This window comes from Pseudophryne corroboree, chromosome 10 (genome assembly GCF_028390025.1).
Source record: "Pseudophryne corroboree isolate aPseCor3 chromosome 10, aPseCor3.hap2, whole genome shotgun sequence".
NCBI lineage: Eukaryota > Metazoa > Chordata > Amphibia > Anura > Myobatrachidae > Pseudophryne > Pseudophryne corroboree.
In genome coordinates this window covers 93,982,506-94,126,684 of record NC_086453.1, presented here as the reverse complement: position 1 = coordinate 94,126,684, position 144,179 = coordinate 93,982,506, and the positions used below count along the sequence as shown (strand labels likewise).

The following is a 144,179-nucleotide window of genomic DNA, read 5'->3' as shown; positions in this document are numbered from 1 at the left end:
AAGTCCTTCTTGGCCAATCCGGAACCACTAGTATCGTTCTTACGCCTCTTTGCCGTATAATTCTCAATACTTTTGGTATGAGAGGCAGAGGAGGAAACACATACACCGACTGGTACACCCAAGGCGTTACCAGCGCGTCCACAGCTATTGCCTGCGGATCTCTTGACCTGGCGCAATACCTGTCCAGTTTTTTGTTGAGGCGAGACGCCATCATGTCCACCATTGGTCTTTCCCAACGGGTTACCAGCATGTGGAAGACTTCTGGATGAAGTCCCCACTCTCCCGGGTGAAGATCGTGTCTGCTGAGGAAGTCTGCTTCCCAGTTGTCCACTCCCGGGATGAACACTGCTGACAGTGCTATCACATGATTCTCTGCCCAGCGAAGAATCCTTGCAGCTTCTGCCATTGCACTCCTGCTTCTTGTGCCGCCCTGTCTGTTCACATGGGCGACTGCCGTGATGTTGTCCGACTGGATCAACACCGGTTTTCCCTGAAGCAGAGGTTCTGCCTGGCTTAGAGCATTGTATATTGCTCTTAGTTCCAGAATGTTTATGTGAAGAGACGTTTCCAGGCTCGTCCATACTCCCTGGAAGTTTCTTCCTTGTGTGACTGCTCCCCAGCCTCTCAGGCTGGCGTCCGTGGTCACCAGGATCCAATCCTGTATGCCGAATCTGCGGCCCTCCAATAGATGAGCACTCTGCAACCACCACAGAAGAGACACCCTTGTCCTTGGAGACAGGGTTATCCGCAGGTGCATCTGAAGATGCGACCCTGACCATTTGTTCAACAGATCCCTTTGGAAAATTCTTGCGTGGAATCTGCCGAATGGAATTGCTTCGTAAGAAGCCACCATTTTTCCCAGGACTCTTGTGCATTGATGTACAGACACCTTTCCTGGTTTTAGGAGGTTCCTGACAAGCTCGGATAACTCCTTGGCTTTTTCCTCCGGGAGAAAAACCTTTTTCTGAACCGTGTCCAGAATCATCCCTAGGAACAGCAGACGAGTTGTCGGCATTAACTGGGATTTTGGAATATTCAGAATCCACCCGTGCTGTTTTAGCACTTCCTGAGACAGTGCTAATCCCATCTCTAGCTGTTCTCTGGACCTCGCCCTTATTAGGAGATCGTCCAAGTATGGGATAATTAATACGCCTTTTCTTCGAAGAAGAATCATCATCTGGCCATTACCTTTGTAAAGATCCGAGGTGCCGTGGACAATCCGAACGGCAGCGTCTGAAACTGATAGTGACAGTTTTGTACAACGAACCTGAGGTACCCCTGGTGTGAGGGGTAAATTTGAACGTGGAGATACGCATCCTTGATGTCCAAGGATACCATAAAGTCCCCCTCTTCCAGGTTCGCTATCACTGCTCTGAGTGACTCCATTTTGAACTTGAACTTCTTTATGTACAGGTTCAAGGACTTCAGATTTAGAATAGGCCTTACCGAGCCATCCGGCTTCGGTACCACAAAAAGAGTGGAATAATACCCCTTCCCTTGTTGCAGAAGAGGTACCTTGACTATCACCTGCTGAGAGTACAGCTTGTGAATGGCTTCCAACACCGTCTCCCTTTCGGAGGGGGACGTTGGTAAAGCAGACTTCAGGAAACGGCGAGGTGGATCTGTCTCTAATTCCAACCTGTATCCCTGAGATATTATCTGCAGGATCCAGGGATCTACTTGCGAGTGAGCCCACTGCGCGCTGTAATTTTTGAGACGACCCCCCACGGTCCCCGAGTCCGCTTGAGAAGCCCCAGCGTCATGCTGAGGCTTTTGTAGAAGCCGGGGAGGGCTTCTGATCCTGGGAAGGAGTTGCGTGTTGCTGTCTCTTCCCTCGACCTTTGCCTCGTGGCAGATATGAATAGCCCTTTGCTCTCTTATTTTTAAAGGAACGAAAGGGCTGCGGTTGAAAAGTCGGTGCCTTTTTCTGTTGGGGAGTGACTTGAGGTAGAAAGGTGGATTTCCCGGCTGTAGCCGTGGCCACCAAATCTGATAGACCGACTCCAAATAACTCCTCCCCTTTATACGGCAAAACTTCCATATGCCGTTTTGAATCCGCATCGCCTGTCCACTGTCGCGTCCATAAAGCTCTTCTGGCCGAAATGGACATAGCACTTACCCGTTATGCCAGTGTGCATATATCCCTCTGTGCATCACGCATATAAAGAAATGCATCCTTTATTTGTTCTAACGACAGTAAAATATTGTCCCTGTCCAGGGTATCAATATTTTCAATCAGGGATTCTGACCAAACTACCCCCGCACTGCCCATCCAGGCAGTCGCTACAGCTGGTCGTAGTATAACACCTGCATGTGTGTATATACTTTTTTGGATATTTTCCATCCTCCTATCTGATGGATCTTTAAGTGCGGCCGTCTCAGGAGAGGGTAACGCCACTTGTTTAGATAAGCGTGTTAGCGCCTTGTCCACCCTAGGAGGTGTTTCCCAGCGCTCCCTAACCTCTGGCGGGAAAGGGTATAATGCCAATAATTTCTTTGAAATTATCAGCTTTTTATCAGGGGCAACCCACGCTTCATTACACACGTCATTTAGTTCTTCTGATTCAGGAAAAACTATAGGTAGTTTTTTCATACCCCACATAATACCCTGTTTAGTGGTACCTGTAGTATCAGCTAAATGTAACGCCTCCTTCATTGCCAAAATCATATAACGTGTGGCCCTACTGGAAAATACGGTTGATTCGTCACCGTCACCACTGGAGTCATCGCCTGTGCCTGTGTCTGTGTCTGGGTCTGTGTCGACCGACTGAGGCAAAGGGCGTTTCACAGCCCCTGACGGTGTTTGAGTCGCCTGGACAGGCACTAATTGATTGTCGGGCCGTCTCATGTCGTCAAACGACTGCTTTAGCGTGTTGACACTATCCCGTAGTTCCATAAATAAAGGCATCCATTCTGGTGTCGACTCCCTAGGGGGTGACATCCTCATATTTGGCAATTGCTCCGCCTCCACACCAATATCGTCCTCATACATGTCGACACACACGTACCGACACACAGCAGACACACAGGGAATGCTCCTAACGAAGACAGGACCCACTAGCCCTTTGGGGAGACAGAGGGAGAGTTTGCCAGCACACACCAAAAGCGCTATATATATATCAGGGATAGCCTTATAATAAGTGCTCCCTTATAGCTGCTTTGTTATATCAAAATATCGCCATAAATGTGCCCCCCCCTCTCTGTTTTACCCTGTTTCTGTAGTGCAGTGCAGGGGAGAGACTTGGGAGCCGTCCTGACCAGCGGAGCTGTGAGAGGAAATGGCGCCGTGTGCTGAGGAGATAGGCCCCGCCCCTTTTCCGGCGGGCTCGTCTCCCGCTATTTAGAAAAATTAGGCAGGGGTTAAATATCTCCATATAGCCTCTAGGGCTATATGTGAGGTATTTTTAGCCTTTATAGGTACTCATTTGCCTCCCAGGGTGCCCCCCTCCCAGCGCCCTGCACCCTCAGTGACTGCCGTGTGAAGTGTGCTGAGAGGAAAATGGCGCACAGCTGCAGTGCTGTGCGCTACCTTTAGAAGACTGCAGGAGTCTTCAGCCGCCGATTCTGGACCTCTTCTGATTTCAGCATCTGCAAGGGGGCCGGCGGCGTGGCTCCGGTGACCATCCAGGCTGTACCTGTGATCGTCCCTCTGGAGCTTGATGTCCAGTAGCCAAGAAACCAATCCATCCTGCACGCAGGTGAGTTGACTCCTTCTCCCCTCAGTCCCTCGCTGCAGTGATCCTGTTGCCAGCAGGAATCACTGTAAAATAAAAAACCTAGCTAAACTTTCTCTAAGCAGCTCTTTAGGAGAGCCACCTAGATTGCACCCTTCTCGGCCGGGCACAAAAATCTAACTGGAGTCTGGAGGAGGGTCATAGGGGGAGGAGCCAGTGCACACCACCTGATCGGAAAAAGCTTTACTTTTTGTGCCCTGTCTCCTGCGGAGCCGCTATTCCCCATGGTCCTTTCAGGAACCCCAGCATCCACTAGGACGATAGAGAAAGGGTAGTACTTCCATATGTTTTTTGGAATCCGCATCACCCGTCCATTGGCGAGTCCATAAGGATCTTCTCGCTGAGATAGACATGGCATTGGCCCTAGAAGCTAGCAATCCAATGTCCCTTTGAGCATCCCTCATAAATAAGACTGCGTCTTTAATATGGGCTAGAGTTAGGAATATAGTATCCTTATCCATATTATCAAATTGATCTGTCAGCTCATCTGTCCAAGCTGCAATTGCGCTACACACCCATGCCGTCGCAATTGTCGGTCTTAGCACAGCACCCGTATGAGAATAAATACACTTTAAGGTAGTTTCTTGCCTGCGATCTGCAGGGTCCTTAAGGGCTGCTATGTCAAGAGACGGTAGCGCCACTTTCTTGGACAAGCGCGTCAGGGCCTTGTCCACAGTGGGGGGTGATTCCCAAATCTCCCTGTCCTGCTTAGGGAAAGGGTATGCCATATAAATTCTTTTGAGGATCTGTGGTCTCTTATCCGGAGTCTCCCAAGCTTTTCCAAAGAAATCATTCAATTCATGAGATGTGGGAAAGTTAATAATCTGTTTCTTTTCCTTAAACATGTGTACCCTTGTGTCGGGGACCGAGGGTTCATCCACAATATGCAACACATCCCTTATTGCCACAATCATACACTGAATGGTTTTAGTCACCCTAGGGTGCAATTTTACTTTGTCATAGTCGACACTGGAATCAGAATCCATGTCGGTAGTAGTGTCTTGTGTTAAGGGACGCTTTTGAGACCCCGACGGGCCCTGTGAGTCGGTCCAATCCGAGTATTGACCCCTGATGTCCCCCCTAAATCAGCCTTATCAAGCCTTTTATGTAAAGATGCCACACTTGCATTCAACATATGCCACATGTCCATCCAATCTGGAGTCGGCACAACCGACGGGGACACACCACTCATTTGCTCCACCTCCTCCTTGGAGAAGCCTTCCGCCTCAGACATGTCGACACACACGTACCGACACCCCACACACACAGGGATTAACCTATAAGGGGACAAAAGCCCAACCAGGCCCTAAGGAGAGACAGAGAGGGAGTATGCCAGCACACACCAGCGCTTAAAACCACTGGAAAAAATATGTCCAGATAGCGCTTTTCTATATATAATATGCCAATTCCCACTCACTGCGTCGCTAATGTGCCCCCTCCTCTTTTTTCCAGCCTGTGAAGTTCAGCAGGGGAGAGACCAGGGAGCCAGCGTTTTCCTCATGCAGCTTCTGTGGAGAAAAGGGCGCTGGTTAGTGCTGAGGATCAAGCCCCGCCCACCCGACGGCGGGCTTCGGTCCCGGTGATTTTTCAATAAAAATGGCGGGGGATCATAGATTTACTGCCTCCGCAGCCTAATCAATCTGTATTTGCCCAAATGTGAGGTTTATTGCTGCCCAGGGCGCCCCCCCCCCCCTGCGCCCTGCACCCTTCAGTGCTGCTCTGTGTGTGTGTGACTGGGAGCAATGGCCTTACCTCATGAAGATCTGATGTCTTCTGCCGCCTAAGATGTCTTCTGCCTTCTCTATCCGGCTTCTATCTTCGGCATCTGTGAGGAGGACGGCGACGCGGCTCCGGGACGAACCCCAGGTGAGACCTGTGTTCCGACTCCCTCTGGAGCTAATGGTGTCCAGTAGCCTTAGAAGCAGTGCCCAACTTGACAAGCCAGCTCTGCTTCTCTCTCCTCGGTCCCACGATGAAGGGAGCCTGTTGCCAACAGGACTCCCTGAAAATAAAAAACCTAACAAAATTCTTCTTTAACAGAAAACTCTGTAGAGCTCTCTGCAGTGCACCCATTCTCCTCTGGGCACAAGATCTAACTGAGGTCTGGAGGAGGGGCATAGAGGGAGGAGCCAGTGCACACCCATAGTCAAAGTTCTTTTTAGGTGCCCTATCTCCTGCGGAGCCCGTCTATACCCCATGGTCCTTACGGAGTCCCCAGCATCCTCTAGGACGTAAGAGAAATAAGATTTTAAACCTACCGGTAAATATTTTTCTCCTAGTCCGTAGAGGATGCTGGGGACTCCGTAAGGACCATGGGGTATAGACGGGCTCCGCAGGAGACATGGGCACTCTAAAGACTTTAGATGGGTGTGCACTGGCTCCTCCCTCTATGCCCCTCCTCCAGACCTCAGTTAAAGAACTGTGCCCAGAGGAGACGGACAGTACGAGGAAAGGATTTTTGTTAATCTAAGGGCAAGATACATACCAGCCCACACCATCCACACCGTACAACTTGGAACATACGAACCAGTTAACAGTATGAAACAAAACAGCATCAGCCCGAGACTGATCAAAACTTTAACATAACCCTTATGTGAGCAATAACTATACACAAGTCTTACAGAATTTAGTCCGCACTGGGATGGGCGCCCAGCATCCTCTACGGACTAGGAGAAAAAAAGATTTACCGGTAGGTTTAAAATCGTATTTTCTCTTACGTCCTAGAGGGTGCTGGGGACTCCGTAAGGACCATGGGGATTATATCAAAGCTCCAGACCGGGTGGGAGAGTGCGGATGACTCTGCAGCACCGATTGAGCAAACATGAGGTCCTCCTCAGCCAAGGTATCAAACTTGTAGAATTTAGCAAAAGTGTTTGAACCCGACCAAGTAGCCGCTCGGCAATGTTGCAATGCCGAGACACCTCGGGCAGCCGCCCAAGAAGAGCCCACCTTCCTAGTGGAATGGGCCTTTACCGAATTTGGTACCGGCAATCCAGCCGTAGAATGAGCCTGCTGAATCGTGTTACAGATCCAGCAGGCAATAGTCTGCTTAGAAGCAGGGGCGCCAACCTTGTTGGCTGCATACAGGACAAACAGTGCCTCTGTTTTCCTAACCCGAGCCTCCCTGGCTACATAAACCTTTAAGGCTCTGACTACATCAAGAGACTTGGAATCCTCCAAGTCCCCCGTAGCCACAGGCACCACAATAGGTTGGTTAATATGAAACGATGAAACCCTAGGCAGAAATTGAGGACGAGTCCTCATCTCTGCTCTATCCACATGGAAAATCAGATAGGGGCTTTTGTGAGACAGAGCCGCCAATTCAGGCACCCGCCTCGCAGATGCCAAGGCTAACAACATGACCACTTTCCAAGTGAGAAATTTCAACTCAACTGTTTGAAGAGGTTCAAACCAGTGTGACTTAAGGAACTGTAACACCACGTTAAGGTCCCATGGTGCCACTGGGGGCACAAAAGGAGGCTGGATGTGCAGCACTCCCTTTACAAATTCTGGACTTCTGGGAGAGAAGCCAATTCCTTCTGAAAGAATATTGACAGGGCCGAAATCTGTACCTTAATAGAGCATAACTTTAGGCCCATATCCACTCCTGTTTGCAGAAAGTGGAGAAAACGGCCCAGGTGAAAATCTTCCGTAGGAGCATTCTTGGCTTCACACCAAGATACATATTTCCTCCAGATACGGTGATAATGTTTCGCCGTCACCTCCTTCCTAGCTTTTATCAGAGTAGGGATGACCTCCCCCGGAATACCTTTCCTAGCTAGGATTTGGCGTTCAACCGCCATGCCGTCAAACGTAACCGCGCTAAGTCTTGGAACACGCAGGGCCCCTGCTGCAACAGGACTCCCTGGGAGGAAGAGGCCACGGATCTTCTGTGAGTATTTTCTGAAGAGCTGAATACCAGGCCCTCCGAGGCCAATCCGGAACAATGAGTATTGTCTGGACTCTTTTTCGTCTTATGATTCTCAGTATTTTTGAGATGAGTGGAAAAGGAGGGAAGACATAGACCGACGGAAACATCCATGGTGTCACCAGGGCGTCTACCGCTACAGCCTGAGGGTCCCTTGACCTGGAACAATACCTCCGAAGTTTCTTGTTGAGGCGTGACGCCATCATGTCTATTTGAGGAAGCCCCCAACGACTTGTTATCTCTGCAAAAACTTCTTGATGAAGACCCCACTCTCCTGAATGGAGGTCGTGTCTGCTGAGGAAGTCTGCTTCCCAGTTGTCCACTCCCGGAATGAAGACTGCTGACAGCGCGCTACGTGATTTTCCGCCCAGCGAAGAATCCTGGTGGCTTTCGCCATTGCCACCCTGCTCCTTGTCCGGCCTTGGCGGTTTACATGAGCCACTGCTGTGACGTTGTCCGATTGAATCAGAACAGGTAGGTCGCGAAGAAGAGTCTCCGCTTGTCGTAGGCCGTTGTATATGGCCCTTAATTCCAGCACGTTGATGTGTAGACAAGCCTCCTGGCTCGACCACAGTCCCTGAAAATTTCTTCCTTGTGTGACTGCTCCCCATCCTCGGAGGCTCGCGTCCGTGGTTACCAGAACCCAGTCTTGAATGCCGAAACTGCGACCTTCTAGAAGGTGAGCACTCTGCAGCCACCACAGGAAAGACACCCTGGCCCTGGGGGACAGGCTTATTTTCTGATGTATTTGTAGATGGGACCCCGACCATTTGTCCAGAAGGTCCCACTGAAATGTCCTCGCATGGAACCTGCCGAATGGTATGGCCTCGTACAGGGCCGGTGCTAGGGTGTCCGGCGCCCCCCTGCAAACAATAAATTTGCGCCCTCCCTCCCATATGTAATAAAGGGACAGAGCTCGCCAAAGGGGCACGGCCTCACATGGAAGGGGCGTGGCCACATAATAGTGTCCCCAATTCAAATTACGCTACACAGTATCACAATCGTAGTCACATTATACCACACGTAGTGCCTTTGATTCATAGAGCACCAGATAGTTCTGTACCTAATTCACATTACGACACACAGTAGTGCTCCTTATACACAATGGGGGTCATTCCGAGTTGTTCGCTCGCTAGCTGTTTTTAGCAGCCGTGCAAACGCTATGCCGCCTCCCACTGGGAGTGTATTTTAGCTTAGCAGAAGTGCGAACGGTTGCATCGCAATATTTGTGTAGTTTCAGAGTAGCTCAAAACCTACTCTGCGCTTGCGGTCACTTCAGACTATTCAGTTCCGGATTTGACGTGGCAACACCGAAATGTTTGACTAACAAGGACTTGATAGTCGTGTGTGATTCTTTCTGTATTAAGGTGGTAATTCCGAGTTGATTGCAGCCAGCAACTTTTTGCTGCTGGTGCGATCAACTAATCCACGCCTATGGGGGAGTGTATTTTAGCTTAGCAGGGCTGCGTTCGCTTGTGCAGCCCTGCTGAGCTAAAAAAGTTTTGTGCTGCTGAGGAGTAAGGCTGGTTATACTTACCCTATGCGACAGATCCTCCCAACTCCCGGCGTTGACGTCAGACATCCGCCTCCATTTGCCTGCACACGCCTGTGATCGGATGACCACTCCACGAAAACGGCATCCAAAGGTGAGTATCCGCCCCGGAACGCCTCTCCGCTGTCAATTTTCTTGCGTTCGGCGCTGCATTTTCTTTGTTCGCTGTGCGCGCCTCCGTCACCGGGCAACGACGCATGTGCGCAATGCGCACGCCGCGCATGCGCAGTTCTGACTCGTTCGCACCGCAGAGAAGAACCCCCTATGTCCAAGAGTGCCGCCATCAGTCACTGTGCTATATATATATATATATATATATATATATATACATACATACACACACACTATATAGTATATATACACACAGACACACATACATACTGTATAGTGTGTGTGTGTGTGTGTGTGACCCACAGCCTAAGATGTAAATTTTAATGTTAGCAGCAGGGCAAAGAAAAATCTTATTAAAAAGGCAGCCTTACTGTTTGCTGACAGGCTGCTGTGACACAGGGCTCCACATGCCGCCCGGGATCAGCCCTCCTCCTTCTTCTCTCTTCTGTGCAGCCTGCGCGCCCAGCCAATGACTGAGCCGCAGGCTGCTGTTTCACACGCTATTGGACAGCTGAGCCGTCGCTCAGCTGTCCCGTAGCTCCATGAGTATGCGGCGCCGGCTCTGTATATATGTACAGCGGAGAGCAGGGACCGCAGCACCGCAGATCAGATCGGATCTGCGGTGGGCGGCAGGGAGTGGAAATCCGGCTCTGTGCGGGAGAGTTCATTGGGGAGGAGGGGGTAGAAGCAGGAGGGTGGGAGCCGGAGCCGCGCTTCATGTTTCCTGCGTCTGTCAATGACAGACGCAGCCGGGAGCCAGCAGCAACAGCAGAGCGGGGAGAGCGCCTCTTCCGACCAGCGCCTCCCTGCTTTGCAGGAGCTGCTGAGCGGGTTGCGCCGGCTCTGGCCTCGTAGGCCGCCACCATTTTTCCCAGTACTCGAGTGCATTGATGAACTGACACTCTTTTTGGCTTTAACAGGTCTCTGACCATGCTCTGGAGTTCCTGGGCTTTTTCCGTTGGCAGAAAAACCCTCTTCTTTTCCGTGTCCGGAATCATGCCTAAAAATGATAGCCGAGTCGTTGGAATCAACTGCGATTTTGGCAGATTTAGGATCCAGCCGTGTTGCTGCAGCACTCTCAGGGAGAGTGACACGCTTTTCAGCAACTGATCTCTTGATCTCGGTTTTATCAGGAGATCGTCCAAGTATGGGATAATTGTGAATCCTTGCCTGCGTAGGAGCACCATCATTTCCGCCATTACCTTGGTGAAAATCCTCGGGGCCGTGGACAGCCCAAACGGCAACGTCTGAAACTGGTAATGACAGTCCTGTACAGCGAATCTCAGGTACGCCTGATGAGGAGGATAAATGGGGACATGAAGGTATGCATCCTTTATGTCTAGTGACACCATAAAATCCCCCCTTCCAGGCTGGAAATCACTGCCCGGAGAGATTCCATCTTGAATTTGAACTTTTTTAGATACAGGTTTAGGGATTTTAGATTCAGAATGGGTCTGACCGAGCCATCCGGTTTCGGGACCACAAATAGAGTTGAATAGTACCCCTTCCCCTGTTGCACTAGGAGAACCTTGATAATCACTTGCTGTTGACACAGCTTTTGTATCGCAGCTAAAACTATTTCCCTCTCTGGGGGAGAGGCTGGCAAAGCCGACTTGAAAAATCGGCGAGGAGGCACGTCTTCGAATTCCAGTTTGTAGCCTTGGGATACAATTTCTATCGCCCAAGGATCCACATCAGACAGAACCCAGATCTGGCTGAAGAGTCGTAGACGTGCCCCCACCGGCGCGGATTCCCGCAGTGGAGCCCCAGCGTCATGCGGTGAATTTTGTAGAAGCCGGGGAGGACTTCTGTTCCTGGGAACTAGCCGTAGCAGGCATTCTTTTCCCTCTACCCTTACCTCTGGCAAGGAAGGAAGAGCCCCGGCCCCTTCTGGACTTATGCGACCGAAAGGACTGCATCTGATATTGAGGTGTTTTCTTTTGCTGTGGGGGAACATAAGGCAAAAAAGAAGATTAACCCGCGGTAGCTGTGGACACCAGGTCCGCAAGGCCCTCCCCAAATAAAACCTCACCCTTGTAAGACAAAGTTTCCATATGTCTCTTTAAATCGGCATCACCCGTCCATTGGCGGGTCCACAGGGCTCGCCTAGCAGAAATTGCCATGGCATTGGCTCTTGAACCCAACAGCCCAACGTCTCTCGCAGCGTCTCTCATATATAACGCTGCGTCTTTTATATGACCCAAGGTCAATAAAATGCTATCCTTATCTAGGGTGTCAATGTCAGATGACAAGTTATCTGCCCATGCTGCTATTGCGCTACATACCCATGCCGACGCTACTGCCGGTCTGACCAAGGCCCCAGTATGTGTATAAATTGATTTTAAGGTAGTCTCTTGTCTGCGATCAGCAGGATCCTTGAGGGCTGCCGTGTCTGGAGACGGTAGCGCCACCTTTTTGGACAAGCGCGTCAAAGCCTTGTCCACCCTGGGCGAGGATTCCCACCGTAACCTGTCCTGTGCGGGGAAAGGATACGCCATAAGAATTCTCTCGGGAACCTGCAGTTTCTTGTCTGGAGTTTCCCAAGCTTTTTCAAATAAAGCTCATGAGATGGGGGAAAGGTTACTTCAGGTTTCTTTTCCTTAAACATGCATACCCTCGTGTCAGGCACTGAGGGGTCCTCTGTGATATGCAAAACATCTTTTATTGCAATAATCATATAATTAATACTTTTGGCCACCCTTGGGTGTAACCTCGCATCATCGTAGTCGACACTGGAGTCAGAATCCGTGTCGGTATCAGTGTCTGCTACCTGGGACAGGGGACGTTTATGAGACCCTGAAGGGCCTTGTGACACAGTCAAAGCCATGGATTGACTCCCTGCTTTTTCTCTGGACTCTGCTTTGTCCAATCTTTTATGTAATAAAGACACATTTGCATTTAAAACATTCCACATATCCATCCAATCAGGTGTCGACTGTGCCGACGGAGACACCACAATCATCTGCTCTACCTCCTCCTTAGACGAGCCTTCCGCTTCAGACATGCCGACACACACGTACCGACACCCCCACACACACTGGGATATATATATATATATATATATATATGGAGACAGTCCCCCAATAAGGCCCTTTGGAGAGACAGAGAGAGAGTATGCCAGCACACACCCAGCGCCACTGGAACAAATTCCCAGTCTGTACAGCGCTTTATATATCAATAATACACTCACTGCGCCAAATAAATGTCGTCCCCCCCCCTCCTTTTTGCCCTGTGTACTTGTGTTCAGCAGGGGAGAGTCTGGGGAGCAGCTTCTCTGCAGCGTGCTGTGGAGAAAATGGCGCTGGTTAGTGCTGGAGGATCAAGCTCCGCCCCCTCAATGGCGGGCTTCGGTCCCGCTCAAATTCTTTATACTGGCGGGGGTTTATTTAATATACTGCCTCCGCAGTATATATATATATATATGTCAGCCAGTGTCCCTTGAGGTTTATTATTGCTGCCCAGCGCGCCCCCCCTGCGCCCTGCACCCATACAGTGCCATCAGTGTGTGTGAATGTGGGAGAAATGGCGCGCAGCGTTACCGCTGCGCGGTACCTCAGTGAAGATCTGAAGTCTTCTTTCTTCTTATACTCACCCGGCTTCTATCTTCCGGCTCTGTGAGGAGGACGGCGGCGCAGCTCCGGGACGAACAGCGAGGATGAGACCTGCGTTCCAACCCTCTGGAGCTAATGGTGTCCAGTAGCCTAAGAAGCAGAGCCTATCATTTAAGTAGGTCTGCTTCTCTCCCCTCAGTCCCACGATGCAGGGAGCCTGTTGCCAGCAGTGCTCCCTGAAAATAAAAAAACTAACAAAAGTCTTTTTCAGAGAAACTCAGTAGAGCTCCCCTGCAGTGCATCCAGTCTCCTCTGGGCACAGGATCTAACTGAGGTCTGGAGGAGGGGCATAGAGGGAGGAGCCAGTGCACACCCATCAAAAGTCTTTAGAGTGCCCATGTCTCCTGCGGAGCCCGTCTATACCCCATGGTCCTTACGGAGTCCCCAGCATCCTCTAGGACGTAAGAGAAAGAATGCTGATTGGTAAGCTCAAGACGCTTGTAGATGACATAATTTTCAAGCGTCCTGTTTTAATGGAGACAAAGGGGTATATTCAATAAAAGTCGGGTCCATTCCGACATGCAGTTGTCGGAAATGGACCCGACAACCCCTATTCAAAAGAGCCGTGTCCTGCTGCTGGTGCTGACGGCGGAGGAGAGGAGGAGACGGGGGAGCGGACGGCGGAGGAGAGGAGGAGACGGGGGAGCAGCGGCTGCAGCAGTGGAGGCTCACGGCAGCGTCCACCCGGCTCCAGCAAGCGGGACGTCGCTTGCTGGAGTCGGGTGGACTCTGCTGCTGGGTCCCTGCTCTCTCCGCTGCTCCCCCGTCTCCTTCTCTCAGATCACATATCTCAATCCGACTTTTTTTAAAGTCGGATTGAGATTGTCGGAAACGGGGCTAAAGCCTGTCGGATTTGGCCCCGCTTCCGACAATGCACGCTGATCGGCGGCTGAAGCCGCCGATCAGCTTGCATTCCGACAAGTCGGGTTTCCCGACTTGTCGGAAAAAATAGGGCCGTAATGAATAGGTCGGAACCACTTCCGACCTAAAACTGTCGTAAGCTACCGTCTTTCCGACAAGACGGCAGCTTCCGACAGTTATTGAATATACCCCAAAATGTGAATGGAGAGTGATTCCTTAGACAGCGCGAGGATCTCCTATTTAATAACCCAGATCTGTGACTCTGTGCCTGTGTGTATAACACTGAGCGTGGCTAGGAGCTCTCATTGGGTTAGTAGCAGGTGGATCACACCTAGTCCACAGCTGAATGGGCGAGAAACGCCCTCCCACACAGGTTACATCCAATGGGAGGCTCTGCGCTCTAGCCCCACACCCCAAAATAGGCCCACTGCATCTGCAGCAACATACCCTCCAATTTACACATAAAAATCGGGACAAATTCGAAAAGGGGGCGTGGCCACGGATACAATGACGTGGCCACGCCCCCTTTCCTATACTTTCAATGGAAGTTTGGACAGCCAAAAATCAGTACAGACCATAAAAAAAAGGTACTGTACCTGCCAAAAAGTTACACTTGGAGGGGTGGTCTTCAGTTTGCCGGCGGCCGGGCTCCCGACGACCAGCATACCGGCGCCGGAATCCCAACCGCCGGCATAATGACAGCTTTTCTTCCTCTTGGTGGTCCACTACCCCCCTGGAGAGAGAATAGATAGCGTGCACCGTGCCCGCAGCGTGGCGAGCGCAGCGAACCTGCACAGGGCTCATTTGCGCTCACCCAGCTGTCGGTATGCCGGTGGTCAGGATTCCGGCACCGGTATGCCGGCCGCCGGGAGCCCGATTGCCGGCATAACATACTACACCCCACTTGGAGGGTATGCCACTGCATCTGCAGCAAGTCTCTTTGCTGTAGATAGGGGGAAAAAAACTTTTATTGCTGCTCCTATGGGGTCATTCTGACCTGATCGCTCGCTGCAGTTCATTGCAGCGATCAGGTCAGAACTGCGCATGCGCCGGCACCGCAGTGCGTCGGCGCATGGCTGACAGCCGATGGCTGTCGTTGCCTAGCGATCGCCTCTGCCTGATTGACAGGCAGAGGTGGTCGCTGGGCGGGAGGGGGGCACGGCGGCGTGGGCACGGCCCAGCCAATGCAGCCGCTGCGACCAAGGCACCGACGAGTAACTCCCGTCCAGCCGCTGGAGCTGCGCTGGCTGGGAGTTACTCTTCAAGTACAAATGCATCGCTGCTGTGCGATGCTTTTGTACTTGTGCGGGGGGGGGGGGGGTGGCCTGACATGCCCTGTGCTGGGCGTCCCCCCGCATGTCAGTGTACGTGATCGTAGCTGTGCTAAATTTAGCACAGCTACGATCAGGTCGGAATGACCCCCTATGTCCTGCTGCCAGTCCGCTTGACCCCTCCGGCATCAACAATCGCCACTCCCTAACCGCGGCGCAGGTGGAACAAAAGCTGCTGCGGCCACCAGCATAGATGTGTATGAAAGCGGCGCAGTGGAAGGCTTTCATAGCCCTCCCTGCGCCGTATACTCTCTGAGCCCCGAAGCCTCCTTTGCGCGTGATGTCACAGAAGTGCCTCCCCGCCACAGCCGCGCACAGATCCCCAGACTCCGCAACACAGCACCTGGGCTGCCGGGCTGGAAGCCCCGAGATGGCTAATGTAATGGATAGAATGAGTGATATCACGGAGGGTAATGTCTGGACGCTGAATCAATGTAAAAGGTGACAGTGCTGTGCAGTGCAGTGGGTGTGCAGTGTCACTGACAATGCACAGCACTCTCACCTTTTACATTGATTCAGCGAGTCAGTCAGTTCTGCTAGCCAGTCACTATTGTTAGCGCCGGTGTCCCAACGTGCCGCATTACAGGGAAGTAGACGCACTAAATAAACTACAGCTCCCAGCAGCCCTAAGCGCCAAAGCATTCCGGCGTTAAGGCCTGCTGGGAGTTGTAGTTTATTGAGTTCATCTTCTTCCCTGTAATGCGGCGCGTTGGGACACCGGAGCTAACAATAGTGATTGGCTGCTGTGCGAGTCTCCGGGAGAGCCACTGCCAAAGGGAGGACAGCAGCTTAGCTGCTTCCAGGAGAAGCATTACCCGCCCCTCTCCCACTCGCAGTACTTCCGAGCCCCATCCGCAGCACCCGCACCTCCCCCTCCACCACCCACGGTGGCTCCGGACCTCCTCCCCCACCCGCAGCACCCCCGCACCTGCTCCTCCCCCACCCGCTGCACCACCGCACCTGCTCCTCCCCCACCCGCCGCACCACCGCACCTGATCCTCCCCCACCTGCGGCACCCCTGCATCTGCAATGGCTCCGGACCCTACATGCCCCCCCCCCGACCTCCCCATCCGCGTCTCCCCCGCACCCGCCACTCCCCCAACCACAGCACCTACCATGTGATTCATATAGGGCCCTGCATGCGCTGTTCACGTGGTTGCAAGGGGCTACGACCCCTTAACCATCGCACGCCCTTTGCCCGTACAATATTTAACCACTCACACAATTATGATTGGAATCCAAAAACTTGTTCTTTTCCAATAGAAGTTTCATCAGTATTGGGCCAAATGCCTCTTTTAATGATGTCTCATATTTTTTCAGCACATGCAAGAAAGAGTGAAAAAAACGCAAAGCATAATACGTTTTTTTTAATGATAAAAAGGCACACAACATACCATAAAATAATGGAACTGGTAATAGAAGGTGGTTCCTCCCAATTTGGCGCAAGTCAAGTGTTACTAACATGAAACCCCTTTTAACAGGGTACTGTGAGACATTAAATTCTAAAAGGTCCAATCCAATGGCAATGTTAAAAACATAACATTTTAATATTCACATTACACTTTAAAAACATAAAATACAATGATAGACAGAAAAAGCTTGAATGGAAAAAAGTCCTACTAAATGGAGGAACAGGAGCCGCACCATTCGAGCTTTTTCTGTGAGCAGGGGAAAACAAGGCAGAGGGGAAAAATAAGATTTTACTTACCGGTAAATGTATTTCTCATAGTCCGTAGAGGATGCTGGGGACTCCGTAAGGACCATGGGGAATAGACGGGCTCCGCAGGAGATAGGGCACTTTAAGAAAGACTTTAGGATTCTGGGTGTGCACTGGCTCCTCCCTCTATGCCCCTCCTCCAGACCTCAGTTAGGGAAACTGTGCACAGAGGAGACGGACAGTACGAGGAAAGGATTTTTGTTAATCCAAGGGCAAGATTCATACCAGCCACACCAATCACACCGTATAACTTGTGATAAACTACCCAGTTAACAGTATGAAAAAACAACATAGCATCAGTACATGACCGATGCAACCATAACATAACCCTTATTGAAGCAATAACTATATACAAGTATTGCAGAAGTAGTCCGCACTTGGGAAGGGCGACCAGGATCCTCTACGGACTACGAGAAATAGATTTACCGGTAAGTAAAATCTTATTTTCTCTATCGTCCTAGAGGATGCTGGGGACTCTGTAAGGACCATGGGGATTATACCAAAGCTCCCAAATGGGCGGGAGAGTGCGGATGACTCTGCAGCACCGATTGAGCAAACAGGAGGTCCTCCTCAGCCAGGGTATCAAACTTATAGAACTTTGCAAAGGTGTTTGACCGCGACCAAGTAGCTGCTCGGCACAACTGTAATGCCGAGACCCTCGGGCAGCCGCCCAAGATGAGCCCACCTTCCTAGTGGAATGGGCCTTAACCGATTTAGGCAATGGTAATCCTGCCGTAGAATGTGCCTGCTGAATCGTGTAACAGATCCAGCGAGCAATAGTCTGCTTTGAAGCAGGAGCGCCAACCTTGTTGGCCGCATACAGAACAAACAGAGCTTCAGTCTTCCTGATCCTAGCTGTTCTGGACACATAAATCTTCAAAGCCCTGACTACATCCAGGGACTCGGAATCCCCCAAGTCCCGCGTAGCCACAGGCACGACAATATGTTGGTTCATATGAAAAGATGAGACCACCTTTGGCAGAAATTGAGGACGAGTCCTCAATTCTGCCCTATCCACATCAAAAACCAGGTAGGGGCTTTTATATGACAAAGCCGCCAATTCCGAAACACGCCTTGCAGAAGCCAAGGCCAATAACATAACCACTTTCCAAGTGAGATATTTCAATTCCACCATCTTGAGTGGTTCAAACCAAGGTGACTTGAGGAAACTTAATACCACGTTAAGATCCCAAGGTGCCACCGGAGGTACAAAGGGAGGCTGAATATGCAGTACCCCCTTCACAAATGTCTGTACTTCAGGAAGAGAAGCCAATTATTTTTGGAAGAAAATGGATAAGGCCGAAATTTGGACCTTTATGGACCCTAATTTTAGGCCCAAATTCACTCCCGTTTGCAGGAAGTGAAGCAGACGGCCCAAATGGAACTCCTCCGTAGGAGCAGTTCTGGCCTCACACCAAGACACATATTTTCGCCATATACGGTGATAATGTTTCAATGTCACGTCCTTCCTAGCCTTGATCAGGGTAGGAATGACCTCCTCCGGAATACCTTTTTCCGCTAGGATCCGGCGTTCAACCGCCATGCCGTCAAACGCAGTCGCGGTAAGTCTTGGAACAGATAGGGCCCCTGCTGCAGCAGATCCTGCCTTAGGGGAAGAGGCCACGGATCTTCTGTGAGCAACTCTTGCAGATCCGGAGACCAAGTCCTTCGTGGCCAATCCGGAACAATGAGGATCGTTCTGACTCCTCTTAGCCTTATTATTCTCAACACCTTGGGTATGAGAGGTAAAGGAGGGAACACATAGACCGATCTGAACACCCAAGGTGTCACTAGAGCGTCTACTGCTACCGCCTGAGGGTCCCTGGACCTGGCGCAATACCGCTTTAGCTTTTTGTTGAGACGGGACGCCATCATGTCTATCTGAGGCAGTCCCCACCGACCCACGACCTGTGCGAAGACTTCTGGATGAAGTCCCCACTCTCCCGGATGCAGGTCGTGTCTGCTGAGGAAGTCCGCTTCCCAGTTGTCCACCCCCGGGATGAATACTGCTGATAGGGCGCTTACATGGCCTTCCGCCCAGTGAAGAATCCTGGTCGCTTCTGCCATGGCCACTCTGCTCCTTGTGCCGCCTTGGCGGTTTACATGAGCCACTGCCGTGACATTGTCTGACTGAATCAGAACCGGTTTGTCCCGAAGCAATGCCTCCGCTTGGCGTAGGGCGTTGTATATGGCCCTCAACTCCAGGACGTTGATATGGAGACCAGTCTCCAGATTTGACCAGAGACCTTGGAAATTTCTTCCCAGTGTGACCGCTCCCCAACCTCGGAGGCTTGCGTCCGTGGTCACCAGGATCCAGTACTGAATTCCAAACCTGCGGCCTTCTAGGAGGTGAGCACTGTGCAGCCACCACAGGAGAGATACCCTGGCTCTGGGAGACAGGGTGATCCTTTGATGCATTTGTAAATGGGACCTGGACCATTTGTCCAGTAGATCCCATTGAAAGGTCCTCGCATGGAACCTGCCGAAGGGGATGGCCTCGTACGATGCCACCATCTTCCCCAGGACACGTGTGCAATGATGCACTGAAACCATGAGCTCCTGAGCCTTTTCCATTGGAAGAAAAAATAAGAATTTACTCACCGGTAATTCTATTTCTCGTAGTCCGTAGTGGATGCTGGGGACTCCGTAAGGACCATGGGGAAAAAACGGCTCCGCAGGAGACTGGGCACATCTAAAGAAAGATTTACGTCTATCTGGTGTGCACTGGCTCCTCCCCCTATGACCCTCCTCCAAGCCTCAGTTAGGACACTGTGCCCGGAAGAGCTGACACAATAAGGAAGGATTTTGAATCCCGGGTAACTCGTGATAGGAACTAGAGATGAGCGCCTGAAATTTTTCGGGTTTTGTGTTTTGGTTTTGGGTTCGGTTCCGCGGCCGTGTTTTGGGTTCGACCGCGTTTTGGCAAAACCTCACCGAATTTTTTTTGTCGGATTCGGGTGTGTTTTGGATTCGGGTGTTTTTTTTAAAAAACACTAAAAATAAGATTTTACTTACCGATAAATCTATTTCTCGGAGTCCGTAGTGGATGCTGGGGTTCCTGAAAGGACCATAGGGAATAGCGGCTCCGCAGGAGACAGGGCACAAAAAGTAAAGCTTTTCCAGATCAGGTGGTGTGCACTGGCTCCTCCCCCTATGACCCTCCTCCAGACTCCAGTTAGGTACTGTGCCCGGACGAGCGTACACAATAAGGGAGGATTTTGAATCCCGGGTAAGACTCATACCAGCCACACCAATCACACCGTACAACCTGTGATCTAAACCCAGTTAACAGTATGATAACAGCGGAGCCTCTGAAAGATGGCTTCCTTCAACAATAACCCGAATTAGTTAACAATAACTATGTACAAATTATGCAGATAATCCGCACTTGGGATGGGCGCCCAGCATCCACTACGGACTCCGAGAAATAGATTTATCGGTAAGTAAAATCTTATTTTCTCTATCGTCCTAGTGGATGCTGGGGTTCCTGAAAGGACCATGGGGATTATACCAAAGCTCCCAAACGGGCGGGAGAGTGCGGATGACTCTGCAGCACCGAATGAGAGAACTCCAGGTCCTCCTTAGCCAGAGTATCAAATTTGTAAAATTTTACAAACGTGTTCTCCCCTGACCACGTAGCTGCTCGGCAAAGTTGTAATGCCGAGACCCCTCGGGCAGCCGCCCAAGATGAGCCCACCTTCCTTGTGGAGTGGGCCTTTACAGATTTAGGCTGTGGCAGGCCTGCCACAGAACGTGCAAGTTGGATTGTGCTACAGATCCAACGAGCAATCGTCTGCTTAGACGCAGGAGCACCCATCTTGTTGGGTGCATACAATATAAACAACGAGTCAGATTTTCTGACTCCAGCTGTCCTTGCAATATATATTTTTAATGCTCTGACAACGTCCAGTAACTTGGAGTCCTCCAAGTCACTTGTAGCCGCAGGCACTACAATAGGCTGGTTCAGATGAAATGCTGACACCACCTTAGGGAGAAAATGCGGACGAGTCCGCAGTTCTGCCCTGTCCGAATGGAAAATCAGATATGGGCTTTTGTAAGATAAAGCTGCCAATTCTGATACTCTCCTGGCAGAAGCCAGGGCTAGAAGCATGGTCACTTTCCAAGTGAGATATTTCAAATCCACCTTTTTTAGTGGTTCAAACCAATGAGATTTTAGAAAGTCCAAAACCACATTGAGATCCCACGGTGCCATTGGAGGCACCACAGGAGGCTGTATATGCAGCACTCCCTTAACAAAGGTCTGGACTTCAGGGACTGAAGCCAATTCTTTTTGAAAGAAAATCGACAGGGCCGAAATTTGAACCTTAATAGATCCCAATTTGAGACCCATAGACAATCCTGATTGCAGGAAATGTAGGAATCGACCCAGTTGAAATTCCTCCGTCGGAGCACTCCGATCTTCGCACCACGCAACATATTTTCGCCAAATTCGGTGATAATGTTGCACGGTTACTTCCTTCCTTGCTTTAATCAAAGTAGGAATGACTTCTTCCGGCATGCCTTTTTCCTTTAGGATCCGGCGTTCAACCGCCATGCCGTCAAACGCAGCCGCGGTAAGTCTTGAAACAGACAGGGACCCTGCTGAAGCAAGTCCCTCCTTAGAGGTAGAGGCCACGGATCTTCCGTGATCATCTCTTGAAGTTCCGGGTACCAAGTCCTTCTTGGCCAATCCGGAACCACTAGTATCGTTCTTACGCCTCTTTGCCGTATAATTCTCAATACTTTTGGTATGAGAGGCAGAGGAGGAAACACATACACCGACTGGTACACCCAAGGCATTACCAGCGCGTCCACAGCTATTGCCTGCGGATCTCTTGACCTGGCGCAATACCTGTCCAGTTTTTTGTTGAGGCGAGACGCCATCATGTCCACCATTGGTCTTTCCCAACGGGTTACCAGCATGTGGAAGACTTCTGGATGAAGTCCCCACTCTCCCGGGTGAAGATCGTGTCTGCTGAGGAAGTCTGCTTCCCAGTTGTCCACTCCCGGGATGAACACTGCTGACAGTGCTATCACATGATTCTCTGCCCAGCGAAGAATCCTTGCAGCTTCTGCCATTGCACTCCTGCTTCTTGTGCCGCCCTGTCTGTTCACATGGGCGACTGCCGTGATGTTGTCCGACTGGATCAACACCGGTTTTCCCTGAAGCAGAGGTTCTGCCTGGCTTAGAGCATTGTATATTGCTCTTAGTTCCAGAATGTTTATGTGAAGAGACGTTTCCAGGCTCGTCCATACTCCCTGGAAGTTTCTTCCTTGTGTGACTGCTCCCCAGCCTCTCAGGCTGGCGTCCGTGGTCACCAGGATCCAATCCTGTATGCCGAATCTGCGGCCCTCCAATAGATGAGGACTCTGCAACCACCACAGAAGAGACACCCTTGTCCTTGGAGACAGGGTTATCCGTAGGTGCATCTGAAGATGCGACCCTGACCATTTGTCCAACAGATCCCTTTGGAAAATTCTTGCGTGGAATCTGCCGAATGGAATTGCTTCGTAAGAAGCCACCATTTTTCCCAGGACTCTTGTGCATTGATGTACAGACACCTTTCCTGGTTTTAGGAGGTTCCTGACAAGCTCGGATAACTCCTTGGCTTTTTCTTCCGGGAGAAAAACCTTTTTCTGAACCGTGTCCAGAATCATCCCTAGGAACAGCAGGCGAGTTGTCGGCATTAACTGGGATTTTGGAATATTCAGAATCCACCCGTGCTGTTTTAGCACTTCTTGAGACAGTGCTAATCCCATCTCTAGCTGTTCTCTGGACCTTGCCCTTATTAGGAGATCGTCCAAGTATGGGATAATTAATATGCCTTTTCTTCGAAGAAGAATCATCATCTCGGCCATTACCTTTGTAAAGACCCGAGGTGCCGTGGACAATCCGAACGGCAGCGTCTGAAACTGATAGTGACAGTTTTGTACAACGAACCTGAGGTACCCCTGGTGTGAGGGGTAAATTGGAACGTGGAGATACGCATCCTTGATGTCCAAGGATACCATAAAGTCCCCCTCTTCCAGGTTCGCTATCACTGCTCTGAGTGACTCCATCTTGAACTTGAACTTCTTTATGTACAGGTTCAAGGACTTCAGATTTAGAATAGGCCTTACCGAGCCATCCGGCTTCGGTACCACAAAAAGAGTGGAATAATACCCCTTCCCTTGTTGTAGAAGAGGTACCTTGACTATCACCTGCTGAGAGTACAGCTTGTGAATGGCTTCCAAAACCGTCTCCCTTTCGGAGGGGGACGTTGGTAAAGCAGACTTCAGGAAACGGCGAGGTGGATCTGTCTCTAATTCCAACCTGTACCCTTGAGATATTATCTGCAGGATCCAGGGATCTACCTGCGAGTGAGCCCACTGCGCGCTGTAATTTTTGAGACGACCGCCCACCGTCCCCGAGTCTGCTTGAGAAGCCCCAGCGTCATGCTGAGGCTTTTGTAGAAGCCGGGGAGGGCTTCTGTTCCTGGGAAGGAGCTGCGTGTTGCTGTCTCTTCCCTCGACCTCTGCCTCGTGGCAGATATGAATAGCCCTTTGCTCTCTTATTTTTAAAGGAACGAAAGGGCTGCGGTTGAAAAGTCGGTGCCTTTTTCTGTTGGGGAGTGACTTGAGGTAGAAAAGTGGATTTCCCGGCTGTAGCCGTGGCCACCAAATCTGATAGACCGACTCCAAATAACTCCTCCCCTTTATACGGCAAAACTTCCATATGCCGTTTTGAATCCGCATCGCCTGTCCACTGTCGCGTCCATAAAGCTCTTCTGGCCGAAATGGACATAGCACTTACCCGTGATGCCAGTGTGCAGATATCCCTCTGTGCATCACGCATATAAAGAAATGCATCCTTTATTTGTTCTAACGACAGTAAAATATTGTCCCTGTCCAGGGTATCAATATTTTCAATCAGGGACTCTGACCAAACTACCCCAGCACTGCACATCCAGGCAGTCGCTACAGCTGGTCGTAGTATAACACCTGCATGTGTGTATATACTTTTTTTGGATATTTTCCATCCTCCTATCTGATGGATCTTTAAGTGCGGCCGTCTCAGGAGAGGGTAACGCCACTTGTTTAGATAAGCGTGTTAGCGCCTTGTCCACCCTAGGAGGTGTTTCCCAGCGCTCCCTAACCTCTGGCGGGAAAGGGTATAATGCCAATAATTTCTTTGAAATTATCAGCTTTTTATCAGGGGCAACCCACGCTTCATTACACACGTCATTTAATTCTTCTGATTCAGGAAAAACTATAGGTAGTTTTTTCACACCCCACATAATACCCTGTTTAGTGGTACCTGTAGTATCAGCTAAATGGAACGCCTCCTTCATTGCCAAAATCATATAACGTGTGGCCCTACTGGAAAATACGGTTGATTCGTCACCGTCACCACTGGAGTCAGTGCCTGTGTCTGGGTCTGTGTCGACCGACTGAGGCAAAGGGCGTTTCACAGCCCCTGACGGTGTTTGAGTCGCCTGGACAGGCACTAATTGATTGTCCGGCCGCCTCATGTCGTCAAACGACTGCTTTAGCGTGTTGACACTATCCCGTAGTTCCATAAATAAAGGCATCCATTCTGGTGTCGACTCCCTAGGGGGTGACATCCTCATATTTGGCAATTGCTCCGCCTCCACACCAATATCGTCCTCATACATGTCGACACACACGTACCGACACACAGCAGACACACAGGGAATGCTCCTAACGAAGACAGGACCCACTAGCCCTTTGGGGAGACAGAGGGAGAGTTTGCCAGCACACACCAAAAGCGCTATATATATATCAGGGATAGCCTTATAATAAGTGCTCCCTTATAGCTGCTTTGTTATATCAAAATATCGCCATAAATTTGCCCCCCCCTCTCTGTTTTACCCTGTTTCTGTAGTGCAGTGCAGGGGAGAGACTTGGGAGCCGTCCTGACCAGCGGAGCTGTGAGAGGAAATGGCGCCGTGTGCTGAGGAGATAGGCCCCGCCCCTTTTCCGACGGGCTCGTCTCCCGCTATTTAGAGAAATCAGGCAGGGGTTAAATATCTCCATATAGCCTCTGGGGGCTATATGTGAGGTATTTTTAGCCTTTATATAGGTTACATTTGCCTCCCAGGGCGCCCCCCCCCAGCGCCCTGCACCCTCAGTGACCGCGTGTGAAGTGTGCTGAGAGGAAAATGGCGCACAGCTGCAGTGCTGTGCGCTACCTTTAGAAGACTGCAGGAGTCTTCAGCCGCCGATTCTGGACCTCTTCTGACTTCAGCATCTGCAAGGGGGCCGGCGGCGCGGCTCCGGTGACCATCCAGGCTGTACCTGTGATCGTCCCTCTGGAGCTTGATGTCCAGTAGCCAAGAAGCCAATCCATCCTGCACGCAGGTGAGTTGACTCCTTCTCCCCTCAGTCCCTCGCTGCAGTGATCCTGTTGCCAGCAGGAATCACTGTAAAATAAAAAACCTAGCTAAACTTTTTCTAAGCAGCTCTTTAGGAGAGCCACCTAGATTGCACCCTTCTCGGCCGGGCACAAAATCTAACTGGAGTCTGGAGGAGGGTCATAGGGGGAGGAGCCAGTGCACACCACCTGATCTGGAAAAGCTTTACTTTTTGTGCCCTGTCTCCTGCGGAGCCGCTATTCCCTATGGTCCTTTCAGGAACCCCAGCATCCACTAGGACGATAGAGAAAAACAGCTTAAATCATAGAATTTGGGGGTCATTTTGATCCCATATTATTATTAACCTCAAAAACCATAATTTCCACTCATTTTCAGTCTATTCTGAATACCTCACACCTCACAATATTATTTTTAGTCCTAAAATTTGCACCAAGGTCGCTGGATGACTAAGCTAAGCGACACTAGTGGCCGACACAAACACCTGGCCCATCTAGGAGTGGCACTGCAGTGTCACGCAGGATGTCCCTTCCAAAAAACCCTCCCCAATCAGCACATGACGCAAAGAAAAAAAGAGGCGCAATGAGGTAGCTGACTGTGTGAGTAAGATTAGCGACCCTAGTGGCCGACACAAACACCGGGCCCATTTAGGAGTGGCACTGCAGTGTCACGCAGGATGTCCCTTCCAAAAAACCCTCCCCAATCAGCACATGACGCAAAGAAAAAAAGAGGCGCAATGAGGTAGCTGACTGTGTGAGTAAGATTAGCGACCCTAGTGGCCGACACAAACACCGGGCCCATTTAGGAGTGGCACTGCAGTGTCACGCAGGATGTCCCTTCCAAAAAACCCTCCCCAATCAGCACATGACGCAAAGAAAAAAAGAGGCGCAATGAGGTAGCTGACTGTGAGTAAGATTAGCGACCCTAGTGGCCGACACAAACACCGGGCCCATTTAGGAGTGGCACTGCAGTGTCACGCAGGATGTCCCTTCCAAAAAACCCTCCCCAAACAGCACATGACGCAAAGAAAAATAAAAGAAAAAAGAGGTGCAAGATGGAATTGTCCTTGGGCCCTCCCACCCACCCTTATGTTGTATAAACAAAACAGGACATGCACACTTTAACCAACCCATCATTTCAGTGACAGGGTCTGCCACACGACTGTGACTGATATGACGGGTTGGTTTGGACCCCCCCCAAAAAAGAAGCAATTAATCTCTCCTTGCACAAACTGGCTCTACAGAGGCAAGATGTCCACCTCATCATCACCCTCCGATATATCACCGTGTACATCCCCCTCCTCACAGATTATCAATTCGTCCCCACTGGAATCCACCATCTCAGCTCCCTGTGTACTTTGTGGAGGCAATTGCTGCTGGTCAATGTCTCCGCGGAGGAATTGATTATAATTCATTTTAATGAACATCATCTTCTCCACATTTTCTGGATGTAACCTCGTACGCCGATTGCTGACAAGGTGAGCGGCGGCACTAAACACTCTTTCGGAGTACACACTTGTGGGAGGGCAACTTAGGTAGAATAAAGCCAGTTTGTGCAATGGCCTCCAAATTGCCTCTTTTTCCTGCCAGTATAAGTATGGACTGTGTGACGTGCCTACTTGGATGCGGTCACTCATATAATCCTCCACCATTCTTTCAATGGTGAGAGAATCATATGCAGTGACAGTAGACGACATGTCCGTAATCGTTGTCAGGTCCTTCAGTCCGGACCAGATGTCAGCATCAGCAGTCGCTCCAGACTGCCCTGCATCACCGCCAGCGGGTGGGCTCGGAATTCTGAGCCTTTTCCTCGCACCCCCAGTTGCGGGAGAATGTGAAGGAGGAGATGTTGACAGGTCGCGTTCCGCTTGACTTGACAATTTTCTCACCAGCAGGTCTTTCAACCCCAGCAGACTTGTGTCTGCCGGAAAGAGAGATCCAAGGTAGGCTTTAAATCTAGGATCGAGCACGGTGGCCAAAATGTAGTGCTCTGATTTCAACAGATTGACCACCCGTGAATCCTTGTTAAGCGAATTAAGGGCTCCATCCACAAGTCCCACATGCCTAGCGGAATCGCTCCGTGTTAGCTCCTCCTTCAATGTCTCCAGCTTCTTCTGCAAAAGCCTGATGAGGGGAATGACCTGACTCAGGCTGGCAGTGTCTGAACTGACTTCACGTGTGGCAAGTTCAAAGGGCATCAGAACCTTGCACAACGTTGAAATCATTCTCCACTGCGCGTGAGACAGGTTAATTCCACCTCCTATATCGTGCTCAATTGTATAGGCTTGAATGGCCTTTTGCTGCTCCTCCAACCTCTGAAGCATATAGAGGGTTGAATTCCACCTCGTTACCACTTCTTGCTTCAGATGATGGCAGGGCAGGTTCAGTAGTTTTTGGTGGTGCTCCAGTCTTCTGTACGTGGTGCCTGTACGCCGAAAGTGTCCCGCAATTTTTCTGGCCACCGACAGCATCTCTTGCACGCCCCTGTCGTTTTTTAAATAATTCTGCACCACCAAATTCAAGGTATGTGCAAAACATGGGACGTGCTGGAATTTGCCCATATTTAATGCACACACAATATTGCTGGCGTTGTCCGATGCCACAAATCCACAGGAGAGTCCAATTGGGGTAAGCCATTCCGCGATGATCTTCCTCAGTTGCCGTAAGAGGTTTTCAGCTGTGTGCGTATTCTGGAAACCGGTGATACAAAGCGTAGCCTGCCTAGGAAAGAGTTGGCGTTTGCGAGATGCTGCTACTGGTGCCGCCGCTGCTGTTCTTGCGGCGGGAGTCCATACATCTACCCAGTGGGCTGTCACAGTCATATAGTCCTGACCCTGCCCTGCTCCACTGGTCCACATGTCCGTGGTTAAGTGGACATTGGGTACAACTGCATTTTTTAGGACACTGGTGAGTCTTTTTCTGAGGTCCGTGTACATTCTCGGTATCGCCTGCCTAGAGAAGTGGAACCTAGATGGTATTTGGTAACGGGGGCACACTGCCTCAATAAATTGTCTAGTTCCCTGTGAACTAACGGCGGATACCGGACGCACGTCTAACACCAACATAGTTGTCAAGGCCTCAGTTATCCGCTTTGCAGCAGGATGACTGCTGTGATATTTCATCTTCCTCGCAAAGGACTGTTGAACAGTCAATTGCTTACTGGAAGTAGTACAAGTGGGCTTACGACTTCCCCTCTGGGATGACCATCGACTCCCAGCAGCAACAACAGCAGCGCCAGCAGCAGTAGGCGTTACACGCAAGGATGCATCGGAGGAATCCCAGGCAGGAGAGGACTCGTCAGAATTGCCAGTGACATTGCCTGCAGGACTATTGGCATTCCTGGGGAAGGAGGAAATTGACACTGAGGGAGTTGGTGGGGTGGTTTGCGTGAGCTTGGTTACAAGAGGAAGGGATTTACTGGTCAGTGGACTGCTTCCGCTGTCACCCAAAGTTTTTGAACTTGTCACTGACTTATTATGAATGCGCTGCAGGTGACGTATAAGGGAGGATGTTCCGAGGTGGTTAACATCCTTACCCCTACTTATTACAGCTTGACAAAGGGAACACACGGCTTGACACCTGTTGTCCGCATTTCTGTTGAAATAGTTCCACACCGAAGAGCTGATTTTTTTGGTATTTTCACCAGGCATGTCAACGGCCATATTCCTCCCACGGACAACAGGTGTCTCCCCGGGTGCCTGACTTAAACAAACCACCTCACCATCAGAATCCTCCTAGTCAATTTCCTCCCCAGCGCCAGCAACACCCATATCCTCCTCATCCTGGTGTACTTCAACACTGACATCTTCAATCTGACTATCAGGATCTGGACTGCGGGTGCTCCTTCCAGCACTTGCAGGGGGCGTGCAAATGGTGGAAGGCGCATGCTCTTCACGTCCAGTGTTGGGAAGGTCAGGCATCGCAACCGACACAATTGGACTCTCCTTGTGGATTTGGGATTTCGAAGAACGCACAGTTCTTTGCGGTGCTACTGCTTTTGCCAGCTTGAGTCTTTTCATTTTTCTAGCGAGAGGCTGAGTGCCTCCATCCTCATGTGAAGCTGAACCACTAGCCATGAACATAGGCCAGGGCCTCAGCCGTTCCTTGCCACTCCGTGTGGTAAATGGCATATTGGCAAGTTTACGCTTCTCCTCCGACAATTTTATTTTAGGTTTTGGAGTCCTTTTTTTACTGATATTTGGTGTTTTGGATTTGACATGCTCTGTACTATGACATTGGGCATCGGCCTTGGCAGACGACGTTGCTGGCATTTCATCGTCTCGGCCATGACTAGTGGCAGCAGCTTCAGCACGAGGTGGAAGTGGATCTTGATCTTTCCCTAATTTTGGAACCTCAACATTTTTGTTCTCCATATTTTAATAGGCACAACTAAAAGGCACCTCAGGTAAACAATGGAGATGGATGGATACTAGTATACAATTATGGACGGACTGCCGAGTGCCGACACAGAGGTAGCTACAGCCGTGAACTACCGTACTGTGTCTGCTGCTAATATAGACTGGTTGATAAAGAGATGTCGTAGTATGTATGTATGTATGAAGAAGAAAGAAAAAAAAACCACGGTTAGGTGGTATACAATTATGGACGGACTGCCGAGTGCCGACACAGAGGTAGCCACAGCCGTGAACTACCGTACTGTACTGTGTCTGCTGCTAATATAGACTGGTTGATAATGAGATGTCGTAGTATGTATGTATGAAGAAGAAAGAAAAAAAAACCACGGGTAGGTGGTATACAATTATGGACGGACTGCCGAGTGCCGACACAGAGGTAGCCACAGCCGTGAACTACCGTACTGTACTGTGTCTGCTGCTAATATAGACTGGTTGATAAAGAGATGTAGTAGTATGTATGTATGAAGAAGAAAGAAAAAAAAACCACGGGTAGGTGGTATACAATTATGGACGGACTGCCGAGTGCCGACACAGAGGTAGCCACAGCCGTGAACTACCGTACTGTACTGTGTCTGCTGCTAATATAGACTGGTTGATAAAGAGATGTCGTAGTATGTATGTATGAAGAAGAAAGAAAAAAAAACCACGGTTAGGTGGTATACAATTATGGACGGACTGCCGAGTGCCGACACAGAGGTAGCCACAGCCGTGAACTACCGTACTGTACTGTGTCTGCTGCTAATATAGACTGGTTGATAAAGAGATGTCGTAGTATGTATGTATAAAGAAGAAAGAAAAAAAAACCACGGTTAGGTGATATACAATTATGGACGGACTGCCGAGTGTCGACACAGAGGTAGCCACAGCCGTGAACTACCGTACTGTACTGTGTCTGCTGCTAATATAGACTGGTTGATAAAGAGATGTCGTAGTATGTATGTATGAAGAAGAAAGAAAAAAAAACCACGGTTAGGTGGTATACAATTATGGACGGACTGCCGAGTGCCGACACAGAGGTAGCCACAGCCGTGAACTACCGTACTGTACTGTGTCTGCTGCTAATATAGACTGGTTGATAAAGAGATGTCGTAGTATGTATGTATAAAGAAGAAAGAAAAAAAAACCACGGTTAGGTGGTATACAATTATGGACGGACTGCCGAGTGCCGACACAGAGGTAGCCACAGCTGTGAACTACCGTACTGTACTGTGTCTGCTGCTAATATAGACTGGTTGATAAAGAGATGTAGTAGTATGTATGTATAAAGAAGAAAGAAAAAAAAACCACGGGTAGGTGGTATACAATTATGGATGGACTGCCGAGTGCCGACACAGAGGTAGCTACAGCCGTGAACTACCGTACTGTGTCTGCTGCGACTGGATGATAAATAATGATATAAAAAATATATATATATCACTACTGCAGCCGGACAGGTATATATATTATATAATGACGGACCTGCTGGACACTGTCTGTCAGCAGAATGAGTTTTTTATAGAATAAAAAAAAAAACACCACACAAGTGAAGTCACACGACGAGTGTTTAACTTTTTCAGGCAATCACAATATAGTATACTACTAACTATACTGGTGGTCAGTGTGGTCAGGTCACTGGTCAGTCACACTGGCAGTGGCACTCCTGCAGCAAAAGTGTGCACTGTTTAATTTTAATATAATATGTACTCCTGGCTCCTGCTATAACCTATAACTGGCACTGCAGTGCTCCCCAGTCTCCCCCACAATTATAAGCTGTGTGAGCTGAGCACAGTCAGATATATAATATATACATAGATGATGCAGCACACTGGGCTGAGCAGTGCACACAGATATGGTATGTGACTGTCTTGTACTCCTGGCTCCTGCTATAACCTATAACTGGCACTGCAGTGCTCCCCAGTCTCCCCCACAATTATAAGCTGTGTGAGCTGAGCACAGTCAGATATATAATATATACATAGATGATGCAGGCATGCAGCACACTGGGCTGAGCAGTGCACACAGATATGGTATGTGACTGAGTCACTGTGTGTACCGTTTTTTTCAGGCAGAGAACGGATATATTAAATAAAACAACTGCACTGCTGGTGGTCACTGTGGTCAGTCACTAAACTCTGCACTCTCTTCTACAGTATCAGCCTCAGGTCAATCTCTCTCTCTCTCTCCTAATCTAAATGGAGAGGACGCCAGCCACGTCCTCTCCCTATCAATCTCAATGCACGTGTGAAAATGGCGGCGACGCGCGGCTCCTTATATAGAATCCGAGTCTCGCGAGAATCCGACAGCGTCATGATGACGTTCGGGCGCGCTCGGGTTAACCGAGCAAGGCGGGAAGATCCGAGTCGCTCGGACCCGTGAAAAAAAACATGAAGTTCGTGCGGGTTCGGATTCAGAGAAACCGAACCCGCTCATCTCTAATAGGAACCCCGGTTAACAGTATGATAACAACGGAGCCTCTGAACAGATGGCTCGCAATAACAACCCGATTTGTGTAACAATAACTATTTACAAGTATTGTAGACAATCCGCACTTGGGATGGGCGCCCAGCATCCACTATGGACTACGAGAAATAGAATTACCGGTGAGTAAATTCTTATTTTCTCTGACGTCCTAGTGGATGCTGGGGACTCAGTAAGGACCATGGGGATTATACCAAAGCTCCCAAACGGGCGGGAGAGTGCGGATGACTCTGCAACACCGAATGAGAGAACTCCAGGTCCTCCTCAGCCAGGGTATCAAATTTGTAGAATTTTGCAAACGTGTTTGCCCCTGACCAAGTAGCAGCTCGGCAAAGTTGTAAAGCCGAGACCCCTCGGGCAGCCGCCCAAGATGAGCCCACCTTCTTTGTGGAATGGGCTTTTACAGATTTAGGCTGCGGTAGTCCCACCGCAGAATGCGCCAGCTGAATAGTGCTACAAATCCAGCGCGCGATAGTCTGCTTAGAAGCAGGAGCACCCAGTTTGTTGGGTGCATACAGGATAAACAGCGAGTCAGTTTTCCTGACTCCAGCCGTCCTGGAAACATAAATTTTCAGGGCCCTGACTACGTCCAGTAACTTGGAATCCTCCGAGTTCCTAGTAGCCGCAGGCACCACAATAGGCTGGTTCAAGTGAAACGCTGATACCACCTTCGGGAGAAATTGAGGACGAGTCCTCAACTCTGCCCTATCCATATGGAAAATCAGATAAGGGCTTTTATAGGACAAAGCCGCCAATTCTGACACACGCCTGGCCGAAGCCAGAGCCAACAGCATGACCACTTTCCACGTGAGATATTTCAAATCCACAGTCTTAAGTGGTTCAAACCAATGTGATTTCAGGAACTCCAAAACCACATTGAGATCCCAAGGTGCCACTGGGGGCACAAAAGGAGGCTGAATACGCAGAACTCCTTTGACAAAAGTCTGAAATTCAGGCAGTGAAGCCAGTTCTTTCTGGAAGAAAATCGACAGGGCCGAAATCTGGACCTTAATGGACCCCAATTTGAGGCCCAACGTCACCCCTGCTTGCAGGAAATGCAGGAATCGACCCAGTTGCAATTCCTCCGTTGGGGCCTTCCTGGCCTCACACCAAGCAACATATTTCCGCCAAATGCGGTGATAATGTTTTGCGGTGACATCCTTCCTGGCTTTGATCAGGGTAGGGATGACTTCCTCCGGAATGCCCTTTTCCTTCAGGATCCGGTGTTCAACCGCCATGCCGTCAAACGTAGCCGCGGTAAGTCTTGGAACAGACAGGGCCCCTGCTGCAGCAGGTCCTGTCTGAGCGGCAGAGGCCAAGGGTCCTCTGAAAGCATCTCTTGAAGTTCCGGGTACCAAGCTCTTCTTGGCCAATCCGGAACCACGAGTATAGTTTTCACTCCTCGCCTTCGTATTATTCTCAGTACCTTGGGAATGAGAGGCAGAGGAGGAAACACATAAACCGACTGGTACACCCACGGTGTTACTAGAGCGTCCACAGCGATCGCCTGAGGGTCCCTTGACCTGGCGCAACATCTTTTTAGCTTTTTGTTGAGGCGGGACGCCATCATGTCCACCTGTGGTCTTTCCCACCGGTTTACCAGCATTTGGAAGACTTCTGGATGAAGTCCCCATTCTCCCGGGTGGAGGTCGTGTCTGCTGAGGAAGTCTGCTTCCCAGTTGTCCACTCCCGGAATGAACACTGCTGTCAGTGCTAACACATGATTTTCCGCCCATCGGAGAATCCTTGTGGCTTCTGCCATTGCCCTCCTGCTTCTTGTGCCGCCCTGTCTGTTTACATGGGCGACCGCCGTGATGTTGTCTGATTGGATCAGTACCGGCTGGTTCTGAAGCAGGGGCCTTGCTTGGCTTAGGGCATTGTAAATGGCCCTTAGCTCTAGAATATTTATGTGAAGCGAAATCTCCTGATTTGACCACAGTCCTTGGAAATTTCTTCCCTGTGTGACTGCGCCCCAGCCCCGAAGGCTGGCATCCGTGGTCACCAGGACCCAGTCCTGTATTCCGAATCTGCGGCCCTCTAGTAGATGAGCCCTCTGCAGCCACCACAGCAGCGACACCCTGGTCCTTGCCGACAGGGTTATCCGCTGTTGCATCTGGAGATGGGACCCGGACCATTTGTCCAACAGGTCCCACTGGAAAGTCCTTGCGTGGAACCTTCCGAATGGAATTGCTTCGTACGAAGCTACCATTTTCCCCAGGACTCCTGTGCATTGATGTACCGACACCTGTCCCGGTTTTAGGAGGTCTCTGACTAGAGATGACAACTCCTCGGCTTTTTCTACTGGAAGAAACACTTTTTTCTGGTCTGTGTCCAGAATCATTCCCAGGAACAGAAGACGTGTCGTCGGGACCAGCTGTGACTTTGGAATATTGAGAATCCAGTCGTGCTGTTGTAGCACTTCCCGAGAAAGTGCTACCCCCACTACCAACTGTTCCTTGGACCTCGCCTTTATCAGGAGATCGTCCAAGTACGGGATAATTAAAACTCCCTTCTTGCGAAGGAGTATCATCATTTCGGCCATTACCTTGGTAAAGACCCTCGGTGCCGTGGATAACCCAAACGGCAGCGTCTGGAACTGATAGTGACAGTCCTGTACCACAAATCTGAGGTACTCCTGGTGAGGAGGGTAAATGGGGACATGCAGGTACGCATCCTTGATGTCCAGGGAGACCATGTAATCCCCCTCGTCCAGGCTCGCAATAACCGCCCTGAGCGATTCCATCTTGAACTTGAACCTTTTGATATAAGTGTTCAAGGATTTTAAATTTAAGATGGGTCTCACCGAACCGTCCGGTTTCGGTACCACAAACATTGTGGAATAGTAACCCTTCCCTTGCTGAAGGAGGGGTACCTTGACAATCACTTGCTGTGAATACAGTTTTTGGATAGCCACCAACACTGCCTCCCTGGCAGAGGGAGTTGCTGGTAAGGCAGATTTTAGAAAATGGCGGGGGAGGGGGGACGTCTCGAATTCCAGCCTGTACCCCTGAGATACTACTTGAAGGGCCCAGGGATCCACCTGTGAGAGAACCCACTGTGTGCTGAAATTTCTGAGACGGGCCCCCACCGTACCCGGATCCGCCTGTGAAGCCCCAGCGTCATGCTGTGGACTTACCGGACGCGGGGGAGGACTTTTGCTCTTGGGAACTGGCTGTATGCTGCAGCTTTTTCCCTCTACCTTTGCCTCTCGGCAGAAAGGATGCGCCTCGAGCCCTCTTGTGTTTATGGGGCCGAAAGGACTGTACTTGATAATACGGTGCCTTCTTTTGCTGTGGGGTAGCCTGTGGCAAAAATGTCGATTTCCCAGCCGTAGCTGTGGAAACGAGGTCTGAAAGACCATCCCCAAACAGTTCCACCCCCTTATAAGGCAAAACTTCCATGTGCCTTTTTGAATCGGCATCACCTGACCACTGCCGAGTCCATAACCCCCTTCTGGCGGCAATGGACATTGCGCTTATTTTTGATGCCAGCCGGCAAATATCCCTCTGTGCATCACGCATGTATAAGACAGCATCCTTTATATGCTCTACTGTCAGCAAAATAGTGTCCCTATCCAGGGTATCAATATTATCCGACAGGGAATCTGACCGCGCAGCAGCAGCACTGCACATCCAGCAATCGCTGGTCCCAATATAATGCCCGTGTGTGTATATATAGCTTTTAGGGTAGCCTCCTGCTTTCTATCAGCAGGATCCTTTAGGGCGGCCGTATCCGGAGACGGTAGTGCCATCTGTTTTGATAAACGTGTAAGCGCTTTATCTACCCTAGGGGACGTTTCCCAACGTGACCTATCCTCTGGCGGGAAAGGGTACGCTGCCAATAACCGTTTAGAAATTATCAATTTCTTATCGGGGGAAGTCCAGACTTCCTCACACACCTCATTTAATTCCTCAGATGCAGAAAAAACTACTGGTAGTTTTTTCTCACCGAACATAATACCCTTTTTTGTGGTACCTGGGGTACTATCAGAAATGTGTAATACATTTTTCATTGCCTCCATCATGTAACGGGTGGACCTATTGGAGGGTACACTAGTCTCATCGTCGTCGACACTGGAGTTGGTATCCGTGTCGACATCTGTGTCTGCCATCTGAGGTAGCGGGCGTTTTAAAGCCCCTGATGACATTTGAGACGCTGGAACAGTCACAAGCTGAGTAGCCGGCTGTCCTATGTCGTCAAACCTTTTATGTAAGGAGCTGACACTGTCACGTAATTCCTTCCATAAGTCCATCCACACAGGTGTCGACCCCTCAGGGGGTGACAACACATTTACAGGCATTTGCTCTGCCTCCACATCATTTTTCTCATCATACATGTCGACACAGCGGTACCGACACACAGCACACACACAGGGAATGCTCTGACAGAGGACAGGACCCCACAAAGCCCTTTGGGGAGACAGAGGGAGAGTATGCCAGCACACACCAGAGCGCTATATACCACAGGGATATCACCTATAAAGAGTGTTTTCCCTTATAGCTGCATATATATATTATACTGCGCCTAAATTTGTGCCCCCCCTCTCTTTTTTACCCTTTCTGTAGTGCAGGACTGCAGGGGAGAGCAGGGGAGCGATCCTTCCAGCGGAGCTGTGAGAGAAAATGGCGCCAGTGTGCTGAGGGAGATGGCTCCGCCCCTTATTCGGCGGGCTTTCTCCCGCTTTTTGTGTTATTCTGGCAGGGGTAATTTACACCTATATAGCCTCTGGGGCTATATATGGTGTCAGTTTTGCCAGCCAAGGTGTTAATATTGCTGCTCAGGGCGCCCCCCCCAGCGCCCTGCACCCATCAGTGACCGAAGTGTGTGGTGTGCATGAGGAGCAATGGCGCACAGCTGCAGTGCTGTGCGCTACCTTGGAGAAGACAGAAGTCTTCAGCCACCGATTTTCCAGACCACCTTCTTGCTTCTGGCTCTGTAAGGGGGACGGCGGCGCGGCTCCGGGAACGGACGACGAGGTCGGGTCCTGTGTTCGATCCCTCTGGAGCTAATGGTGTCCAGTAGCCTAAGAAGCCCAAGCTACCACCACTTAGGTAGGTTCGCTTCTTCTCCCCTTAGTCCCTCGGTGCAGTGAGCCTGTTGCCAGCAGGTCTCACTGAAAATAAAAAACCTAACATATACTTTCTTCCTAGGAGCTCAGGAGAGCCCCTAGTGTGCATCCAGCTCGGCCGGGCACAGAAATCTAACTGAGGCTTGGAGGAGGGTCATAGGGGGAGGAGCCAGTGCACACCAGATAGACCTAAATCTTTCTTTAGATGTGCCCAGTCTCCTGCGGAGCCGTCTATTCCCCATGGTCCTTACGGAGTCCCCAGCATCCACTAGGACGTCAGAGAAACCTTTTTCTGGTCTGTGTCTAGAATCAGACCCAGAAAGGTCAGGCGCGTTGTAGGCAGGGCCGGTGCAAGGTATTTCGGCACCCTAGGCAAAACTTCAGCCTAACAACCCCCCCCCCCCCCCTCCATCCCCCCACCCCCCAAAAAAACAAAAAAAACAGTTGCTCTCCTTGGTGTCTGAATGCCTGTGTCTCTCACCTTTACTTACTCCTCGCATATTACCTGCTACCTTTTCGGCTCCTTCTTCCCGCTCTACCCCTGCCCCCCATCATTCCCCGCACCTCTCATTGCTTGTTTCACTCCCTGCCTGCTTCCTTGCCCCGCTGCCTACCTGATTCCTTCTCTCATCCCTGCACCTCTCACTAGCTTTCTTTTCTTTAACCCCTAGCCACTCTCCCCAATGTGATTTCTCATCCAATGCAGCTCCTTCCCCAACATAGACATCTCAAATCAGGAGCACCACGGCAGATATGGTGGCAATTTAAACTTAGCACAGTCACTCACACAGGAGTCACCCCCTGTCGCACACATTCACACACAGCAGTCACCCACACACAGCATTCACCCAATGTCACCCACACACAGCAGTCATTCACTGGCACCCACACACAGCATTCACCCAATGTCACCCACACACAGCAGTCATTCACTGGCACCCACACACAGCATTCACCCAATGTCACTCAAACACAGCAGTCATTCACCCAATGTCACCCACACAGCAGTCATTCACTGGCACCCATACACAGCACACCTGCAAACTATATATTTGCGCTCTCCCCCTGCTGCACAAAAGGGGTGTGGTATCACAAGGAAGGGGCGTGGCCACACAATAGTACCCCAATTCAAATTAAACAACACGTTACACTGCACATTGTGCTCCTGATTCACATTACACCACATAGTAGTGCCCCATTTTCACGTTACGGCACACAGTGGTCACACATAATGCCCACGTTAATAGTGCCCCTTACACAATGCCTACAGTAGTAGCGTTGCTTACACACAATGCCCACTGTAGTAGCACCTCTTACACATATACTGCCCACAACAGTAGTGCCCCTTACACACATAATGCCCACAGACAATAGTAGCGCCCCTTACGCACATAATGCCCGCAGACAATAGTAGCGCTGCTTACACACAAAATGCCCGCAGACAATAGTAGCACCACTTACACACATAATGCCCGCAGACAATAGTAGTGCCGCTTACACACTTAATGCCCGCAGACAATAGTACCGCTGCTTATACACATAACACCTGCAGACAATAGCAGCGCCGCTCACACACATAATGCCTGCAGACAGTACTACCGCCCTTACACACATAACGCCCGCAGACAATAGTAGTGCCGCTTACGCACATAATGCCTGCAGACAACAGTAGCACCGCAGACAATAGTAGTGCCGCTTACACACATAATGCCCGCAGACAATAGTACCGCTGCTTATACACATTACACCTGCAGACAATAGCAGCGCCGCTCACACACATAATGCCCGCAGACAATACTACTGCCCTTACACACATAACGCCCGCAGACAATAGTAGTGCCGCTTACGCACATAATGCCTGCAGACAACAGTAGCACCGCTTACACACATAATGCCCGCAGACAATAGTACCGCCACTTGTACACATAATGCCTGCAGACAACAGTAGCACCGCTTAAACACATAATGCCCGCAGACAATAGTACCGCCAATTACACACATAATGCCTGCAGACAACAGTAGCACCGCTTACACACATAATGTCCGCAGACAATAGTACTGCACCCATAAACATAAAATGCCGCAGACAATAGTACCGCCGCTTACACACATAATGTCCGCATACAATAGTTCCGCCGCTTACACACATAATGCCTGCAAACAATAGTACTGCCGCTTACACACATAATGTCCGCATACAATAGTACCGCCGCTTACACACATAATGCCTGCAAACAATATTACCGCCGCTTACACACATAATGCCCTCAATAGAAGAATTAAAAATACAGGCACAGAAAGTTGTAGCGTGGAGCTGACAGTGGAGAAAGGAGTGGAAGAAACGGTGCATAGAGGGAGGCAGTGAGATGGAACAGGAGATCATGAATGGGTGATGAAAAGGACATTAAGTGTAGAGATCAGAGAAGGGGGAGATAAGAGAAGAAGCTTTCCTTACCAAAACCATGGAGAACCACGGGCCGAGTAGGGGGCGGGGCCTGCAGAAGGGGCGGAGCTTACTAGACGGCTGCAGTACTGTAGAAAGTTTAAAACGTCCTAGCTACAGCAGCAGCAACTCGAGGGGAACGGCGCTAAGGCGCCTTGACACTGCTGCTCTGCTACTGCCTGTCAGTTTTGACATGTGCAGCAGCAGCGGACACTGTAGCAGCAGAGCAGTGAGAGCGCCGCGCCTCTGTAGTTCGGTGCCTCCCTGCATTGCTGACCTGGCTGAGCGTGTTGCGCCGGCTCTGGTCTTGACCCTCCTCAGCCTGGCCCTGGATGATAACAATATGCAAGAGGTGGGGAGGCAGCGGGTAATATTTGGGAGCACAATTGCGGGATGGGGGGTTTGGGAGCACAATCGCGCGGGGGGGGGGGGGTTGTAACGATGCAGAGGGGAGCAAGTGACATTCGGGAGCATAATCGCGCGGGGGGGGGGGGGGGGGGGCGGTAACATTCGGGAGCACAATCGCCGAGAGGGGGGGGGGGGGGGGTTCGGGTGCTGACAATTGGGCACCCACGACATCCCTGGCTGCTCCTCGTCTCTTAAAGAAGAGCAGGAGCTTGGCTAAGCTGAGGCGAGGTGAGGCAGGGTGATTAAGAAAGCGTTCTCTGGTTCATTCAGTGTGCGGTGCCGCCCTCCAGTGGTCGCCGCCCATAGGCAGCTGCCTAAAGCTGCCTAGTGGTAGCGCCGGCCCTGCCTAGCAGAGATGGATAATGCACTTACTTTAGATGCCAGCCGGCAGATTTCCCTCTGTGCATCTCTCATGTATAAGACTGAGTCTTTGATATGGTCAATTGTTAGCAGAATCGTGTCTCTGTCTAATGTGTCAATATTTTCTGACAGTTTATCTGACCACGCAGCGGCAGCACTGCACATCCATGCTGACGCAATAGCTGGTCTAAGTATAATGCCTGAGTGTGTATATACTTCAGGATCGCCTCCTGCTTTCTATCAGCAGGTTCCTTAAGGGCGGCCGTATCCTGGTACGGTAGTGCCACCTTTTTAGACAAACGTGTGAGCGCTTTATCCACCCTAGGGGGTGTTTCCCAACGTAACCTATCCTCTGGCGGGAAAGGGAACGCCATTAGTATCTTCTTAGGAATTACCAATTTCTTATCAGGGGAAGCCCACGCTTCTTCACACACTTCATTTAATTCATCTGACGGGGGAAAAAATAAGAATTTACTTACCGATAATTCTATTTCTCGTAGTCCGTAGTGGATGCTGGGGACTCCGTAAGGACCATGGGGAATAGCGGCTCCGCAGGAGACTGGGCACAAAAGTAAAGCTTTAGAACTACCTGGTGTGCACTGGCTCCTCCCCCCATGACCCTCCTCCAAGCCTCAGTTAGGATACTGTGCCCGGACGAGCGTACACAATAAGGAAGGATTTTGAATCCCGGGTAAGACTCATACCAGCCACACCAATCACACCATATAACTTGTGATCTAAACCCAGTTAACAGCATGATAACAGAGGAGCCTCTAGAAAAGATGGCTCACTACAGCAATAACCCGATTTTTTGGTAACAATAACTATGTACCAGTATTGCAGACAATCCGCACTTGGGATGGGCGCCCAGCATCCACTACGGACTACGAGAAATAGAATTATCGGTAAGTAAATTCTTATTTTCTCTGATGTCCTAGTGGATGCTGGGGACTCCGTAAGGACCATGGGGATTATACCAAAGCTCCCAAACGGGCGGGAGAGTGCGGATGACTCTGCAGCACCAAATGAGAGAACTCCAGGTCCTCCTCAGCCAGGGTATCAAATTTGTAGAATTTTACAAACATATTTGCTCCTGACCAAGTAGCTGCTCGGCAAAGTTGTAAAGCCGAGACCCCTCGGGCAGCCGCCCAAGATGAGCCCACCTTCCTTGTGGAATGGGCTTTTACAGATTTTGGCTGTGGCAGGCCTGCCACAGAATGTGCAAGCTGAATTGTACTACAAATCCAACGAGCAATAGTCTGCTTAGAAGCAGGAGCACCCATCTTGTTGGGTGCATACAGAATAAACAACGAGTCAGATTTTCTGACTCCAGCCGTCCTGGAAACCTATATTTCCAGGGCTCTGACAACGTCTAGCAACTTGGAGTCCTCCAAGTCCCTAGTAGCCGCAGGCACCACAATAGGTTGATTCAGGTGAAACGCTGAAAACCACCTTAGGGAGAAACTGAGGACAAGTCCTCAATTCTGCCCTGTCCGAATGGAAAATCAGATGAGGGCTTTTACAGGATAAAGCCTCCAATTCTGACACGCACCTGGCCCAGGCCAGGGCCAACAGCATGACCACTTTCCATGTGAGATATTTTAACTCCACATATTTAAGTGGTTCAAACCAATGTGACTTTTGGAACCCAAAAACTACATTTAGATCCCAAGGTGCCACTGGAGGCACAAAAGGAGGCTGTATATACAGTACCCCTTTCACAAACGTCTGAACTTCAGGGACTGAAGCTAGTTCTTTTTGGAAGAAAATTGACAGGGCCGAAATTTGAACCTTAATGGACCCCCATTTCAGGCCCATAGACACTCCTGTTTGCAGGAAATGTAGGAATCGACCTAGTTGAAAATTCCTCCGACGGGGTCTTACTGGCCTCGCACCACGCAACATATTTTCGCCAAATGCGGTGATAATGTTTTGCGGTTATATCTTTCCTGGCTTTGATCAGGATAGGAATGACTTCATCCGGAATGCCTTTCTCCTTCAGGATCCGGCGTTCAACCGCCATGCCGTCAAACGCAGCCGCGGTAAGTCTTGGAACAGACAGGGTCCTTGCTGGAGCAGGTCCCTTCTTAGAGGTAGAGGCCACGGATCCTCCGTGAGCATCTCTTGAAGTTCCGGTTACCAAGTCCTTCTTGGCCAATCCGGAGCCACGAATATAGTGCTTACTCCTCTCCATCTTATAATTCTCAGTACCTTGGGTATGAGAGGCAGAGGAGGGAACACATACACTGACTGGTACACTCACTGTGTTACCAGAGCGTCTACAGCTATTGCCTGAGGGTCCATTGACCTGGCGCAATACTTGTCGAGTTTTATAAACATGTGGAAGACTTCTGGGTGAAGTCCCCACTCTCCCGGGTGGAGGTCGTGTCTGCTGAGGAAGTCTGCTTCCCAGTTGTCCACTCCCGGAATGAATACTGCTGACAGTGCTATCACATGATTTTCCGCCCAGCGAAGAATCCTTGCAGCTTCTGCCATTGCCCTCCTGCTTCTTGTGTCACCCTGTCTGTTTACGTGGGTGACTGCCGTGATGTTGTCCGAATGGATCAACTCCGGGTGACCTTGAAGCAGAGGTCTTGCTGAGCTTAGAGCATTGTAAATGGCCCTTAGCTTCAGGATATTTATGTGAAGTGATGTCTCCAGGCTTGACCATAAGCTCTGGAAATTCCTTCCCTGTGTGACTGCTCCCCAGCCTCGCAGACCCAGTCCTGAATGTGCGGCCCTCTAGAAGATGAGCACTCTGCAACCACCACAGGAGAGACACCCTTGTGCTTGGTGACAGGGTTATCCGCTGATGCATCTGAAGATGCGACCCGGACCATTTGTCCAGCAGGTCCCACTGGAAAGTTCTTGCGTGGAATCTGCTGAATGGGATTGCTTCGTTGGAAGCCACCATTTTTCCCAGAACCATTTCATTGATGTACTGAGACTTGGCTCGGTTATAGGAGGTTCCCGACTAGCTCGGATAACTCCCTGACTTTCTCCTCCGGGAGAAACACCTTTTTCTGGACTGTGTCCAGGATCATCCCTAGGAACAGAAGACGAGTCGTCGGAATCAGCTGCGATTTTGGAATATTGAGAATCCAATCGTGCTGCCGCAACACTACCTGAGATAGTGCTACACCGACCTCCAACTGTTCCCTGGATCTTACCCTTATCAGGGAATCGTCCAAGTAAGGGATAACTAAAATTCCCTTCCTTCGAAGGAGTATCATCATTTCGGCCATTACCTTGGTAAAGACCCGGGGTGCCGTGGACCATCCATACGGCAGCGTCTGAAACTGATAGTGACAGTTCTGTACCATAAACCTGAGGTACCCTTGGTGAGAAGGGTAAATTGGGACATGAAGGTAAGCATCCTTGATGTCCCGAGACATCATGTAGTCCCCTTCTTCCAGGTTCGCAATCACTGCTCTGAGTGACTCAATCTTGAATTTGAACCTCCGTATGTAAGTGTTCAAGATTTTAGATTTAGAATCGGTCTCACCGAGCCGTCCGGCTTCGGTACCACAACAGTGTGGAATAATACCCCGTTCCCTGTTGCAGGAGGGGTACCTTGATTATCACCTGCTGGGAATACAGCTTGTGAATGGCTTCCAAAACTGCCTCCCTGTCAGAAGGAGACATCGGTAAAGCCGACTTTAGGAAACGGCGAGGGGGAGACGTCTCGAATTCCAATTTGTACCCCTGAGATATCACCTGAAGGATCCAGGGGTCTACTTGCGAGTGAGCCCACTGCGCGCTGAAATTCATTGAGACGGGCCCCCACCGTGCCTGATTCTGCTTGTAAAGCCCAAGCGTCATACTGAGGGCTTGGCAGAGGCGGGAGAGGGCTTCTGTTCCTGTGAACTGGCTGATTTCTGCAGCCTTTTTCCTCTCCCTCTGTCACGGGGCAGAAATGAGGAACCTTTTGCCCGCTTGCCCACGAAAAGACTGCGCCTGATAATACGGCGTCTTCTTATGTTGAGAGGCGACCTGGGGTACAAACGTGGATTTCCCAGCTGTTGCCGTGGCCACCAGGTCTGAAAGACCGACCCCAAATAACTCCTCCCCTTAATAAGGCAATACTTCCAAATGCCGTTTGGAATCCGCATCACCTGACCACTGTCGTGTCCATAACCCTCTACTGGCAGAAATGGACAACGCACTTAGACTTGATGCCAGTCGGCAAATATTCCGCTGTGCATCACGCATATATAGAAATGCATCTTTTAAATGCTCTATAGGCAATAATATACTGTCCCTATCTAGGGTATCAATATTTTCAGTCAGGGAATCCGACCACGCCAACCCAGCACTGCACATCCAGGCTGAGGCGATTGCTGGTCGCAGTATAACACCAGTATGTGTGTAAATACATTTTAGGATACCCTCCTGCTTTCTATCAGCAGGATCCTTAAGGGCGGCCATCTCAGGAGAGGGTAGAGCCCTTGTTCTTACAAGCGTGTGAGCGCTTTATCCACCCTAGGGGGTGTTTCCCAACGCACCCTAACCTCTGGCGGGAAAGGATATAATGCCAATAACATTTTTTATCGGGGGAAACCCACGCATCATCACACACCTCATTTAATTTCTCAGATTCAGGAAAACATACAGGTAGTTTTTCCTCACCGAACATAATACCCCTTTTTGGTGGTACTCGTATTATCAGAAATGTGTAAAACATTTTTCATTGCCTCAATCATGTAACGTGTGGCCCTACTGGAAGTTACATTTGTCTCTTCACCGTCGACACTGGAGTCAGTATCCGTGTCGGCGTCTATATCTGCCATCTGAGGTAACGGGCGCTTTAGAGCCCCTGACGGCCTATGAGACGTCTGGACAGGCACAAGCTGAGTAGCCGGCTGTCTCATGTCAACCACTGTCTTTTATACAGAGCTGACACTGTCACGTAATTCCTTCAAACAGTTCATCCACTCAGGTGTCGACCCCCTAGGGGGTGACATCACTATTACAGGCAATCTGCTCCGTCTCCACATCATTTTTCTCCTCATACATGTCGACACAAACGTACCGACACACAGCACACACACAGGGAATGCTCTGATAGAGGACAGGACCCCACTAGCCCTTTGGGGAGACAGAGGGAGAGTTTGCCAGCACACACCAGAGCGCTATATATATACAGGGATAACCTTATATAAGTGTTTTTCCCCTTATAGCTGCTGTATTTTTAATACTGCGCGTAATTAGTGCCCCCCTCTCTTTTTTAACCCTTTCTGTAGTGTAGTGACTGCAGGGGAGAGCCAGGGAGCTTCCCTCCAACGGAGCTGTGAGGGAAAATGGCGCCAGTGTGCTGAGGAGATAGGCTCCGCCCCCTTCTCGGCGGCCTTATCTCCCGTTTTTCTGTGTATTCTGGCAGGGGTTAAATTCATCAATATAGCCCAGGAGCTATATGTGATGCATTTTTTTTGCCATCCAAGGTGTTTTTATTGCGTCTCAGGGCGCCCCCCCCAGCGCCCTGCACCCTCAGTGACCGGAGTGTGAAGTGTGCTGAGAGCAATGGCGCACAGCTGCAGTGCTGTGCGCTACCTTGTTGAAGACAGGACGTCTTCTGCCGCCGATTTTCCGGACCTCTTCTGTCTTCTGGCTCTGTAAGGGGGCCGGCGGCGCGGCTCTGGGACCTATCCATGGCTGGGCCTGTGATCGGTCCCTCTGGAGCTAATGTCCAGTAGCCTAAGAAGCCCAATCCACTCTGCACGCAGGTGAGTTCGCTTCTTCTCCCCTTAGTCCCTCGATGCAGTGAGCCTGTTGCCAGCAGGTCTCACTGAACATAAAAAACCTAAAACTAAACTTTTCACTAAGCAGCTCAGGAGAGCCACCTAGTGTGCACCCTTCTCGTTCGGGCACAAAAATCTAACTGAGGCTTGGAGGAGGGTCATGGGGGGAGGAGCCAGTGCACACCAGGTAGTTCTAAAGCTTTACTTTTGTGCCCAGTCTCCTGCGGAGACGCTATTCCCCATGGTCCTTACGGAGTCCCCAGCATCCACTAGGACGTCAGAGAAACTACAGGTAGTTTTTTCTCCCCAAACATAATACCCTTTTTTGTGGTACCTGGATGTAAATCAGAAATATTTAACACCTCTTTCATTGCCTCAATCATGCAGTGAATGGCCTTAACGGGCATTAAATTTGACTCATCGTCGTCGACACTGGTGTCAGTATCCGTGTCGACATCTACTTGTGCCATCTGAGATAGCGGGCGTTTCAAAGCCCCTGATGACTTTTGAGACACCTGGACAGGCACGAGCTGAAGACTCGGCTGTCCCACAGTCGGCATGTCGTCAAATTTTTTTATGTAAGGAGTCTATACGTGCACTCATTTCCTGCCATAAACTCATCCACTCAGGTGTCTGCCCCCCAGGGGGTGACATCCCTGCTAAAGGCATCTGCTCCCCCTCCACATCATTATCCTCCTCAAACATGTCGACACAGCCGTACCGACACACTCCACACACACAGGGAATGCTCAGAGGACAGGACCCACAAAAAGCCCTTTGGGGGGACAGAGTAAGAGTATGCCAGCACACACCAGAGCGCTATATATATACAGGGACTAACTGAGTTATGTCCCTAATAGCTGCTTTTCAATAAAATATATATATATATACTGCCAAATTTAATGCCCCCCCTCTCTTTTCCCTCTTACTGGTACTGTAGATTGCAGGGAAGAGCCAGGGAGCTTCCTTCCAGCCGAGCTGTGAGGGAAAAATGGCGCCAGTGTGCTGAGGAGATAGGCTCCGCCCCTTTTTCGCGGCCTATTCTCCCGCTTTTTATGGAATTCTGGCAGGGGTATTTACCTCATATATAGCCCCTGGGGCTATATATTGAGGTATTTTAGCCAGCCAAGGTGTTTTTATTGCTGCCTCAGGGCGCCCCCCCCCCCCCAGCGCCCTGCACCCTCAGTGACCGGAGTGTGAAGTGTGTGAGAGGAGCAATGGCGCACAGCTGCAGTGCTGTGCGCTACCTTGGTGAAGACAGAGTCTTCATGCCGCCGATTTTCCGGACCATCTTCTTGCTTCTGGCTCTGTAAGGGGGACGGCGGCGCGGCTCCGGGACCGAACATCAAGGCTGGGCCTGCGGTCGATCCCTCTGGAGCTAATGGTGTCCAGTAGCCTAAGAAGCCCAATCCGGCTGCAAGCAGGCGAGTTCGCTTCTTCTCCCCTTAGTCCCTCGCTGCAGTGAGCCTGTTGCCAGCAGGTCTCACTGAAAATAAAAAAATCTAAGACTATTACTTTCTAAGAGCTCAGGAGAGCCCCTAGTGTGCATCCAACCTCGGCCGGGCACGAAATCTAACTGAGGCTTGGAGGAGGGTCATAGTGGGAGGAGCCAGTGCACACCAGGTAGTCTAAGATCTTTCTAGAGTGCCCAGCTTCCTTCGGAGCCCGCTATTCCCCATGGTCCTTACGGAGTTCCCAGCATCCACTAGGACGTCAGAGAAATACGTATTAAAGTATATCTTCTGAAAATCCTATATTATTATAAAATCTGACGCACCAATCCCCCTCAGGTTATAGAATATAGGGATAGCAAGTTGAGTGAGAGACACAAAATGGAAACCACTCAGCAAGCTAATGCACACACATATAGTCACAGTTATACAATGCAGAGGTTATCACTAACAATAATACTGCACTGGACCAGCTTATTTATTTATATATATATATATATAGCTCTGTAATCAATAGATATTACATGGCACAGTAAGAACTGGATGTATATCACAGGGTACTTGTACCAGAGAACCCTGACTAAGTGCACTCTTTCTTAACTGTCTAATTGACATGTAGAATACTTAAGTGTCATGTAAAGTCACAGCGCTGACAATCAGGCGGCTTTACAAAGGAGGATTTGCCCAAGCAATCCCAGGAACAGTGTAGCTGAGAGAAATGGCGCCCAAACACTGACAGGGAATGAGGAAGAGACTGATATGCAGCTCCAGGGTGGGAACATTTGCTGGAATTGGCGCCCTAGGGCTGGGGCTCCAGGTCTAAGCCTTACCCCTCTGCTGGCAAAACCACCTGGTACTGCGGGCTACCCACAAAAAGGCTTTGAGAAAACCTGACCTGCACCCATGCCCTGGTGAGCTAGTGGGATCGCCTGTACTGCCACAGTGTCCACCGCCAGCGCACACGGCCCGCCTCCCACTGGCCGCGCCGGATCGCGATAAAGTACGGGTCCCGTGAGCAGGACCCACTCACCACCTCCCGAAGTGCGGCCACGCGATCCCGGAGAGCCCCCATCATGTGTGCCTGACTGTGAAGAAAACCGGAGCCTCCTGCTGTAGTTACCCGCAACCAGGGCGCGGGAGTGTACAGCACCGCTGGGGAGAGATGGAGCTGCAGCAGTGAATGTCTCTAGACATCTACACACTGCTGCAGCCCTTGAAGTCTTCACTTTTCTTCTCAAATAGCTCTTCTTAGGGCTGTCCAGAGCAGCCTCTCTGTTATGTGCCTGCTATCTGCGGCACCAACTACAAAACTGAGCTCCTGTGCAGGGAGGCGGTGTTATAGAGGAGGCGGCGCTATGCATCTTGGGAACAGTCAAAGCTTTTGAGCCTGTTGGTGCCTCGGATCAAGATCCTACTCTACACCCCTATGTCTATCCTAGTGGAGCCCAGTGTACCCCGCAGCAGAAATAAAAGTAAAAAACAACAAAAACAACCCATACTTAGCAGTCCAGGGAGCCGATGTCCACTGCTCTGGGTAGTGCTGTTGGGCGCTGGGTCCCCCATATGCTGCGCTGTGACCGCATTGCAGTAAACTGACGCTGCAAATCGGCACTGGGGGTTTACATCACCGGGGGTCATAGCGCAGAAGAAGGGCCAGGCGCCCAGCAGCCTCCTGGGGCAGTGGACACCAGCTCCTGGACTGATAAGTATATACCTCCCAACTGTCCCGATTTTCGGGGGACAGTCCCGTTATTTTAGGTGTCCCGCTGTCCCATCCGTGGGCCACAGTGTCCTGCGGTGGGGGGCAGTTGCATACCTCCCAACTTCTGCTCCTCTGGAATCGGGACATGCTGCGCCGGAGGCTTAAAAGGGAGTGGAGTCTCACGACAAGGGGGCGTGGCCTATTGCCACAACACCCTTTTTCGTCATTTTGGGGACGTGTCCAGCGCTCCATGAGCTGCTGGATAGCCCCCGGCTCCCTTCCTTGCGCTGATAGATGCCGTGTAGTCAGTGTGATCACCAGCTGCTTTGCAAAGCAGAGCAGCGGTGAACACAGGATCTCCCAACTGCCCCCCCCCCGCCTGCGGGACACTGGGACCCGCGGGAGGGACAGCGGGACAGTGTCCAATTAGTAGGACTGTCCCGCTGAAATCGGATCAGTTGGGAGGTATGCAGTTGGGAGCCTCCAGACACTCGGGGGAGAGGTTGGTTCTAAATCAGAGTGGGATAAGGGACCTTCTGACGTCACTAGGGGAGGAGACACGTCACCAGGGGGAGGAGCTACTGCCAAACAGGGTACCCGAAAAGTTCCCTCGCGGGCTTGCTTCGCTTGCCGCGCTTCAGGCACGGCCACCTGATTACTAAAGGTAATAGTTGGTGGCGTGGATAGTAGAGGAACTATCCCGCTGGCCTAGCTCCTCCCCCTTGTGTCGTGGCTCCTCCCCTTGACGTAAAAGGTCCCTTAGGTCACTTGATTCTAGCATCAACCCTTGGAGTAGCAGTGAATAGGCGCATGCGCAGCAGGACATCGGGGGTAATTTTTTACAAAAAATTCACAATCTGAGAATGCGCTTTTCAAATCCAATGTAGATTTTATTAATTATCTATATGTTATATAAAAAATACATTTCACTATCACAATTATATATATTGCCGGCCGGCCACATAAAAAACCTTTTTAAAATAAAAATTGTGTTTATATATAATTAATTATTTAAAACTTGATTATAATAACCAAATCTTATATACTTATATATATATTTTTCACTGGAATCTTTCACATATCCTACAATCACTTTTTCCAATAATAAACAATCTACTCAAGTCCATGTATTCATGAATCAATTTAGCAACTTGTTGCACAAGATGTAATTAGTAGCAATCTGTTGAATAAAGCCATGCATCCACAGTCAGATTGGTAATTTGTAGCAAAACAAATGGTTAGTAGCAATCTGTTAAACACAGCCTTCCTCACAGCTGAGCAGTTCCATTTAACCAATTCACAAGGTTAGTTTTGTTACAACTGTAACTGGTTAGGACTACTGTGTAGCAAAATAAGATAAGATTTGTATACCGTACAGAATGCCTCTATTATCCACAGTACGTGCGGCGTCCCTCCTGGTAAGTGTTTTTCTCACACCATCCGCTTTCTTTAGAGGGGAATCTGTTTATACCGCTCACCGCTCTTAACCTCCTGGCACTTAACCTCCCGGCTGGTATTTCTCCTCTTCAGCCTTCGCAGGAGTTTGTGGACTGGTTTCAGGCAAAAGATGTACACGCGTCCCCTTTGCTCCGGGGTGTTGTGTTAGCCGACCAGCTGGTATAACAAAGTGCTGCAGTCTGTATGAGAGTCGTGACAGACGCGTTTCCCCGCCTACTCACGAGCATCGGCGGCTTCCTCAGTGTCAATTAAGAGCGGTGAGCGGTATAAACAGATTCCCCTCTAAAGAAAGCGGATGGTGTGAGAAAAACACTTACCAGGAGGGACGCCGCACGTACTGTGGATAATAGAGGCATTCTGTACGGTATACAAATCTTATCTTATTTTGCTACACAGTAGTCCTAACCAGTTACAGTTGTAACAAAACTAACCTTGTGAATTGGTTAAATGGAACTGCCCAGCTGTGAGGAAGGCTGTGTTTAACAGATTGCTACTAACCATTTGTTTTGCTACAAATTACCAATCTGACTGTGGATGCATGGCTTTATTCAACAGATTGCTACAAATTACATCTTGTGCAACAAGTTGTTAAATTGATTCATGAATACATGGACTTGAGCAGATTGTTTATTATTGGAAAAATAAGAATTTACTTACCGATAATTCTATTTCTCGTAGTCCGTAGTGGATGCTGGGGACTCCGTCAGGACCATGGGGTTTAGCGGCTCCGCAGGAGACAGGGCACAATAATAAAAGCTTTAGGATCAGGTGGTGTGCACTGGCTCCTCCCCCTATGACCCTCCTACAAGCCTCAGTTAGGATACTGTGCCCGGACGAGCGTGCATAATAAGGAAGGATATTGAATCCCGGGTAAGACTCATACCAGCCACACCAATCACACCGTACAACCTGTGATCTGAACCCAGTTAACAGTATGATAACAACGAAAGAGCCTCTGAAAAGATGGCTCACAACAAGAATAACCCGATTTTTGTAACAATAACTATGTACAAGTATTGCAGACAATCCGCACTTGGGATGGGCGCCCAGCATCCACTACGGACTACGAGAAATAGAATTATCGGTAAGTAAATTCTTATTTTCTCTAACGTCCTAAGTGGATGCTGGGGACTCCGTCAGGACCATGGGGATTATACCAAAGCTCCCAAACGGGCGGGAGAGTGCGGATGACTCTGCAGCACCGAATGAGAGAACTCCAGGTCCTCCTCAGTCAGGGTGTGCCCCTGACCAAGTAGCAGCTCGGCAAAGTTGTAAAGCCGAGACCCCTCGGGCAGCCGCCCAAGATGAGCCCACTTCCTTGTGGAATGGGCTTTTACTGATTTTGGCTGTGGCAAGCCTGCCACAGGATGTGCAAGCTGAATTGTACTACAAATCCAGCGAGCAATCGTCTGCTTAGAAGCAGGAACACCCATCTTGTTGGGTGCATACAGGCTAAACAGCGAGTCAGATTTTCTGACTCCAGTCGTCCTGGAAACATATATTTTCAGGGCCCTGACAACGTCAAGTAACTTGGAGTCCTCCAAGTCCCTAGTAGCCGCAGGTACCACAATAGGTTGGTTCATGTGAAAAACAGAAAACACCTTAAGGAGAAATTGAGGACGAGTCCTCAATTCTGCCCTGTCAGAATGAAAAATTAAGTAAGGGCTTTTATATGATAAAGCCGCCCATTCTGACACACGCCTGGCTGAAGCCAGGGCTAATAGAATCTTCACCTTCCATGTGAAATATTGTAATTCCACAGTGGTGAGTGGATCAAACCAATGTGACTTTAGGAAACTCAAAACAACATTGAGATCCCAAAGTGCCACAAAAGGAGGCTGTATATGCAGTACCCCTTTTACAAACGTCTGAACTTCAGGCACTGAAGCCAGTTCTTTCTGGAAGAAATTTGACAGGGTCGAAATTTGAACCTTAATGGACCCTAATTTTAGGCCCATAGACAGTCCTGTTTTCAGGAAATGTAGGTAACGACCCAGTTGGAATTCCTCTGTAGGGACCTTCTTGGCCTCACACCACGCAACACATCCTCGCCAAATGCGGTGAAAATGTTTTGCGGTTACATCCTTCCTGGCTTCGACCAGGGTAGGGATGACTTCATCCGGAATGCCCTTTCAGGATCCGGCGTTCAACTGTCATGCCGTCAAACGCAGCCGCGGTAAGTCTTGGAACAGACAAGGCCCCTGCTGGAGCAGGTCCTTTCTTAAAGGTAGAGGCCACGGTTCTTCCGTGAGCATCTGTTGAAGTTCCGGGTACCAAGTCCTTCTTGACCCATCCGGAACCCCGAGTATCGTTCTTACTCATCTCCTTCTTATGATTCTCAGTACTTTTGGTATGAGATGCATAGGAGGGAACACATACCCTGACTGGTACACCCACAGTGTTACCAGAGCGTCCACCGCTATTGCCTGAGGGTCCCTTGACCTGGCGCAATATTTGTCTAGTTTTTTGTTCAGGCGGGACGCCATCATGTCCACCTTTGGTTTTTCCCAACGGTTTACAATCATGTGGAAGACTTCCCGCTGAAGTCCCCACTCTCCCGGGTGGAGGTTATGCCTGCTGAGGAAGTTTGCTTCCCAGTTTTCCACTCCCGGAATTAACACTGCTGAGAGTGTTATCACATGATTTTTCGCCCAGCGAAGAATCCTTGCAGTTTCTGCCATTTCCCTCCTGCTTCATGTGCCGCCCTGTCTGTTTACGTGGGCGACTGCCGTGATGTTGTCCCACTGGATCAATACCGGCTGATCTTGAAGCAGAGGTCTTGCTAAGCTTAGAGCCTTGTAAATTGCCCTTAGCTCCAGTATATTTATGTGGAGAGAAGTCTCCAGACTTGATCACACTCCCTGGAAATTTTTTCCTTGTGTGACTGCTCCCCAGCCACTCAGGCTGGCATCCGTGGTCACCAGGACCCAGTCCTGAATGTCGAATCTGCGGCCCTTTCATAGATGAGCACTCTGCAGCCACCGCAGAAGAAAACACCCTTGTCCTTGGAGACAGGGTTATCCGCTGATGCATCTGAAGATGCGATCCGGACCATTTTCCCAGCAGATTCCACTGAAAGGTTCTTGCGTGAAATCTACCGAATGGGATCGCTTTGTAAGAAACCACCATTTTTCACAGGACCTTTGTGCAATGATGCACTGATACTTTTCCTGGTTTTAGGAGGTTCCTGACTAGCTCGGATAACTCCCTGGTCTTCTTCTCCGGGAGAAAACATCCTTTTCTGGACTGTGTCCAGAATCATTTCTAGGAACATTAGACGTGTCGTCGGAAAAAGCTGCGATTTTGGAATATTTAGAATCCACTCGTGCTGTCGTAGAACTACTTGAGATAGTGCTACTCCGACCGCCAACTGTTCTCTGGACCTTGCCCTTATCAGGAAAGCGTCCATATTTCTTTTAGGAAGAATCATCATTTCGGCCATTACCATGGTAAAGACCCGGGGTGCCGTGGACAATCCAAACGGCAGCGTCTGAACTGATAGTGACAGTTCTGTACCACGAACCTGAGATACCCTTGGTGAGAAGGGCAAAATTTGGACATGTAGGTAAGCGTCCCTGATATCCAGTGACACCATATCGTCCTGGTTCGCTATCACTGCTCTGAGTGACTCCATCTCGATTTGAACCCTTGTATGTAATTGTTCAAATCTTTTAGATCTCACCGAGCCGTTTGGCTTCAGTACCACAATATAGTGTGGAATAATACCCCTTCCCTTGTTGTAGGAGGGGTACTTTGATTATCACCTGCTGGGAATACAGCCTGTGAATTTTTTTCCAATACTGCCTCCCTGTCGGAGGGAGACGTTGGTAAAGCAGACTTCAGGAACTTGTGAGGGGAAGACGTCTCGAATTTCCAATGTACACCTGGGATACTACGTGTAGGATCCAGGAGTCCACTTGCGAGTGAGCCCACTGCGTGCTGAAACTCTTGAGATGACCCCCCACCGCACCTGAGTCCGCTTGTATGGCCCCAGCGTCATGCTGCGGACTTGGCAGAAGCTGTGGAGGACTTCTGTTCCTGGGAATGGGCTGCCTGCTGCAGTCTTCTTCCCTTTCCTCTAACCCTGGGCAGATATGACTGGCCTTTTGCCCGCCTGCCTTTATGGGTACGAAAGGACTGAGACTGAAAAGACTGTGTCCTTTTCTGCTGAGATGTGACTTGGGGTAACAAAAGTGGATTTTCCAGCTGTTGCCATGGCCACCAGGTCCGATGGACCGCCCCTTTATACGGCAATACTTCCATGTGCCGTCTGGAATCTGCATCACCTGACCACTGTCGTGTCTATAAACATCGTCTGGCAGATATGGACATCACATCTACTCTTGATGCCAGAATGCAAATATCCTTCTGCGCATCTCGCATATATAGAATGCATCCTTAAAATGCTCTATAGTCAATAAAATATTGTTCCTGTCAAGGGTATCAATATTTTCAGTCAGGAAATCCGACCAAGCCCCCCCAGCGCTGCACATCCAGGCTGAGGCGATTGCTGGTCGTAGTATAACACCAGTATGTGTGTATATACTTTTTAGGATATTTTTCAGCTTCCTATCAGCTGGCTCTTTGAGGGCGGCCGTATCTGGAGACGGTAACGCCACTTGTTTTTATAAGCGTGTGAGCGCCTTATCCACCCTAAGGTGTGTTTCCCAACTCGCCCTCACTTCTGGCGGGAAAGGGTATACCTCCAATAATTTTCTATCGGAGGAAACCCACGTATCATCACACACTTTAATTTATCTGATTCAGGAAAAACTACAAGTAGATTATTCCCACCCTACATAATACCCTTATTTGTGGTACTTGTAGTATCAGAAATATGTAACACCTCCTTCATTGCCCTTAACATGTAACGTGTGGCCCTAAAGGAAAATACGTTTGTTTCTTCACCGTCGACACTGAAGTCAGTGTCCGTGTCTGTGTCGACCAACTGAGGTAAATGGGCGTTTTTACAAGCCCCTGACGGTGTCTGAGACGCCTGGACAGGTACTAATTTGTTTGCCGGCCGTCTCATGTCGTCAACCGACCTTGCATCGTGTTGACATTATCACGTAATTCCTAAATAAGCCATCCATTCCGGTGTCGACTCCCTAGAGAGTGACATCACCAATACAGGCAATTTGCTCCGCCTCCTCACCAACATCGTCCTCCTACATGTCGACACACACGTACCGACACACAGCACACACACAGGGAATGCTCTGATAGAGGACAGGACCCCACTAGCCCTTTGGGGAGACAGAGGGAGAGTTTGCCAGCACACACCAAAAACGCTATAATTATACAGGGACAACCCCTTATACAAGTGTTTTCCCTTATAGCATTTTCACATATGTAATCATATCGCCAAATAAGTGCCCCCCCCTCTCTGTTTTAACCCTGTTTCTGTAGTGCAGTGCAGGGGAGAGCCTGGGAGCCTTCCTCACAGCAGAGCTGAGCAGGAAAATGGCGCAGTGTGCTGAGGAGAATAGGCCCCGCCCCCTAAAACGGCGGGCTCTTCTCCCGGAGTTTGTGAGATCTGGCAGGGGTTAAATACATCCATATAGCCTCAAGGGCTATATGTGATGTATTTTAGCCATAAAAAAGGTATAATACATTGCTGCCCAGGGCGCCCCCCCCAGCGCCCTGCACCCTCAGTGACCGCTGGTATGAAGTGTGCTGACAACAATGGCGCACAGCTGCAGTGCTGTGCGCTACCTTATGAAGACTGAAAGTCTTCTGCCGCCTGTTTCTGGACCTCTGGACCTCTTCAACTTCGGCATCTGCAAGGGGGGTCGGCGGCACGGCTCCGGGACGAACCCCAGGGTGAGACCTGTGTCCCGACTCCCTCTGGAGCTAATGGTGTCCAGTAGCCTAAGAAGCAAATCCATCCTGCACGCAGGTGAGTTTACTTCTCTCCCCTAAGTCCCTCGTAGCAGTGAGCCTGTTGCCAGCAGGACTCACTGAAAATAAAAAACCTAACTTAAACTTTTATTCTAAGCAGCTCAGGAGAGCCACCTAGATTGCACCCTTCTCGGCCGGGCACAAAAATCTAACTGAGGCTTGGAGGAGGGTCATAGGGGGAGGAGCCAGTGCACACCACCTGATCCTAAAGCTTTTATTATTGTGCCCTGTCTCCTGCGGAGCCGCTAAACCCCATGGTCCTGACAGAGTCCCCAGCATCCACTTAGGACGTTAGAGAAAAGTGATTGTAGGATATGTGAAAGATTCCAGTGCAAAATATATATAAGTATATAAGATTTGGTTATTATAATCAAGTTTTAAATAATTAATTATATATAAACACAATTTTTATTTTAAAAATAAGAATTTACTTACCGATAATTCTATTTCTCGGAGTCCGTAGTGGATGCTGGGGTTCCTGAAAGGACCATGGGGAATAGCGGCTCCGCAGGAGACAGGGCACAAAAAAGTAAAGCTTTACTAGGTCAGGTGGTGTGCACTGGCTCCTCCCCCTATGACCCTCCTCCAGACTCCAGTTAGGTACTGTGCCCGGACGAGCATACACAATAAGGGAGGCATTTTGAATCCCGGGTAAGACTCATACCAGCCACACCAATCACACCGTACAACTTGTGATCTAAACCCAGTTAACAGTATGACAACAGAAAGGGCCTCTTAAAGATGGCTCCTTAACAATAACCCGAATTAGTTAACAATAACTATGTACAAGTATTGCAGATAATCCGCACTTGGGATGGGCGCCCAGCATCCACTACGGACTCCGAGAAATAGAATTATCGGTAAGTAAATTCTTATTTTCTCTATCGTCCTAAGTGGATGCTGGGGTTCCTGAAAGGACCATGGGGATTATACCAAAGCTCCCAAACGGGCGGGAGAGTGCGGATGACTCTGCAGCACCGAATGAGAGAACTCCAGGTCCTCCTTTGCCAGGGTATCAAATTTGTAAAATTTTACAAACGTGTTCTCCCCCGACCACGTAGCTGCTCGGCAGAGTTGTAATGCCGAGACCCCTCGGGCAGCCGCCCAAGATGAGCCCACCTTCCTTGTGGAGTGGGCTTTTACAGTTTTAGGCTGTGGCAGGCCTGCCACAGAATGTGCAAGTTGAATTGTGTTACAAATCCAACGAGCAATCGACTGCTTAGAAGCAGGTGCGCCCAACTTGTTGGGTGCATACAATATAAACAGCGAGTCAGATTTTCTGACTCCAGCCGTCCTTGCAATGTATATTTTTAAGGCTCTGACAACGCCCAACAACTTGGAGTCCTCCAAGTCGCTAGTGGCCGCTGGAAGATTAGATAAGGACTTTTATAAGATAAAGCCGCCAATTCAGATACTCTCCTGGCAGAGGCCAGGGCTAGTAACATAGTCACTTTCAATGTGAGATATTTCAAATCCACCTTTTTCAATGGTTCAAACCAATGGGATTTGAGGAAATCTAAAACTACATTTAGATCCCACGGTGCCACCGGAGGCACCACAGGAGGCTGTATATGCAGTACTCCCTTGACAAAAGTCTGGACCTCAGGGACAGAGGCCAATTCTTTTTGGAAGAATATTGACAGGGCCGAAATTTGAACCTTAATGGATCCCAATTTGAGACCCATAGATAATCCTGATTGCAGGAAATGTAGGAAACGACCCAGTTGGAATTCCTCCGTCGGAACCCTCCGATCCTCGCACCACGCTACATATTTTCGCCAAATGCGGTGATAATGTTTCACGGTGACTTCCTTCCGTGCCTTAATCAAGGTAGGAATGACTTCTTCTGGAATGCCTTTCCCTTTTAGGATCTGGCGTTCAACCGCCATGCCGTCAAACGCAGCCGCGGTAAGTCTTGAAAAAGACAGGGACCCTGCTGTAGCAGGTCCCTTCTCAGAGGTAGAGGCCACGGTTCGTCCGTGAGCATCTCTTGAAGTTCCGGATACCAAGTCCTTCTCGGCCAATCCGGAACCACTAGTATTGTTCTTACTCTTCTTTGCCGTATGATCTTCAATACCTTTGGTATGAGCGGCAGAGGAGGAAACACATACACTGACTGGTACACCCAAGGAGTTACCAGTGCGTCCACAGCTATTGCCTGTGGATCTCTTGACCTGGCGCAATATTTGTCCAGTTTCTTGTTGAGGCGAGACGCCATCATGTCTACAATTGGTCTTTCCCAACGGTCTATTAACATGTTGAAGACTTCTGGATGTAGACCCCACTCTCCCGGATGAAGATCGTGTCTGCTGAGGAAGTCTGCTTCCCAGTTGTCCACGCCCGGGATGAACACTGCTGACAGTGCTATCACGTGATTCTCCGCCCAGCGAAGAATCTTGGCAGCTTCTGCCATTGCACTCCTGCTTCTTGTGCCGCCCTGCCTGTTTACATGGGCGACCGCCGTGATGTTGTCCGACTGAATCAACACCGGCTTTCCTTGCAGGAGAAGTTCCGCCTGGCTTAGAGCATTGTAGATTGCTCTTAGTTCCAGAATGTTTATGTGAAGAGACTTTTCCAGACTCGTCCATACTCCCTGGAAGTTTCTTCCTTGTGTGACTGCTCCCCAGCCTCTCAGGCTGGCGTCCGTGGTCACCAGGATCCAATCCTGAATGCCGAATCTGCGGCCTTCTAATAGGTGAGCCTTCTGCAACCACCACAGAAGTGACACCCTTGTCTTTGGTGACAGGGTTATTCGCAGGTGCATCTGCAGATGCGACCCTGACCATTTGTCCAACAGATCCCTTTGGAATATTCTTGCATGGAATCTGCCGAATGGAATTGCTTCGTAAGAAGCCACCATTTTTCCCAGGACTCTTGTGCATTGATGTACTGACACTTTTCCTGGTTTTAGGAGGTTCCTGACCAGATCGGATAACTCCTTGGCTTTTTCCTCTGGAAGGAAAACCTTTTTCTGAACCGTGTCCAGAATCATTCCTAGGAACAGCAGACGAGTTGTCGGGATTAAATGGGATTTTGGAATATTCAGAATCCACCCGTGTTGTCTTAGCACCTCTTGAGATAGTGCTAAAGCTGTCTCCAGCTGTTCTCTGGACCTTGCCCTTATTAGGAGATCGTCCAAGTATGGGATAACTAATACGCCTTTTCTTCGAAGAAGAATCATCATCTCGGCCATTACCTTGGTAAAGACCCGAGGCGCCGTGGACAATCCGAACGGCAGCGTCTGAAACTGATAGTGACAGTTTTGAACAATGAACCTGAGGTACCCCTGGTGTGCGGGGTAAATCGGAACGTGTAGATACGCATCCTTGATGTCCAAGGATACCATAAAGTCCCCTTCTTCCAGGTTCGCTATCACTGCTCTGAGTGACTCCATCTTGAACTTGAACTTTTTTATGTAGAGGTTCAAGGACTTCAGATTTAGAATAGGCCTTACCGAGCCATCCGGCTTCGGTACCACAAATAGAGTGGAATAATACCCCTTTCCTTGTTGTAATAGGGGTACTTTGACTATCACCTGCTGAGCGTACAGCTTGTGAATGGCTTCCAACACCCTCTCCCTTTCGGAAGAGACGGTTGGTAAGGCAGACTTCAGGAAACGATGAGGAGGATCCGTCTCTAATTCCAACCTGTACCCCTGAGATATTATCTGCAGGATCCAGGGGTCTACCTGCGAGTGAGCCCACTGCGCGCTGTAATTTTTGAGACGGCCCCCCACTGTCCCCGAGTCCGCTTGAGAGGCCCCAGCGTCATGCTGAGGTTTTTGCAGGAGCCGGGGAGGGCTTCTGTTCCTGGGAAGGAGCTGCCTGTTGGTGTCTCTTCCCTCTTCCTCTGCCTCGTGGCAGGTACGACAAGCCCTTTGCTCTCTTATTTTGTAGGAGCGAAAAGGCTGCGGTTGAAAGGTCGGTGCCTTTCTCTGTTGGGGAGTGACTTGAGGTAAAAAAGTGGATTTCCCGGCAGTAGCCGTGGCCACCAAGTCTGATAGACCAACTCCAAATAACTCCTCCCCTTTATACGGCAAAACCTCCATGTGACGTTTTGAATCCGCATCGCCTGTCCACTGTCGTGTCCATAAGGCTCTTCTGGCTGAAATGGACATAGCACTCACCCGAGATGCCAGTGTGCAAATATCCCTCTGTGCATCACGCATATAGATAAATGCATCCTTTATTTGTTCTAACGACAGTAAAACATTGTCCCTATCTAGGGTATCAATATTTTCAATCAGGGATTCTGACCAAACTACTCCAGCACTGCACATCCAGGCAGTTGCTATAGCTGGTCGTAGTATAACACCTGCATGTGTGTATATATTCTTTTGAATAACTTCCATCTTTCTATCTGATGGATCCTTAAGTGCGGCCGTCTCAGGAGAGGGTAACGCCACTTGTTTGGATAAGCGTGTGAGCGCCTTGTCCACCTTAGGGGGTGTTTCCCAGCGCGCCCTAACCTCTGGCGGGAAAGGGTATAATGCCAATAACTTTTTTGAAATTATCAACTTTTTATCAGGAGCAACCCACGCTTCATCACACACGTCATTTAATTCTTCTGATTCAGGAAAAACTGTTTGTAGTTTTTTTACACCATACATAATACCCTGTTTTACGGTATCTGTAGTATCAGCTAAATGTAACGTCTCCTTCATTGCCAAAATCATATAACGTGTGGCCCTACTGGAAAATACGTTTGAATTTCTACCGTCGTCACTGGAATCAGTGCCCGTGTCTGGGTCTGTGTCGACCGACTGAGGCAAAGGGCGTTTTACAGCCCCTGACGGTGTTTGAGGCGCCTGGACAGGCATTAATTGATTGTCCGGCCGCCTCATGTCCTCAACTGACTGTTTAAGGGAAGATAAACCATCACGTAATTCCACAAATAAAGGCATCCATTCTGGTGTCGACCCCCTGGGGGGTGACATCTGCATATTTGGCAATTGCTCCGCCTCCACACCAATATCGTCCTCATACATGTCGACACCACGTACCGACACACACCGCAAACTCACAGGGAATGCTCTAATGAAGACAGGACCCACTAGCCCTTTTGGGGAGACAGAGGGAGAGTCTGCCAGCACACACCACAAAGCGCTATATATACAAGGGATATCCTTATATTAAGTGCTCCCTTATAGCTGCTTTAATATATATATATATAGCCATTAATGTGCCCCCCCTCTCTGTTTTACCCTGTTTCTGTAGTGCAGTGCAGGGGAGAGACCTGGGAGCCGTTCTGACCAGCGGAGCTGTGACAGAAAATGGCGCCGTGTGCTGAGGAGATAGGCCCCGCCCCTTTTTCGGCGGGTTCTTCTCCCGCTATTTTTCCAGTCAGGCAGGGGTTAAATATCTCCATATAGCCCCTATGGGCTATATGTGAGGTATTTTTAGCCTTGTATAAGGTTTATATTTGCCTCTCAGAGCGCCCCCCCCCAGCGCTCTGCACCCTCAGTGACTGCCCAGTGAAGTGTGCTGAGAGGAAAATGGCGCACAGCTGCAGTGCTGTGCGCTACCTTATGAAGACTGAGGAGTCTTCAGCCGCCGGTTTCCGGACCTCTTCACGCTTCAGCATCTGCAAGGGGGTCGGCGGCGCGGCTCCGGGACCGGACTCCACGGCTGGGCCTGTGTTCGATCCCTCTGGAGCTAATGGTGTCCAGTAGCCAAGCAGCAAATCCACTCTGCATGCAGGTGAGTTTACTACTTTCCCCCTAAGTCCCACGTTGCAGTGATCCTGTTGCCAGCAGGACTCACTGTAAAGAAAAAAACCTAAACTAAACTTTCTCTAAGCAGCTCTTTAGGAGAGCCACCTAGATTGCACCCTTCTCGTTCGGGCACAAAATCTAACTGGAGTCTGGAGGAGGGTCATAGGGGGAGGAGCCAGTGCACACCACCTGACCTAGTAAAGCTTTACTTTTTTGTGCCCTGTCTCCTGCGGAGCCGCTATTCCCCATGGTCCTTTCAGGAACCCCAGCATCCACTTAGGACGATAGAGAAAAGGTTTTTTATGTGGCCGGCCGGCAATATATATAATTGTGATAGTGAAAATAAGAATTTACTTACCGATAATTCTATTTCTCGGAGTCCGTAGTGGATGCTGGGGTTCCTGAAAGGACCATGGGGAATAGCGGCTCCGCAGGAGACAGGGCACAAAAGTAAAGCTTTTACAGGTCAGGTGGTGTGTACTGGCTCCTCCCCCTATGACCCTCCTCCAGACTCCAGTTAGGTACTGTGCCCGGACGAGCGTACACAATAAGGGAGGATTTTGAATCCCGGGTAAGACTCATACCAGCCACACCAATCACACCGTACAACTTGTGATCTAAACCCAGTTAACAGTATGATAACAGAGGAGCCTCTGAAAGATGGCTTCCTAAACAATAACCCGAATTAGTTAACAATAACTATGTACAAGTATTGCAGATAATCCGCACTTGGGATGGGCGCCCAGCATCCACTACGGACTCCGAGAAATAGAATTATCGGTAAGTAAATTCTTATTTTCTCTATCGTCCTAAGTGGATGCTGGGGTTCCTGAAAGGACCATGGGGATTATACCAAAGCTCCCAAACGGGCGGGAGAGTGCGGATGACTCTGCAGCACCGAATGAGAGAACTCCAGGTCCTCCTTTGCCAGGGTATCAAATTTGTAAAAATTTACAAACGTGTTCTCCCCTGACCACGTAGCTGCTCGGCAGAGTAGTAATGCCGAGACCCCTCGGGCAGCCGCCCAAGATGAGCCCACCTTCCTTGCGGAATGGGCCTTAACAGATTTAGGCTGTGGCAGGCCTGCCACAGAATGTACAAGTTGAATTTTGTTACAAATCCAACGAGCAATCGACTGCTTAGAAGCAGGTGCACCCAACTTGTTGGGTGCATACAGTATAAACAGCGAGTCAGATTTTCTGACTCCAGCCGTCCTTTAAATGTATATTTTTAAGGCTCTGACAACGTCCAACAACTTGGAGTCCTTCAAGTCGTCTGTAGTCGCAGGCACTACAATAGGCTGGTTCAGGTGAAACGCTGATACCACCTTAGGGAGAAAATGCGGACGCGTCCGCAGCTCTGCCCTATGTCGAATGGAAAATTAAATAAGGGCTTTTATAAAACAAAGCCGCCAGTTCAGATACTCTCCCGGCCGAAGCCAGGGCCAGTAACATAGTCACTTTCCATGTGAGATATTTCAAATCCACCTTCTTTAGTGGTTCAAACCAATTTGATTTGAGGAAATCTAAAACTACATTTAGATCCCACGGTGCCACCTTAGGCACCACAGGAGGCTGTATATGCAGTACTCCTTTGATAAAAATCTGGACCTCAGGGACTGAGGCCAATTCTTTTTGGAAGAATATTGATAGGGCCGAAATTTGAACCTTAATAGATCCCAATTTGAGACCCATAGACAATCCTGATTGCAGGAAATGTAGGAAAACGACCCAGTTGAAATTCCTCCATCGGAGCACTCCGCTGCTCGCACCACGCAACATATTTTCGCCAAATACGGCGATAATGCTTCGCGGTGACTTCCTTCCTTGCCTTTATCAAGGTAGGAATGACTTCTTCTGGAATGCCTTTTCCTTTTAGGATCTGGCATTCAAAACGCCATGCCGTCAGACGCAGCCGCGGTAAGTCTTGAAAAAGACAAGTACCCTGCTGAAGCAGGTCCCTTCTCAGAAGTAGAGGCCACGGAGCGTCCGTGACCATCTCTTGAAGTTCCGGGTACCAAGTCCTTCTTGGCCAATCCGGAGCCACTAGTCTTACTCCACTTTGCCGTATAATCCTCAATACCTTTGGTATGAGAGGCAGAGGAGGAAACACATATACCGACTGGTACACCCAAGATGTTACCAGCGCGTCCACAGCTATTGCCTGCGGATCTCTTGACCTGGCGCAATACCTGTCCAGTGTTTTGTTGAGGCGAGACGCCATCATGTCCACCATTGGTTTTACCCAACGGTTTAATAGCATGTGGAAAACTTCTGGATGAAGTCTCCACTCTCCCGGGTGAAGGTCGTGTCTGCTGAGGAAGTCTGCTTCCCAGTTGTCCACGCCCGGGATGAATACTGCTGACAGTGCTATCACGTGATTCTCCGCCCAGCGAAGGATCCTGGCAGCTTCTGCCATTGCCCTCCTGCTTCTTGTGCCGCCCTGTCTGTTTACATGGGCGACTGCCGTGATGTTGTCCGACTGGATCAACACCGGTCTTCCTTGAAGCAGAGGTTCCGCCTGGCTTAGAGCATTGTAGATTGCTCTTAGTTCCAGAATGTTTATGTGAAGAGACTCTTTCAGGCTCGACCACACTCCCTGGAAATTTCTTCCCTGTGTGACTGCTCCCCAGCCTCTCTGGCTGGCACCCGTGGTCACCAGGATCCAATCCTGCATGCCGAATCTGCGGCCCTCCAATAGATGAGCCTCCTGCAACCACCACAGAAGGGATACCCTTGTCCTCGGCGACAGGGTTATCCGCAGGTGCATCTGAAGATGCGACCCTGACCATTTGTCCAACAGATCCCTTTGCATGGAATCTGCCGAAAGGGATTGCTTCGTAAGAAGCTACCATTTTTTCCCAGGACTCTTGTGCATTGATGTACAGACACCTTTCCTGGTTTTAGGAGGTTCCTGACCAGGTCAGATAACTCCTTGGCTTTTTCTTCGGGAAGAAAAACCTTTTCTGAACTGTGTCCAGAATCATCCCCAGGAACAGCAGACGAGTTGTCGGCATTAATTGGGATTTTGGAATATTCAGAATCCATCCGTGCTGCTTTAGCACCTCTTGAGATAGTGCTAAACCCATCTCTAGCTGTTCTCTGGACCTTGCCCTTATTAGGAGATCGTCCAAGTATGGGATAATTAATACGCCTTTTCTTCGAAGAAGAAATATTATCTCGGCCATTACCTTTGTAAAGACCCGAGGTGCCGTGGACAAACCAAACGGCAGCGTCTGAAACTGATAGTGACAGTTTTGTACAACGAACCTGAGGTACCCCTGTGTGAGGGGTAATTGGAACGTGGAGATACGCATCCTTGATGTCCAAGGATACCATAAAGTCCCCTTCTTCCAGGTTCGCTATCACTGCTCTGAGTGACTCCATCTTGAACTTGAACTTCTTTATGTACAGGTTCAAGGACTTCAGATTTAGAATAGGCCTTACCGAGCCATCCGGCTTCGGTACCACAAAAAGAGTGGAATAATACCCCTTCCCTTGTTGTAGAAGAGGTACCTTGACTATCACCTGCTGAGAATACAGCTTGTGAATGGCTTCCAAAACCGTCTCCCTTTCTGAGGGGGACGTTGGTAAAGCAGACTTCAGGAAACGGCGAGGTGGCTCTGTCTCTAATTTCAACCTGTACCCCTGAGATATTATCTGCAGGATCCAGGGATTTACCTGCGAGTGAGCCCACTGCGCGCTGTAATTCTTGAGACGACCGCCTACCGCCCCCGAGTCCGCTTGCGAAGCCCCAGCGTCATGCTGAGGCTTTTGTAGAAACCGGGGAGGGCTTCTGTTCCTGGGAAGGAGCTGCCTGTTGCTGTCTCTTCCCTCGTCCTCTGCCTCGTGGCAGATATGAATAGCCCTTTGCTCTCTTATTTTTAAAGGAACGAAAAGGCTGCGATTGAAAGGTCGGTGCCTTTTTCTGTTGGGGAGTGACTTGAGGTAGAAAGGTGGATTTCCCGGCCGTAGCCGTGGCCACCAAATCCGATAGACCGACCCCAAATAACTCCTCTACGCATCGCCTGTCCACTGTCGTGTCCATAAAGCTCTTCTGGCCGAAATGGACATAGCACTTACCCGTGATGCCAGTGTGCAGATATCTCTCTGTGCATCACGCATATAAAGAAATGCATCCTTTATTTGTTCTAACGACAGTAAAATATTGTCCCTGTCCAGGGTATCAATATTTTCGATCAGGGACTCTGACCAAACTACCCCAGCACTGCACATCCAGGCAGTCGCAATAGCTGGTCGTAGTATAACACCTGCATGTGTGTATATACCTTTTTGGATATTTTCCATCCTCCTATCTGATGGATCTTTAAGTGCGGCCGTCTCAGGAGAGGGTAACGCCACTTGTTTTGATAAGCGTGTTAGCGCTTTGTCCACCCTAGGAGGTGTTTCCCAGCGCTCCCTAACCTCTGGCGGGAAAGGGTATAAAGCCAATAACTTCTTTGAAATTAGCAGTTTTTTATCGGGGCACCCCACGCTTCATCACACACGTCATTTAATTCTTCTGATTCGGTAAAAACTACTGGTAGTTTTTTCACACCCCACATAATACCCTGTTTAGTGGTACCTGTAGTATCAGCTAAATGTAACATCTCCTTTATTGCCAAAATCATATAACGTGTGGCCCTTTTGGAAAATACGGTTGATTCGTCACCTTCACTACCGGAATCAGTGCCTGTGTCTGGGTCTGTGTCGACCGACTGAGGCAAGGGGCGTTTTACAGCCCCTGACGGTGTTTGAGGCGCCTGGACAGGCACTAAGTGAGTGTCCGGCCGCCTCATGTCGGCAAACGACTGCTTAAGCGAGTTGACGCTATCCCGTAATTCCACAAATAAAGGCATCCATTCTGGTGTCGACCCCCTAGAAGGTGACATCCTCATATTTGGCAATTGCTCCGCCTCCACACCAATAACGTCCTCATACATGTCGACACACACGTACCGACACACAGCAGACACACAGGGAATGCTCTATACGAAGACAGGACCCACTAGCCCTTTGGGGAGACAGAGGGAGAGTCTGCCAGCACACACCAAAAAGCGCTATATATGACAGGGATAGCCTTATGATTAAGTGCTCCCTTATAGCTGCTTTTATATTAATATATTGCCATTTATTTTGCCCCCCCTCTCTGTTATACCCTGTTTCTGTAGTGCAGTGCAGGGGAGAGACCTGGGAGCCTTCCTGACCAGCGGAGCTGTGACAGAAAATGGCGCCGTGTGCTGAGGAGATAGGCCCCGCCCCTTTTCCGGCGGGCTCGTCTCCCGCTATTTAGTACATTTAGGCAGGGGTAAATATCTCCATATAGCCTCTGGGGCTATATGTGAGGTATTTTTAGCCTTTTTAAAGGTTTACATTTGCCTCCCAGGGCGCCCCCCCCCAGCGCCCTGCACCCTCAGTGACTGCCGTGTGAAGTGTGCTGAGAGGAAAATGGCGCACAGCTGCAGTGCTGTGCGCTACCTTAAGAAGACTGCAGGAGTCTTCAGCCGCCGATTCTGGACCTCTTCTTGCTTCAGCATCTGTGAGGGGGCCGGCGGCGTGGCTCCGGTGACCATCCAGGCTGTACCTGTGATCGTCCCTCTGGAGCTTCATGTCCAGTAGCCAAGAAGCCAATCCATCCTGCACGCAGGTGAGTTCACTTCTTCTCCCCTCTGTCCCTCGTTGCAGTGATCCTGTTGCCAGCAGGAATCACTGTAAAATAAAAAACCTAAGCTAAACTCTCTAAGCAGCTCTTTATGAGAGCCACCTAGAATTGCACCCTTCTCGGCCGGGCACAAAAATCTAACTGGAGTCTGGAGGAGGGTCATAGGGGGAGGAGCCAGTACACACCACCTGACCTGTAAAAGCTTTACTTTTGTGCCCTGTCTCCTGCGGAGCCGCTATTCCCCATGGTCCTTTCAGGAACCCCAGCATCCACTTAGGACGATAGAGAAATGTATTTTTTATATAACATATAGATAATTAATAAAATCTACATTGGATTTGAAAAGCGCATTCTCAGATTGTGGTTTTTTTTGGCTTAGTTTTGGGGTAAATGACCTATTACCCCTGAGAGAGCTGCTTTCAAATCCGCCAATTGCGGCGCCAGGAATATTGTGGTTTGTTCGGTTTTACAAAAAATACCCCGATGATTCTGCAGAGAGGCAGCTGGCTCAGCACCATTAAGCCTTGCAATACACAATGAATCTGATCTGATGAATCTCCGTAATGAATACGGTGCGGAGCCACGTACCAGCACATTCAACCTCCCCCCCCCTCCCCGTAACGTCACGGTCACCATGGCGACCGGCTGAAAAGATGGCGGCGGAGTCTGGGAAGCGCGTGGAACTGTGGGGCGGCTCACCTGACCTTGCCCCGCGACCTCAGCGCCGGCCCAGAACCAATAGCAAGGCGCAGCTGCCGGGCTAGTGACCAATCGGTGCGGGCCTGTAAACAAGTTAGGCTGCACGGCGGTGAGACGACTGATTGACAGGAGCAACGAGCCAATGAGAAGCGGGGCTGGTGTAGGTGCCTCTAATGTTCTCTCAGTGCCAACCGGGAAGAGGCGGGGCTCCGGCGGCTAGTGGGTTTGGGTGCACTTATCGTGTGAGTGTATGTGAGAAATCCCGGAGACCCCAGGAGAGAGGAGGCAAGGTAAGGCCCGGCATGGCGGAGGAGGCTCTGGGTGTTGTTTGACTGATAGAGCTGGGTGGAGAGTGAGAGAAGGCAGCAGGTGTGTCTGTGGGGCTGGCACACACAGTATGAATGGGACATGCCGGGGAAGGGAGCATGCAGGTCATGGAGGAGATTGGCAAGGAAGATGGGAGGCTGCAGGGGAGGATGGTGCAGTGAGGCAAGAGGACGACTGGTGGTCGGGTATCGGAGGGGTGTGGTGGTTGGGGATCAGAGTGGGGGGTGAGGTTGGGGCCCTACACTATCCATAGATTAGCACTCAAGTCACAAGATGCTCACACTGTGGCCATTGTACAGGACTGTCGCACACCGAGGCTGGGATCACAGTACACCAGGAATAGTATGTAGGTAGTATGTACACCTGTACACTATATCTATACTAACATTCACTTCTGATGTATTTCTATCTGTGTTCTGTAAGACATAGCACACTCATAGGACATGTATTGTGCGTGACAGAGAGTGACACACACACTCTCTCTCTCTCTCACTCTCTCACTCCTTTAATTCATGGCAAATATCTGATTTTACCACACGTTAAGTAAATACATGTTTTAACTCTGCTATCTGCTAATAATGGGACCCTTTTCCCAACTATGGGGTTTATTTACTAAGCCGTGGACGGAGATAAAGTACCAGCCAGTCGGCTCCTAACTGTCATTTTTCAAACCCAGCGTTTGATATGGCAGTTAGGAGCTGATTGGCTGGTACTTTATCTCCATCCAAGGCTTAATAAATCGACCCCTATATCCTGCACTTACGATAAGGGCCAACTTTTTTTATTTTTGTTTTGATAGTGTTTTTACATTTAATATTTCTATGAGCAAAGTTTGTGGTTTTTTTTTTTTTTTTTCTTCTTTTTGTGTGTGTGTGTGTGTTGGCTATTACATATTCATGTTGACACTTGTTTGTTATACAGGTACATGAAATAGGTTAGTCAATTGTTTATCTAATAAAATAAATATTGAACTTACACGGTCTCTGGTGTTCATATACCATTGAAATTCCATATACAGGCCCACGTGTCTATTAAGTTTACAATGTATATAGTGGCTGTTAGTGATTTACAAATAGAATAAGTAAGTCTGCATATAGGGGATGAATACTGGTGATTTGTTTATAAAGGGAACTTGTTGTCAGATTCTGTACATATTACATCAGTGCTTCTGTGGCGGCATGTGTCCATTGCATAGTTTAGTAAGGCTATTTGCATATAATAGGCAACATTCTCCGACTTTCTATGATAGTTTGCCCTTTTCTTGACTTTAGGGCAAACTCTTGGTATTTCTTAGAAGTAGATCATTATCGTCTTTGACAAGTGTAGTTCACCAGAGGGAGGAGCTAAAATGCAGTTAACTGTCCCTCCTCTTTTTTCTTTTCTTTTCTGTAACAACGCATTAAAACTAGACATGGGGAGATTCAATTAAGCAGCCGTTTCTGACTGTGCACATTGCTGTCAATTACAGGGGAGACAAATCCTCATGTTTTTGTTCATGCCTCTATACAGTGAGACCAAAGCAAGCTATGTTATCATGCCTAAATAACCTGCATTATAGTAGTGTGCTTATTAAATATCCCCTATTACAGTGGTTCCAAAACTTGTTTGAATCGCGGCGCCCTAGAGTTTTAGAATTTTTTTTTCATGGCACCCTTAGGCCAAATGTTTCTTACTGTGAAATTCAGAATTGTGTTTTATATGTCTTTCTTCGGATTAGTTAAATTGTCAGGAACAGGATTTGCTTCGGTTTGTCCACATAATTTATGATTGGAAGCCACAAGCACTGGTTTTGCCTATTACATTGACCAAAAATAATTTGAATTGGTACTTGACCACCAGCAATAAGTTGAGTGTAGGTCAGGTTTTGCTCTTGGTCCTCATTTCACAGAAGCATTACAAGCATGTTCATAATGTGTCATTGCTTCTATGCAGTGGATAGTACGATGTACTTTTTGAACACCCTTCCCAGGGAACATTGTATTTTACAGAGGGATCAATTTAACAAAGAGACTTAACCTTCTGCACTGACTATTTCACTATGCTATTTATCAAACAGCAGTAAGCTTATACTGCTTTCACATCTCCAATGCCGAATCCCACCCGGGAATTGGAAACGGGTCCTTCCTGGGTGGGATCCGACATTGGATGCTGCTTGCTGGCTTCCCGACCTGGCAATTTGTCGTGTCTGTTGCCATAGCGGTGGGGGACAGAGCCTGAGGCAGCGCTGGGAGATGAGCTCTTCTCTGCGCTGCCTCTCCCTATGCTGTGAATGGGTACCGGGTCACATCGACCCGGCAACCCATTCACACTGTGTTTGACCCGGTATTCAACCCGAGAATAACCCTTCTTATTACCCGGGTTGAATTACCGGGTCAGGCAACCCGGGAATTCGGACATGGCCCTTTCACATCGCACACTGACCCGTCTCGATCTGGCAATATGCTGGGTCGATACCGGGTTATTTGTGCGATGTGAAAGGAGTATTAGTTTGCAGTGGTTTGTCACTGTTATTAGGGCTTGCTAAAACTGTGGCAGGTAATGCTGGGATGTGTAGTTCCACAGCATCTAAAGGGCAGCATAGTGAATGGCCAATGCTGTATAGCTTTTTAGGCTTTGCTGAGTCCCCGTCAGGTGGAATTATAGTGCACAAGCGCAGACTCTCACGCACGCGTGCATTACACAGCAGCCTGTTGCTGACAAGAGTAGGCTGCCAATATCCGAGTGGAGTAAGTCGCCGAGGACCTCGCCGGAGAGGTAAGTTATGTTTAATACTGGAGGCATATTAGTTGATATCGCTGTGATACTAAACACGCCACTGGTAATAAGGATTGTTGATAAATGCAGTCCTGAGTGTTAATGCTTGTGACCATTGTAGGCAACACTGAAATCAATGTAAAATGGATGCTATTTAAGAAGTCCATTTGCATCCATTATTTTTGACTAGCCAGATCAGTGCATGTTAAAAAGGTGTTAACTATACACCTGTCAGGGGTTCAACATGAATCCCCCCATGTACAAGTGTTTCATAATGTAAAAAATGTTATGTCTAAATTAAATCTAAAGTCTACCAATAAAAGCAATTACCATTGATATTAATAGTTACTTATATAGCTCCAGAATATTCCGTTGTGCTTTACAACTGGGAGCAAATGGTAATAAAACAAGACTGGGTTATAGCAGACGGATAGAGATGTAAGAGGACCCTGTTCACAAGGCTCCAATCTATAGAACATTACTATGATTTTTATGTAAAATATTGTTTGCTGCTGTCGTTCTTTTCATTTATTTAAAAGGTCTTTCATTTGTAAGTGGAGCCTTTATATGGAATGTCATCGCTGATAAATGTTCTACTTTAAAGTGCCAGGACTGGATGTAATGGAGTGCGAGACGGCTGTAGCTCCGATATTCTGGGCAAACGCGTAATTTTTTTTTTCTAAAGCAGTAAACAGGTTGATTTTGCCTTGTACATTTTTGCTGTTTTAAAAAAAAGTACGAGTTCTGTCAGAATCTCGGCCCTCCGGCCATCTGGCACTCCATTACATCCGGCCTCCAATGTTTCACTTTTCTAACCGGGGCACTTTAAGCTAGCCCCACACTGGTATTGCAGAGTACCTAGATTACATTACTTTGCGGTTGTGTTGAGTATCTGCATTGCACTGGGCCACATGCATTTTGCGTAATGGATCATATGAAATCTTGCTATTATGTTCTGAATTGCCAGTCTATCCTATTTGCTTACACACAAGACTGTTCGCAAATTGGCTTAGCCAGGCTGCATTTTTTTTTTTTTTTTTAAAGTGACCAAACTGGCAGCCATATTGGCACATGTGCAGTAAGCTGTATGTTCAGTAAGCACATTTACATGTGGTAGCCCATCAATGCCATGTCTTGTAGTTGACACTTTGTCTAAAAACAAGGGAAACTATATAATTATACATAATAAGTCACATGGTTGAAAGAAAAACTTGAATACAACTGCATTAATAATCTAGTAGTTCCTATGTGCAGCTTCTGAATAAATTGGTGATCAGGGCTATTTTGATTCACAGTCACCTGCGATTCTGCTATTGCTTCCAACACTAGTAAGGGTAGTACCTCTTAGCTAGGAAGTCCCATTGTAGCTAGCTTGTATGTATCTGACTGACGACATGCAGCATTGTATGTGCATTTCATATTACTGTTAATAATATAATAGTACCGTATATACTAGAGTATAAGTTGACCCGAATATAAGCCGAGGCACCTAATTTTACCACAAAAACTGGGAAAAATTATTGACTCGAGTATAAGCCTAGGGTGGGAAATGCTCGTTGCCAGGGGTTTCATGCGGTAGGTGTTATGCTTGTTGCCAGGGGGTAATGCTTGTTGCTAGGGCTGTGCCCCCAGTGCCACATATACCCCTAGTGACAGATATCCCCCCCCCCACAGTGCCAGATAAAAACATGCCCCCCTGTTGCTTTGCCCCCAGTAGTTGTGCCCCCTCTGTCTTTGCCCCCTGTCGCCGCTTACAAACACACACACACACACACACACACACACACACACACACACACACACACACACACACACACACACTAATAAAAACAATACTTACCACTCCCCCGCTCCTGCTTCCCGACCGCTTCTTCTGCTGCTCCGTCCATCTGGCCGCCTGCTCCTCTCTATGGGAGAGACGTCATGACGTCTCTCCCATAGCAGCGCCGCACAGACACTAGAGGTCAATAATGACCTCTAGTGTCTGTCCCTGGAGCCGGCTGCAGCGGACGCCCGCTCAGCCCACGGCGTCTGCTGCAGCCGTGGAGCTTCGGGGTGCTGACTCAAGTATAAGCCGAGGGGGGCTTTTTCAGCATAGAAAAATGTGCTGAAAAAGTCTGCTTATACTCGAGTATATACGGTAATATATTATATTAAACAGTAGGCTACAATTCAGAATTCTTACTGCAGAGAAAAAATAAAGGCGTACAATTTTATTATATAACTACTATGTAATTGTTTTCAACTCTAAAAAGAATAATTCATAGTAGATAAATGAGTGCTGGTAACCATTTCCCCTGTTTAAATCGTATGAATTCCATTTTCAACTGTCACGTGTTTCTGTTTTATTTATTGTTAGTGAAAATGGGGAACGTTTTTGCAGCCAGTTCTCCCGCGCCCCCCCTGGCAGGTACCCCTCCTGGCCCTGGATTATTAACTGTCCCTCCTGGATTCACAATGCCCCCTGTGTCAGGCCTGGGTCCAGCTGCAGAGAAGAAAGAACCTCAGGAAGAGGGGTTACCGAATCCCGGCACTTTTGAGGAGTGTCATCGCAAGTGTAAAGGTAAGAACCTTGTCTGTCACCCTGTGCTCGACCTACAATGTGGTCAGGGATTTTATATCTGTCTGTAAGCAGATCTGGCAGTCTTTCACTTCCTTTTCATCTCTCTTGCCTGTCCCTGTGTGTCGCCTCATCTCTGTATGTCTCTGTATACTTCAGTTGTCTCTGCGTCATCCGTGCTATGCTCTATAAATCCTTCTTGTTCTGTCCTTTTTCTCGTTATATGTCCGATTTTCCTTGGACTCCTCTTGGATGTTTCTGTAATAGCTTCATACTTTGCTTTTTACAGAATTATTCCCCATTCAGATGGAAGGCGTGAAACTGACTGTAAATAAGGGGCTGAGTAACTATTTCCAGGTAAGGATATTAAGAAGACTGATGGGTCACTAGTAAGGATGAAGACCAGCCTTTGGTTTAGTTTCTCTCGGCTGTCAGCCAGCAGTTTATTGTTTTATAAGCTAATTCAAACAATGTCGTTTTCCAAATACTGTATAAGATGCTGTCACTAATTTCTCTGCCTAAAGTTATTTGAACATTGCAGCAGAGATTTCCTTAGAGAACGGCATCACTCCCTCCCAGCTCACAAATTTTGGGAGCACTAGTTTAGAGGATGGGGTGGTGATCTGCGTAGCTGCAAAGCGTCAGATTCTGTTGTGGGCAAATTGTGCTGGAAAGACGGTGAAAACCGGTGAATAAAAAGTACATTTTATTGCTCAGGTTTTTTTTTCTTAAAAAACATTAAAGACCTGCTACAGTCGGGTCCACTTATATCACATGCCAGTGAGCCTCTAGTTAAGAAACTAACGGAACAATGTTTCCGTATAGGACTAAGTGGGGACTGTATGAAGCAGTGAAGAGTGGAGAAGTGGAAGCTTTGTGGTAGCAGCTGATTGGTTGCCATGGGCAACTTCTCCACTGGCTCACTTCTCCACTCTTTTCACTGTTTTATACATCTTCCCCTGAGTTATTGAATAGCACATTCACCAGGTACATTAGTCTATTTTAAATTGGCTATTTATTTGTTATATCTTTACCAAGTACCTGCAGCGTTTTACGTTATATGATGTATAATCTAGTTGGTAACTGCAGGCTTTACCACTATCTCTAAAATACATACAATGTTACAGCAATAGAAATAAATAGACCCGAACGGTGCCGTCTAAAAGCTGCCAGTGCAAGGAGGGTGTCAACCTCCAACATATAAAGGAGGACCAAAGGATAAAAAGGGGATCAGCACTAAACAGTATGTTGCAGTAGTAGCCCACTGGGGTGCTAAACAATAATGGGTGAATATTATAACAACATTGACTGAATAAAACGTTAGTTCATGCAATAAACAAACAAAAAAAAGGTGTTTTTTTTAAATCTATGGCTCAGTATAAAAATGAGACCATTTATTAATGAGCAGCAGACAAAGTGCATAGATTTAGCATAAAAAGCATGCTTCTGAAAAATCCTTGCTGTCCATTGTTGATTTGCTGCAAAGGCCTCTTTGCTTAAATACGGGTATTTGGAGGACTTCCTCAAGATGGTAAATTTTATATAACAATGCTGGGTAATATTTCCGGGACTTTTAAAGCACAAATTATCTTGTGGACTGCCGTAGACTCCGACTATATAGGCCCTAAACCCCCCATGAGTGGTCCCATGTACCATATGAACATTTACATTTTCATTTCTTATAAAAAAAACAACAACCTAGTTTTTATGCTGAATCTATACAATTCATGCGTGTTACTTAGTGTTCCTTCTAGAATTAATATGGGGCAGGGCGCCGGACTCCGGGGACGCCGGACTTCCCCCAGCTCTCTCCCATAGCGTGAATAGATGCCGTGTGCATGCGCACGGCATCTTTACACGCTGGGAGGGCAGGAATCGGGCGGCCGTTTTAGCAGGGCGCCGCAAAAGGGGCAGGGCGGATTTTGACTTTTAAGAAATCGGGCAGGGCGCGGCGCCCTGCTAAAACAGCCTAGAGTGAACACTATTACTAATAAATTGGCTAATCTTTACACTAAGCTGTATCTAGAGACTTTTATATAACAATGTTTTTTGATTGCATGAACTAATGTTTTATTGAGTCAATATATACCCATTATTGTTTAGCAATTAATTGGGTTAACACTGCAACATACTGTTTAGCACGATTTACCTCTTTATACAATGTTACAACATGAAACTTTAAATGTAATCCTTAAGGTGGGTACACACTGTAGTGATTTGTAACCGGACAATATGAATGGCAATGTATGTTTATCGTGATATACATATGTGTAAAGGGACGGAACGAGGGATCATTACCTTGCGTGGCGCAGCATGCAATATTGTCTGGTTGGCCACACAGCACGGCCGACGATATAGTGTGTGACTGCTGGAGTGCGCAGATTGCCCGTACACCCTGTGCGGTCCGGCCAATATGTTGTTCTGTTTCAGCGAGAAACAACGGATCTGGTCAATATTGCTTCATTGTATACCCAGCTATAGAATGTCATTGCGGTGTCACTAGCAGAGTGCTGGTGTTTTGATCATCATTGAGCTGCAACGTTTGAACCTTGTGTTTAATCCACTGTGTCCTAGGTGAATCACACAATCGCACTCAGTACTGTCGGCGACTCAAATTACCATTTTGGAGCAACCTACGTGGGAACAAAGCAGCTAAGCCCAACAGAGGTGAGGTTTTATTATTGTGACCCATTCCGTGGCATGGAACGTTCCGAACAGCTGTTTTATAATATGAAAATATTCCCTTAATCTAAGATATGTGAAGCCGTTTACAGCACACTTTGGTTCTTTTATGTTTGAAAAGTGTGTGATGTATGCGCTGTTGCTTCTTAACTGGTATAAACTTCATGTAATACATTTGGAAGTTTTCGGTCAGTAAGCAAAATTAAACTGTTGTGTTAGTGCATCATTAAAATCTTATTTCTCTGACGTCCTAGTGGATGCTGGGAACTCCGTAAGGACCATGGGGAATAGCGGCTCCGCAGGAGACTGGGCACATCTAAAGAAAGCTTTAGGATCACCTGGTGTGCACTGGCTCCTCCCCCTATGACCCTCCTCCAAGCTTCAGTTAGATTTCTGTGCCCGACGAGAAGGGTGCACACTAGGGGCTCTCCTGAGCTCTTTGTGAAAGTTTTAGTTTAGGTTTATTATTTTCAGTGAGACCTGCTGGCAACAGGCTCACTGCATCGAGGGACTAAGGGGAGAAGAAGCGAACTCACCTGCGTGCAGAGTGGATTGGGCTTCTTAGGCTACTGGACATTAGCTCCAGAGGGACGATCACAGGTTCAGCCTGGATGGGTCACCGGAGCCGCGCCGCCGTCCCCCTTACAGAGCCAGAAGAGCGAAGAGGTCCGGAAAAATCGGCGGCAGAAGACGATCCTGTCTTCAGATAAGGTAGCGCACAGCACCGCAGCTGTGCGCCATTGCTCTCAGCACACTTCACACTCCGGTCACTGAGGGTGCAGGGCGCTGGGGGGGGCAGCGCCCTGAGACGCAATAAATCGATAAAAAAACCTTATATGGCTAAAATAAATGCATCACATATAACTCCTGGGCTATATGGATGCATTTAACCCCTGCCAAAACATACAGAAAAAGGATGATAAGGACGCCGAGAAAGGGGCGGAGCCTATCTCCTCAGCACACTGGCGCCATTTTCCCTCACAGCTCAGTTGGAGGGAAGCTCCCTGGCTCTCCCCTGCAGTCACTACACTACAGAAAGGGGTTAAAAAAGAGAGGAGGGCACAAATTAGGCGCAGTATATAACAATACAGCAGCTATAAAGGGAAAAACACTTATATAAGGTTATCCCTGTATATATATAGCGCTCTGGTGTGTGCTGGCAAACTCTCCCTCTGTCTCCCCAAAGGGCTAGTGGGGTCCTGTCCTCTATCAGACATTCCCTGTGTGTGTGCTGTGTGTCGGTACGTTGGTGTCGACATGTATGAGGAGAAAAATGATAAGGAGACGGAGTAGAGTGTCTGAAATTGTGTTGTCACCCCCTCAGATACAGACGCCGACAGGGGTACTGACTCCTGTGTCGACGGTGAAGAGACAACCGTGATTTCCAATAGGGCCACACATTGCATGATTGAGGCAATGGAAAAAGTTTACACTTTTCTGATAATATGAATACCACCAAAAAAAGGGGTATTATGTTTGGTGAGGAAACACTTCCTGTAGTTTTCCTGAATCTGAGAAATAAAATGAGGTGTGTGATGATGCGTGGGTTTCCCCCCGATAACAATTGATATTTTCTAAAAAGTTATTGGCAGTATACCTTTTCCCGCCAGAGGTTAGGGTGCGTTGGGAAACACCCCCTAGGGTGGATAAAGCGCTCACACGCTTGTAAAAACAAGGGCTCTACCCTCTCCTGAGATGGCCGCCCTTAAGGATCCTGCTGATAGAAAGCAGGAGGGTATCCTAAATGTATTTACACACATACTGGTGTTATACTGCGACCAGCAATCGCCTCAGCCTGGATGTGCAGTGCTGGGTTGGCGTGGTCGGATTCCCTGACTGGAAATATGATATCCTAGATAAGGACAGTATATTATTGCCTATAGAGCAATTAAAAGATGCATTTCTATATATGCAGGATGCACAGCGGAATATTTGCCGACTGGCATCAAGTATAAGTGCGTTGTCCAATTATTCCAGTAAAGTGGTCAGGTGATGCGGATTCCAAACGGCATTTGGAAGTATTGCCTTAAAAGAGGGGATGTACCCCAGGTCGCCTCTCAAAATAAGACGCCGTATTATCAGGCGCAGTCCTGGTTGGCAAGCGGACAAAAGGGTTCCTCTTTTCTGCTCGTGACAGAGGGAGAGGAAAATGGCTGCAGAGATCAGCCAGTTCCAAGGAACAGAAACCCTTTTCCGCCGCTGCCAAGCCCTCAGTATGACGCTAGGGCTTTACAAATTCAGGCACGGTGGGGTCCCGTTCTCAATGAATTTCAGTGCGCAGTGGGCTCACTCGCAAGTAGACCCCTGGATCCTTCAGATAATATTTCAGGGGTACAAATTGGAATTCGAGACGTATTCCCCTCGCCGTTTCCAAAAGTCTGTTTTACCGACGTCTCCCGCTGACAGGGAGGCAGTTTTGGAAGCCATTCACAAGCTGTATTCCCAGCAGGTGATAATCAAGGTACCCCTCCTGCAACAGGGAACGGGGTATTATTCCACACTATTGTGGTACCGAAGCCAGACGGCTCGGTGAGACCGATTTTAAAATCTAAAATCTAAAATCTTTGAACACTTGCATACAGAGGTTCAAATTCAAAATTGAGTCACTCAGAGCAGTGATTGCAAAACTGGAAGAAGGGGACTACATGATGTCTCGGGACATCAAGGAGGCTTACCTTCATGTCAAACTTTACCCTTCTCACCAAGGGTATTTCAGGTTATGGTACAGAACTGTATCAGTTCGGACGCTGCCGTAGGGATGGTCCACGGCACCCCGGGTCTTTACTGAAGTAATGACCGAAATGATGATATTCCCTCGAAGGAAGGGAATTTTAGTTATCCTTTACTTGGACGATTCCCTGATAAGGGTAAGATCCAGGGAACAGTTGGAGATCGGTGTAGCACTATATCAGGTAGTGTTGCGGCAGCACGATTGGATTTTCAATATTCCAAAAATCGCAGCTGGTTCCGACGACTTGTCTTCTGTTCCTAGGGATGATTCTGGACATAGTCCAGAAAGAAGGTGCTTCTCCCGGAGGAGAAAGCCAGGGAGTTATCTGAGCTAGTCAGGAACCTCCTAAAACCGAACCAAGTCTCAGTGCATCAATGCACAAGGGTTCTGGGTAAAAATGGTGGCTTCCTACGAAGCAATCCCATTCGGCAGATTCCACGCACAGTGGAACCTTCTGGACAAATGGTCCGGGTCGCATCTTCAGATGCTTCAGCGGATAACCCTGTCACCAGGGACAAGGGTATCCCTCCTGTGGTGGTTGCAGAGTGCTCATCTTCTAGAGGGCCGCAGATTCGGCATTCGGGACTGGGTCCTGGTGGCCACGGATGCCAGCCTGCGAGGCTGGGGAGCAGTCACGCAGGGAAGGAATTTCCAGGGCTTATGGTCAAGCCTGGAGACATCTCTTCATAAAAACATTCTGGAACTAAGGGCCATTTACAATGCCCTAAGTCAAGCGAAACCCCTGCTTCAGGGTCAGGCGGTATTGATCCAATCGGACAACATCACGTCAGTCGCCCACGTAAACAGACAGGGCGGCACGAGAAGCAGGAGGGCAATGGCAGAAGCTGCAAGGATTTTCGCTGGGCGGAAAATCATGTGATAGCACTGTCAGCAGTGTTCATTCCGGGAGTGGACAACTGGGAAGCAGACTTCCTCAGCAGACACGACCTTCACCCGGGAGAGTGGGGACTTCACCCAGAAGTCTTCCACCTGATTGTAAACCGTTGGGAAAAACAAAAGGTGGACATAATGGCGTCCCGTCTAAACAAAAAACTAGACAGATATTGCGCCAGGTCAAGGGACCCCCAGGCAATAGCGGTGGACGCTCTGGTAACACCGTGGGTGTACCAGTCAGTGTATGGGTTCCCTCCTCTGCCCCTCATACCAAAAGTACTGAGAATCATAAGAAGGAGAGGAGTAAGAACTATACTCGTGGTTCCGGATTGGCCAAGAAGGACTTGGTATCCGGAACTTCAAGAGATGCTCACGGACGAACCGTGGCCTCTACCTCTAAGAAAGGACCTGCTCCAGCAAGGGCCTTGTCTGTTCCAAGACTTACCGCGGCTGCGTTTGACGGCATGGCGGTTGAACGCCGGATCCTGAAGATCCCTACCCTGGTCAAGGCCAGGAAAGACGTAACCGCAAAACATTATCACCGCATTTGGCGAAAATATGTTGCGTGGGGTGAGGCCAAGAAGGCCCCTACAGAGGAATTTCAACTGGGTCGTTTCCTCCATTTCCTGCAAACAGGACTGTCTATGGGCCTAAAATTAGGGTCCATTAAGGTTCAAATTTCGGCCCTGTCGATTTTCTTCCAAAAAGAACTGGCTTCAGTGCCTGAAGTTCAGACATTTGTAAAAGGGGTACTGCATATACAGTCTCCTTTTGTGCCTCCAGTGGCACCTTGGGGATCTCAATGTTGTGTTGAGTTTTCCTAAAGTCACATTGGTTTGAACCACTCACCACTGTGGACTTAAAATATCTCACATGGAAGTGACGAGTTAGCCCTGGTTTCAGCCAGGCGGGTGTCAGAATTGGCGGCTTTATCATATAAAAGCCCTTTCTTAATAGTTCATTCTGAAAGGACAGAATTGAGGACTCGTCCTCAAATTTTCTACCTAAGGTGGTTTCTGCATTTCACATGAACCAACCTATTGTGGTACCTGCGGCTACTAAGGACTTGGAGGATTCCAAGTTGCTTGACGTGGTCAGGACCCTGAAAATACATGTTTCCAGGACGGCTGGAGTCAGAAAATCTGACTCGCTGTTTATCCTGTATGCACCCAACAAACTGGGTGCTTCTGCTTCTAAGCAGACGATTGCTCGTTGGATTTGTAGTAAAATTCAGCTTGCACATTCTGTGGCAGGCCTGCCACAGCCAACAATCTTAAAATGCCCACTCCACAAGGAAGGTGGGCTCATCTTGGGCAGCTGCCCGAGGGGTCTCGGCTTTACAACTTTGCCGAGCAGTTACTTGGTCAGGAGCAAATACGTTTGTAAAATTCTACAAATTTGATATCTTGACTGAGGAGGACCTGGAGTTCTCTCATTCGGTGCTGCAGAGTCATCCGCACTCTCCCGCCCGTTTGGGAGCTTTGGTATAATCCCCATGGTCCTTACGGAGTTCCCAGCATCCACTAGGACGTCAGAGAAAATAAGAATTTACTTACCGGTAATTCTATTTCTCGTAGTCCGTAGTGGATGCTGGGCGCCCATCCCAAGTGCGGATTGTCTGCAATACTGGTACATAATTATTGTTACCAAAAAATTCGGGTTATTGTTGTAGTGAGCCATCTTTTCTAGAGGCTCCTCTATTATCATGCTGTTAACTGGGTTCAGATCACAAGTTGTACAGTGTGGCTGGTATGAGTCTTACCCGGGATTCAAAATCCTTCCTTATTGTGTACGCTCGTCCGGGCACAGTATCCTAACTGAGGCTTGGAGGAGGGTCATAGGGGGAGGAGCCAGTGCACACCAGGTGATCCTAAAGCTTTCTTTAGATGTGCCCAGTCTCCTGCGGAGCCGCTATTCCCCATGGTCCTTACGGAGTTCCCAGCATCCACTACGGACTACGAGAAATAGAATTATCGGTAAGTAAATTCTTATTTTTTCATGCTTTTTTAAGTGGAAGAAATATGTTTTATCATTGCTCAATAAATACTCAAAGGTGAAGATGTAAAACTTCAGGAATCCAGTGGCCAGATCCACTGAGGTTTGCAAACTTCTCCCTCTATTCCACTAGGGATGAAATATGTGCTGTATTGACCGGCTGTCTCCAGTCAGCTGCTTCCCGTCATTGTAAAGGACTGCATATAATCTTATATTTCTTCTCTACTGTTTGGGATGGATGTTTTCAGTACGAAGTTTGAAATAATATTTTTTAAGAAGTTCTATAAATTAGAAACTGTTAGTACCCCAGGTACACCCCCCTCCTGTTTAAGGTTTTGTTGCAAATGGTTTAGATCAGTGATGGGGAACCTTTAGCACTCCAGCTGTTGTTGAACTTCACATCCCAGCATGCCCTGCACCAGTTTTAGCATGGCCAAATAGCAAAACTGTAGCAAGGCATGCTGGGATGTGTAGTTTAACAACAGCTGGAGTGCCAAAGGTTCCTCATCACTGGTTTAGATAATGAGAACCCCTGAGTGGAGATTTTGGCCAGTGCGCTTCGTGTGTTGCATGGTATAATGTTCCAGGTAGTGCTCGCACATAGTCATTTGTAGTGGAAGGTCTTCTTCATGGCTGTACATTTCAAGCTTTGTGATATTCAACAGGAACGTTGGTCTCCATGGTTGAATGTTGGTGCAGGTAAGTCTGTCACATGACTTCTGTGTAGGCAGCAGACTGTGGCTTAGTAGTTCTGTGGGATAGAAAATTGCTGCTTGTTGTCATTCGTTTCCTTATATTTTCCCAGGCATTCCCAGTTTTAGTAGGAGATGTGGATAACAACGGCAGTCTCAATGCACAGATAATCCATCAAATATCTAAACATATCAGAACAAAGATTGCTTTACAGGTAAGAGATAAAAGAATTGCTTGTGTAACTTGGAGCCATGTACGCTCCTGTCTTCATGTGGCTTATTTACTTTATTTAGCCAATGTTCTCTAATCTTCCCCGTTATCGTCGCATGATAGTCTCTCTCCATCGGTGATCTTCCTTATGCCTATCACGCTCAACAACACGAGTAAGACCCTAGTTAACACAGGAGATAACATCCCCCCCAGATGTCTGTGTGTGAACAACAGGGGTTCATTGTCTGGGATCTACACAATTTGGGAAATACCCTGTTGGTGACAGACAACTGGTAATTTTTCAACCTGTATCTAGACAAGGGGTGTTTCCTAGCAAGATATTTTTGTGGGATGACACTTCCTTTTAAAATATAATATGAAATCTTAACCAATCGTTAATAATTGGTTTTACATAACATACCATGTTTTGGCTAAGATGCCCCTACATTAAAAAATTAAACTTTACTCCCTCAATCCCATCCTCTTCCATAAACTTTCTATAGCCTGCACTTTTGCTCCTCAGACTCAGCAGTCAAAGTTTGTGAACTGGCAGTTGGATACAGAATACAGAGGAGACGATTTCACAGCCGCAGTCACCATGGGCAACCCAGACATATTGGTGGGATCCGGTGAGGACAATATAAACTTGAATCTTTGCTTTAGTCTTCTTTTTGTACAATATGCAGAGGAAGGAACAAGACTTAATCTGATGATACAGGCATGTGTTCATTTGAAGTGTTTATGAAACACAATAAACAAACTTTGATGCCGATAGTCCTAAAATATAAGTAAATGGATGCCCACACATAGTTGTATCTAAATCTCTCTGTACATGTTCCATTTGCCCCACCTGCAGTGCAACATTGTTTTGCCCATCAGTGTGCTTTTGTTGGTTTTCTAACAAACCTGAATAAGGCCCATAGACTGCACAGTTCAGGTATTTCAGAATCACGCCTGGATTCTGAATTTCAAGAAGTCACACTTGGTACCTTTTTACAGCATGCATCTTCTGTTCTTGGGGTGGTCTTAAACACCTGTCTTCAGAGTCCAAGGCCCGGGTGCTCTGGAATTTGGTCAGGATTGTGCTTTGCGTTACCTCGCCTGTCCTTCTTGCTGGGTCTGAAGGTGTTGGGCACTGTGCTCTTCACATTCAAGACTAATGATCTTGAATGCGAAGAGTATAGTACGTGAGGCACCTGAAGCATAATCAGCGATAAGTGTCGGCATCAGTAGGAGGAGCACGCCGCATCGGGCTAATAGGATAACCCCTACCCACGGGTAATTTTTATACCCCCCTTAGTAAACTCTGGAAACGCGCTCTATATACAAGTATATCTATATCCTTCAAATTATCACTTCCGAACGACTTCCTTTCTTCAGCTTTTTTTGCATCTCATAGAAAGGTACAATTTGGACATTAAATCAAAGCCGTTCACCCCATCTAGTATGTCTATTGACATCTTTGTACGATGGGGGCTGTGACCTAGACTGGACTCCTCCCTGGTGTGAAGATAGAGCAGTATGCACCCTGACTCTTGAGCACAAGTCCTGTTTTTGTACAAGGTGCACTTTTTCTGTGTCTTGTGCATTAGTTGCTGTGTAAACAGTTGTTTCAAAGCTGACCAGTTCTCTTTAGATATTACGAGTTTGAAACCACACTACTTGTCTCCAATTTTATAATCCTAAATTCGTCATTGGGCCGTATATAACGGAGTCCCAGTTCGCCCCGACATGCGGGATGCCGTTACATCTGGCCCATTATCTTAATTTTATTTACTATTCCTTAAATAACATTTAAGTTAAACAGCATAAGAGTTATGGATAGATAGATAGATGTTTGTAAGTTTGCTCGCTGTTCTTTTCTATCCTATCACACTTATGTTTCCCATACGTCTCTTGTCAATCTTAATAATAATCTGCTCACAATACAGAAGCGTGGGGGATTATGACTAGAGATTATGGCATGATTGGGGACAGTTTTCTTGGATATGTAGTCACAATGTTCAAATGCGCTCATCCCCAAGAGTAATTACGCTACCCCAATGCAACGTAGCTAATTTTACAAGACACTTGTAAGCTGCAAGGAGAAATGTGCAAGAAATATGTAACTTTTTTTTGTTTTAGTTCACTTGTTGCTATAATGCATTCATTTTTGGAAGCTGTACTGTACATTCAGAGTCATTTTGTATGTGATATATAATGCCTTGAACCTTTTGTCTTTAGGTATTGTGGTAGCTCACTACCTGCAGAGCATTACTCCCAGTCTGGCACTAGGAGGGGAACTTGTCTACCACCGGCGTCCCGGGGAGGAGGGAACGGTTATATCTTTGGCAGGAAGATACACAGGTATTGCGTCTAGGTGTAATCGTGGACACGTTTGTAGTGTTCAGTGTATAATGCTCTTAAACTTTGTCTGAAAAATGCATCTGCTTTTAGAAATGTATCCAACCATGATGAACAATGAAGAACCTTTATTGCAAAGCAAGTTAGGCAAAAATAGTGTAACACTCAGGAGCTAGTATGTGGAATCCTGAAGCCATCTTCTAATAAGTCTGGGAAGGCATCCTTGTCTAGTTCCATTCGTAATGGAAATTTTGAATGACACAAATCCATTACAATACACATGAGCTGTTGGTACAGTATAAAGTGCCAATATAGCGTTTAAAAAGCCGCATATAATGCCATATTTTTGGAGCACCATTTTCATGTATCTCCAATGCAGGCGGTCAAACGCTTTTTCCCCATCTAGCGATATGACCTATAGCAGAACCTCTTTTTGAGCCGTTTGTTCAATTATATTAATAGCTTTCTGTATATTATCTGGTCCTTGTCTATCTTTTATAAACCCTTCTTGTTGTGATTTGATAAGTTCCCCCAATATTAGGTTCAGTCTATTTACAATCATTTTAGCATATACAGGTTGAGTATCCCATATCCAAATATTCTGAAATACGGAATTTTTTGAGTGAGATAGTGAAACCTTTGTTTTCTGATTGCTCAATGTACACAAACTTTGTTTAATACACAGTTATTAAAATTATTGTATTAAATGACCTTTAGGCTCTGTATATAAATTGTATATGAAACATAAATTAATTGTGTGAATGTACACACACTTTGTTTAATACACAAAGTTCTTAAAAATATTGGCTAAAATGACCATCAGGCTGTGTGTATAAGGTGTATATGAAACATACCGTATATACTCGACTATAAGTCGACCCAAATATAAGCTGAGGCACCTAATTTTATCACAAAAACCTGGGAAAACTTATTGACTCTAGTATAAGCCTAGGGTGGGAAATGCAGCTCTAGCCGTACACAGCCCCCACAGTGCCAGATATGCCCCCACAGTGCCAGATATGCCCATCCCCCCCCCCCCCAGTGCCAAATATGCTCCCCCAGTGCCAGGTATAACTTACCCTCCGCCGCTTCCGCGCTGTTTTGTGAAGGAGGGACACGAAGGGCACAGCGCGCGCCTCTCCTGTGTCCCTCCTGCGTCTCTGGCGGTCGCGGCGGGTCTGTTAAATGAAGTGCCGGTTCGTGAGCCAATCAGAGCTCACGAACGGTACTTCATTTAATAGACCCGCCGGAGACGCAGGAGGGACACAGGAGAGGTGCGCGCTGTGCCCTTCGTGTCCCTCCTTCACACTGACTCGAGTATAAGCCGAGGGGGCTTTTTCAACACAAAAAAAAGTGCTGAAAAAGTTGGCTTATACTCGAGTATATACGGTAAATTTATTCTGTGCTTAGACTTACAGTAGGTCCCATCACCATGATATCTCATTATGGTATGCAATTATTCCAAAATACGGAAATATCCGGTATCCCAAATACTTCTGGTCCCAAGCATTTTGGATAAGGGATACTCAACCTGTATTTTGATATCTCTATTTAATAAAGCTATTGGCTTGTAATTTTGAGGAGATGTTACATCTTTCCCTACTTTACCAATTGAAACTACAGATGGAGCCTTCCTCATCTAGCCTTCTCTGCTGCGCCTAGGTGTACCAAGGCTTATTAGTATAAGCCTTTCATCTATTGTTCTCAGCTGCAATACAATACAGAGAGAACAATACAGCAGGGGATAAAGGGCCTAATTCAGACCTGATTGCTCGCTAGCTATTTTTTGCAGTGCTGTGATCAGATAGTCGCTGCCTATAGGGGAGTGTATTTTAGCTGTGCAAGTGTGCGATCGCATGTGCAGCCGAGCGGTACAAAAAAGTTTTGTGCAGTTTCTGAGTTGCCCAGAAGTTACTCAGCCGCTGCTGTCATTTCAGCCTGTCTGGGCCCAGAATTGACATCAGACACCCGCCCTGCAAATGCTTGGACACGCATGTGTTTTTCCAACCACTCCCAGAAAACAGTCAGTTGCCACCCACAAACGCCTTCTTCCTGTCAGTCTCCTTGCGATCGGCTGTGTGAGTGGATTCTTCGTTAAATCCATCGCTCAGCAACGATCCGCTTTGTACCCGTCCAACGCGCTTGCACATTGCGGTGCACGCGCAGTTATGACTTGATTGCAGCGCAGCAAAAAAAGCTAGCTTGCAATCTAGTCTGAATGACCCCATAAGTCATTACAGCAGGGGATTAAGTCTGACTGCTCTGGCTCAAATAATCTTATTAAAGGGATAGATGAGCAGGGCTCCATCTGTATACGGGCTTCCAGCATCTCTTCCGGGAATTTTTCCTTTCCGCATCCTTATTTGATATACTTGTAAGAGGATTGGCGCTAGTTCTTTTTGATAGGTTTTTATAAAAATTATTTATAAATCCGTCTGGTCCTGGGGACTTATTTACTTTCAATGTCTTAATGACTTCTTTCACTTCCTGTTACTCCCAGGGTACATTAATAGCCCTTTCAGACATAGGACCCGGGAATTTCCCTGCTTCAGACCTGGGACTTCACCTCGAAAAAAATCCTGGGTTTTTGCTGGGACCCCCTTTCACACTAAACCTGACACCTGGGAAATTCCCAGGTCGACCCCTTTCAGACATAAACCTGGTCTGCCCTAGCAGCCAGGTCAGAGCAGGCTACTCTCATGTCACATGTCTCTTACACACACACACACACACACACACACACACACACACACACACACACACACACACACACACACACACACACACACCCCCCCCCTCTCACTCCAACAGGCCGCCTCTCTGTTTTTTGGCTGCTTCAACCACTCACAGCGGCATGGACTACAGCAGCCGGCACACGCCCCCTCTTCACTTCGGCCTCCTCCAGCCAACCCCACCAATCAGGTGCGACCTGGGAGCAAATTCCCGGGTCGCACCTTTCAGACCTAAGCCGGGTTGTCTTCCCGGGACTTGAGTCCCGGGAAAAACCCTGGTCAATTGCAGGGTTGTTGACCCGGATCACGTTCCCGGGTCAGTGCCTTTCAGACATACCAAATTCCCGGGTTGATGTGCGTTCATGTGCAAAATCCCGGGAATTTGGAGCATGTCTGAAAGGGGTATTAGTATTTCTATTTGCTGTTGGTTTATTCTAGGTAGATTTACTTTTGATAGCAGGGAGTCTATCGTCTTTAGAAGCTTGATATGTATTAGGGTCTTTTATATTATATAGTTGCTTAAAATATTCTCCAAAAACATTTGAGATCTAAAGGGTTTATTATTTTAGCACCTTTTGAATTATACAGAGCTTTAACGGAGTTTCTCAATCTTATCCCTTTAATCTTCGTAGCTAGTAAGCGTGAGGCCTTATTTCCTTCTGTATAATATCTTTTATTCACCTTATCCATATCTCTACGGACCTGTTTGATATTATAAGTTTCTAATTCTGCTCTTACCTTAATAACCTTATGAATAATCTGGTCATCATCGGGTTTTGCTTTATGATTTTGTTCAAGGTCCCTGATCTTCATTTCTAAATCTGCTAATAACTTTAGCTTCTTGTCTTTTAATTCTTGAAGTGATCAGTATTATGTTACCTTTCATTACGCCTTTTAATCTAAACCAGAGATTAGTGGGATAAGTTTGCTGTACGTTATTAAAAATCCTTCCAAAGAGCTCTTAATGGTCTGTTTTCTAATGAGTTAAAGAGAACGTTTGGACTTGTCCATATTAAATCAGTATCTTCCCAACTTACAAATAGTGGAGCATGGTCTGCCCATGACCTTGGAAGAATTTCTGCTTTTTTTTAATTTTTTTTATTTTTTATATGTTGCAAGGTCATCCTCTCTGCAAAGGCAAAATCTCTTTGCGGGTACGTTTTATGAACATTTAGAGAAGAAGGTTTAGTCCTCGGTTGTTGGATGTTTTGCTCTCCATATATCATACAGTTCAGTTTCATGCAGCAATTTGTTAAATTTCTCTGAGGTACTAAGTATTGATTGAGGAGGTTTTAATGTTTTGTATGATCTCATTTATCTACCTGTAAATCACTCACCACATTAAAATCTCCAAATACAAACAATGGGCCCTCAGACACTTTCTGTACTTTTTTTTTCTCTATCGTCCTAGTGGATGCTGGGGTTCCTGAAAGGACCATGGGGAATAGCGGCTCCGCAGGAGACAGGGCACAAAAAGTAAAGCTTTTCCAGATCAGGTGGTGTGCACTGGCTCCTCCCCCTATGACCCTCCTCCAGACTCCAGTTAGATTTTTGTGCCCGGCCGAGAAGGGTGCAATTCTAGGTGGCTCTCATAAAGAGCTGCTTAGAGAAAGTTTAGCTTAGGTTTTTTATTTTACAGTGATTCCTGCTGGCAACAGGATCACTGCAACGAGGGACAGAGGGGAGAAGAAGTGAACTCACCTGCGTGCAGGATGGATTGGCTTCTTGGCTACTGGACATCAGCTCCAGAGGGACGATCACAGGTACAGCCTGGATGGTCACCGGAGCCGCGCCGCCGGCCCCCTTGCAGATGCTGAAGTAAGAAGAGGTCCAGAATCGGCGGCTGAAGACTCCTGCAGTCTTCTAAAGGTAGCGCACAGCACTGCAGCTGTGCGCCATTTTCCTCTCAGCACACTTCACACGCAGTCACTGAGGGTGCAGGGCGCTGGGGGGGGGCGCCCTGGGAGGCAAATGAAAACCTATTAAAAGGCTAAAAATACCTCACATATAGCCCCCAGAGGCTATATGGAGATATTTAACCCCTGCCTGTATTCACAAAATAGCGGGAGACGAGCCCGCCGAAAAAGGGGCGGGGCCTATCTCCTCAGCACACGGCGCCATTTCCTCTCACAGCTCCGCTGGTCAGGACGGCTCCCAGGTCTCTCCCCTGCACTGCACTACAGAAACAGGGTAAAACAGAGAGGGGGGGCAAATTTAATGGCAATATCTTGATATATATAAAGCAGCTATAAGGGAGCACTTATTATAAGGCTATCCCTGTCATATATAGCGCTTTTTGGTGTGTGCTGGCAGACTCTCCCTCTGTCTCCCCAAAGGGCTAGTGGGTCCTGTCTTCGTTTAGAGCATTCCCTGTGTGTCTGCTGTGTGTCGGTACGTGTGTGTCGACATGTATGAGGACGATATTGGTGTGGAGGCGGAGCAATTGCCAAATATGGGGATGTCACCTCCTAGGGGGTCGACACCAGAATGGATGCCTTTATTTGTGGAATTACGGGATAGCGTCAACTCGCTTAAGCAGTCGTTTGACGACATGAGGCGGCCGGACAATCAATTAGTGCCTGTCCAGGCGCCTCAAACACCGTCAGGGGCTGTAAAACGCCCTTTGCCTCAGTCGGTCGACACAGACCCAGACACAGGCACTGATTCCAGTGGTGACGGTGACGAATCAACCGTATTTTCCAGTAGGGCCACACGTTATATGATTTTGGCAATGAAGGAGGCGTTACATTTAGCTGATACTACAGGTACCACTAAACAGGGTATTATGTGGGGTGTGAAAAAACTACCTATAGTTTTTCCTGAATCAGAAGAATTAAATGACGTGTGTGATGAAGCGTGGGTTGCCCCTGATAAAAAGCTGATAATTTCAAAGAAATTATTGGCATTATACCCTTTCCCGCCAGAGGTTAGGGAGCGCTGGGAAACACCTCCTAGGGTGGACAAGGCGCTAACACGCTTATCAAAACAAGTGGCGTTACCTTCTCCTGAGACGGCCGCACTTAAAGATCCATCAGATAGGAGGATGGAAAATATCCAAAAAAGTATATACACACATGCAGGTGTTATACTACGACCAGCTATAGCGACTGCCTGGATGTGCAGTGCTGGGGTAGTTTGGTCAGAGTCCCTGATTGAAAATATTGATACCCTGGACAGGGACAATATTTTACTGTCGTTAGAACAAATAAAGGATGCATTTCTTTATATGCGTGATGCACAGAGAGATATCTGCACACTGGCATCACGCGTAAGTGCTATGTCCATTTCGGCCAGAAGAGCTTTATGGACGCGACAGTGGACAGGCGATGCGGATTCAAAACGGCATATGGAAGTTTTGCCGTATAAAGGGGAGGAGTTATTTGGAGTCGGTCTATCAGATTTGGTGGCCACGGCTACAGCCGGGAAATCCACCTTTCTACCTCAAGTCACTCCCCAACAGAAAAAGGCACCGACTTTTCAACCGCAGCCCTTTCGTTCCTTTAAAAATAAGAGAGCAAAGGGCTATTCATATCTGCCACGAGGCAGAGGTCGAGGGAAGAAACAGCAACAGGCAGCTCCTTCCCAGGAACAGAAGCCCTCCCCGGCTTCTACAAAAGCCTCAGCATGACGCTGGGGCTTCTCAAGCGGACTCGGGGACGGTGGGAGGTCGTCTCAAAAATTACAGCGCGCAGTGGGCTCACTCGCAGGTAGATCCCTGGATCCTGCAGATAATATCTCAGGGGTACAGGTTGGAATTAGAGACAGATCCACCTCGCCGTTTCCTGAAGTCTGCTTTACCAACGTCCCCTTCCGAAAGGGAGACGGTTTTGGAAGCCATTCACAAGCTGTACTCTCAGCAGGTGATAGTCAAGGTACCTCTTCTACAACAAGGGAAGGGGTATTATTCCACTCTTTTTGTGGTACCGAAGCCGGATGGCTCGGTAAGGCCTATTCTAAATCTGAAGTCCTTGAACCTGTACATAAAGAAGTTCAAGTTCAAGATGGAGTCACTCAGAGCAGTGATAGCGAACCTGGAAGAAGGGGACTTTATGGTATCCTTGGACATCAAGGATGCGTATCTCCACGTTCCAATTTACCCCTCACACCAGGGGTACCTCAGGTTCGTTGTACAAAACTGTCACTATCAGTTTCAGACGCTGCCGTTTGGTTTGTCCACGGCACCTCGGGTCTTTACAAAGGTAATGGCCGAGATGATGATTCTTCTTCGAAGAAAAGGCGTATTAATTATCCCATACTTGGACGATCTCCTAATAAGGGCAAGGTCCAGAGAACAGCTAGAGATGGGATTAGCACTATCTCAAGAGGTGCTAAAGCAGCACGGATGGATTCTGAATATTCCAAAATCCCAATTAATGCCGACAACTCGTCTGCTGTTCCTAGGGATGATTCTGGACACGGTTCAGAAAAAGGTTTTTCTTCCCGAGGAAAAAGCCAAGGAGTTATCCGACCTGGTCAGGAATCTCCTAAAACCAGGAAAGGTGTCTGTACATCAATGCACAAGAGTCCTGGGAAAAATGGTGGCTTCTTACGAAGCAATTCCATTCGGCAGATTCCATGCAAGAATTTTCCAAAGGGATCTGTTGGACAAATGGTCAGGGTCGCATCTTCAGATGCACCTGCGGATAACCCCGTCTCCAAGGACAAGGGTATCTCTTCTGTGGTGGTTGCAGAGGGCTCATCTATTGGAGGGCCGCAGATTCGGCATACAGGATTGGATCCTGGTGACCACGGACGCCAGCCTGAGAGGCTGGGGAGCAGTCACACAAGGAAGAAACTTCCAGGGAGTGTGGTCGAGCCTGGAAAAGTCTCTTCACATAAACATTCTGGAACTAAGAGCAATCTACAATGCTCTAAGCCAGGCGGAACCTCTGCTTCAAGGAAGACCGGTGTTGATCCAGTCGGACAACATCACGGCAGTCGCCCATGTAAACAGACAGGGCGGCACAAGAAGCAGGAGTGCAATGGCAGAAGCTGCCAGGATCCTTCGCTGGGCGGAGAATCACGTGATAGCACTGTCAGCAGTGTTCATCCCGGGAGTGGACAACTGGGAAGCAGATTTCCTCAGCAGACACGATCTTCACCCGGGAGAGTGGGGACTTCATCCAGAAGTTTTCCACATGCTAATAAACCGTTGGGAAAGACCAATGGTGGACATGATGGCGTCTCGCCTCAACAAAAAACTGGACAGGTATTGCGCCAGGTCAAGAGATCCGCAGGCAATAGCTGTGGACGCGCTGGTAACACCTTGGGTGTACCAGTCGGTGTATGTGTTTCCTCCTCTGCCTCTCATACCAAAGGTATTGAGAATCATACGGCAAAGCGGAGTAAGAACGATACTAGTGGCTCCGGATTGGCCAAGAAGGTCTTGGTACCCGGAACTTCAAGAGATGGTCACGGACGATCCGTGGCCTCTACCTCTAAGACAGGACCTGCTTCAGCAGGGACCGTGTCTATTCCAAGACTTACCGCGGCTGCGTTTGACGGCATGGCGGTTGAACGCCAGATCCTAAAAGGAAAAGGCATTCCAGAAGAAGTCATTCCTACCTTGATTAAGGCAAGAAAGGAAGTCACCGCGAAGCATTATCACCGCATTTGGCGGAAATATGTTGCGTGGTGCGAGGATCGGAGTGCTCCGACGGAGGAATTTCAACTGGGTCGTTTCCTACATTTCCTGCAATCAGGATTGTCTATGGGTCTCAAATTGGGATCTATTAAGGTTCAAATTTCGGCCCTGTCAATATTCTTCCAAAAAGAATTGGCCTCAGTTCCTGAGGTCCAGACTTTTGTCAAAGGAGTACTGCATATACAGCCTCCTGTGGTGCCTCCGGTGGCACCGTGGGATCTAAATGTAGTTTTAGATTTCCTCAAATCCCATTGGTTTGAACCACTAAAAGATGTGGATTTGAAATATCTCACATGGAAAGGGACTATGTTACTGGCCCTGGCGTCCGCCAGGAGAGTATCTGAACTGGCGGCTTTATCTTATAAAAGCCCTTATTTAATTTTCCATTCGGATAGGGCAGAGCTGCGGACGCGTCCGCATTTTCTCCCTAAGGTGGTATCAGCGTTTCACCTGAACCAGCCTATTGTAGTGCCTGCGGCTACAAGTGACTTGGAGGACTCCAAGTTGTTGGACGTTGTCAGAGCTTTAAAAATATACATTTCAAGGACGGCTGGAGTCAGAAAATCTGACTCGCTGTTTATACTGTATGCACCCAACAAGTTGGGTGCGCCTGCTTCTAAGCAGTCGATTGCTCGTTGGATTTGTAACACAATTCAACTTGCACATTCTGTGGCAGGCCTGCCACAGCCTAAATCTGTTAAGGCCCATTCCACAAGGAAGGTGGGCTCATCTTGGGCGGCTGCCCGAGGGGTCTCGGCATTACAACTCTGCCGAGCAGCTACGTGGTCAGGGGAGAACACGTTTGTAAAATTCTACAAATTTGATACCCTGGCAAAAGAGGACCTGGAGTTCTCTCATTCGGTGCTGCAGAGTCATCCGCACTCTCCCGCCCGTTTGGGAGCTTTGGTATAATCCCCATGGTCCTTTCAGGAACCCCAGCATCCACTAGGACGATGGAGAAAATAAGAATTTACTTACCGATAATTCTATTTCTCGGAGTCCGTAGTGGATGCTGGGCGCCCATCCCAAGTGCGGATTATCTGCAATACTTGTACATAGTTATTGTTAACCAATTCGGGTTATTGTTTAGGGAGCCATCTTTCAGAGGCTCCTCTGTTATCATACTGTTAGCTGGGTTTAGATCACAAGTTGTACAGTGTGATTGGTGTGGCTGGTATGAGTCTTACCCGGGATTCAAAATCCTCCCTTATTGTGTACGCTCGTCCGGGCACAGTACCTAACTGGAGTCTGGAGGAGGGTCATAGGGGGAGGAGCCAGTGCACACCACCTGATCTGGAAAAGCTTTACTTTTTGTGCCCTGTCTCCTGCGGAGCCGCTATTCCCCATGGTCCTTTCAGGAACCCCAGCATCCACTACGGACTCCGAGAAATAGAATTATCGGTAAGTAAATTCTTATTTTTTTTATAGAAAGGTTTTTCTGAAAGCTATTTGCAAAGCATTAGGTGCATACACAGATGGCACCGTGATCTCTTTACCATGTAAGACCCCCTTTGAAGATGATATATCTTCCTGCTTTAGCCATGATTTAGGTCTCAAGCTCGAAGTTAATCTTACAGCTAAATAATAAAGCTACTCCACATTTCTGATTGATAGCATTAGATAAATGGTTTTGTGTATCTATTATCAAGAAAAGTTGGGGGAGCTGTTCTTGAGAAGTGTCTCCTGAAGCGCTACCAGATGAACTTTTTGAGTATGGAAGTATTTTAATGCTCTTTTCCTCTTTTGGGGAGAGTTTAGACCAGAGGTTCTCAAACTCGGTCCTCGGGGGCCCACACAGTGCATGTTTTGCAGGTCTCCTCACAGAATCGCAAGTGAAATAATTAGCTCCACCTGTGGACCTTTTAAAATGTGTCAGTGAGTAATTAATACACCTGTGCACCTGCTGGGTTACCTGCAAAACATGCACTGTGTGGGCTCCCGAGGACCGAGTTTGAGAACCTCTGGTTTAGACCTTTAACATTTATTGACCATCATATTTATAATCTTACCTCTCTGTCTTTCTCTTTTCTACTTTCCATTTATGAATTCTTCCCTCCTTTGTTCTTTTTGTTTCAGATCTATGGGATTGTTTTTATCTTATGCCCTGTATCACAAAAAACATAACAAATATCAGACAAAAGCCAACACAATATTTATTTTTTATTATTATTATTACCAGTTATTTATATAGCGCACACATATTCCGCAGCGCTTTACAGAGAATATTTGCCCATTCACATCAGTCCCTGCTCCAGTGGAGCTTACACTCTATATTCCCTACCACATGTACACACAGACACATTCACGCTAGGGTTAATTTTGTTGGGAGCCAATTAACCTGCCAGTATATTTTTGGGATTGTGGAACGAAACCGGAGTACCCGGAGGAAACCCACGCAAGTACGGGGAGAATATACAGACTCCGCAGTTAGGGCCATGGTGGGAATCGAACCCTTGACCTCAGTGCTATGAGGCAGTAATGCTAACCATTACACCATCCGTACTGCCCCTACAATACATATACAGGGCAGGCAACAGGGGAGGGTCAAATGGGACACCTGTACCGTGCCCTAAGTATCAGAGGGAACCAAAGGATCCGCAGCTCAGTGCATGGTAGGGATATAAGCCATCTTGTCCAAGTAAGGCAGCGAGCTGTAGGCGGTGTGGGTGTGGTCTCATAGTGACTGTGCGGTATGCGTGTGCATCCACTCTTCCGAGTCCAGCTCTGTTTCAGGCATTTACAGGACATGGCAGGAGCTCCGCTGGCAAGGATTCCTGTGCCCTGCACCGGCCTCTTCTGGTGGGGGGTGAGTGCCATATGGTACCTGTAACCTAGGACATCTAGTAACCCTGAGGTTGCTCAGGATGTCATAGGACTAGATCTGTGCGTGTACAGTGCGGTGCCTGCTCATGTGCAGATCTTTAATGTAAATCTCAGAATCAGGCTCTGTGTGTAACTAAATATCTCCCCCTATTAGCTAATAACACTGTACTGTAACATGACTTTTTTTTCTTTGATCTTTGGCCTGATCTGAACCATTAGGGAAACAGCACTGCGCTTTGGGTGTTGATCTATAAAATAGGCAGTAGAGATATGATGGGCTGCACATTTACTAGAATAACTTACTAGGAGACCTTTGTTTCAAACAAAAACACAATTATTTTTAATTAAAATATACACACAAAACATACATTACCCTAACAAATCATACATAAGCTATATTCAATGCTCCAAGTATCCTTTGGCACATATAAAAATCCTTAAATCATTCCAATAATCCCACTAAGATAATGGACTAGGAAGGACATATATACACTTTGTAATTAATAGCTAGGGGTGGTATTGTTACACTATCAGTTTCAAATAAGTAACATCACACGATGAATCCACAGGCTGTTTTAGTGTTAACACTGTTTCCGCTTCCTTTATTTAAAGGAGCCGGCGTCCCGGCTATATTTAATATTACTATCTGAATCAGAAGCGTGACCGTTAATCTAGTTACCCGAACATGGGGATGTTATGCTCTCTTTTATAGGACTCCTTATCCTCTTCCTGGGGATGATGATGTTCCAGCCCCGAGTAGCGTGGCGCTGCTTGTACTGTCTCACCTTCTCCGTTCAGTGGTGAGCGTAGCGCTACTGGTACTATCTCTCCTGCTCTGATCAAACGGTAAGCGGTGAGGTCCCGCCTCTCCTTCTGGTGGTGAGGCGGTCACCGCCCCGGGGAGGGGTGCACAATGGCTGGAGTGGGCAGTTGGTATCTCGCCGCTGTGGATGGATTCTGTCACTGAAGCAGTGTAGTGTCTGTAACCTGTGGCATTGATCAGGTGCAGGTGAATAGATGTCTGTCAACGCATTTCGTCCCACAATGCATCGGAACTTCAAGACTTGAGACTGTCAGAACCATCACCTTTTTAAATCTCCAGTTCTTAATTGGTTAATTGATTAGTTCTCTTCAGCTGTTCCTGTAGTTACCAGCCTTAGTAAATACACTAAATATATATATATATATATATATATATATATATTTTTTTATTTATTAGTGTCATTAGACTAGGAATAATGCGTCTATAGTCTCAACATTTATAATTTATTTATACAAATAACTCAATAATATATAAGTTCATTTTAAAATCTGCCTATAATTATAAAAACATATACATATGTTCTTTGAAAAATATATATATAAAAAAGTGCATATCCTAATAAAGCACCTCAAATTGAAGCAAACATCTCCCAGTATCACTCCGTATAATTCAGAATATCTACCCAAACTTTCTCATTCAAATTCTTCTATTAAGCCCCCCCCCCCCCCCCCGTATGATATAATTGTGTATATACCCAAACATAACATATTATAATGCAAAAACAGCCCTTATCTATCCTTTTCATTTTTATTAATTTCATATCAAACTGTTAGTCTGTATTTTATGAAAGTAATCTATACAGGCTGAAAGAAGCCGGGAAAAAAATATATAAAGAATATAAAAAAAAAAAAAAAAAAAAAATCATACCAAAAGGCATGGAGTGCATATATATTGACGCACGCAATAGATGTGTGTGTGTGTGTGTGTGTGTGTGTAAAAGGAAAGAGGGGCAGAGGGAAACCGGCAAAAAATAAAAAAACAAATCAAAGAAAATTAAAAATCCATATGTATGTGTAAATATTCATTTCTAAATATAAATGTTTGTACGTGAATTAATTTAAGATTGTCAAGTCTGTTTGTGATCTGTTGTAAGTCTCCCTATACCGCCTTATACTTTTACCCTTTTTTAAGAAGGAGCATCTTTCCCTTCTAATAGTGTCCAAAAAAAAATCCAAAAAACCCAAAACAGCACACTTCGTGGCTTCATATTACAATACATATAAGCTCAATATAGACTAATTTCAAAATGTGTTTTCTTAAACATACCTGCTTCAAATACAACTAGATTATACTCTCCATGAAACTCTTTTCATATACGTTTCTTTTTTGTTACATTTTGACTTGTACAGTGAGGGGAAAAAAAGTGTTTACCCCCTTCCCCTCTTCAGGGTTATTCCTCTGTCTTTACTCAAAGAACCACTGTCTTTATTTGTGGCTGACATCCGACCAATTGTACTCCACTCTTGTGGCCTAGAGGCATACCAGATTTTCCCTTCATCTAAGGTTTTAAGTCCTCATTCTTCTAGTTCCTTCATGATTCACAATTAATTTAACCTGGAAGAACCATTTATATGACATGTTTGCTTGTCTGAGAGCATTTGTGACTCTAGAAAAGTATCTTCTCTTGACCAGTTTTGCTGTTCAAATATCTCCAAATATTTGTACATTTCCCAGTGTTTTTCTGCCTTTTAAGTTATCTCTGGTTGATCTCAAGATTTGTTCCTTAGTTTGATAATAGTGTATACTCATTATCATATCCCTGGGTGCATCTTCAGATACTTTTTTGGGTTTTGGGAGCCTGTGAATAAGCTGTGCAGTAGGATAGTCCGGCAGTAATTTTTTAAATATATCCAAGATAAACTAATTAAGGTGAGAAGGTTAAAAACACACACACACACACACACACACACACACACACACACACACACACACACACACCAACCATATTTTACGGATTGTGGAATTCACAATTCAGGTTCTTCCTTTAGAACGAATTGTGGCCTCGGAATATACCCTCTCACCAAGAAATATGTCACCCAACAGAAACATAAATTCAGTAAATGAGTTTAATCATTTGTTTCACAAATATTCAGATATGACATAAGGTTCTTTTAAAAGCATAAATATACCAGTGTATAAGAATCTTTTATGTACACACACCGCACGCTAGATGGTATACAGGTTATGACTCTCACCTTAAAGGTGTGAGCTCTAAGATGAATATACAGGCTGATTGGTGGTGAATGAATGATGAAACCTACGCGTTTCGTGCAGTTTAATTTCTTCAGGGGGTAGGTGACTTCTAGGTGGAAAAAATACTTGACATTAAGATATGCAAATTTAGTGAGGGTGGGGGTAAAAGTGAGGAGATATACTGTGCAAACCTACCAAAAAATGGTAAATTGTGTGGACTTCACATATCAAGTGGATCCACACGGATTGAAAATTTCTACTCTATAAATCTAGTGATTAAAAATTGAGTCCCATTACAGGTGTACCAAAGATGCGGGTAGTTATTTTCAAAAATTTTAAATAATAATGCCAACCTTTAACAAAGGTGTGGTTATTAATTAAATATTTAAAACAATAAGGATAGGTGTTCTCCCCACACAGGACCAAGGTAAAACCTATGGGGTATATCATCAAAGTAAATTGAAGTGCATTTAAGGTAAGGTCATTTATTTAGAATGAGATTTAAAGGACCAAAGGGCATATCCTAATAGGTCAAAAGGACATGCCTAAAAGATGCAACAAAGTAAATAGATCTTTCTTTAGAAGCTGTTATCCCAATATTGGGATAAAAATATCTTAGGCCATCTAGTCTCTAAACATGGGGAGGAGGGAAAAAATCAATGCGTACAGTTTATCATTATTCCATACACCAGAACATATACATAATATTAATAACAAAGGACCAAATATACCATAATATAGCAAACAACTGAATAAAATAAGGTAAGTCTGTTGAGATAAGCTAGATTCCAATCGTACATACCTTAAATATTAAAAATAATAATAATGCTCATTAGTACACAATCAAATTAAGCAGCCACACTAATCCAATGTATACACATATGAAACATTATCTCCTTTCTATCCGTATGTAAAACAAGTTTCAATTATAAAGGTGGCCCTAATATATAATGAGGCCATAAAGTCAAAAGAATAAATAAGCTATTTCATAACAAGCAATATAAGAATGAACAATTCATAAGGATCAGCCTAACTACAAAGGATTCCCCTAAACCAGGGCTGAGATTGAGTTAGAGGAGAAAAATAAAAAACCTAAGGGAAACATAAAGGAGATACTTACTAGGATGTGTCCTTATAATGAACGGCCAAACGTGTGCATGTAGCTCGCCACCAGGGAAATATAACACAGGGTTCCCTGAGGCTCCTTATAACAGTAACAGGATGTGACATCACTTCCTGTCTATTAAAATGGTATAAAGGATATGAGCTTCATTAAGCTATAGTTTATTCATCTGGCAATTAATCCTTATTAGAGAGTGTATTAGATCGTCACTTCATTGGGTGACTCCATGTTTTAGGTTAAAAGGTTCTCATACATTTATTATCAAATGTTACCTATAATGCCTTAGTGCAGTGATGATCCCCCATAATGCCCCAATAGGCTTAAATGAAGTTATATTCCTTAATAGGAAAATAGATCTTTATGTCACAACCTATAATGAATGTACATAATTCCCCTAAGAAACACACTTAAACATTATCTTTGGATGGGTCGCAAACTCGGAGCGCTGGACCGCGCTTCCTGTTTGCGTTCCACCCTCCGGCAGTGGAACGCACTGCGTCTTCTCTGGTGAGATACTCCATCAGGTTCCACCCCGTGGGCGGATTACAGACCAGGCGCGTGGTATTGCGCTTCCCGTTTTAAGCTCCCGCCCCCGGTGGTGGAACGCACTGCATCATTTCCGGTGATTTCCCCGATCTGAGTTCTACCTAAGTTCAGTGGAACGCATCCCGGTAGTGTCCATGCTAAAAGTGATAATATTCCCAAGCTAAATCTGTAGGGGTATATGAGTAAATAATGTATTTACTTACATCTGTATTTTAATCAGATAATCTCAATTTAGATATACTATACCTAGAGAATTACTTATACTTTCTGGCCTTACAGGTTAGACTATCTAAGATAAGGCTGCTAGGTCTATTCTAATATATTCTTGATACAGAGATGTACCAATAGAGCTATTTTCTATTCCCATTACAATTATCTATAAAGAGTGCCCTCTATTCATATGTATCCTAACATCCTTATAACTGTGTTCTAAACAAGTACTACAAGGAGGCCATACAAAATGGTACAAAGAGATACAAAAAGATAAACCATTATCACTAATACATTACAGAGAATTAACCTAAACTGATGTTAATTTTTTACAAAAATGAAACAATGTCAGTGCTCTCATTTAACCCTTTAGGGGAGAGGGTATCTAGGGTGTAAATCCAGAAGGATTCCCTTTTGGATAATGCTAATTACCCATCACCTCCTCTAGGGTTTGGTCTTATAAATTCAGTGATTGTAAAAAGATAAATCTTTTACATCTGAATTGTGACATTCTGCAAAATGTTTGGGTAGATTGTGGGTCATAACCTTATTCTTAATATTTCGAAGATGTTCCTGTATGCGTAATTTGACTTTTCTTTGTTTTCCCAATATACCACAGTTTACATCCGCAACTGATCTTATAAATTACGAAGTTTGAATTGCAAATGACATTGTCTTTTAGTCTATACGTGTGACCATTGTCCAACTCGAAAGGGATTTTCTCCATATACTTGCAACAAATGCACTTGTTGCAAGATGACTACCTATCCTAGGAGTGAGGAAGGAACTGCCTTTTTTATTTTTTTATTTCTTTTTTTCCCCTTCTGCAGTACCTGTTTTGGACTTAAGTTTATTTGGTGCCAACATATTTTTTAGAGTGCTGGCAATTTTAAAGATTAATTGTGTTTTTTGTGGTAAATTGGAGCCTAGGACTGGGTCTTTGAGTAGCATGTTCCAATGGTGTTCAATTGATTTTTATTTGTTTTTATTTGATTCTTTGTTATATTGTGTGTTAAAGGGTCTGCTTTTAAATTCCTTGTTTGGTCTAGGACTGGAGATTAGAAAGTCGTCTCTATTTTTCATTGCAGCCTTAGAGACAGGGGCGGATCCAGAAAAAAATTACAGGGGGGGCACCATAAGGGACGTGGCTTCGTTGTAATGGGCGTGGCTTCGTTGGAATGGGCGTGGTATTGCAGGAAAAGACTACCTTATACCCCAGTTTTGCAACCTGCACGCCCAGACGTTGGCCACCACAGAAAAGAAAAATAATCCTGATTCATGCCCCTTACATTATTTGTCATTTTTCCTCCTTATAGTAATGCCCAGTATACATTATTCCACATACTGCAATGGCCCTTAGACATTATTCCACACACAATAATGCACATGACACAATATGCACACACTGTAATGCCCCAGACACATTATGCCACACACCGTAATGCCTGTGTCACATTATGACAGGAATCGCCATGCCCGTTATACATTATGCTGCACACTGCACTGCCCCTGATACATTATAGCACATACAATGTCTGGGACACATTATGCCACACACTGCAATGACCTTGAGACATTATACCACAATGCCCGTGATATAGTATACCATACACCGTAATGCCTGTGACACATACCGCAATGCCCGTTATACCCTATGCCACACACCGCAATGCCCGTTATATATTATGCCACACTGTAATAACCCTGAGACATTATACCACATACCACAATGCCCGTGATATAGTATACCACACACCGTAATGCCTGACACATTATGACACACACCGCAATGTCCGTGATACATTATGCCACACACTGCAATGACCCTGAGACATTATACCACATATCACAATGCCAGCGATAGAGTATACCATACACCGTAATGCCTGCGACACATTATGACACACACCGCAATGTCCGTGATACATTATGCCACACACCGTAATGCCCATTACACATTAAGTCCTACAGTAAGGCTTCTAATTACTTTTCAAATACCTGCTCGTTGTCAGGGGTTTCATGCACTGGGTGTCATGCTCGTTGCCAGGGGTTTCATGCTCTTGGTTCCATGCACGGTGCCAGGGGTTTTCATGCTCAGGGTGTCATGCTCGTTGCCAGGGGTTTCATGCACTGGGTGTCATGCTCGTTGCCAGGGGTTTCATGCACTGGGTGTCATGCTCGTTGCCAGGGGTTTCATGCACTGGGTGTCATGCTCGTTGCTAGGAGGTAGTCCTTGTTGCTAGGGCTGTGCTCCCAGTGCCACATATGTCCCCAGTGCCAGATATTCCCCCACGGTGCCAGGTACTCACATGCCCCCAGTGCCAAATATAGCCCCCCCCATGTGCCAGGTACACATATACCCCCAGTGCCAGATATTCCCCGACAGTGCCACATATGCCCCCAGTGCTATATATGCCCCCATTGCCACATATGCCCCAGTGCCAGATACCCCCCCCCCCAGTGCCACATATGCCCCCAGTGCCAGACAATGCCCCAGTGCCAGATATCCCTTCCCTGCCAGTTATTCCCCCCAGTGCCAGATATCCCCCCCCCCCCAGTGCCACATATGCCCCCAGTGCCAGATATCCCCCCCCCAGTGCCAGATATGACCCCAGTGCCAGATATTCCCCCCAGTGCCATATGTCCCCAGTGCCAGATATTCGCGCCCCCCCCTCCCTGCAAATATGCCCCCAGTGCCAGATATTCCCCCCCCAGTGCGTCCCCCGTCCCCCCCCTTCCGCCGCCGCTGCTCCCCCCGCTCCCCTGCTGTTAGGAGGGACACGGAGGGCACAGTGCACGCCTCCCTGTGTCCCTCCTGGGTCTCCGGCGGCCGCGGGTCACTGTAATAAAGGAAGTGCTCACGAACGGCACTTCCTTTATGAGACCAGCGGCCGCCGGAGACACAGGAGGGACACAGGAGAGGCGCGCACTGTGCCCTCCGTGTCCCTCCTAACAGCAGGGGACGAAACGAGACCGCAGACTGACATGCGGACACTCGTCCGCATGTCAGTCTGCACTAAAAATGACAGGGGGGGCACGTGCCTTGGTGCCCCCCCCCTAAATCCGCCACTGCTTAGAGATACAGTAGCGTCATCTATTTTAAAGGGATTGTGCCCCTAGTCACAAAGCGGTCCTTCAGCATTAGTGCTTGGGAATAGAAGTCGTCCAGATTGCTGCAATTTTTCTGCAAACGTAAAAAAACTGCGCAAATGGAACGCTATTCAACCAAGACAGATGGTGACAGCTGATATGGAGGGTATAAGCTATTTGCATCCACTTCCTTAAAGGGGAGGGCAGATATGACATGTGCAGAGAAGAGTTAGATTTGGGTGGGTTATTTTGTTTCTGTGCAGGGTAAATACAGGCTGCTTTATTTTTACACTGCAATTTAGATTTCAGTTTGAACACACCCCACCCAAATCTAACTCTCTGCACATGTTATATCTGCCGGAACTAATGAAAATACAGATGTGTTATTTGTATGCAGTTTCTATGTACATGTTCCAACAGGTATTTTCGTATGAATTATGTGGGGTTTTAATTGCTCATTAAAGAAAACCCAGCAGGTGTATATAACGCACACATGGGAAGCATTATAGAAGTGTAATTAATGCCTTGAACAGATGGGAAATTTATATAGACTTGGAGATTCAAATAGCAAGTGGAGCATTAATGTGTCATTTACCTGAATAATGAATGGGATGCTCAGTATAATTTAGCATACGCTGCTTGTGAATCATTTGTGACTGTAGCAAGACATTGGGAGACCTTTGTATGAAGATGGTTAAACTACATTTTGGGGTATATGCAATTGCCGGCGAATCGTGGCAATTTTTCGCCCGTTTTTTAATTCGACACAATTCGACCGTCTAATTCCGGCAAGTGGGTGCCGGAATTCAACATATTCAATAAAAAACGGATTCGACAGTCCCGCTGTCGAAAAATGGCCGATTTGACGGATTTTGATTAGACTTGTAAAAATGTAAAAAAACCACGAAAAAAAATTGCGTGGGGTCCCCCCTCCTAAGCATAACCAGCCTCGGGCTCTTCGAGCCGGTCCTGGTTCTAAAAATCCGGGGGGAAAACTGACAGGGTATCCCCCGTATTTTTAAAACCAGCACCGGGCTCTGCGCCTGGTGCAAAAAATACGGGGGACAAAGAGTAGGGGTCCCCCGTATTTTTTACACCAGCATCGGGCTCCACTAGCTGGACAGATAATGCCACAGCCGGGGGTCACTTTTATACAGCGCCCTGCGGCCGTGGCATTAAATATCCAACTAGTCACCCCTGGCCGGGGTACCCTGGGGGAGTGGGGACCCCTTCAATCAAGGGGTCCCCCCCCAGCCACCCAAGGGCCAGGGGTGAAGCCCGAGGCTGTCCCCCCCCCCCATCCAAGGCTGCGGATGGGGGGCTGATAGCCTTGAGTAAAATGATAGAATATTGTTTTTTCCAGAAGAACTACAAGTCCCAGCAAGCCTCCCCCGCAAGCTGGTACTTGGAGAACCACAAGTACCAGCATGCGGGTGGAAAAACGGGCCCGCTGGTACCTGTAGTTCTACTGGAAAAAAATACCCAAATAAAAACAGGAGACACACCTTGAAAGTACAAGTTTATTTCATACATGCCGACACACACATACTTACCTATGTTGACCCGCCGACTGCCACGCCCCCCTCGTCACTGAAGAATCCGGGGTACCTGTGAATGAAATTATACTCGCCTCAATCCAGTGTCCGGATCTTTTTTAATTATCCTCGTACTTGGAAAAACAACAAAACTGCAACCCGGAACAAACGGACTGAAAGGGGTCCCATGTTTACACATGGGACCCCTTTCCACGAATTCCGGGACCCCACGTGACTCCTGTCACAGAAAGGTCCCTTCAGCCAATCAGCGAGCGCAACGTCGTGGCACTCTGCTGATTGGCTATGCGCGTCTGAGCTGTCAGACAGCGCATCGCAAAGCCTTACCATTATATTCAATGGTGGGAACTTTGCGGTCAGCGGTGAGGTCACCCGCGGTCAGTAACCCCACCGCTGACCGCAAAGTTCCCACCATTGAAACTAATGGAGGGAGCTGTGCGATGCGCAGTCTGCCAGCTCAGACGCGCATACAGCCAATCAGGAGAGTGCCACGAAGTGGCGCTTCCTGTTTGGCTGAAGAGACCTTTCTGTGACAGGAGTCACGGGGGGGTCTCTGCATTCGGGAAAAGGGGTCCCATGTGTAAACATGGGACCCCTTTCAGTCCGCCTGGTCCGGGTGTTCGTTTTTTGTTTTTTTTGCCAAGTACGTGGATTATAATAAAAGACCACAGGACACTGGATCAGGTGAGTATAATTTTATTCACAGGTACACCGTGGATTCTACTTGGAGAAGTGGACAGTCAGCGTGTGAACATAGGTAAGTATGTGTGTGTCGACATGTGTGAAATAAAGTTTTACTCTCACGGTGTGCGTGTCCTGTTTTTATTTGGGTATTTTTTTTCAGTAGAACTACAGGTACCAGAAGGCCCGTTTTTCTTTCGCATGCTGGTACTTGTGGTTCTCCAAGTACCAGCTTGCGGGGGAGGCTTGCTGGGACTTGTAGTACTACTGGAAAAAACAATATTCTTTAAATTTTCTCAAGGCTATCAGCCCCCCATCCGTAGCCCTTGGATGGGGGGGGACAGCCTCGGGCTTCACCCCTGGCCCTTGGGTGGCTGGGGGGGGGACCCCTTGATTGTAGGGGTCCCCACTCCCCCATGGTACCCCGGCCAGGGGTGACTAGTTGGATATTTAATGCCACGGCCGCAGGGCGCTGTATAAAAGTGACCCCTCCCCCGTGGCATTATCTGTCCAGCTAGTGGAGCCCGATGCTGGTGTAAAAAATACGGGGGACCCCTACGCTTTTTGTCCTCCTGTATTTTTTGCACCAGGCGCAGAGCCCGGTGCTGGTTTCAAAAATACGGGGGATCCCCTGTCAGTTTTCCCCCCGGATTTTTAGAACCAGGACCGGCTTGAAGAGCCCGAGGCTGGTTATGCTTAGGAGGGGGGACCCCACGCAATTTTTTTTCCTGATTTTTAACATTCCATTTTAAAAAAATATATATATTTTTAAAAATATATAAATAATACTTGCGCCTCCAAAATAGACAAACCAAGTACCTAATCCCTTCTAATATAAATAGATATGCTATTACCAATAAAAAAAAAACACAAAAAAACATGTTTTTAAATTTTTTTATTAGATTCCGCCAGCAAAGTGTGGCGGATTGAAAATGACGAATTTACTGTCTATACTTTTGTCGAATTGCCGCATTTGTAACATTGCAGAAATGTCGAATTTGACAAATGTCGAATTTCAAAAAGTCGAATTTGGAAAGTCCGTTTTTTTTGACGAAAAGTACTGAATTGCATTGTCCAATTTTTTTTTGGGGCGAAAATTTCCCGTTTTTCGACATTTTTGGGAATTCGACCGCAATTGCATATACCCCTTCATATAGCTAGATAATACAATATAAAAGCTCATGCTTTCCCTCACATTCATTTCATTATTTTATAGCAAATCTAAAAACTGAATCAAGTTAGTTTATTTAATTATTTTCCATTATGTGGGAGTTTGACTTTCAGAAGTGTCTTCCATGCATCATGAACACCTGTAAGTGGGTCTGACCCTAGAGTCCATTGTATCCACTGTACAGCGCCGCCTAATATGATTGGCAGTATTTAGATAACTGTAAATTATACTATCTCTCCTCTCCTGCATCAGCTACTGCAGCCGCCTCCTTTCTGGCATTTCCTTCACCCATCTGTTCAGTTCAAACCATCTTATATATGATGCAGCAAGGCTGATCTTCTCTCACCGCACGAAGGGCCGGATTTGCAGATGGACGCAGTTTGCTGTACGAAAATAAGCAAATTGTGATCGGCTGCGGCCTCAGACTCCATTATATCCCTCCGCTTATGCGTTTCTAATGGTGTGTACACACAGTGCGATTTTTTTTTTTTCCTAACGATTTTGACTATATAGTCAAAATCGCAAGAAAAGTTAGTGCAAATCGCACCATGTGTATGCTGTTGCAATGCCGATGCGCGCTCCCGCGGGATCGGCATGTAAGAAAACATAGACTCTGCAGGCAGGGCTGATATTGCTGTTAGGCAGACTCATGCCTCCGGGCAGTTTCTAGCTGATGTCGTCCATAAGCCGAAATCGCACCGTTTGCATGCACCACTACCACAGATCAGTTTAGACAAGGGACGGTTTGACTTCACTTCACTTTGCTGCTTGTTTATTTCCTATTTTGAATAACTTTGTTTTTCAGAACAGAGAGCAACCACTGCTGTGCTTCTTCTTCCTTTGCTTCTTTTTGCTTCCCCCCTGCCATTTTATCTTTTCTGCAAGGTAATGGTCCTGCTTGCTCATATATGTCCGGAAACGCATGAGACTGATCTGAAGGACTTCCCGATAAATGGGAAATGAGGAGTCCTAGACACTTGTATTTGTGTTAATACGATCACTGGAAACTTTTGAAGCTTGAGGCAGTACATCTTTATTCCAACTCAACCCAAAATTGTCTCCAACTCCAAAGCCTTGGTTAGGGGGGATCTAAAATATTCATTGTTTTTTAAACCTCTCTGGTGTCCCCACACTGAGCACCAGCCGCGGTCATTAATGGTCAACAGCCAGCAGCAGCTTACCTATGCAGTTTTTAGCTACTCAATGGTTAATGAAGAATTAAGGTACTAGGATATGATTAAATGGCCCATATCCACACTCCCCGTCTGACAGTCCAGTTGGCAGTAACGGTGTGTGGGGAGGGAACTCTGCACCCAATGAGGGGTGAAGATGCCTAGAGTGCCAATGGACTTTCTACAGGATATGGATCCAGTCCAACGTATAAAAGCTCTGTGTGATCACCTATCAATGGTTCAGTTCCTGATTCTTTTTTTTATACTTTTGTCTTATGATTTAGTAGTCTCATATTTTTTTTTGGCTACAATTTGCTTCCTCTTCTAACTTTTTTATTTTACTGGCAGTGTATCAAACATATCTCCATGCTATGACTGTTTGAAGCGTAAAATCTTTGCATTTTTTCTTTGCTCTGCATTGTAATTGTTTTAGGGGATTTTTTTTCCTCCACAGATGAAAATATGAGTAGATTTAATCATATAAGTGAATTAGCTTCGGGATAGCTAGATCTGAGTTCACGTTATCTTTAAAGGGCGGAACCGCGCTGGCAAGCCTTGTCCCCCTAATCCCCCACAATTAGTTTATTTCATTGGACATTTTAGAGGCATACAGAACTAACCGGCTTTGGTAAATCTACCCCAGATCATTATTATGCAGCACTAATGTGTTATATATATTATTTTTTTTTTTTTTTTTGAAGCTTCCAATTGGACGGCAACGCTAACCCTGGGTCAGGCGGGAGCACATGCAACGTATTACCATAAAGCCAATGACCAGGTATGTTGCAACCCAGTTTTGGTTCCGCAAAGGGAAGAATATACATATGTAGCCGCGCTCATCGTTGCTGTTGCTGCCCCATACAGGCGTCCTAGTCACGCCATACAAAAAGTGCAGGTTGGCGAAGTAAGGAGTGATAAATCGCTAAAGGATCCACAGAATGCAATATACAGCTTCACCACTGGGTGGCGATTACTCCACTAAGGACAACTACAGTACAGTACTGAATAGCAGCAGATGGAAATGGAACAACAGAATACTGAACAATGTAGCAAGTCCTGACAAATGGGCCAGTGCATAGTAAATGCAGTAGTTCCTTTTTTAATACAGTAATACTGCAGGGCAGACTATGAAATCACCGGAACAACAGGCACCCAGTGACAATATGGCTTACAACTGAAAGCTCCCCTGGTGCGCTGTATAAAATGATCCCTATACAGGTTGAGTATCCCATATCCAAATATTCCGAAATACTGACTTTTTTGAGTGAGAGTGAGATAGTGAAACCTTTGTTTTTTGATGGCTCAATGTACACAAACATTGTTTAATACACAAAGTTATTAAAAATATTGTATTAAATGACCTTCATGCTGTGTATATAAGGTGTATATCAAACATAAATGAATTGTGTGAATGTACACACACTTTGTTTAATGCACAAAGTTATAAAAAATATTGGCTAAAATTGCCTTCAGGCTGTGTGTATAAGGTGTATGTGTAACATAAATACATTCTTTGATTAGATTTAGGTCCAATCACTATGATATCTCATTATGGTATGCAATTATTCCAAAATACGGAAAAATCCGATATCCAAAATACCTCTGGTCCCAAGCATTTTGGATAAGGGATACTCAACCTGTATTAAGTAGAAATGTGAACACAGAAAAAGATTTGCTCAGTGTCTCCAACGCACAGAAAGAAAAGCACAGTTCAGAGTTCTACACAGCTCTCTGAAATTACAATCGGCGATTGAGTTGGGACACAGCACTATATATATAAAAAAAAATATTACAATGAGCTACATCACTATGTCACTGCAGGTGTCCATCTGTGGCTCTCTTGGCATGTTTGTATCGCCGATGGTTACTATGCCCGTTAGCTAGGGTTTATTTCCCGCAAAGGACCAGATGTTTTGAAAAAACAATTTAGAATATTTTTCTGTTAATTTTATGCTGGATATACTGTATGTTATATATTACAAGTCTCATTTTATTACACACTGTGACTTGTGCAGTACATATTCAGCAAGCGCCGACCATCCATTTCTGCAATGTGCTCACGTAATGCTACCTTTCCTTACACATGGACGCTTTGCCCCAGGATTGCATATAAAGTGATCACACACTGTAACTAAGAATGACAACACAGAAAAAGATCTGCTTGCTTAGAACTTTGTGTCTCAGACGCACACTACCAGGAATACCTTATATGCATTGCTATGCTCATAGAATGCACAAACAGCTTCTACTGAAATAAGTATGCCTATATTCTGTGGGTGAGTGTGGCTGTATCTGCATATGAAATGCTACGTTACAGTGATTTCCAGACAACATTGTAAGGTAGCATACATCTGCATTCTCACACTGGTGTGCAAAAAAATTAGATTTGTAATGTAAAATATACAGTATATAATCATGAGTGCCCCAGCACGGCAAAATTTGCAGTGTATAATAAAACAGCTGTTATTATGGTAAGGCTTGCTAAACATACATTACAGTTTGCAAAATGGGAAGAAATAAACTAGTATTTTAAAGGACTGGCGCTAAAATGAGCTCTGATCACCAAGCTGCTGTGTGAAATGCAGGGATAGTCAATCTCATGGACTATAAACAAAAACAGAAAAAAACACTGCGCTTCTTTGAGGAAAGAGACAAAATTACAAGTGAAGGGAAATTGAATTCATTGACATGTTATTAAAAAGAAGTAATAAAAATTTTTTTTTTTCATTTTTCAATTTATATAGATTGTTTTAGTATGCAATATCTATTTAGAAGGTTATGTATACATTGATAAAAATATAAAAAAATGGATAGCAGCCAACATAAAAGAAAAAATCTGTAAGAAAAAGCATGAAACAGTGGCATGTAATAGTCACCCCTTTTATGAGGATTCCACATCCACACTAGGGTGGTAATGCTGGATGTGTTCTGTTCCTTATATGAGACCTTAATGCATAAACTCAGTCACAAGTTGTGGATGGTGGGTCCTGGCAGTATGTTGCTGTCCCAGCTTGGGGATGGGGTCCTATGGTCAGCAGATGGTAAAATCTGTAATTGAACGAGTCCCCTAAAGCAAAGAATCTGCAGCTGTGTCAATAATGACCCCGAAATTCGCCATCCATGTTCGACATGATAAAGGTGTGGTTCAGGTCACAAAAAAAGATCCAAGTGGAGAAGTCCGAGTGGGAATCCAATAAATATCCTGGGGTGCCGCTGGCTTGACGCGTTTCGCTGGGGGAGGGGTGTTCACATCTTTTCGACAGCAACATACTGCCAGGACCCACTATCCACAACTTGTGAATGAGTTTATGCATTAAGGTCTCATATTAGGAGCCGGACACACTCTCATTACCACAATAGTGTGGACTAGGGTGGCCAATCCCGGAATCAGCAGGATCCCGGGATTTAGGCCAAAAATTGTCCGGGATTCAATCCTGGGATTGGAAGCTCCAATAATTGCGGGATCAGGCGGCCCCTTATGTTTTTAATGCCGGGCAGCGTTGAGCTTCCTCTTCCCGACTCCCTCTGCGTAGCGTGATGTGAAGTCAGAGGTCACGCTGCGCAGTCAGCCACCTGTCATCCGCCACTGAGCCCAAAGGAAAGCCGCCCGTCACCCGCCGCCGAGCCCGAAGGAAGTGGCCTGCCCCGTAGTATGGTGAGTTGTGTGGGGCAGGCGGACACACAGGGGAAAAAAGCCAATTCCGGGAATCCCCAGATTGACCATTTTTCAATCCCGATACCCGGGATTGAAAAAGTGGCCCGGGATTGGCCACCCTAGTGTGGACATGGAATCCTCAAAAAAGGGGTGACTATTACATGCCGTTTCATGCTTTTCATATATATTTTTTCTTTCATGTTGGCTGCTATACATTTTTTATATTTTTATCAATGTATACACAACCTTCTAAATAGATATTGCATACTAAAACAGGTGTTCATCTATATAAATAGAAAAATTATCTTTTTTTTTTTTTTTTACTAATTTTTTATTACTTTTTAATAACATGTCAATGAATTAAATTTCACTTCACTTGTAATTGTCTCTTTCCTCAAAGAGGCGCAGTGTTTTTTTCTGTTTCTATACATTACAGTATATCCACCATACTATATATAACCTGCTACTTTATAGTGTTCGGTGCATTTGAGATGGAAATGAAAAAGCATCTAAAAAAAGAAAGAAAAGTGGTTCTTAAACTGTAAGCATTTTCATTTTGCAATGGAGATGTAACACATGCAATGCTGGTTTTGACAGGCGACACCTGGTGGATGCACCCACTAGACACTCAATTCATTACATTGCGACTGAATACGCCACGCTAGGACAAGGCACAGGGAAACGTAATGCAACTAGTTTTGCGCACTATACACCACACGGAGGATAGATGAGCATGGCTACATCTGCATAAACCTTGTAGTATGAAGAATAACAGCAGAAATGTAAGAATAAAATGCAAGCTGTTTATAAAATAGCTGCTGATACCCTTTTATATATTAAGCAATATTTATATAGCGCACATGCATTCTGTAGGTCTCTCCAGAGAATATTTCATTCTCATCAGTCCCTGTCACTGTGGAGCTCACAATGTGTAGTTCCTATCTCCTGAATATGCATACACAATAAGGTTTCTTTTGTGAAGAGCCAATAATACTAACTGCTTCCATCAGTGCTACCTTTAACAAACTTTCAGGTCTTTATGGAGGTCTCAAAATATTGGAGATAATATTTGCATAATAGGGGTATGCTTTTTGCCCTATACGCTCCACACTACCTGCATATAAGTTCAAAGGCCACTGCAGAAAACGTTGGGTGTTTCTAACGGTCCATTAACTTGACTTTAGCTGTGTACATGTGTGAGTATACATTACATTTTATAGCATCCTTTTATAAGACTTTGGTAAATTGCATAAACCATGTTTGTGCAATTTTAGCTGATGCGAAGCTCTAGACTGTATTGCGATGGTGTGTTTGTGTCTGCGTTTTCCCAGTGTAGCAATTCCGATATTTTTGGGAACTTTATCATTCCTTAACCATATGTTCATAATATATATCCTGTTTTTAGCTGCAATTAGGAGTAGAGTTTGAAGCCAGCGCTCGGATGCAGGACACAAGCGTCTCCTTTGGTTACCAGCTGGACCTCCCCAAAGCCAACCTGCTCTTTAAAGGTATAAGATGTTCCACTTTAAACCATGTTTGCTTACAGGTTTATTTCTCTAACGTCCTAAGTGGATGCTGGGGACTCCGTAAGGACCATGGGGAATAGCGGCTCCGCAGGAGACTGGGCACATCTAAAGAAAGCTTTAGGACTATCTGGTGTGCACTGGCTCCTCCCCCTATGACCCTACTCCAAGCCTCAGTTAGATCTCTGTGCCCGAACGAGAAGGGTGCACACTAGGGGCTCTCCTGAGCTTCTTAGTGAAAGTTTTAGTTTAGGTTTTTTATTTTCAGTGAGACCTGCTGGCAACAGGCTCACTGCATCGAGGGACTAAGGGGAGAAGAAGCGAACTCACCTGCGTGCAGAGTGGATTGGGCTTCTTAGGCTACTGGACATTAGCTCCAGAGGGACGATCACAGGCCCAGCCTGGATGGGTCCCGGAGCCGCGCCGCCGGCCCCCTTACAGAGCCAGAAGGCAGAAGAGGTCCGGAAAATCGGCGGCAGAAGACGTCCTGTCTTCAACAAGGTAGCGCACAGCACTGCAGCTGTGCGCCATTGCTCTCAGCACACTTCACACTCCGGTCACTGAGGGTGCAGGGCGCTGGGGGGGGCGCCCTGAGACGCAATAAAAAAACACCTTGGATGGCAAAAAATGCATCACATATAGCTCCTGGGCTATATGGATGCATTTAACCCCTGCCAGAATACATAGAAAAACGGGAGATAGGCTCCGCCCCCTTATCGGCGGCCTTATCTCCTCAGCACACTGGCGCCATTTTCCCTCACAGCTCCATTGGAGGGAAGCTCCCTGTCTCTCCCCTGCAGTCACTACACTACAGAAAGGGTTAAAAAAGAGAGGGGGGGCACTAATTACGCGCAGTATTAAACATACAGCAGCTATAAAGGGAAAAACACTTATATAAGGTTATCCTTGTGTATATATATATATATATATATATATATAGCGCTCTGGTGTGTGCTGGCAAACTCTCCCTCTGTCTCCCCAAAGGGCTAGTGGGGTCCTGTCCTCTATCAGAGCATTCCCTGTGTGTGTGCTGTATGTCGGTACGTTTGTGTCGACATGAGGAGAAAAATGATGTGGAGACGGAGCAGATTGCCTGTAATAGTGATGTCACCCCCTAGGGGGTCGACACCTGAGTGGATGAACTGTTGGAAGGAATACGTGACAGTGTCAGCTCTGTATAAAAGACAGTGGTTGACATGAGACAGCCGGCTACTCAGCTTGTGCCTGTCCAGACGTCTCATAGGCCGTCAGGGGCTCTAAAGTGCCCGTTACCTCAGATGGCAGATATAGACGCCGACACGGATACTGACTCCAGTGTTGACGGTGAAGAGACAAATGTGACTTCCAGTAGGGCCACACGTTACATGATTGAGGCAATGAAAAATGTTTTACACATTTCTGATAATACGAGTACCACCAAAAAGGGGTATTATGTTCGGTGAGGAAAAACTACCTGTAGTTTTCCTGAATCTGAGAAATTAAATGAGGTGTGTGATGATGCGTGGTTTTCCCCCGATAACAACTGATAATTTCTAAAATGTTATTGGCATTATATCCTTTCCCGGCAGAGGTTAGGGTGCGTTGGGAAACACCCCCTAGGGTGGATAAAGCGCTCACACGCTTGTAAGGGCTCTACCCTCTCCTGGGATGGCCGCCCTTAAGGATCCTGCTGATAGAAAGCAGGAGAGTATCCTAAAATGTATTTACACACATACTGGTGTTATACTGCGACCAGCAATCGCCTCAGCCTGGATGTGCAGTGCTGGCTTGGCGTGGTCGGATTCCCTGACTGAAAATATTGATACCCTAGATAGGGACAGTATATTTTTGCCTATAGAGCATTTAAAAGATGCATTTCTATATATGCGTGATGCACAGCGGAATATTTGCCGACTGGCATCAAGTTTAAGTGCGTTGTCCATTTCTACCAGTAGAGGGTTATGGACACGTCAGTGGTCAGGTGATGCGTATTCCAAACGGCATTTGGAAGTATTGCCTTATTAAGGGGAGGAGTTATTTGGGGTTGGTCTTTCAGACCTGGTGGCCACGGCAACAGCTGGGAAATCCACGTTTGTACCCCAGGTCGCCTCTCAACATGAGAAGACGCCGTATTATCAGGCGCAGTCTTTTCGTGGACAAGCGGGCAAAAGGTTCCTCATTTCTGCCCCGTGACAGAGGGAGAGAAAAAAGGCTGCAGAAATCAGCCAGTTCCCAGGAACAGAAACCCTCTCCCGCCTCTGCCAAGCCCTCAGTATGACGCTGGGGCTTTACAAGCAGAATCAGGCACGGTGGGGGGCCCGTCTCAATGAATTTCAGCGCGCAGTGGGCTCACTCGCAAGTAGACCCCTGGATCCTTCAGGTGATATCTCAGGGGTACAAATTAGAATGCGAGACGTCTCCCCCTCACCGTTTCCTAAAGTCGGCTTTACCGATGTCTCCTTCTGACAGGGAGACAGTTTTGGAAGCCATTCACAAGCTGTATTCCCAGCAGGTGATAATCAAGGTACCCCTCCTGCAACAGGGTACGGGGTATTATTCCACACTGTTGTGGTACCGAAGCCGGACGGCTCGGTGAGACCGATTCTAAATCTAAAATCTTTGAACACTTACATACAGAGGTTCAAATTTAAGATTGAGTCACTCAGAGCAGTGATTGCGAACCTGGAAGAAGGGGACTACATGATGTCTCGGGACATCAAGGATGCTTACCTTCATGTCAAAATGTACCCTTCTCACCAAGGGTACCTCAGGTTTATGGTACAGAACTGTCACTATCAGTTCAGACGCTGCCGTATGGATGGTCCACGGCACCCCGGGTCTTTACCAAGGTAATGGCCGAAATGATGATATTCCTTCGAAGGAAGGGAATTTTAGTTATCCCTTACTTGGACGATTCCCTGATAAGGGTAAGATCCGGGGAACAGTTGGAGGTCGGTGTAGCACTATCTCAGGTAGTGTTGCGGCAGCACGATTGGATTCTCAATATTCCAAAATCGCAGCTGGTTCCGACGACTTGTCTTCTGTTCCTAGGGATGATCCTGGACACAGTCCAGAAAAAGGTGTTTCTCCCGGAGGAGAAAGCCAGGGAGTTATCCGAGCTAGTCAGGAACCTCCTAAAACCGAGCCAAGTCTCAGTACACAAGGGTTCTGGGTAAAATGGTGGCTTCCTACGAAGCAATCCCATTCGGCAGATTCCACGCAAGAACTTTCCAGTGGGACCTGCTGGACAAATGGTCCGGGTCGCATCTTCAGATGCATCAGCGGATAACCCTGTCACCAAGGACAAGGGTGTCCCTCCTGTGGTGGTTGCAGAGTGCTCATCTTCTAGAGGGCCGCAGATTCGGCATTCAGGACTGGGTCCTGATGACCACGGATGCCAGCCTGCGAGGCTGGGGAGCAGTCAAACAGGGAAGGAATATCCAGGGCTTATGGTCAAGCCTGGAGACATCACTTCACATAAATATCCTGAAGCTAAGGGCCATTTACAATGCTCTAAGCTTAGCAAGACCTCTGCTTCAAGGTCAGCCGGTGTTGATCCAGTTGGACAACATCACGGCAGTCACCCACGTAAACAGACAGGGTGGCACAAGAAGCAGGAGGGCAATGGCAGAAGCTGCAAGGATTCTTCGCTGGGCGGAAAATCATGTGATAGCACTGTCAGCAGTATTCATTCCGGGAGTGGACAACTGGGAAGCAGACTTCCTCAGCACGACCTCCACCCGGGAGAGTGGAGACTTCACCCAGAAGTCTTCCACATGATTATAAACCGTTGGGAAAAACTCGACAGGTATTGCGCCAGGTCAAGGGACCCTCAGGCAATAGCTGTAGACGCTCTGGTAACACCGTGGGTGTACCAGTCAGTGTATGTGTTCCCTCCTCTGCCTCTCATACCCAAGGTACTGAGATTGATAAGATGGAGACGAGTAAGCACTATATTCGTGGCTCCGGATTGGCCAAGAAGGACTTGGTAACCGGAACTTCAAGAGATGCTCACGGAGGATCCGTGGCCTCTACCTCTGAGAAGGGACCTGCTCCAGCAAGGACCCTGTCTGTTCCAAGACTTACCGCGGCTGCGTTTGACGGCATGGCGGTTGAACGCCAGATCCTGAAGGAAAAAAGGCATTCCGGATGAAGTCATCCCTATCCTGATCAAAGCCAGGAAGGATGTAACCGCAAAACATTATCACCGCATTTGGCGAAAATATGTTGCGTGGTGCGAGGCCAGTAAGGCCCGACGGAGGAAATTCAACTGGGTCGATTCCTACATTTCCTGCAAACAGGAGTGTCTATGGGCCTGAAATTGGGGTCCATTAAGGTTAAAATTTCGGCCCTGTCAATTTTCTTCCAAAAAGAACTAGCTTCAGTCCCTGAAGTTCAGACGTTTGTAAAAGGGTTACTGCATATACAGCCTCCTTTTGTGCCTTCAGTGGCACTTTGGGATCTCAATGTAGTTTTTGGGTTCCAAAAGTCACATTGGTTTGAACCACTTAAATCTGTGGAGTTAAAATATCTCACATGGAAAGTGGTCATGCTGTTGGCCCTGGCCTGGGCCAGGCGCGTGTCAGAATTGGCGGCTTTATTCTGTAAAAGCCCTTATCTGATTTTCCATTCGGACAGGGCGGAATTGAGGACTCGTCCTCAGTTTCTCCCTAAGGTGGTTTCAGCGTTTCACCTGAACCAACCTATTGTGGTGCCTGTGGCTACTAGGGACTTGGAGGACTCCAAGTTGCTAGACGTTGTCAGGGCCCTGAAAATATATGTTTCCAGGACGGCTGGAGTCAGGAAAACTGACTCGCTGTTTATCCTGTATGCACCCAACAAGCTGGGTGCTCCTGCTTCTAAGCAGACTATTGCTCGTTGGATTTGTAGTACAATTCAGCTTGCACATTCTGTGGCAGGCCTGCCACAGCCAAAAATCTGTAAATGCCCACTCCACAAGGAAGGTGGGCTCATCTTGGGCGGCTGCCCGAGGGGTCTCGGCTTTACAACTTTGCCGAGCAGCTACTTGGTCAGGAGCAAATACGTTTGTAAAATTCTACAAAATTGATACCCTGGCTGAGGAGGACCTGGAGTTCTCTCATTTGGTGCTGCAGAGTCATCCGCACTCTCCCGCCCGTTTGGGAGCTTTGGTATAATCCCCATGGTCCTTACGGAGTCCCCAGCATCCACTTAGGACGTTAGAGAAAATAAGAATTTACTTACCGATAATTCTATTTCTCGTAGTCCGTAGTGGATGCGGGGCGCCCATCCCAAGTGCGGATTGTCTGCAATACTGGTACATAGTTATTGTTACCAAAAAATCGGGTTATTGCTGTAGTGATCCATCTTTTCTAGAGGCTCCTCTGTTATCATGCTGTTAACTGGGTTCAGATCACAAGTTGTACGGTGTGATTGGTGTGGCTGGTATGAGTCTTACCCGGGATTCAAAATCCTTCCTTATTGTGTACGCTCGTCCGGGCACAGTATCCTAACTGAGGCTTGGAGGAGGGTCATAGGGGGAGGAGCCAGTGCACACCAGATAGTCCTAAAGCTTTCTTTAGATGTGCCCAGTTTCCTGCGGAGCCGCTATTCCCCATGGTCCTTACGGAGTCCCCAGCATCCACTACGGACTACGAGAAATAGAATTATCGGTAAGTAAATTCTTATTTTTTACACTTTTTTTTTTTTTTTTTTTTTTCATCCTGTGACTTCAGTATTGCTAACATTATCCCAATACCATTCAGTGGGTGCTGCTTGAAAGACCCCTCTGCTCCAATTGTTGCCGGTGTCTGTCTATTTTATTTTCAACCCTCAAATTAATTTTTTGTTTGAAGGTTCTTTACCACAACTTCCACCTTTTTAAAGAAGCTTTTAACTCTTGAGTTTGAATCCTCTGTGTATTGCCCATTGCCAGTGCTGGCGTAAATCTGGGTACGATGGCCACGTATGACAGGTGCAGTGGTTACCTTGCAAAGTGTTAAGGGCCCTACACACTGCGCGATGCGCCGCCGGGCTGCCCGACGGCGGATACGGGCGACCCAGAGGCGGGAGGGGGCAGTGACGGGGGGAGTGACGTTTCTTCACTCCCCCCGTCACCCGGTTCCATAGCAGTGCAGGCAAATATGGACGAGATCGTCCATATTGGCCTGCATGCACAAGCAACGGGGCACCAGCGATGAACGAGCGCGGGGCCGCGCATCGTTCATCGCTGGTGCCTCCGTACTGAAAGATATGAACGGTATCTCGTTCATATCTTTCACTCATGTCGTCCAGTGTGTGTAGGGCCTATTAGCCTCAGCCTCAGCAATAGATGGACAGAGGAACAAATTTAAATTCTTTAGGCACTGTCAACATAAATGGTAAACAAAAAATGATTTAATTATATAGTATAGTGTTTTGCTATTTTGAAATTGGCCAGACGTGCAAGAAAGATCTGAGAGGTATTCCACCTGTTATAACATGGAGCATCATGTCTGGTTACATTGCCTCATAGTTAGTCTCTTTGATACAATACTGCAACCTGAATCACACTCTGCCTTATTGGGATTGGCACAGTGGGATGTATAGTGCTGTGCAAAAGTTTTAGGCAGGTGAGGAAAAAATATGTTGCAAAGTAAGAATGCTTTCAAAAATAGAAGTGTTTAATAGTTTGTTTTTTTCTTTTTTCTCTTACGTCCTAGTGGATACTGGGGTCCATTTAGTACAATGTGGTATAGACGGGTCCACTAGGAGCCTTGGGCACTTTAAGAAATCAATAGTGTGCGCTGGCTCCTCCCTCTATGCCCCTCCTACCAGACTCCGTTTAGAAAATGTGCCCGGAGGAGCCAGTCACGCTTAGGGAAGTTCCTGAAGAGTTTTCTGCATTATATTTTCTCTGTTATTTTCAGACAGGGCTGGTTGGCAGCAGACACCAGCTTGTCTGCTTCGTGGGACTTAAGGGGGGGGGGATGGCCCAACCTCCTTTAGGGTTAGTGGTCCCGTTCCCCGCTGACAGGACACTGAGCTCCTTAGGGAACCATTCGCAAGCCCCACCATGGAGAGCGTACATTCCTGCAGCACGCCGCCACCCCCTAACAGAGCCAGAAGAATGAAGAATGAAGAGTGGTGAGTACTATGCCGGCATCCCGGTTAGCGGGTCGCCGGCTATTATGGCAGCACAAGGGTAGGAGCGCAGCTCTGAGTGCAGGCTGTGTCTCCAGGGCTCAGATCAGCATTGCTGCACCACTTGAGGAGCAAGCTGAGCTGTTTTAACACATAATACCCACACTTTCAAAGCGCTTACAGGGGCTTTGACCCACTGTTAAGCACCAAAATCACCTCAGCCAGTATAAAAAACCGGGAAGACCTCACGCCATTGAGGGGGCGGGGCTTCACTATGAGCGGATCCAGCAGCTCACCAGCGCCATTTTCCCTCTGCAGCTTCACACAGACAGACTGGCAGGGAAGCGCAGCTCCTCCACAAGAACTCCAGTCTACCTCAGCAGTACCAGGGGGTCATAGCAAGGGGGGAGAGCGATATTGGAATACTATGTCCCTATTAAGGGTACTTAGTTTGCGACCCAGCTAAGCTTTGCATTAGCAGTAAGGGTGCGGTGTGGCTGGCTTCATCATACTCTTTGTCTCCCTAGAGGGCTCTGTGTGGGTTAACTGTGCTTTAACCTTTTTTCGTGTATGTGTGTGATCCCTCACATCTACAATGTCAAAGGAGTGTGTTTCATGCACAGCAAAGTGTTTGTCTTCCCCGGGGGGATCACTACAGTGTACTCAGGATAGTACACATTCTCAGGCTAGTGGGTCCGAACCAGCATGGTTGGATTCCGTTAAAGGGATGATCTCAATTATTTCTAATAAATTATCCTATAATGAGAAAGAGACGCAATACTTAAGACAGTGTGTGGATGACCTGATGAATAGAGATTAATTTCCCATACCAGTGTCTCAGACCCCTGCCATTTGTCCACAAAAGCGTACTCTGGCCCAAATCCCGCAGGCTGACACTGATGATGACTTATCAGACGCGGAGGACGGTGAGGTGGACTCGGGAGGGGGGAATGCAGCTCTATCACAAGGAGTACAGGCTCTGATAGAAGCTATTAGAGAGGTCCTGCACATTCGTGACAAGGTGACAGAGGAGGATTAGGAATCTTATTTTAATGTAAAAAAGAAATCCTCTGCTACTTTCCCTGCATCAAAGGAGTTGAATTCCCTGTTTGAAGAAACTTGGGTTAATCCTGACAAGACGTTTCAGATCCTTAAAAGGTTATGCGCATCCTTCCCGTTTCCTCAGGATGATAGGAAAAAATGGGAAACTCCACCGATTGACGCATGGGTATCTAGGTTGTCACGTAAGATAAATTTATCTGTCCCGGGGGCAGCCTCCTTAAAAGACACGGCTGACCGCAAGATTAAGACCACTCTCAAATCTCTGTACACAGCTGTGGGGGTGGCCCAAAGACCTACTATATCGTGTGCATGGATCACTAGGGTCTGGTAACCTAATTGAAGGGTTAGATTCCTTATCCAGAGGTAAGATAGTTTTACTCCTACAGCAATTTTTTATGGTAGAGGCCATAAAAGAAATAGGCTTGCTCAATGCACGCACCACGGCCATGGCTGTGTCAGCACGCAGGGGCCTATGGCTACGCCAGTGGACTGCGGATGCGGATTCCAGAAAAGGTGTGGAAAGCCTACCATTCACAGGTGAGGCCCTGTTTGGAGATGAACTGGATACGTGGATATCCAAGGCTATGGTGGGTAAGTCTACACACCTTCCTTCCGCAGCCCCCCCCCCCACCCCCCCCTAGCTAGGAAGACCTACTCTGCTCCAACTCTGCAGTCCTTTCGGACATCCACATTTAAGAATAAAACCAAAGGTTCTTCTACGGCCTTGAAAGGCAATAGAGGTAAACCCAGAAAACAAGCAACTGCAGGTTCACAGGAACAGAACTCCGGTTCTGCTTCCTCAAAGCCTTCAGCATGATGGTGGACCGCACTGCCTGGAAGACAGGCAGGTGGGAGCTCGGTTACGTTATTTCAGTAATGTTTGGGCAACATCATGCCAGTATCCCTGGGTCAAAGATCTTATCGCCCAGGGCTACAGACTGGAGTTTCAGGAACTCCCACCTCACAGATTCTTCAAATCAGGTTTACCAGCTTCTCAAGAAGTAAGTATGACTTTACAGGAAGCAATTTAAAAACTAGTACAGACTCAGGTCATTGTTCCATTTCCACTTCAGCTGCAAAACAAGGGTGGTTATTCCAACCTGTTTGTGGTACTGAAACCAGACCGTTCGGTAAGGCCCATTTTAAACCCTAAAGTCACTGAACCCATACTTACGGGTGTTCAAGTTCAAGATGGAGTCTCTGAGAGCGGTGATCTCAGATCTGGAGGAGGGGGAATTCCTGGTGTCTCTGGATATCAAGGATGCGCACCTTCATATTCCAATCTGGCCACCTTATCAGGCTTCTCTAAGGTTTGCATTACATGACTGTCACTACCAGTTCCAGGTCGTGCCATTTGTCTTCTCCACGGCACCGAGGGTGTTCACCAAGGTAATGACAGAGATGATGTTTCTCCTCCGCAAACAAGGAGTGAACATAATACTGTACCTGGACGATCTGCTGACAAAAAGCACCATCCAGGGAGAGGTTGTCGGACAACATTGCCCTCTCATCCTGACTACTCCGGGATCACGGGTGGATTCTGAACCAATCAAAAACTCACCTAGAACACTGAGACTTCCGTTCCTGGGGATGATACTGGATATGGAGTCCCAGAATGTATTCCTTCCATTAGAAAAGGCATTGATAATCAAGTCGATGGTGCGGGATGTTCTAAAACCATGTTTCGCCTACTGGGGAAGATGGTGGCCTCTTACGAGGCACTGCAATACGGAAGGTTTTCACACAAAACCCTTCCAGCTGGATCTGTTGGACAAATGGTCCGGATTGCATCTTCACATGCACCAGAGGATCAGTGTCTCGCCAAAGCCAGGATTTCTCTTCTGTGGTGGCTTCAGACTTCTCATCAAAATTGGATTCTGCTAACCACAGACGCAAGCCTCGGAGGTTGGGAAGCAGTCACCCAAAGGGAACAGTTCCAAGGAAAATGGTCAAGTCAGGAAACCATTCTTCTAATCAACATTCTGGAACGAAGGGCCATATACAACGCCCTTCTACCGGCATCACATCTTCAAGATCACGCCATTCAGGTTTAGTCGGACAATGTGACAGCGGGAACGTACATAAACCGGCAGGGCGGAACGAAGAGCAGAGCAGCAATGTCAGAGGTAACAAGGATTCTCCTCTGGGCAGAAAGACACGCTGTGGCATAGTCGGCAATCTTCATTCCGGGAGTAGACAACTGGGAAGAAGACTTCCTCAGCGGACATTACCTCCACCCAGGAGAGTGGGGCCTTCACCCGGAGGTGTTCGGGTGCTTGACACATTCGTGGGGAATTCCACAAATCGACATGATGGCCTCTCGTCTCAACAAGAAGCTCAAGCGGTATTGTTCCATGTCGAGAGACCCACAGGCTGTGGCAGTGGATGCTCTGGTGACTCTATGGGTCTTCCAGATGGTGTACGTGTTTCCACCACTTCCATTGATCCCAAGAATTCTCAAAAGAATAAAAAGGGAAAAGATTCAAGCAATTCTCATTGCTCCGGACTGGCCAAGAAGGTCCTGGTACGCGGATCTACTGGAGATGCTCTTAGAGGATCCGTGGCATCTACCTCTTCGCTAGGATCTTCTACAACAGGGGCCGTTAGTCTATCAGGACTTACCGCTGTTACATTTCACAGCATGGAAGTTGAGCGTCAAATTCTAGCCCGGAAAGGGATCCCAGACAGGGTTATTCCAACCTTCATTCAAGCCAGAAAGGGGGTAACGTCTAAACATTACCACCGTATTTGGAAAAAATGTCTCTTGGTGTGAGAACAGGAAATTTCCTGCGTTGGAATTTCAACTGGGATGTTTTCTGCTTTTTCTGCAGTCGGGTGTGGATGTGGCCCTACATTTGGACTCCATAAAAGTCCAGATTTCAGCCTTATCTCTTTTCTTCCAGTCACAATTGGCTTCTCTCCCTGAGGTTGACATTTTTGAAGGGTTTTCTGCACATCCAACCGCCCTTTGTGCCTCCTACGGCACCTTGGGATCTCAATGTGGTGTTGCAGTTCCTACAATCGTAATGGTTTGAGCCTTTTACAGGAGGATAACGTAAAGTTTCTTATGTGGAAGACCGTCACACTGTTAGCTTTGGCTTCAGCAAGACGTGTGTCAGAGCTGGGGGCGTTGTCTCACAAGAGCCCCTATTTGATTTTCATGAAGATAGAGCTGAACTCATCAGCAATTTCTTCCTAAGGTGGTGTCTGCGTTTCATATCAACCAACCTATTGTGGTTCCGGTGGTTACCGACACCTCTGCTACTTCAATGTCCTTGGATGTTGTGCGGGCTTTGAAGATCTATGTGAGGCGAACGGCTCGTCACAGAAAATCGAACTCGCTGTTTGTTGTCTATGAGCCCAATAAAATTGGGTGTCCTGCTTCAAAGCAGTCTATTGCTCGCTGGATCAGGCTTACTATCCAGCATGCTTATTCTACGGCAGGTTTGCCGGTTCCATGATCTGTACAGGCCCACTCTACTAGGTCTGTGGGTTCTTCCTGGGCGGCTACCCGGGGTGTCCCGGCTTTACAGCTCTGCCGAGCAGCTACTTGGTCAGGTTTGAACACGTTTGCTAAGTTCTACAAGTTCGATACTTTGGCCTCTGAGGACTTTCAATTTGTTAAATCAGTTCTGCATGAACATCAGCACTCTCCCACCCGGTTTGGGAGCTTTAGTACATCCCCATGGTACTAAATGGACCCCAGTATCTTCTAGGACGTAAGAGAAAATTTAGAATTTTAATTACCTACCGGTAAATCCTTTTCTCGTAGTCCGTAGAGGATACTGGGCGCCCGCCCAGTGCTCCGTGTTTTCCTGCACTGTTACTTGGTTAAGTGTTATTGTTGGTTCAGCTGTTGCTGTTCCGGTTCAAGTTTGGTTAGCATGGCTTTCCTCTTGTTTTGTGTGTGCTGGTTCGAATCTCACCACTGTCCTTTTAAATCCTTCTCTCAAGGTATGTCCGTGTCCTCGGGAACAGTTTCTAGACTGAGTCTGGTAGGAGGGGCATAGAGGGAGGAGCCAGCGCACACTATTGATTTCTTAAAGTGCCCAGGGCTCCTAGTGGACCAGTCTATACCCCATGGTACTAAATGGACCCCAGTATCCTCTACGGACTACGTGAAAAGTATTTACAGGTAGGTAATTAAAATCCTTTTTTTTTTTTTCAATTAACAAAATGCAAAGTGAATGAACAGAAGAGAACTTTAAATCAAATCAATATTTGGTGCGACCAACCTTTCCCTTCAAGACTGCATCTATTCTTCTGGGTACACTTGGGCACAGTTTTTGAAGGAACTCAGCAGGGAGGTTGCTCCAAACATCTTGGAGAAGATCTTCTGTGGATGTAGGCTTGCTCAAATCCTTCTGTCACTTCATGTAATCCCAGACAGACTCAATGATGTTGCGATCATGGCTCTGGGGGGCCCAAATCATCACTTCCAGGGCTCATTGTTCTTCTTTACGCTGAAGATAATTCTTAATGACATTGACTGTATGTTTGGAGTCGTTGTCCTGCTGCAGAATATATTTTGAGCCAATCAGACGCCTCCCTGATGGTATTGCATGATGGATAAGTACCTGCCTGTACTTCTAAACATTGAGGACACCATTAATCATGACCAAATCCGCAATTCTGATTGCTGAAATGCAGCCCTAAACTTGCAAGGAACCGCCACCATGCTTAACTGTTGCCTGTAGACACTCATTATTCTACCGCTCTCCAGCCGTTCGGTGAACAAACTGCCTTCTGTTAAATCCAAATATTTCAAGTTTTGACTCATCAGTCCAGAGGACCTGCTGCCATTTTTCTGCACCCCAGTTCCTATGTTTTCGTGCATAGTTGAGTCCCTTGGCCTTGTTTCCATGTTGTAGGTATGGCTTTTTGGCTGCAATTAAGCCATGAAGACCACTTAATGGAAAGCCAGACTTCTCTGAACAGTAGATGGGTGTACCTGTGTCTCACTGGTTTCTGCCAGTACTGAACTGTGTTTTGCCGTGCTCAGTCTTGCCATGGTGTATGTCTTGTGACTTGAAACTGTCTTCTATAATCTCAACTTTGTAGCAGAGTTTGGCTGTTCCTCACCCAGTTTTAAGCACCCTACACAGCTGTTTCAGTTAATGACTGTTTCAACCTACATATGAATGATGATCATTATCACCTGTTGTGTATGATTGGTTAATCATACACCTGACTACAATCATACAAAATCCCTGACTTTGTGCAGGTGTACCTTGATGCTATTTTGAAGGCAAAGGGTATTTAAACCAAATATTGATTTGCTTTAGATTTCTCTTCTTTTCATTCACTTTTCATTTTGAAAACTGATCAATAAATTAACACTTCTATTTTCTCTAGTATCCATAAGGGATGTTGGGAAAAACTAGTACGATGGGTGTAGATGGGGTCCAAAGGAGCCAGTGCACTTTAAATTTCTTCAACTGGGTGTGCTGGCTCCTACCCTCTATACCCCCTCCCACAGGCAGTTTAGAAAAAAGTGCCCTCAGGAGAGGATGCACATCTCTGCTGCTCCAGAGAGTTTTCTTCCGATTCTTTTTAATCTTTTTTTCTCTAACGTCCTAAGTGGATGCTGGGGACTCCGTAAGGACCATGGGGAATAGCGGCTCCGCAGGAGACTGGGCACAAAAGTAAAGCTTTAGAACTACCTGGTGTGCACTGGCTCCTCCCCCTATGACCCTCCTCCAAGCCTCAGATTTTTGTGCCCGAACGAGAAGGGTGCACACTAGGTGGCTCTCCTGAGCTGCTTAGTGAAAAGTTTTAGTTTTAGGTTTTTTATTTTCAGTGAGACCTGCTGGCAACAGGCTCACTGCATCGAGGGACTAAGGGGAGAAGAAGCGAACTCACCTGCGTGCAGAGTGGATTGGGCTTCTTAGGCTACTGGACATTAGCTCCAGAGGGACGATCACAGGCCCAGCCATGGATGGGTCCCAGAGCCGCGCCGCCGGCCCCCTTACAGAGCCAGAAGACAGAAGAGGTCCGGAAAATCGGCGGCAGAAGACGTCCTGTCTTCACCAAGGTAGCGCACAGCACTGCAGCTGTGCGCCATTGCTCCTCAGCACACTTCACACTTCGGTCACTGAGGGTGCAGGGCGCTAGGGGGGGGCGCCCTGAGCAGCAATAAAAACACCTTGTCTGGCGAAAATACATCACATATAGCCCCCAGGGCTATATGGATGAATTTTAACCCCTGCCAGAATCCATAAAAAAGCAGGAGAAAAGTCCGCGAAAAAGGGGCGGAGCCTATCTCCTCAGCACACTGGCGCCATTTTCCCTCACAGCTCAGTTGGAGGGAAGCTCCCCTGGCTCTCCCCTGCAGTCACTACACTACAGAAAGGGTTAAAAAAGAGAGGGGGGCACTAATTAGGCGCAGTATTAACAATACAGCAGCTATAAGGGGAAAAACACTTATATAAGGTTATCCCTGTATATATATATATATAGCGCTCTGGTGTGTGCTGGCAAACTCTCCCTCGGGCTAGTGGGGTCCTGTCCTCTATCAGAGCATTCCCTGTGTGTGTGCTGTGTGTCGGTACATTTGTGTCGACATGTATGAGGAGAAAAATGATGTGGAGACGGAGCAGATTGCCTGTAATAGTGATGTCACCCCCTAGGGGGTCGACGCCTGAGTGGATGAACTGTTGGAAGGAATTACGTGACCGTGTCAGCTCTGTATAAAAGACAGTGGTTGACATGAGACAGCCGGCTACTCAGCTTGTGCCTGTCCAGACGTCTCATAGGCCGTCAGGGGCTCTAAAGCGCCTGTTACCTCAGATGGCAGATAGACGCCGACACGGATACTGACTCCAGTGTCGACGGTGAAGAGACAAATGTGACTTCCAGTAGGGCCACACGTTACATGATTGAGGCAATGAAAAATATTTTACACATTTCTGATAATACGAGTACCACCAAAAAGGGGTATTATGTTCGGTGAGGAAAAACTACCTGTAGTTTTCCTGAATCTGAGAAATTAAATGAGGTGTGTGATGATGCGTGGGTTTCCCCCGATAACAACTGATAATTTCTAAAATGTTATTGGCATTATATCCTTTCCCGCCAGAGGTTAGGGTGCGTTGGGAAACACCCCCTAGGGTGGATAAAGCGCTCACACGCTTGTAAGAACAAGGGCTCTACCCTCTCCTGAGATGGCCGCCCTTAAGGATCCTGCTGATAGAAAGCAGGAGGGTATCCTAAAATGTATTTACACACATACTGGTGTTATACTGCGACCAGCAATCGCCTCAGCCTGGATGTGCAGTGCTGGGTTGGCGTGGTCGGATTCCCTGACTGAAAATATTGATACCCTAGATAGGGACAGTATATTATTGCCTATAGAGCATTTGAAAGATGCATTTCTATATATGCGTGATGCACAGCGGAATATTTGCCGACTGGCATCAAGTCTAAGTGCGTTGTCCATTTCTACCAGTAGAGGGTTATGGACACGACAGTGGTCAGGTGATGCGGATTCCAAACGGCATTTGGAAGTATTGCCTTATTAAGGGGAGGAGTTATTTGGGGTCGGTCTTTCAGACCTGGTGGCCACGGCAACAGCTGGGAAATCCACGTTTGTACCCCAGGTCGCCTCTCAACATGAGAAGACGCCGTATTATCAGGCGCAGTCTTTTCGTGGACAAGCGGGCAAAAGGTTCCTCATTTCTGCCCCGTGACAGAGGGAGAGGAAAAAGGCTGCAGAAATCAGCCAGTTCCCAGGAACAGAAACCCTCTCCCGCCTCTGCCAAGCCCTCAGTATGACGCTGGGGCTTTACAAGCAGAATCAGGCACGGTGGGGGGCCCGTCTCAATGAATTTCAGCGCGCAGTGGGCTCACTCGCAAGTAGACCCCTGGATCCTTCAGGTGATATCTCAGGGGTACAAATTGGAATTCGAGACGTCTCCCCCTCGCCGTTTCCTAAAGTCGGCTTTACCGATGTCTCCTTCTGACAGGGAGACAGTTTTGGAAGCCATTCACAAGCTGTATTCCCAGCAGGTGATAATCAAGGTACCCCTCCTGCAACAGGGAACGGGGTATTATTCCATACTGTTGTGGTACCGAAGCCGGACGGCTCGGTGAGACCGATTCTAAATCTAAAATCTTTGAACACTTACATACAGAGGTTCAAATTCAAGATCGAGTCACTCAGAGCAGTGATTGCGAACCTGGAAGAAGGGGACTACATGATGTCTCGGGACATCAAGGATGCTTACCTTCATGTCCCAATTTACCCTTCTCACCAAGGGTACCTCAGGTTTATGGTACAGAACTGTCACTATCCGTTCAGACGCTGCCGTATGGATGGTCCACGGCACTCCGGGTCTTTACCAAGGTAATGGCCGAAATGATGATATTCCTTCGAAGGAAGGGAATTTTAGTTATCCCTTACTTGGACGATTCCCTGATATGGGTAAGATCCAGGGAACAGTTGGAGGTCGGTGTAGCACTATCTCAGGTAGGGTTGCGGCAGCACGATTGGATTCTCAATATTCCAAAATCGCAGCTGGTTCCGACGACTCGTCTTCTGTTCCTAGGGATGATCCTGGACACAGTCCAGAAAAAGGTGTTTCTCCCGGAGGAGAAAGCCAGGGAGTTATCCGAGCTAGTCAGGAACCTCCTAAAACCGAGCCAACTCTCAGTGCATCAATGCACAAGGGTTCTGGGTAAAATGGTGGCTTCCTACGAAGCAATCCCATTCGGCAGATTCCACGCAAGAACTTTCCAGTGGGACCTGCTGGACAAATGGTCCGGGTCGCATCTTCAGATGCATCAGCGGATAACCCTGTCACCAAGGACAAGGGTGTCCCTCCTGTGGTGGTTGCAGAGTGCTCATCTTCTAGAGGGCCGACGATTCGGCATTCAGGACTGGGTCCTGGTGACCACGGATGCCAGCCTGCGAGGCTGGGGAGCAGTCACACATGGAAGGAATTTCCAGGGCTTATGGTCAAGCCTGGAGACATCACTTCACATAAATATCCTGAAGCTAAGGGCCATTTACAATGCTCTAAGCTTAGCAAGACCTCTGCTTCAAGGTCAGCCGGTGTTGATCCAGTCGGACAACATCACGGCAGTCACCCACGTAAACAGACAGGGTGGCACAAGAAGCAGGAGGGCAATGGCAGAAGCTGCAAGGATTCTTCGCTGGGCGGAAAATCATGTGATAGCACTGTCAGCAGTATTCATTCCGGGAGTGGACAACTGGGAAGCAGACTTCCTCAGCAGACACGACCTCCACCCGGGAGAGTGGAGACTTCACCCAGAAGTCTTCCACATGATTATAAACCGTTGGGAAAAACTCGACAGGTATTGCGCCAGGTCAAGGGACCCTCAGGCAATAGCTGTAGACGCTCTGGTAACACCGTGGGTGTACCAGTCAGTGTATGTGTTCCCTCCTCTGCCTCTCATACCCAAGGTACTGAGATTGATAAGATGGAGAGGAGTAAGCACTATATTCGTGGCTCCGGATTGGCCAAGAAGGACTTGGTAACCGGAACTTCAAGAGATGCTCACGGAGGATCCGTGGCCTCTACCTCTAAGAAGGGACCTGCTCCAGCAAGGACCCTGTCTGTTCCAAGACTTACCGCGGCTGCGTTTGACGGCATGGCGGTTGAACGCCGGATCCTGAAGGAAAAAAGGCATTCCGGATGAAGTCATCCCTATCCTGATCAAAGCCAGGAAGGATGTAACCGCAAAACATTATCACCGCATTTGGCGAAAATATGTTGCGTGGTGCGAGGCCAGTAAGGCCCGACGGAGGAAATTCAACTGGGTCGATTCCTACATTTCCTGCAAACAGGAGTGTCTATGGGCCTGAAATTGGGGTCCATTAAGGTTCAAATTTCGGCCCTGTCAATTTTTTTCCAAAAAGAACTAGCTTCAGTCCCTGAAGTTCAGACGTTTGTAAAAGGGGTACTGCATATACAGCCTCCTTTTGTGCCTCCAGTGGCACTTTGGGATCTCAATGTAGTTTTTGGGTTCCAAAAGTCACATTGGTTTGAACCACTTAAATCTGTGGAGTTAAAATATCTCACATGGAAAGTGGTCATGCTGTTGGCCCTGGCCTGGGCCAGGCGCGTGTCAGAATTGGCGGCTTTATCCTGTAAAAGCCCTTATCTGATTTTCCATTCGGACAGGGCGGAATTGAGGACTCGTCCTCAGTTTCTCCCTAAGGTGGTTTCAGCGTTTCACCTGAACCAACCTATTGTGGTGCCTGCGGCTACTAGGGACTTGGAGGACTCCAAGTTGCTAGACGTTGTCAGGGCCCTGAAAATATATGTTTCCAGGACGGCTGGAGTCAGAAAATCTGACTCGCTGTTTATCCTGTATGCACCCAACAAGCTGGGTGCTCCTGCTTCTAAGCAGACTATTGCTCGTTGGATTTGTAGTACAATTCAGCTTGCACATTCTGTGGCAGGCCTGCCACAGCCAAAAATCTGTAAATGCCCATTCCACAAGGAAAGTGGGCTCATCTTGGGTGGCTGCCCGAGGGGTCTCGGCTTTACAACTTTGCCGAGCAGCTACTTGGTCAGGAGCAAATACGTTTGTAAAATTCTACAAAATTGATACCCTGGCTGAGGACCTGGAGTTCTTTCATTTGGTGCTGCAGAGTCATCCGCACTCTCCCGCCCGTTTGGGAGCTTTGGTATAATCCCCATGGTCCTTACGGAGTCCCCAGCATCCACTTAGGACGTTAGAGAAAATAAGAATTTACTTACCGGTAAATCTATTTCTCGTAGTCCGTAGTGGATGCTGGGCGCCCATCCCAAGTGCGGATTGTCTGCAATACTGGTACATAGTTATTGTTACCAAAAAATCGGGTTATTGCTGTAGTGAGCCATCTTTTCTAGAGGCTCCTCTGTTATCATGCTGTTAACTGGGTTTAGATCACGAGTTGTACGGTGTGATTGGTGTGGCTGGTATGAGTCTTACCCGGGATTCAAAATCCTTCCTTATTGTGTACGCTCGTCCGGGCACAGTATCCTAACTGAGGCTTGGAGGAGGGTCATAGGGGGAGGAGCCAGTGCACACCAGGTAGTTCTAAAGCTTTACTTTTGTGCCCAGTCTCCTGCGGAGCCGCTATTCCCCATAGTCCTTACGGAGTCCCCAGCATCCACTACGGACTACGAGAAATAGAATTATCGGTAAGTAAATTCTTATTTTTTTTTTGGTATGCTGTCGGGGCAACAGCATACCTGCACCGTGGGAGTTTTTTTGGGGGGGGAGACTGTCTCCAGCCTTACGAGGTGCAGAGCCGCTTCCCTGCTGCAGGGCCACTGTCCTGAGGAGTTGTTGTTCAGCGGGTCACTGCACCTTGGCTGTCGCAGCACGCCGCACACCCCAAACGCTGCCTGCATGTGACATCGGTGGTGAGTACAAACCGGGGACCCCGCTAGGGGGGTACCCCGGTTCAAAGTGCCGCTGACAACAGGCGCAGCGTACGGGACCCTCCCGGGGGATCCCGCTAAGATTCCCCGTGTAGAACTGGCACAACAGGGCTTGACTAGCACTTGTGTGATGTTTTAAGCTTAAAAGTAGACTTTTGCCAGTAGAATATATGTATTTGTAACTCTGGCGCCATGGAGGGGGCGGAGCTACATCAGAACGGGACCTGAGGCGTTTTGGCGCCTTCCTCTGCTTACTGAAGCAGCAGATAGCATACACAGCGCTTCCTGATCCTCAGACACGCTGGATATCTGGTACAGGGTGTAGCAAAGGGGGAGTGCCGCTTGTGTACACTATCCTGAGCCTATTTAGGACAATAATTTGTTAGTGTTTACTGTATTATAGAGAGCCGACAGGCTCACTGGGGCTGTGCAGCTCAGGGTGTGCTGGTGTCCTCTCTACCTCTGTGTCTCCTCTCACATACAGTAGGGCAGGCTTGCATTATAACGGTCTGTGTGTATGTTAATGAGCTTACTGTGAAATATGGGTAAACGTATGTATGTCACACTAGATTTCTCTCCCTTATCTAATGACTCTGTTTCCTGTGAACAGTGCAGTCACTCTTGACAAATCAGTGAAGGGGCTGGGGGAGAGGGTACAGAACCCCACTGGTTAGGGTCCCCCCCCCCCCCCTTCTCATGCATGTCCTCAGAAGTGTGGGTTACCTGCTATATTATCTGATACACCCTCTAGGGGACGCTGCGTCTCAGCAGTCGTTTTTCTTTGTACAAAACAAGCCTAATGTCACTTTCCCTGATTCTCCAGAGTTAGATGATTTATTCAAACAGGCCTGGAAAAATCCAGACAAAAAATTCCAAGTGTCCAAAAAGTTGTTGTGCACTTTCCCATCTGCTCCTGAAAGTAGAAAATTTTGGAAGAAACCCCCTTCGGTAGATGTCTCAGTATCTCGCCTTTCTAAGGGCTCCTTTACCATGAAGGATCCTGGGGATAGGAAGATAGAGACTACGCTAAAATCTATATACACAGCAGCCGGTATAGCACAAAGACCAGTCATTGTGGGTTGCTGGATGACACATGCTATTCATTATTGGGACATTCAAATTCAGGGGGGCCTCTCGGGAGATATGCCTTTAGTTACTATGGTAACCCTCCTGAAGCACATTCAGGACACTACCCGTGTCCTCTGTGATTCGCTCAAGGAGATGGGGAACATTAATGCTCGGACTTCTGCCATGGCAGTGTCTGCGCGCATGGCCTTGTGGTTGCATCAGGTATGGGTCATTGGATAGACACAACTTAGGTCGACAGTCATTAGGTCGACCATGAAAGGTCGACATGCATTAGGTTGACAGGGACAGTAGGTCGACATGGTCATTAAGTCGACAGGTCAAAAGGTGGACATGAGGTTTTTGACTGTGTTTGGTGTCATTTTCTCCGTAAAGTGACGTGGAACCCAAATTAGTGCACCGTGTCACCTCGCATGGCTCTCTTCACCCGCCATGCTTCGGGCAGATTACCGTTTCAGTCGTAGTCCACGTGGATCATTAAGTATGAAAAAATCAAAAAAATTAAGGAAAAAAAAGTGAAAAACTTATGTCGACCTTTTGACCTGTCGACCTAATGCATATAGACCTAATGGCATTGTCGACATTCAGTGGTCGACCTAATGAGTGTCGACCTAACAACCGTAACACGTTGCGTCAATGGATTGCGGACGCTGAATCTTGATACCTGGATTTCCAAAGTTACGGCTGGGAAATCCACGTTTCTCCCCTCTGGGGCCCCACTGGCGAGATGCTCCTAAACAGGGCCGTCTCTCCAGTCCTTTTCGGTCTCACAGGTTTCTATCTAAGGCCAGAGGTGCCTCCAATGCGGCTAGAGGCACCAGAGGTATGTCCAGAAAACCGGCAAGCACCAGTTCTCAGGAACAGTCCACCGATTCTGCTTCCACTAAGGCCTCAGACGTTGCCCACCCACCCTGAGGGGATCTCGAGGTTGGAGCTAGACTGCGTCACTTCAGCCGCGTCTGGGAGGTTTCCTGCCAGATTGACTGACTGGGTCAGAGATCTTGTTTCTCAGGGTTACAGGCTGGAGTATGACAGTACTCCCCCCTCATTATTTTTCAAATCAGGCTTACCAGCTTTGGAGGATATGCAAGTAACGTTGCAACTGGCTATCCGAAAGTTGGTCCAGTCCCACGTCATTGTTTCAGTACCACTACCACAACGTGGCAAGGGGTTTACTCAAACCTGTTTGTGGTGCCGAAGCCAGACGGTTTGGTCAGACCAATTCTGAATCTGAAATCCTTGAATCCTTATTTGAGGTGGTTTAAGTTCAAAATGGAATCCCTGCGAGCAGTGACTGCGGGCCTGAAAGAACGAGAATTTATGGTCTACTTGGCTATCAAGGACGCCTATCTCCATATTCCGATTTGGCCGCCTCATCAGGCGTACCTACGGTTTGCCCTGCTGGACAATCTCTTCCAATTCAAAGCACTGCCCTTCGGCCTGTCTACTGCCCCGAGGGTATTCAAGAAGGTGATGGTGGAGATGATGCTTCAACTCCGGGTCCAGGGGGTCAATCAATGTAGTCCCTTACCTGAACAATCTTCTGATAAAGACACGATCCAGGAAGCTTTTGTTGCTCCATATCGACTGCACCATCTATCTTCTGTCAGTCCATGGGTGGATCCTCAACTTACAGAAGTCCCACCTGTAGCCAACTCAGACGCTCCTGTTCCTGGGGATGGTGCTGGATACTGTGGCCTAGAAGGTGTTTCTACAGGAGGACAAGGCGAAAACACTTCTGAAGATGGTCCGCATGGTGCCGTGACCTACTCGAGTGTCCATACATCTTTGCGTAAAATTGCTGGGCAAGACGGTTGCCTCATACGAGGCCATCCAGTATGGGAGGTTCCATGCCAGAACATTTCAATTGGACCTCCTGAGCAAGTGGTACGGATGATTCAGCTGTCACCTCAGGCCAGGATTTCCCTCCTGTGATGGCTACAGTCCTCCAATCTCCTGGAAGGCTGGAGATTCGGGATTCAGGATTGGACCCTCCTCACAACGGATGCGAGTCTGAGGGGATGGGGAGCTGTCACCCAAGGGTTGCAGTTCCAGGGCAGGTGGTCAGCCCACGAAAGCCTCCTTCCGATCAACATTCTGGAACTTCGCGCGATCTACAGTGCTCTGCTTCAAGTCTCTCCTCTGCTCAAGGATCATGCAATCCAGGTGCAGTCGGACAAGCCACGGTGGTGGCGTATATCAGTCGACAAGGAGGGACAAAAAGCAGAGCCTGCATGCGAGAGGTGTCAGTGATACTCCTCTTGGCGGAAAGAAATGCAAGAGCCATGTCGGCAATCTTCATTCCGGGTGTGGACAACTGGGAGGCAGACTTCCTGTGTTGTCACGATCTCCACCCGTGGGAGTAGGGACTCCACCATCTGGTGTTCCAGCAGATCGTCCACCGGTGGGGTTGTCTCAACAAGAAAATTCCCTGGTAATGCTCACGGACTAGGGACCCTCATGCGAGGGCAGTAGATGCACTGACGACGCCTTGGCCTTATCGGCTGGTATACCTGTTTCTTCCGATTCCACTGCTCCCAAGGGTGTGCAAGCAGATTAGGGAGCGCAAGCAATTCTGATTGCCCCGGATTGGCCTTGGAGGGTTTGGTACGTGGATCTTCTGGACATGTCTGTCGAAGACCCTTGGCCTCTTCCTCTAAGAAGCGTTCTTCGTGGAAGAACGCCTTTGTGAGGTTTTACAAATTTGATACCCTGACCAAAGAGGATGCCCAGTTTGTGCAGGCGGTGCTGCAGCATTCGCCGCACGTTTCTGCCCGTTCTGAAAGATTTGGGACGTCCCCATCATACTAGTTTTCCCCAATATCCCTTATGGATGCTAGAGAAAATTAGGATTTTAATACCTACCGGTAAATCCTTTTCTCGTAGTCCATAAGGGATATTGGGCACCCGCCTCAGTGCAGTGACTTTTCTTCAGGTTGTCTCTTTTATGGTTACCTGTTCAGCTGTTGGTGTTTTGTTGCCAGCCGTTGCTGTTTGTTGTATGTTAATGGTGTGCTGGTGTCTAAATCTCACCACCTTTTCTGTTATGTTCCTTCTCACATATGTCCTTTCTCCTTCGGGCACGTTTTTTTTTACCTATAACTGCCTGTAGGAGGGGGCATAGATGGGAGGAACCAGCACACCCAGTTGAAGAAATTTAAAGTGCACCGGCTCCTTTGAACCCCGTCGATATCCATCGTACTAGTTTTCCCCAATATCCGTTATAGACTACAAGAAAGGGATTTACCGGTAGGTATTAAAATCCTATTTTTTTTTTTTTAAGCATTATTACTTTGCCGCATTTCTTCCACACCCGCCTAAAACTTTTGCACAGTACTGTATATGCTGAAGCAAACCTAAGTTATTGTGTCTGGACAGCTCCCCTCTATTTATTTTGCAGTCATGCACAATGTCACTTCTATGTAAATGTTCATCATTTAATAGTCCTATAAGGAGGATCTGTAATTGGTTCTCTCTCCTTGTTAAGTGCATGAATTACTGCAGCACAATACCTCTGTCCTTTTCCTACAGGAACCATGATTTCCATAGTGCTTGAGCTATTAGTGCAACAACCTGACTAGTATGTCATGTGATATGTAACTGTTTATATCTGGCTGTGCCACATTGGCACTCTATTTTAAATAAACGTTAAGGTTTAGTGGCCCTTTTAACACACATGTGGGGCCTATGTTTGTAAAAATGTAAGTCTTATGTACACTTGTTTCTAAATGTTTACAGTTGTGCATCACCTATGATCCTTCTCCTCTGTTATCTTCACCCCTGCCAGCACCACGTATGCTTCTCTTCCCCCCTCTAAATTATTATCTCTCGCTTTTGCACAGGTTCGGTGGACAGTAACTGGATAGTTGGGGCCACTTTAGAAAAGAAGCTTCCTCCGCTGCCACTTACACTAGCCATGGGAGCCTTCCTCAACCACAAGAAGAACAAATTCCAGTGTGGCTTTGGCCTGACCATCGGTTAACATGGGCGGTCCTGTGCACAGCTTGTGGTCTCCCCTCCACACCTGGACATGTGGCCTTTCCCTCTGCTTCCTGACAGCAGTACCCCTGGCTCCTGAACTTGCTCTTCCTCCCCAAACTCCTGCCATGCACATTTTTATAACGTTTATTTTATCGTTGGGGTAGGGAGGCAATGTAGGAGGTGTCTGACTTTTCCAGTATTTAATGTAGGTACCTAGAATGGAGAGGAGACCAGTCCTGTCTTTGCCCCTTCTCTCGCCTCCCTGTTGAGTGTCGTCTCTCTGTGTTTATTCGATTTAGGAAGGGCTGTCCTTCCCCTGCTGTAGTCTTTGATTTGGGAATTGGCCCTTCAGAATTGTTTTATTTCATCTCCATCGCTTTATAAGCCATTAATTTGGTCTTCTCCAGGATCTTTGGGCTGTGAATGTATCTTGTTTTCAACCTATGATTGAGATTTCTGCTGTCCCCGTATTTGTTTCTGCTGTAGCTTCTGGGGGAGGGAGGGGAGGCGTCATGTCTAGGGGAGGGTCTATTCTGGGATTTGCCTGAGACCTGTGTCCTCATAGACCTTGTGCTGCTGTCAGAGGGGGTAGTGGCCCGATTTCCCTCCTTAGGAGCGTGGATGTAAATCATGTTTATAAGTTATAAAAGAATATTGACATGAGTATTTTACACAAAACAGACCTGGAGCCCAAAGCGGAGTCCTAACCGGGCAGGCACTGCACCAATAAAGTGACTTTGGCAACGGGCTCACATTTGGTTGTCAGTGTCTTCCTTCTGCATGTGATGTGTGTGTCTACTGCCTCCCTGCATGGTGAGTCACTATGTGATGGAATGAGACCTTCGTTGGAGTTCCACTGGGGTTGTCCTCATTTTACTGACTTGTATATGCTCTCCTGTAACTGTGGCTACCTGCTTTGTCTGTTACATTGAGCACTTTGGATAATATTGGATATTGCAAATGTCTAGAACGTGATGCTGGAACTTGAATGTCGAAAAAGCAGCTCTTGGCATAAGTTTCGGGTGTAGAATAGAGCGCTCCTTAGCCCTTTCCCGAGGACATCACCAAAATAAGTTGAAAAAGCAGAAGGTCTGTGAATCTATTACAAAATGTTAAAGGAAGTGACAAATTTGTGGACAGCTTATGACTTAAGGGGCATACACACGAGAAGATAAAAGTGGACAATATGCACGATAAAGATGTGCTTATCGTCCAGTGTGTATGCATGATAAAGATGCGTGCTTCCGTGTGTCTTTATCAACTAAACATGCATCCAATTTAGGCTACATCTTTCATGACTGCATGTACAAGAATGGGAGGGGTGATGTCACTTAACGATATCTTTCACTATTTCTCTATCGTCCTAGTGGATGCTGGGGTTCCTGAAAGGACCATGGGGAATAGCGGCTCCGCAGGAGACAGGGCACAAAAAGTAAAGCTTTTTCCGATCAGGTGGTGTGCACTGGCTCCTCCCCCCATGACCCTCCTCCAGACTCCAGTTAGATTTTTGTGCCCGGCCGAGAAGGGTGCAATCTAGGTGGCTCTCCTAAAGAGCTGCTTAGAGAAAGTTTAGCTAGGTTTTTTATTTTACAGTGATTCCTGCTGGCAACAGGATCACTGCAGCGAGGGACTGAGGGGAGAAGGAGTCAACTCACCTGCGTGCAGGATGGATTGGTTTCTTGGCTACTGGACATCAAGCTCCAGAGGGACGATCACAGGTACAGCCTGGATGGTCACCGGAGCCACGCCGCCGGCCCCCTTGCAGATGCTGAAATCAGAAGAGGTCCAGAATCGGCGGCTGAAGACTCCTGCAGTCTTCTAAGGTAGCGCACAGCACTGCAGCTGTGCGCCATTTTCCTCTCAGCACACTTCACACGGCAGTCACTGAGGGTGCAGGGCGCTGGGAGGGGGGCGCCCTGGGAGGCAAATGAGTACCTATAAAGGCTAAAAATACCTCACATATAGCCCTAGAGGCTATATGGAGATATTTAACCCCTGCCTAATTTTTCTAAATAGCGGGAGACGAGCCCGCCGGAAAAGGGGCGGGGCCTATCTCCTCAGCACACGGCGCCATTTCCTCTCACAGCTCCGCTGGTCAGGACGGCTCCCAAGTCTCTCCCCTGCACTGCACTACAGAAACAGGGTAAAACAGAGAGGGGGGGGCACATTTATGGCGATATTTTGATATAACAAAGCAGCTATAAGGGAGCACTTATTATAAGGCTATCCCTGATATATATATAGCGCTTTTGGTGTGTGCTGGCAAACTCTCCCTCTGTCTCCCCAAAGGGCTAGTGGGTCCTGTCTTCGTTAGGAGCATTCCCTGTGTGTCTGCTGTGTGTCGGTACGTGTGTGTCGACATGTATGAGGACGATATTGGTGTGGAGGCGGAGCAATTGCCAAATATGAGGATGTCACCCCCTAGGGAGTCGACACCAGAATGGATGCCTTTATTTATGGAACTACGGGATAGTGTCAACACGCTAAAGCAGTCGTTTGACGACATGAGACGGCCGGACAATCAATTAGTGCCTGTCCAGGCGACTCCAACACCGTCAGGGGCTGTGAAACGCCCTTTGCCTCAGTCGGTCGACACAGACCCAGACACAGGCGATGACTCCAGTGGTGACGGTGACGAATCAACCGTATTTTCCAGTAGGGCCACACGTTATATGATTTTGGCAATGAAGGAGGCGTTACATTTAGCTGATACTACAGGTACCACTAAACAGGGTATTATGTGGGGTATGAAAAAACTACCTATAGTTTTTCCTGAATCAGAAGAACTAAATGACGTGTGTAATGAAGCGTGGGTTGCCCCTGATAAAAAGCTGATAATTTCAAAGAAATTATTGGCATTATACCCTTTCCCGCCAGAGGTTAGGGAGCGCTGGGAAACACCTCCTAGGGTGGACAAGGCGCTAACACGCTTATCTAAACAAGTGGCGTTACCCTCTCCTGAGACGGCCGCACTTAAAGATCCATCAGATAGGAGGATGGAAAATATCCAAAAAAGTATATACACACATGCAGGTGTTATACTACGACCAGCTGTAGCGACTGCCTGGATGGGCAGTGCGGGGGTAGTTTGGTCAGAATCCCTGATTGAAAATATTGATACCCTGGACAGGGACAATATTTTACTGTCGTTAGAACAAATAAAGGATGCATTTCTTTATATGCGTGATGCACAGAGGGATATATGCACACTGGCATCACGGGTAAGTGCTATGTCCATTTCGGCCAGAAGAGCTTTATGGACGCGACAGTGGACAGGCGATGCGGATTCAAAACGGCATATGGAAGTTTTGCCGTATAAAGGGGAGGAGTTATTTGGAGTCGGTCTATCAGATTTGGTGGCCACGGCTACAGCCGGGAAATCCACCTTTCTACCTCAAGTCACTCCCCAACAGAAAAAGGCACCGACTTTTCAACCGCAGCCCTTTCGTTCCTTTAAAAATAAGAGAGCAAAGGGCTATTCATATCTGCCACGAGGCAAAGGTCGAGGGAAGAGACAGCAACACGCAGCTCCTTCCCAGGATCAGAAGCCCTCCCCGGCTTCTACAAAAGCCTCAGCATGACGCTGGGGCTTCTCAAGCGGACTCGGGGACCGTGGGGGGTCGTCTCAAAAATTACAGCGCACAGTGGGCTCACTCGCAAGTAGATCCCTGGATCCTGCAGATAATATCTCAGGGATACAGGTTGGAATTAGAGACAGATCCACCTCGCCGTTTCCTGAAGTCTGCTTTACCAACGTCCCCCTCCGAAAGGGAGACGGTGTTGGAAGCCATTCACAAGCTGTACTCTCAGCAGGTGATAGTCAAGGTACCTCTTCTGCAACAAGGGAAGGGGTATTATTCCACTCTTTTTGTGGTACCGAAGCCGGATGGCTCGGTAAGGCCTATTCTAAATCTGAAGTCCTTGAACCTGTACATAAAGAAGTTCAAGTTCAAAATGGAGTCACTCAGAGCAGTGATAGCGAACCTGGAAGAGGGGGACTTTATGGTATCCTTGGACATCAAGGATGCGTATCTCCACGTTCCAATTTACCCCTCACACCAGGGGTACCTCAGGTTCGTTGTACAAAACTGTCACTATCAGTTTCAGACGCTGCCGTCTGATTGTCCACGGCACCTCGGATCTTTACAAAGGTAATGGCCGAGATGATGATTCTTCTTCGAAGAAAAGGCGTATTAATTATCCCATACTTGGACGATCTCCTAATAAGGGCGAGGTCCAGAGAACAGCTAGAGATGGGATTAGCACTGTCTCAGGAAGTGCTAAAACAGCACGGGTGGATTCTGAATATTCCAAAATCCCAGTTAATGCCGACAACTCGTCTGCTGTTCCTAGGGATGATTCTGGACACGGTTCAGAAAAAGGTTTTTCTCCCGGAGGAAAAAGCCAAGGAGTTATCCGAGCTTGTCAGGAACCTCCTAAAACCAGGAAAGGTGTCTGTACATCAATGCACAAGAGTCCTGGGAAAAATGGTGGCTTCTTACGAAGCAATTCCATTCGGCAGATTCCACGCAAGAATTTTCCAAAGGGATCTGTTGAACAAATGGTCAGGGTCGCATCTTCAGATGCACCTGCGGATAACCCTGTCTCCAAGGACAAGGGTGTCTCTTCTGTGGTGGTTGCAGAGTGCTCATCTATTGGAGGGCCGCAGATTCGGCATACAGGATTGGATCCTGGTGACCACGGACGCCAGCCTGAGAGGCTGGGGAGCAGTCACACAAGGAAGAAACTTCCAGGG

General features: G+C 47.7%; 1 protein-coding gene across 1 annotated transcript; it reads left to right on the top strand.

Moving 5' to 3' along the window:
• Window positions 1-69,272: 69,272 nt before the first annotated feature.
• TOMM40 (translocase of outer mitochondrial membrane 40) lies at window positions 69,273-140,177 on the top strand. The gene is made up of 10 exons (XM_063942600.1): window positions 69,273-69,363; window positions 74,131-74,334; window positions 74,621-74,688; window positions 76,906-76,998; window positions 83,439-83,540; window positions 84,060-84,165; window positions 85,760-85,882; window positions 110,342-110,418; window positions 114,701-114,803; window positions 139,285-140,177. Exons 1-10 carry the CDS (start codon window positions 69,291-69,293, stop codon window positions 139,422-139,424), a joined length of 1,089 nt encoding a protein of 362 aa, XP_063798670.1. The 5' UTR covers window positions 69,273-69,290; the 3' UTR covers window positions 139,425-140,177.
• The last annotated feature ends 4,002 nt before the right edge of the window (window positions 140,178-144,179 follow it).

Bases quoted from the DNA above. Each gene is read 5' to 3' on its own strand.
- TOMM40 (XM_063942600.1), top strand. From the start codon at position 69,291: ATGCTCACACTGTGGCCATTGTACAGGACTGTCGCACACCGAGGCTGG. The intron at 69,364-74,130 runs GTAGGTAGTATG...ATTTATTGTTAG, and splicing joins CAGTACACCAGGAATAGTAT to TGAAAATGGGGAACGTTTTT. The intron at 114,804-139,284 runs GTATAAGATGTT...GCTTTTGCACAG, and splicing joins AGCCAACCTGCTCTTTAAAG to GTTCGGTGGACAGTAACTGG.